The sequence below is a fragment of the Syzygium oleosum genome, unplaced genomic scaffold (genome assembly GCF_021117445.2).
Source record: "Syzygium oleosum isolate NSW1041296 unplaced genomic scaffold, Sole_v2.1 Sole_v2.06, whole genome shotgun sequence".
In the NCBI taxonomy this organism is placed as follows: Eukaryota; Viridiplantae; Streptophyta; class Magnoliopsida; order Myrtales; family Myrtaceae; genus Syzygium; species Syzygium oleosum.
The window spans coordinates 11,557,408-11,682,022 of NW_026607490.1; the positions used below are offsets into that span (position 1 = coordinate 11,557,408).

Consider the following 124,615-nt stretch of genomic DNA (forward strand, 5'->3'; position numbering starts at 1 on the left):
ATCACCGATCGTTTGAAGTATATTACATGAACGAACATACCTCTTTTGCCACAGATTAAATGCACCACTTGCAGGCTTCAGAGTTCTTGGCGGATTCCTCTGCGAAGCGGAACTTTGTTTGCACTTTGGGAGACTTTTTAGAACTACGTTCTACAGATAAGATTTTCAGATACTCAATCACTATCTTCTGAATATCTCCCAGTTTAATTTAAACTGCCCTTAGCAGTTACTACTTTATCCGTAACCGCCTTATCCGCAAGTAATCCCTCAATGGATGATGGGCCGGCATGATAGATCATGGACCGGTCTTTCCCAACATGGGCGGCCCACATAAGATCCATCATCTCCCACTCGCACATGGTGGGCTAGTCATAACTCTCTCTTCTCTGCAATATTCATACTAGCAAATAATCCGTGCGACCAGCATACTTCGAGAGCTCGTTGCGATGCATCTGTTAGGAATACATAGCAGCTCAAAATTGGGTACAACGTTTTCCGAGTAGATATAGTATGTAGTCCCCTAGATCAATCAGTCACATTTATATCCCCTTTGATCTCTTTTAGTATCTCGTATATTGTATTCACAACTATGATTTACTTAAAATCATAATTGGTCGACCTGTGAATACAAACATAGAATGTAACATCATAATAAATTGATCTTCCTCTTTCCTTCAATCTCTCTATTTCAGTCCAGCTCGCTTTGCTAGAAATGCCCCATTAGATCGAATCATTCTTGACCATTGGCAACATCCTAAGATAGCGAACACTGAATAGAAACTTTGAGAATAAGTTAGAGTCGTGAGGGCACTAAATGAGGAACTCATATTCTCAAGAGTCTCACACGGCATAAAGTTGAGATCAAAAACTTTTGCCACTCTTATCGGTCGTCTTATGCATACGTAGTATGAAATACGTATTACGGTATTAACTCCTTTCCCGTGGAGCGTATGTCTTTACATTCAATACCGTACAGATGATAGTTCAGACATACCTAATGTCTAAACTTGAGTTCACGTATCTACTCCTCTAAAGAATCCATTAGAACTCACATCTGGCATCAAAGACAGATAAAGTAAAATATGTGGGTTATTTTACTTTCGGACATAGTAAATGTTATGTCCTCATCTTGGCACTTAGCTAAGGCAACATTTTTATTTTAAGCTTGAGCTCTCGATTATCACCTAGATAATAAGCCTAAAAATTGTCTCATCTCTATTTATCGCACAGTAAATAGAGGCGATTACCCGTGTAAGTGGGCTAATCTCATCTGTCAGACATACTTTCTCGATATAATGCACTAAGCATTAAGATGCATAAATATTAAATAAATTCATAGGCATTAATAATGAGAGAGCAACTTCATTAAATGTGAACACTCAGGGAAAAATACAATATTCAGTACATCACTTTCTACGCAGTCCCAGAGATTTTACATGACCATAGAAAACATCTCTTGGAATTGGCTTCGTCATAGGATCTGCTATCATTCTATGCGTAGATATGTACTGCAAGTTCACATCTTTTCGTGCAACCATATCCTTGACAAAGTTATACTTGGTATCTATATGTTTGGTCTTGCCATGATATTTCGGATCCTTGGTGTATGCTATCATTTGCTTGACTATCACTATTGACTAACAATGAGTTTTCAGCATTCTTAGCAACACCTAAATGATCCAAAAATCTCTTAAGCCAAACACCTTCTTTATCTTGCTCTCGACAACGCCACGAACTCGGCTTCCATCGTGGACAATGCTATACATGTTTGTTTCTTCTTGCTCCAAGATATGGCGCCATTATTCGAGTAAGTAAACAAAACCAGAGGTAGATTTCCTTTCATCTAAATCTCCTCCCCAATCAGCATCTGAGTAGCCTTCAAGTCGCAGATCCTTGCCTTGATAACTCAGTGAATAATTAGCAGTACCCTTTAGATACCTCATGATTCTTTTTACGGCTTTCCAATGTGCTTGACCTGGATTGGATTGGTACCTACTTACCATCCCAACTGCAAAACATATGTCAGGTCTTGTACACATCATAGCGTACATTAAACTTCCAATAGCACTAGCATAAGGAACACGTTTCATTTGTTCCTTCTCTTGTGGAGTCTTAGGACACAACCTATGGCTCAATCCTTCACCTTTTGCAATAGGAGTATCCATGGGTTTACAGTCTTGCATACAAAATCGTTCAAGAATTTTATTTATATAAGTCTCTTGCGAAAGAGACAATAATATCTTGGAACGATCTCTTGAAATCTTAACTCCAAGAATATATGCAGCCTCACCCATATCTTTCATCTCAAAATTGGACGATAACCAACTCTTAATAGTATTAACCAACTCCATATTGCTTCCGGCAATCAGTATATCATCAACATATAATGATAAAATCACAAATTGATCTTTGGATCTTTTGATATACACGCAATGATCTTCATCAATCATTGTAAAATCAAACGCCACTATGGCATTATGAAAACGTATATACCATTGTCTCGAAGACTGCTTAAGGCCATATATCGATCTTAGAAGTCGACATACTTTTTGTTCTTGGCCTTTCACAACGAAGCCAACTGGTTGCTCCATGTAAATTTCTTTTTCTAATTCTCCATTTAGAAAAGCAGTCTTTACATCCATTTGATGTAATTCAAGATCCATGCTTGTCACTATTGCCAGAATAAGGCGAATTGAGGTAAATCTCACTATAGGAGAGAAAGTTTCTTCATAATCAATTCCTTCCTGTTGATTATACCCTTTCGCCACTAGGCGAGCCTTATATCTTTCTATTGAGCCATCGGATTTGCGTTTTATTTTGAGAATCCATATTTTCCCAATAGCTTTGCGTCCTTCTGGAAGATCAACCAGTTCCCAAACATGGTTTGACTTCATTGACTCCATTTCTTCTTTCATTGCAATCATTCATTTTTCTTTGTTAGGGCAATTTAGAGCCTCATTTACATTCCTTGGCTCGTCTTCATTTTGTGGAGCGATCATGAAAGTTTCCCCTTCAATGTCAAAACGTCGTCGGGAAATACTTTTGCGACTTGTTCGCCGTATGGGAGATTGTACACGTGGTATATCATTCTCCATTATGCTCGTGCAGTTACTTTCTTTCATGGGCTGGGTTAGCCCATCATGGGCGGCCCATCTTCACAAAGAAAATCCATCACATACTCAACATGATTTTGCGCGCCTTTTTTACGGGTTGAGGTTCAGACTCTTAGCACACGGGGATAGATTTGATTACAGACACCACATGTGGAAGGAACTATCCTTTATCAATCCAAACACCCAACTATCCTTATATCTTGTTGTGTGTATCTAGACATGGACAAAGATAGCTCTCAAGTGACTATGTCTTCGTTTTTGTGGTGTAAAGAGGACCGTGCAATTGACACAATCGCGAGATTACTCGAGAAATAAGAGGGAAATAATGTAAACAATGCTCGAGGATTTAAGTGATTTGGTCCAAGTGTCGATTTGTACCCACTCTACAGAAAGAGGCGGTGATGAATCAAATACGAACAATGAACATCATAAGCTTAAGTCAAAAGCCCTCTCACACCCAACCGCCGGATTACACAATTGATAGAAACTTGTTAGAGGTGCGGAATGAGTGGAAAATGGCTGTGCCGAGAGGAATTAGTCGATATAATGGAGTTGGTCGATAAGGAGACTCAATGTAGTCAACAAAGGTTTCAACAAGAAGTAATCAAGTATCAAAGCAAAAGTCTTAAATGAGGAAGACTAATTCAGCCAATGGGAAAGAGCGTGAAATAACCGTCAAGGTAGTGGAGTCGATATAATCGTTAAAGTAGTAGTTCGATATAGCCATCAAGATAGTCGATATAGCATGATTTCTTGTTATCGAATATAGCATTAATAAGTTATTCGTGGATTTAAATGCAATAACCATTTGTATAACAGATGATTTGTGGGTTATAAATTCCCCAAGTGTGCCCTTTGAAGGCCCCCTCGATCAATTATAGAACTCAATGTTCTTCTGTAAATTTGTCATTTATCTTAACCTTTTTGCAACTTACATAGCTGATAACAATTGTTCCTAATGTTGACACTTTCAAATTTTTTATCATTTACTTTTCTATCCAAAATCAACAAAGGATCCTTCACAACTTAGATTGATCCATCCATAATCAAAATAGTATTTCATCAATTCGGTGAAGCATCTTTTTGACATGCCTGGTGGGGCATTTTGTTAATTCGAGAACCTCTGACGGTAAGAAATAGAAATCAACAAGAGTCAGGCAATGCTTCTGGCAACAACAACCTATAACCACAAACTGGTAGTGAGGCTACCGTGCATTCTAAGACTTTGGCCAATGGGAGAACAGCAGAAGATAATTGACATGAGATATTCATCTTCCAAGGCATCTTACTAATGAGTAGATGGGAGGTTGCATCAAATTATAACATGATGTCAACCATGAGAAAAGCCAACTATATTGTGAGTCACATGTTAGATATGGTATGGCTAATCGTCATTAATGCTGTGAATGATGCCCTATCAAAGCCAAGATCGTTCAATCAACCACCATAAGCAAATCCAGTGATAAAATGGTATGTTCATAGTCCCTCCCAATCTATTAATACTGATAATCTATCTTTCATGCAATTTACATTGCCGGTAACGATTGTTCTCCATGTTCGTACTTCAAAATCAACCAAGGACAATTTACAACCTTCGTCGGTCATATCAATCCATCCATAATCTAAAAGCTAATTCATCAATTCGGCGAAACACCTTTATTCCTCTTAAAAATTTTCATAACCTCGCTAAGTTAAGCCGGGGCAGAAGCCTATTGCCTTAAAGCACAAACCTAAAGTCTTTTCGCATATTATTGAATAGATTCATTTTATGGGTGATATAAAACACATAATTAGTCAGCGTTGCAAGAACACGGAAGCATGCATGTCTTTTCTTGAGAATTAATGGATTGAACCAAAAATAATTTTTCAAATCGTTGATTCATTCTTGCTTATATTGGGAAATATTGGCAATCAATAGCAACGACATGTCCTCTCTTTACCACTATGCTGAATTTGTGTATGTAAGTGCGGTCCTTAATGATATGCCTAATGTAAGGGGCCTTGTACTATCTCCAAGCTAGAGTATCTTCCTCCAAGGGGAAGAGGAATCGGGAGAGTCTTGAGTAAAAACGCTAGATTCGTTCAATCATTCTATTATTCAATTAGGCTTGATTGATTTTTGATCATGATTATAAGTCAAAACAAGAACGCGTAAAAAGAGACAAATCGTGTAAATCGAAACAATGTGACGAGTACGTCTTTACAGAATTTGAAAAATGAAAAATAGAAAATTATCACTCTGAATCTTTCCAGTGGGGTAAATGAAATTGGAAAGTTCCCTACATAATTTCTAAAATGTTAAAACGTCGCAGTTTCAAGAGCCAAGGGTCGGCTCTCATCCGGCCGACCGACCCCAAACCGACTGTGGGCCTTTGGCCCAAATGGTTCAGCTCGAGACCCATGAAATCTGACGAAACGTGGGCCTCAGCACCTAATCCAAGGGGCCTTCTCTCCTTGGGCCCAGATTGTCATTTTCTGTAATTTTACTTTTGACTTGAATGTGCAGATATTTTTAATTTTTTTCCTTTTCTTTTAATTTTTTTTCCTTTTGCTTCTTCCTCAGTTGGTCACGGTGACCGGCTACAAGTCGCCAGATTCCAGCGAGGCCGAACCTCGCCTAATCAGGCAAGGTTGACCTCGCTTGAAGCCGGCGAGCTCGAGGCTCGGGTGACCTCAGGCGAGGGTCTCGACCTTGCCCAACTCACTAGTTCCGACAAGGCTTGAGCTCGCCTAAGGCCGGTCGCTAACCATCGCCGTGGCCAACGTCCGGCCGTGGAAGAAGCAAAAAGAAAAAGAAAGAAAAGGAAAAGAAAAAGAAAAATAATTTAAAAATTTTAAAAAATAGATTCTTTTTGGTAATTTTCCCTAAAAAATCAAATCATATACCAAACGGCGGAAACATATTTTTTTGTTCATTTTCACGATCCAACCGAACACCCAAAAATATTGTCATTTCCTGGAAAATGGCTTCCTGAAAAATATTTTCCAGAATCGTCACATTTTTCGTAAAACGAATAGAGCCTAAGTTTCATTTCCTTATTTTTCTATAATATAGGGTGTCCGAGATTTTATCCAACTAATTCTCACAAATGCATATATATTGCTCAGTCCACGTGTATCAAGTAAGGCTTAGGACAGTAGACCCGACCTCCAAAATTACCAATCTTCGTCGAGCTTAGCGATTGCTTTACCGTTGCTTTTGTATCTTCGGGGCATCGAAGGAGATGGAGGAGAGAGCGAGAAAGGAGCAACCTATGTGTAGAGCCCCTCACACTAGATTTAGGCAAGGATCATGACTCGTGCCGTCGCGAGTGGTGAAGGTTGGTAACCCTTGTCGGTTGTGGTGAGGTTTGTCACACTCGCCTAATTTTTCAGAAGGGTGGCGACCGTTAAGACCAGCGACGATTAACATATACCATCAATCACTTTACCTTCTTTTTTTTTAACTCTTTCTTCTAAATTAATTTTTTTTAATTCAATTCGACATCGCTCGAATACTTATGTTGCCTTTTCTTTTGTTTCAAATTTCTAAGTTTTCTCCATGCCACATGGAAAAATCAAACAAGAAATTAACAAACGGACTGAATTCTTGAGTCAACGTTGGGATTTCTGTCCATCTCTTAACCGGAGGACCAACATGTGGGAGAAAAAATCTACATTGTATAGGGATTTCAATCGAATAAAAAAATAAATAAATCCGGCATCGTCTTTTGGCCAAAAGTTTATAGAATACTGTCATTAATTTAAGGTATAATAAATGCTCGCCATCAAAGACGCCCGATCTATATTCAAACAAAAAGAAAAGACAAAAAAAAGGGAAGATAAATAGAAAAATAATTAAATAAGAGAAGCCAAAAATTGTCTGGCCTGAAATTGCAAAACGCGTTTTTGTTTTTGCTAAAGAAAGGGCAGATTCCTCCTTTGTCTTCGTATAAACCAGAAATGCCGAATTAGTGCTACCATTTCTTTTTTAGGTAAACTCAAAGAAAAGAGAAAAAAAAACTCAGGGTCCGTTTGTTTGGGAAAAATGAGCGATTTAAAAATGATCGTTTGTATCGATTACAAAAATAAATAAAAGAAAAATATTTTCATCGTCTACGAGGATATTTAGATTAATTATTGATTTTTCGCGAAACAGACGAAATCTTAAAATTAAAGTTCAAAATTTACTAATTTTAGGGATACAATTTCTTTTGGGTTAATACCATAAAAAATCCCAAACTGGTATAGCTGTGACAAATTTACCCCAAACTAATTTTTTGACCACCAAAAACTCCAAACTAATTCACCCGTGACAAATTTATCCTCTGTTAGTTTCCGTTATATTTTACCGTTAAATTACCGAGTTGGATAATACGTGACAGTTAACGAGTGTACCAATTTTAGATTTTACCCTTAGGTTGTCACAGATGTATTAATTTGTGATTTCTTGTGGTGTTAATTCAATTTAACGGAAACTAACGGATGGTAAATTTATCATAAATGTGCAAGTGTGTGGTTTTTAGTGGTCAAAAAATTAGTTTGGGATAAATTTGTCACATGGATATTAGTTTGGGATTTTTCTTGATAAAAAATTAATTTGGAATAAATTTGTCACATATATATTAATTTTGAGTTTTTCGTGGTATTAATTTTTTTTTTTTGGGTTGAAATTTTAAAAGCAAATATCACGCAACTGCAAAAACAATGCAAAAACGAAGGCGACGCGTATAAACGTAAGCTCCACCCCAAAAGCGACGCCACTCGACAGACACTATTTTCTCCCAAAACCGTCCCGCCTCTCTCTCTCTCTCTCTCTCTCTCTCTCTGCATAATTCGCGACACGCGAAGAAGAGGAGGGTTTCGGCTCGCAATCCGATCCCCGCGAAACCGACCTCGCCCTGCGCTCCTGCAAATCGGCGATCGCCGTCGCCGCCGCCGTCGCCGCCGCGTCGGTCCGCCCGATGGGCAGCGCGATCGGAGTGTAGTCTCTCGCCGGGGTTCCGTCACTTCGCGGTGGCGAGCTTTGATCTTTCGCCATGTTCGAAGCTCACGTAAGATTCTCCCGCTTCGTTCTGTACTTGCCAGTTCTCTGGCCCTCCCTCCTCCTCCTCCCTTGGGGTTTAGTGATGATTGACGAGTTCTCGATCGTGGCACTGTGCTCGATGGAGCGGATGGATGCGCCGGACGTCTTTGTTTACTTGATCATTTGAGTTTCGAAGCGGCTGCGAAGTGATCGCTGTTGAGCTCGTGTGTTCGGCTGGATTTTGAGCTGCTTTTGTACTGTTCATTAGTGGAAATGATTAACTTTGGCGAGATCGGAAGCATGATGTGGTTGCGGGAACTGATGAGCCTGTTTAAAAGCTAGCGACCGGGGAAATTTAGTGGCTTGTATGAGAAACCGCCAGTGGTGGATGTGAAATGTTGCATTGTTCTTGTCCACGACTGAGCTTGGAGTTTGTCTTTCTGTTATAACGCCTGTCTATTTCTCTTGATACCCATATTGGAGTACCTGTTCGGGTCAATTGCTTTAGCTGCAGTACAATTATAAGCAAAGATTTAGTACGGTTGCTGATACAGAGAGAGTATTAATCAAATTTTTGCAAAATTATAGCTGTTGTCTTGCCTCAGTTCTAAGAATGCACATACTTGTTCCCTACCAGCTAGATTGTATATCTTGTCTATTGCTAAATACTTTCTTTTCTCTCCATTTTAAGTCTCCCACTTTTTGCAGTGGAGGCTCCCGTGTTATTAAGTGGTAATGGAATCGTGGCACCGTCTTGTCATTACAGAGTGTTATCATTATGGATGTCATAATGGAAATATGTTGTTACAGGTTTTACATTTGCTTCGAAGATATCTGGGGGACTATGTTCATGGGCTCTCAGCTGAGGCTTTAAGAATTAGTGTCTGGAAAGGTTTGTACCTTGAAACTTTTATAAAGATTGGATATTTCAAACTTTTGGAAGCTTTCTCAAAAGCACTTAAAGATTTTTTTAATTTACAGGAGATGTTGTGCTCAAAGATTTGAAATTGAAGGCGGAAGCACTAAATTCACTCAAACTTCCTGTGACGGTGAAAGCTGGTTTTATCGGCACTATAACGCTTAAGGTAATTATTATTGTCAGCTTCTGTGCTCTCTTGGTTGCATTGTACTGTGACATGCCTGCGTTTTTTGAGTTATATCAAGAACTAAACGATATTGAGCTTTTGCACTTGCTTTTGAGGCCTTAGATGTTGTGTCTTTGCCATAATCGTCGACGTCGGTCAACCAGTTTCAGTGTTGTATCATGTCATCTTTTCTGAAACATGGTCAAGGCTGCTTGCTATGATTGAGGCTCGTTGTCTTCATCAACGAAGATAGCTGGTTCCTCATGGAGCTTTATCCCTAGTATCAGGAGACTGATGATGGGTTTGCTATGGATGCAAGTCACGAAATTAGCAGCCTGTATCATTCTTGATTATGTGGACTCTTGGAACTTGTGAGGTGTTCATTCTCTTCGTCGTATTTTAACTTGGAGGGAGGTGATGGCCAATAGTATGCTGAATGTCTAGTTATTCTTCTATCAGGCATTTTAGGAACTATGATGAATTATGCAGCGATTTCTTTTTATGGGATGAAGCTGAGCACTTGGGGAATAAGGGCCTACGGTGATTATTAACATTTTTTTTCTAGCCCATATGTTCCCACCTCGGGGCTTTGTTGTTATATTTGTGCGAGTTGAAATATTATCAAGATAATTTCTTCTTGCCTCTTCAGTTGAAAGGAGGGCAAAGTGGGGAACAAGTTTTTGTTCGTAACGGGACATATTCTGCAAAATTTAATGAAACTCAACATATGGAAGAATCTAAAGGGTATGCAAATGCCATTATCGTTCTTGGGAATAGTGACCAAGCCAGGATTTAAATGGGGGGAGGGGGAGTCATTGACAAATTATGGAGTCAAAAATTTCTTTTTACATGAGAACTTTGAATAAACTTAGACATGGTAGAATATATATTAGTTATTAATAAGTTTTAAAAAAAGAAGTTTAAGTATGAAAATTTGTAAATTCTGTACTTGAAGAAGAGAAATATAATTTTTTCTTGATGACTGTTTATTTTAATTATGTAAACTATTATAAGTTTTTTTTTTTAACAAGAGCTTTTCGACTAAAATAAACAATAGAGGTTGCTATACATATTGTAGCTTATCTATAATAATGTTAATAAAATATCAAATTTCTTACAAGAAGAATTATTAAAAGAAAAAGATAATAGATAGAATTGTCAATATATATATATATATATATATATATATATATATATATAGGGAGAGAGAGAGAGAGAGAGAGAGAGAGATAAGAGGATATAATGTCTATAAGGACATGACAAGTGCAATTTGTGCTCCTTAGATTTAATTTGCATCTTTCAAATAAAATATTTATATTTTGTCCTAACTTCTAAACCAATTCTATGCAGATTTGATGTAAAAGAATAGTTGTTCTAGCTATAACTATTTTATTCCCCTCAACACTAGAAAAAAGAGCACAGACACTTTGTCTATTCAATAAAATAAAGGGGAAATTTCAAATCAGTACCCAAAGTGGGGTAATTTTCTCAAAAAGGGGTCCAAAGTGGACATAGTGTCAAATAAGGGCCTGAAGTGCCCAATCAGTTTCAAATAGGGGCCCGAAGTGCCCAATTAGTCTCAAGTAAGGGCCTGAGTTCGCCGGCCGGTCAAATGCTCGCCGGCCTGCAAGCAGGTCACTGTTCCGGCGTTCGGCACAAGAGCAATTTCGTCTTTTACCTTTTTAAATTTTTTTATTTCTTTTTTCCTTTTTCTGTTTTTTTCTTTTCCTTTTCCTTTTATTCTTCCTTTTTTTTTCCTCTTTTCCCTCCGCCGGCCATAGCCGGGGCCGGCGGAGGTTGCCGGCCTAGGCGGAGGTCGCCCTCGCCCGCCCAGCCCAGGCGAGGGCAGCCTCCGCCCGAGGCCGGCAGCCTCCGCCGGCCCCGGCTATGGCCGGCGGAGGGAAAAGAGGAAAAAAAAAGGAAGAATAAAAGGAAAAGGAAAAGGAAAAGGAAAAGAAAAAAATAGGAAAAGGAAAAAAGAAACAAAAAAAAAATTTAAAACGTAAAAGACGAAATTGCTCTTGTGCCGATCGCCGGAACAGTGACGTGCTTGCCGACCGGCGAGCATTTGACCGGCCGGCGAACTCAGGCCCTTACTTGAGACTAATTGGGCACTTCGGGCCCCTATTTGAGACTGATTGGGCACTTCAGGCCCTTATTTGGCACTATGTCCACTTTGGACCCCTTTTTGAGAAAATGACCCCACTTTGGGTACTGATTTGAAATTTTCCCTCAAATAAATTATATACAAAACATTTAAGGACTTCTATTTTTTTATTTTTCAGATGAAAGAGCATCTTTTATTAGATTTGAGAGATTTTATTCTTATCTCACTAAATTACTTGTTTTCCTATTTAATACAACATATAATTGCAATTCATCTTGAGTTGATTGACATGAATTTTGATTGACGGAATTCTTTGAAAAACAATTCGAGTTTGAAACTAAGTATGAGATTATTTTTTCATATAGTAGAGATTACTAACTCTTTTTTTTTTATTTGGTGGGGGGGGGGGGGGGGCTGGGGATTCACTTATGATTATCTTTTTTCTGCAAATCTATGCAATTTATGTAAAAAAAATTTGAGGGTTTTTTTTGGGGGGGGGGGGGGGGTGGTTGGCCCCTGCTTGCCCCCTTCCATCCTTCACTGCTTATAAATGAAAAAAAAAAAAAATTGCTGGTAGGCCTTTTCTTGCCTTTGTTGTTATTATGACGGATTTTTCTCATGCTCACACTCTAGATTTGAGCTTGCCATAATTTGAGGCAGCTTTTGGAATTTTGGGAAGTAGGAGAAGCCTCTTTTCTCCTACATAGAGCTCCTTCATTGAGATATTGGTTAAACTCGCAGATTGGTTTGATGTCAAATACACTTACAAAAATTTATTACCTTATTCATCATACTGTACTGGAAAAAGTTTTGTCAAACAAAATATTTGAACTGTCGTGTGACGATAGTGTCGAACGAGCATTGGCTTATAAAAACGGTTAGGGGCTTTTTTGTTGATTGAGAACATAATAACTGGGAAAACTTGTGAACTACTGCAAGCTGAAAAACTTGTAGAAATTTTTTTAACTCTTGCACATCCTGAGACATGTTTCTGTGTGTCCCATATGTGGAGACGTGTTGCATGTTTTGAAATGCTAATATAAGGACTACTGGAAAAAGTACACTTCAGACTTGAGTTAGTTTGATTGTTGATCTGAAGCATGTCCTACAGATGGTTTTGATATTTTCTAGAGACTCTGGTCGGAATATGCAAGGCTATGTAAGGAGTGCTTCTCATGTAGGAAGAGTTGCATATACTAGAAATGCTTTTGATTGCTCTGGCTAGTCCATTGTTTCAGTTATCTGTGTTTGCACCAGGTATTTTATATTTTCTTTTTCTTGTATTGAGCATAGGTTCCCTGGAAGAGTCTTGGGAAAGAGCCAGTTATTGTTCTGATAGACCGTGTATTCATTCTTGCCCACCCTGCATCTGATCGGCATACTGTCAAGGTATGCTCTTATAATCCTTAAATGCAAAGGGACATATGGATGATTATTAATAATAGGGTTTTGTTGATGGTCCCTGGAGAACTTGTTAATCAACTAATTAAGAAAGCTCAACAATTTCCAATCTACCGATTGTCCTCGTGTCATGCACAATCAGTGTCTTGAAAATTATATTATTGCAGATAAAGTATACTGTTAACAATACCCTTAATAATAATCACAATGGTTTATGTTCCCCTCATATCCATTTTCCGGTGAACTTATAAAAGAATATTTATTGTCTGCTGTAGGAGGAAGACAAGGATAAACTTTTTGAGGCCAAACTTCAACAGATTGAGGTGTGTATGTTGAATGCATGCATAATCGCTGCTTCCACATCCATTTGGCATTATTTGCTTTTGACCATTATGACTTGGTTGCCTTTTACTTTTGAGTTTGTGATTTCCTTCTGCATTGGAGCATTCTGTGTTTGACGGTCAACTTTTTTTAGATGAATCAGTTCCTTTTGTCTGAACTTTTGGTATTTTCATCTCATTATAGATTCACCCATGATATTTATTTGTAACACCAGTAGAAAAAAAGTGGTTGATTGAGGTTGGAGCTTCTAGGATCGGGGGACGTGTTGGTATCCAATGGCTAATTAGTCGTACCAGATATTTGTTTTGTACAAGAGTTGTATTGTGATTTTTCAATATAGTTAGATAACTATGCACTGAAGTATTTGCTATCTCCTCTAGATTTATGAGTATTTGTTTACTTACTTTTTAACATGGTATTGGACTAAGTTAGGCCTTTGTATATTTGATTCATCCCTGTTGAAACTGTACAACCTTGCCCTCACAACATTAAGGCGGCTCCCAAATAATATCTACGTTTGCTCCATGATTAAAACAGCACACTCTTATTCTCTTTATGCATTGCCACATATCCCCTTATAAGCCAACTACTCCTTGACTCTTGACTTTTGTAACGTTCTCAATTTGATTGGCTTTGACGTCAACTAATCTTGACCAATCTGTGCTTAGACTGCAACAAAAGAGCTTGTTGGACTGGATACATTTTAGCTTGACCGATTATCTTGTTACTCGTGTGTAAGTTGACAGCAGCGTCAATAAATCTTCTCTTTGAAGAGTACATGGTACAAGTTGGTGCCAACATGTGATATGCTTGATTGTGCATAATTTTAGAGAGGTGTTATGGATTCGATGTTTCCATTGTCCCACTAACTTCATTTTGTGACTTAATGCAGGAATTAGAATCAGCAACCATTGAAGCAATATCAAAGTCGAAACTTGGAAATGTATGTTTGGAGAGTACCTCCAGTCTATTTGATAGCATCTTTGTTAATTTATTGCAGCTCCATGATCTATTGTCTCTTGTAATTAACCTCTCTGACAAGGTTAACATGCCTGTCATACTTCCATTTTGGCATGTATCAAGTACCATGATGTCTTGAGTTATCCTTAAATGAAGGAATTACTTTATGTACTCTGAGAATACTTATGACCATCAAATGGACATCTATCACTATCATCTCGTTTGAAATATGCTCATGTGCATTTTCTTTGGAGCTGACCATGATCTAATTTCTAGATATAGCCGTTGAGAAAGGTATCACCGAGTAGTTTGCTATTGTCTTTTCTTTCACTGAATGGCTATTTGTTAACTTGTGATTTCGTTATTCCAGCTATTCTTTTCTTATTTGTTGTACAATTCACATGTTTGTTTACTACAATACTTGGGAGTGATTGTTCCATTGCTGTTTAGGTATGTAAATGCACAGGATGCCTGCGTTTTTTACATTGGATATTCATAGGAGAACCTAGAGATGATTTTCATATCTATTTTGCTGAGTTTCTTTTGACATGTGCCTGTACACCCTGAATAGATAGTTGCTGTGCTTTTAGTCATTCTTAGAAAAGATTCAGGAAGCCTTGATGATTTGGAATTTGAATTATAAATCTTTCTCTAGCTCATTGACTGTTCTTGTGTGGCTTGGCTGCACTGATACGTCCATCCCAAAATCAGCTTAGCCGCACAAAAGAAAAGTCCACACAAAATTGTAGTCTCTTTGTGTGTGAGCCTATCTGGTTTCTCATCTGCTGACTTAGTATTCCTTTTACATCATCTAGCATTCTTTTTCTTTGTAAGTGGAGCCATGTTATCAACTGAATCTGCAATCTTTTCTATTTTCTGTCATTTTAACATGTTAAAGATGGGATGTGGACATTACCCCATCAAATAGGCCACTTCAGAGCAAGAGTGCGGTAACTAGAAAAACAAAACTGGAATCAGGAGTATGGTGGTTTAAACTAGTGGCTTGAGCTGTAATTCTGTAATTATTTACTTATTTTTCACACTTCCTTGCATGAGTGTGCTCATAGCCTAACAGAATCCTAACATATGTAAGACTAACTGGAAGTTGATGTATTATCTATCTCAAGTGTTTAAAGAAAGGTTTGTTGATGCTTTTTTTAGACTATTTACCGTCTTTTCCTTTACCATCACTTATTGTTTGATAATACAGTTTCTTCTAACTGCTGTATTTCTGTTTTATGTTTGGTGTGTATAATATGTTGGACAGAGATTAGCATAAAAATTAATTTTCACTTAGCAAAAAAGGCTCACGTGGAAGAGTGCACAAGAAAATAGAACGTAATGTTATAAAACGAGATAACTCAGTGTAAATCTAGAAATAAACTATTTGTAGACGGGACTGTGGGGAGTTTGTTGTTTGTTTGGAAGGTTGAGATGAGCTAAAAGTATTGGCACTAAGTTAATTAAATGAAAGGACCAGTCAATTTCTTTGTTTGGTTTAGTTATGTAACATGGAAGATGATGAAGATTCATGTCCTTTTTCTTAATTAGACAATTTAAACTATGGTATGAAAGTAATTAACAACGATATGTCAATTATGTTCTCCAGATAGATGATTATAGGTAAAATTGAACTGAAAAATTTTGTTTTTTAATGATAATATTCATTGTCGGAAGAGGGATGAATTGATCATTCAACAGTAGAGCCTTGAACAGGTCATGGATTGAATCTGTTTAGGCCTGATTCCTTTCAACCAAATGTTAATAAGCAGTTTGAATTGCAGGTAAAGAGACAGTAATGTTAAGACAGGGTTGCAACTTTATAGTACTTTTGTTGGTTAAAGCACTGGAATAATTTTTAACCATTCTTCCTGTTGTCATGGTGTTGGACACCAGAGTACTTAGTTATTGGAATCAGTAAATTTGGAAGTATGAAGATGCTTGCGAATTTTGCCTGCCCTTTGATGAGAGAGAAAAGGCTTCTCCTTATACAATCTTTTTCTCCTTTTGGACTTTTTCATGATTTGTTGGCTTTTTGGAGACAATGGGATCTAGAACTTTAGTTTGCCTGGTGTGAACATGTGCTTACCGATATGCTAATGCATTAGATTGATAAGGTATAGTTTCAGATTCAATGTAGCTGACTTTTCATAGCTTCGGCATGGTTAGGGAAATGGCCCATTTTTTTTTTCTGTGAAAGTAGGTTTGTCCTTTGTTTAGATCGTTTTTATTTGCTCTCGACTCGTGGAAGACACTGCAGCTAGCTCTCCTCCAGTCTTCTTAGCCTACTTTTTCCTTTACTCCTCTTTTTTCTATTTTGATGCTTGGGGGGATGGCGAATAGTGCTATCTGATATTCAAATTACCACATGATACTGAAGCAGAAGGGCAAATGTTTCTGTTGCTTAATTAGCTTGCTTATCTGTTTATATGCATGTTTGTTAAATTATCTATCACTAGTGTGAGATGCTCATAATTGGAGCTGCACTAACTCTTTAGTAATAGTATGAGGCTGATGGGATTTTTTCCTGTTGAATTGCTTATTTTCTTATGTCTCACTACCCTGTAATGATTGACGAGCTGACACTTTCTTCTTTTGGCAGACACCAGCTGGGAATTCGTGGTTGGGTTCTCTTATTGCTACAATTATCGGAAATCTTAGGATATCAATTAGCAATGTACATATTAGATATGAAGACTCTGTTAGGTTGGTAATTTGACCTTTAACTATTCTTAGAACTTTTCATTAAGCCTGTTGGGGAGGCCTTTTCCTCCTTTGCTTTTATGTTCCGCTTTTTATCACTTAAGAATATCTTCAGTCAGGGTTAAAAGCAGAGCTAATCAGTCGAAACCTAAGGCACCAACCATCTCAAAAAGGATTTTGATTGGATATTCATCAGTTAAACTTTTTGATGGCCAGACTAATAATAGCATTTGTCACTTCTTTTGTCCAATTTTAATTTCTGTGGCTTTACTTAAGAAGCTGGCGTTTTGCAGTAATCCTGGAAACCCATTTTCTATGGGTGTTACTTTGGCGAAGCTTGCTGCTGTTACAATGGATGAGCAGGGGAACGAAACTTTTGATACCAGTGGAGCTTTGGATAAACTACGGAAGGTCAACTCTTCCTACTTCTCTAACCAACGTGATATGTTGTGTTTCATCTATGTTTCCATGGTATCATTATTCAAGATTAATTGTATGACTCTCCAAAAGCAGCTGAATTGCCGTTATCTCACATGTAATCGCCGAACAAATAAGTGGGTTATTTTGGAGCCCGAATATATGAAGATAAGGCTTCCAATTTGTGATACTTGTTCGATCTTTCCTCTGAATGGTTAGGTTTTTAGGACCATTGTTCCTTTAGGAATACAATTGCTAATCTCATAAATAGTTTTTTCCAGTGCCAAATATTCTAGAAAAGTACACCATTAGAGTGAGAGATCAGGGACTTAAATCAAGAAATCGAGTGGACCTGTTCTTACAATGTAAAAGAGGATTCAGCACTCTGAAAAGCCATGACATACCATTGACAGAATCTTCTTGTCCATTGGCCAAGATGCCTCTACCCCTTCACCTGATGATATTGGAATTCTTTCCCATCCCAACCCCACAGATTGTCTGTGCCTATTTCCGCCTTTCTCCATTAGATAGGCATATTTAAGTAGGTGCTTTCAGTCATACTACGCAGCTTCCCATCCATTCTGTCACTAGCTTGTCTGTAATGGGCTCACTTATTGTACCTTTGGTGCCGCTGTCATTATTATTATTATTATTATTTGCTGTCATGTTGTCAACTAATGAGCTTCAAATATTTATCTATACTTCTAGCTTTGGGTCTGAGGTGTTCTTCAATATGTGGACACATGGGGCTATAGTGACCCTTTTTCACTGGTTGTAAATCTGTTACGAGCAGATAGTCCTGCTTCGCTGAGGAAGAGTTTTTGACTGCTTGATTATGGATAGTGTTTTACATTCACTGGTGGAGTAATTATAAAGGATTAACCACAAAAACGTGTACGCATTCAAAACGATCTACTTCAATAATGATGTGTTGGTGTTCTAAAGCATGTAGATTGGGGTGCTTTCATCACTTTTCGCTATGCCTTTGAGGATATTGACACCTCTTTATGGTACTCATGCAAGTACTTTGGTTATGTCTCATTCGTATTTGTCATCTTTCTGATGTAGAGTTCTGGCTTATGTGAAATTCACAAAGACTGATATTCATATGATGTTAGAGAATTTTTTGATTTGTTTCTACCATAAATCTTTCCTTCCTATCTTCAAGCTCTATCCCCTTGGAAGCGGCCTTAAGGTTATTTATTTATATGTTTATATATTTATTTGAATTATGTTTAATAATATGACCACCAAATAATTGAGGTTAACATATTGTGCCTTTTGTATAGTCGTTACAACTTGAGAGGCTTGCCATGTATCATGATTGCAATACTCTTCCGTGGAAGATTGATAAAAGATGGGAAGACCTAACTCCTAAAGAATGGATTGAGGTTTGTCCCAATTCTTTCGAAGATATTGGCTATCTCTTTGCAGTTGCAGATGCGGATAAAGAATGACATCCACTGACACACCTTTTAATTAGATATTCGAGGATGGTATTAATGAACCGGTTCCTGGCCATGATATGGTGTCTCAATGGGCTATGGGTCGAAGTTTTTTGGTCTCACCTATCAATGGAGTCCTTAAATATCATCGTCTTGGAAAGCAAGAGAGGAATGATCCTGAGGTCCCATTTGAGAAGGCTTCGCTTGCGTTGAATGATGTCACCTTGACAATTACAGAGGTATTTATCCTCCTTTTTGTTTCGCTTTGTGCTGCTTTTTAATTTACTGGATGAGAATTAACCAAGTATTTAAATCTGGTTTAAGTGCCTTCTAGCGAGCTTCTAAATAGTTTACTTGAGTAAATTACTAATCTCCCTTGCTTCTTTTACTCTGCCCAAGAAGCATAAATGGAGATGCTGATTGCAAGAGGAACTCCAGCCTTTTTTGGGCTTGCGACGACCCTTCGCAATCTAGGAAGATTTAGGACCTAGGTTGTGCTCATGTTGATATTGTCACTGAAGTTTTCCGACTTTGCTATAGTAATGAGAGCAGTTTCTCTTTCATATTCATTTACTTTTATCATCTTTTGTCATAGACAATCAGAATTTAAATAATCCTGTATTCCTTTGATAGGGACAATATCATGACTGGATCAAACTTATGGAGGTTGTTTCAAGGTACAAGATTCATGTGGAAGTTTCACATCTAAGGCCGATGGTAACAGTTTCAGAGGGTCCTAATTTCTGGTGGCGCTATGCTGCTCAGGCAAGCCTGCAGCAGAAGAAGATGTGGTAAAGATGCCTAGACTATGGTTTTACTACTCGCATACATTTCCTGGATTAGGCTTGTTTTTTTCAAAAGATAAAGTATCTCTACTTTGCATCGTGGATATCTTGCTGCTTATCTGAGGTGTTCTGATTTATTTCTATTAGTAGTGCTATGCTTAGTTTAAGGAACTGCAAGCTGACTTAGCATTCTGTTGCTATAGCTATCGATTCTCATGGGACCGCATTCGGCACCTTTGCCAGCTACGTAGGCGCTATGTTCAGTTGTATGCAGCTTTATTGCAACAGGCATCAGAAGTCAATCGTACAGAAATGAGAGAAATTGAGAAGGATCTCGATTCCAAAGTGATTCTTTTGTGGAGGTATGGAACTGTTGTCACTTTGTTTCTAGATATAATGAGTTTCACTAGCAACAGAAGCTGCTTTTTTGCCCTGAAAATTGTCAGTGTGATACTGGTTGGTAGAATATAGCTGTTTAGAGTGTCTTAATGTTTCTAATCGTCATGGTGATATAAATAACGTACAAGATTTTGGATTCTCCTCTTGTTGATAACACTTTGTATGGGGAGAACACTTCCTTGGAGCCTTTCTGAATGAAATTTTTCGTTTATACCAGTAAAAAAAAGACCAATATGCTTCATAACAGACATTAAGAAAAGAAGAAGAAGAAGTTAAGTTCTTATTAGGAAATGTGATGAGATCAAAATCACTCAAGTTTGAAGGACATTATGATGAAAGGAGATCCTCCATTTGTAAAAGCCTAAATTGTGGCCCATTTGATTGTTTATGGAAGCAAACACCATTTATCTTGCTCTTTAACTGGTTGACCCATGCCTTAGAGCTAGGGGTGTCAAATGGGTGGGTCAGGTCGTCCGACCCAAATTGACCCATTAAAATGCAATAGAAATCTAGTAACCCATACCTAATTGGACTCATATTACCAAAATACATCCATAACCTGTTCCCACCCATTTAACCCACTTTAAACTCTTCATGTGTATATGTACTTGGATAAAATTTCATAGCAAATTAAAAAATAAATTTAGCTCAATAAAAGAATTGTTAGTAAATAAAGTAAAAAACAAAAAAAATTGCAAAAATCAGGGAAAAAAGAAAAAGGAAAGAAAAGAAAAGGAAAAAGATTAGATAATTAAAATTGCAAAATCGTATGATTCAAAACTTGGATAAAAAATTGGTGGATCCAGAACATCAAACTTGGGTCGGGTCTCCATGATCTCTCTCATTGAGCTTTGTGAAAGTGCATAAATACGGCCAAATTAAAAAAAATTAAACTAAAAATGGTTCTTGGCTATATCAAAACTTGTTGATTCAACCATTAATAGTAAAGTAGATTTACCATATTGTCATCTCTTGTTATTTGCTGTACATTCCTTTGTTCATCTACATTTTCCAGACGAAAATGAAATAAGAAATCCGTTCTTAGTGCATTTTGACTCTTTTTTTTTTTTTCCTTGAACAAAAATATGAAAATGAGATAAGAAAAAATTGCCTATGTTAATGAGCAAGAGTGAGGGCGAGAGAGAGAGAGAGAGAGAGAGAGAGAGAGAGAGAGAGAGAGAGAGAGAGAGAGTCTGAGTTCATGTGGGTTGGGCCTGGGCAAACTATGAACCCATCAACACCCATATTTATTTTGGGCTTTGCCTACTAAACACATTTATTGTGACCCATATAACGACGCAGCCCATTATATATGGGTTACGAAGTGGGTCTATGACCAATTTTGACCGCTCTACTTAGAGTCTATGAAAAAGTGTTAATTTAGGGAAAATAATCCTAGTCCCTAACTAAACCAAGTCCTGATAATTTAATGTTTCTTCCAACAATAAGGCCTGACATTACTGTGTGAGTTTTGTTGGACTTGATTTGTGTTTTGATCACTATGGTCATATCTCTGGTATACATATCATTAGGTTGCTGGCACATGCGAAGGTTGAATCTGTCAGATCGAAGGAAGCAGCTGAACAACGAAGGCTCCAAAAAAAAAGTTGGTTTTCACTTAGATGGTATGATTACTCAGTACTTATTTTCCTTCTTGGGAGCAGTAGCGACTTACAACTTTTGCAATTTAAATGACACTGGTTTTAAGCTTTGACCCTTATTAAGTACTCTTTCCTTGTAGGTGCAAGTTTTCCAGGGCAATGCCCCATAAATCTTTGTATAGTTTTGTATGGTGACATGTGTGACTAAAGTTTCTATTAGAGCTTTCTGTTAATCACCATCTCATTTATGTGTAATGTAGCAGTGACACATTTGTGCTGATAATAATTGTAAATTGTAACGCGGTTGAAAATGGAGTAAATCTTCTACTAAAAGTTTGTCTGATATTGGATTATACGAATCAATATCTTTATTCGTGCCCTAGTGGAGAAAAAGCTAATGCCTTGAAGAGTATCTTGTCAATTTTTTTCTTCTTTTCTCTTCTCTTCTCTTCATTGTTCTAATTTAACCGTATGGGTATCTTTCTACTCTTGGTGAAGAATCTATGTAAGTGAAGGGCTCATATTCCACAATAAAAAATTCTTAACACGAATTTTATGCCATGCCACGGAGTAAAGTGGTTGCCCTACTTGTGGTTGCCTAATATGTTTGTGTTATCAATGCAACTACTTTGACTGTGCATCCCAGTTACTCATTGTTCTTTCTATGGTAGGCGTTCGAGCTCTGAAGACGACTTGGAGAAAGATGCTCCTGAGGGATTGCAGGTAGCTGAGGGAAGACTGACTAAGGAAGAATGGCAGACAATAAACAATTTACTTAGTTTCCAGCAAGAAGAGGAGTTGAATTTACACTCTACAAAGGACATGCAGAATATGATTCGGTTTCTAGCTTCTGTGTCTGTTCGCCAGGCTGCGGCAAAAGTCATCAACAGAAACGAGACTGAGATAATCTGTGGTAGATTTGAGCAACTTCATGTTTTGACTAAGTTAAGACATCGTAGCACGCACTGCGATGTGTCGTTGAAGTTCTATGGTCTCTCTGCGCCTGAGGGTTCGCTGGCACAGGTACATGTTTGTCTATCATTATATTTTGATGCCCTTTAGCCCTAAAATCCTCAATGTACCCTTAGAAAAGTGCTATTGATAGATGCTTTTTTTTTTACTATTAATGATGACTATGCAATATTTTTGCTTTTATTTTTGCTAAAATATGGAATCCCACTTTTGTGCTGTTGGCCACTTTCAAAAGGCAACATTAATTTTCGTTTAGGTCAAATTTTTGCGCCATATAGCTTTAACTGTACAATTTGTGCTGCTATCATTATGAACCTCACTGTGTTAGTTGGATCAAATTATTCTGACAGTCTTCAGGTTGATAGTTATGTGTGTAGACACCTAAATGAATTTATTGACAATTTGGTAACAGACTGCCTTGTGCAATCAACTGTCAAATCACTAGGTGCAATTTTAGAGTAGAGTGTACAAAGTATGATTGAAATAAAACTAGAAGGTGATTTTTCCATTACGCATTTGTCTTTTTATTTAACGACTTCTCTGTGAACCATGCTTGCAAATTCTATTCTTAATCATAAGCGGAACCTGTATTTGGTTTGATCTCTGTGCCAAACATTTTGAATTAATTTTATGCCATGAGCTCAATTTAGGGACATTATTATGCATAATTTGAAGTTATTTGCAGAGTGTTATTAGCGAGCAGAAAGTTAATGCATTGGCTGCGACCTTTGTGAGCTCACCAGTTGGGGAGGATGTAGACTGGCGACTCTCAGCTACAATTTCTCCATGCCATGTGACGGTAATTACTTGAAATGCAGCTTGATTATCAATTTTCGCTAGTTATAATAATTTATATGATCAAGAGGCTAGTAATTTTTGCGAATCTATATAGGCTAATTCTGCAAGTTTCTCATACAGGGTTGCCCACATCACTCAGAAATTACAACGGAGGGCTTTTTTTTTTTTTTACCAATATGAGTAGTGCAAGGACTCTAGTCGATACAAAGACTTTGTATGTAATTCAGGGGCTATTGCAAATAACCCATAGGGAGTATATAGACGGCTTAGTTGGGAGGGGGGCAGAGAAGGACAATGACAGAATGTTGATAGCCAGCAGCAATGTGGCGATGGCTGATGGTGGATGAGCGCAAAGAGGAAATATACTCCATGCAATTTAGGCTGTTTGGCCTCTTTGAGGGCTTAGATTATTCAGGCTCTACATGTGGATTGATCTGTATACGGCCTTGGAGAATGGACCAAATGCTGGAGTTGGATGGGATAGAATAACTCTATTGGACACTTTGTATGTGCAACCACATGGCCTTAATGTTAAGAGAAGGAAACAGAGACAATTTCAAAGTAGGATGACACTGATTGTGTTGGAGTTATGATGTAGACAGGCTTCATGGTTCTCATGCTTGTCCTCTGGATCAGTCGTGAATGAGTAGAGATTTTTTTTGAGAACTTTTATCTGATGAAACAAAAATTAGGATGACACTTTGTACGGGCTACCACATGGCCTTAATGTTAAGAGAAGGAAACAGAGACAATTTCAAAGTAGGATGACACTGGTTGGGTTGGAGTTATAATGTGGATGGGCTTCATGGTTCTCATGCTTGTCCTCTGGGTCATTCGTGAACGAGTAGAGATTTTTTTGAGAACTTTTACCTGATTAACCAGAAATTACTACAGTTTTTTCCATCATTTTTCTAGTGTTTAAAGGTTTCCAATTAGGTGCTGCTAAAGTTCCTCTTTCTGCATTTTTGTCTGATTTTCTCTCCTGCTCTTTGTTACCCTCTCACTAAGCTTCTGACATACTGATGTCTTGTCAGGTTTTGCTGGAAAGTTACAATCGATTTTTAGAGTTTGTGAAGAGAAGTAATGCAGTCAGTCCCACTGTTGCACTGGAAACAGCGGCTGCTTTGCAGGTAATCATGTTGAATATCTAAATTTTGGCTCTCTTGGTTTGGTAATACTAACATTAAACTCTTTCAACACCAGATGAAGATTGAGAAGGTGACTCGGAGAGCACAAGAACAATTTCAGATGGTCTTAGAAGAGCAAAGCAGGTCCCTTAATTTTTCCAATATCATTTCACAAGTCTTGGCTCTTGCCTTAGGAATTTTCATACTGTTGTTGCCCTACGACTTTAGTCTTAAAGCTTGGCACAAACTCAATTAGAATTAATGCAGAAACTTCAGATAAATACCAAAATGAATGCTTCTCTGGCCCTTTCTCTTCCTTTTAATAATGAAATTCCAGCCAATCTCCTGCAATTCTCATCATCATAGAAAGCTTAAAATATGCTAAAAGACGGCACCATATCATTGACAGAAACCTGAAGCTGTTTCTTGTTATGAATAATTAGAGACTACTTTATTTGACAAGCTGTTTCCAATTTAAAGCTAAATACTAAGAAATGATCGATAAATTTCGAGACTGAAGCTAGAAATGCTGCCGCAGTTAGGGATGAACTGTGCTTTTGGAAAGGAATTTTGTTTTTTAAGCAACAAAGAGAAGAGATCAATTCTTGCTGCTATCCCTCTGACAATATTTGATTACAGTTCGGGAGTTTTTGGGTTACAGAAAAACAATGTTTCAATATGGATAATTTGTCAGAATTTGTAGACTATCTCTGTATCTTTTGTACTGGTGGTACCACATGGTACCCACTAGGTACCTTTCTAATATAAAATCTTCTTTTGCCTTTATGATAAATTTCATGAGTAAAAATCCTCGTCCAGCCTACTAAAATTTTGAAGTAGATAACTAGACTTCAGAAGAGCAAGGATATAGTTCTGTATTGTCTATCTCAAAGGTCCCCTACTCCTCTCATGATGGAATCCAAGCTATCAAGAGAGGGATTACAAGTGAAAAGATGCTCTCCATGTAATACTACCTACACTTTTCAAAGCTCTTAATTATTCCACCTCAAGCTAGAAACTGCCTAACTTGGTCAAATAATCGACGAGAGGGAATTCTGAAGCCTTCTTGCATGGCAAGAGATAAGCACAGTTTGCTTGACCCGACACCGGAAGCATCTCACCAAGACCGCCTCTCTTCTTTTTGGAGGTGGTCAATAGTTCTATTATTCCCTGAGCAGCTTGCCAAGTAAACAATCCTACTCTAAGGGAGGCTGTGACCATCCAAATAAGTCTGCAAGGGTAACTTGATGTGTCGGTCTAAAGCCCTTGTCCAAGTGCTGCATGAGCTTAGTATTGATGTTTCTCTGAAGTTCATTCTTTCCCAAAATACTCTGCTCTGACAAGTCTGATTAGCAAGACAAAACAGATGTTGAAATATCAAGTCCTTAGCATGTAATTTAGCATGCACATATCTTTAAGACTCTGCTCCATGAAGATTATCATTGTGGGGATTCTTATTTCTTCTACTTTAAGGCTTCTGCCACTGCTTTGAATTTCTAATAGCTTATTCTAGCGATGGGGTTTATCAACGACAAAACTACTTACACATTCTCTGACAGAAAATATGGTATATTTTATCTGCTGGAAAGCATGCCATTAACAACCATGACCCTTTGTAGCAATTCTGCCATTATTATTGGAATTCCAGCCATTTCTTTCAATTTTATGCATCTTGCTAGTTTTTATGCAAAAGTTGTCTTGCCAGTGAGAAGACATGCTTTTATAATCATCAGCAGAAGGATTGCTGTGTAACTGATGTTGCATTTAAGCATGCTGTCAGTTGCATGGCTGTTAGTTATCTGATACTTGTTGCATTCTTGGAAGGATGGAGAATTTGATCCCAATGAACTATCAATGCTTGTGCATGATCTTTATCTCACTTTTACCCGATATATCCACGTGTACTGAGGATCTATCTTCTTTTTCCCTTCTTGTCTTGGAACAAGTGTCATAATAAGGTGGTAATAAGAAATGAGGGTTTTAGAATTAAAAAATTTGTCAACAGTGTTGAAGACTAGCTTCTTGATGATTTTTTCGCAAGTTATCGAATCCCTTCTGATTCTACTTTTCCCCCTTTACTACTATGAATGTCTGATAATTTAGGTGTTTCCTTGATATACCTTAGAGAATGGTGGTTTATGGAATCTTTCCTCTGTAGTGTCTAAAAAAATTTGGTTTTACTCTTAACCAGAGGAAAGCACTCAAAGAACTCTTTCTTCCTGATGAATTTCTTTGTGCAGGGTTCCTCTTTTGAAATAAGCTAGTCAGTGACCATTAATGGGCTTGCAGGTCTATTTTCTATGAGGGTTTGTGCCCTGCCCCTTGGTACCCCTTTAATGAAAGCTTCATCTTTTCACTGAGTAAAAATGTAAATACCGTGAATGGGTAATTGGACGGGCAACCTGTGTACAAGCTAGTTACAAGGAAAACAGATGCTAAAAAATTTGGATAAGAAGCTTTTATAAATGAACCAGCAACACAGAGCTAGAAAAGCATAAATAGGTTACAGTCTTAGTTATAGTACATTCCATACTGACTCTCTGAGTGATAATTAGGTAATCAGCAAAGATTCATGACTTTCCACTCAAAAAAATAAGCAAAGATTTGTAACTGAGACTTACTGCCACTTTGCTATTTAAAGCCTTACTTATGTATTGGAACAATTTTTATCAATACAACGTTTACTTTAAAGCTCATTCAATAGACCTCTCTAAGTCGACTCAAGAAGCATCTTGTTTAGCATTTTACATATTAATGCCACGGATAGTGCACATAAGAGGAAGTTCTCTTTCTATGAGATGTCTTGACGAATGTAAGCAGCCTTAAGAAGCGCTGCCGACCAGTGTTCTGGAAGGGACTGAATTACCATACTGTTTGATCCACTGCCTTGTGTGGCTCCCTGTTCGTCAATTCCATGTGCCGTTCTCAATCCGATTTATACCATGAAAAGCGTGTTAAAGTATTGTACATCGCTCGTCTATGGGGTTTGTCAATTTATGTTGAAGAATTATCCCACATCGATTGACAATGGGTCTTAAATGCTCTTTATATTCATGTGGTCTCCCTCCACCTAATAGCTTAAGCTTTCGGGTTGGACTTTCTCACATGGTATTAGAGCCAATGCTATCCCTTTCGCGAATGTGTGTGGTAAAAATTCCATGTGAATGTGCGATGTCAAAATTTCACGTGCTGCTCGTAATCCGGCTTGCACGTGAGTGGGGGTGTTGAAGAATTATCCTACATCGATTGACAACGGGTCCTAAATATTCTTTATATTCATGTGGTCTCCCTCCACCTAATAGCTTAAGCTTTTGGGTTGGACTTTCTAACAATTTATATACATTTGATTTTCTTCTACTTAATAGCTTAAGTTTTAAATTTTGACTTCTCAATTATATTCTTTTAGGTAATTGATCAGGTCATTAAGCTTCATGAAATTCCCTGGTCCATTGATGGAGTTCAGTCTTGCTTTAGTTAATTGGCACATTAGATTAACAGAGATAAAGAGTTCTCTCTTTAGTAAATAAAGTATGAATCCAATTTTTAGGAAGCAATTAAATCCTCTAAATGGTTGTTGTTATGTTTCATGAAGATTCTTTGAAATGGAACGATCAAATAACATTCAATGGTGGGACAAAATTTTTCTAATTTCTCCCTTGAAAAAATTGTTCTTTTTGGTTTTCAATGGAATACTTGTGGAAACGAAAAGAATATCTCGTTCTTCCTTTCGGGAAGGGAGGATTAGGGAAATCCTATTGATCGCAGCTTTTCCAGACCTCTGGGAAGCATGAAAAGAACAAGGCTCAGTGGTACGATCCCTCCGTCACCCTAGAAGGATAGGGACATTGATCCTCATGTTGTTAAGGGTATACTACTTTAGGATTTTCCTTAGAGGAAAGGAAAAAAATTAAAGAGATAATGACGTGAGAAAGGAGTTACTGGATGAAAGCAATAGTTAGGTGCTTTGATACATGTCAATGCATAGAGAGAGTTGTTGAGAAAAGAGAGAATTGAGAAGAGAATGATGTGACCATTATACCCTACATGAATAATACTGTTTTAATTATTTACAACAATATATATTCAATAGCTACCCCTTTAGCTTTTAACTGACTCCTGTGATCAATCAAATATCTTTTTAGCTTGAGCTTCTTTCCCACAAATGGCTCCCAAAAAAACCTCAAGGGAGAGGAACATCAATTCGGTTAGACAGGAACAAGATCTTGAATGTCTTGCATTAATGCCACTGCCTCAACTGTTCCTCCTTGTCTTGTTTATATTAGTCTAAAATAGTACTTATTCTAGAATCTGCTAGAAATGGAATGATCATCTTTTGCTTGAAGTAAATTGAGCCATAAATAAGTTGGGTACTCGTAGTCCTTACTTATCTTGGCTAAATGTCTATTTCACCAAATTAATGTGTTCCTTCATTGTGATAGGGAAAGCTAAAACACTTTTTTTTTTTTGCTAAAAGGGAAAGCTAAAACACTTTTTACATCTAATTAATGTACTTTTGACTGCAGATTCGCTCTTGACATTGATCTGGATGCTCCTAAAGTTAGAGTTCCTATAAGGAGATCTGAATCTTCCAAGTGTGATAGCCATTTGCTTTTGGATTTTGGTAATTTCACGCTGCGGACAACGGTATGCTCCCTTTAGCTTCTCTGTGCACTTTCAGTGACCGAGCATCTACTAGACATTCTACAGCTGCATACGTTGATGTGCTTTTAGATAAACGGACTCATTTTGTGGGAAACAAGCTTTTCCTTGATGTGACAGTTATCCTATATTTTCCATGTTCTCTTCAGTCATTAGAGTTATCTTGTTAATGTAGAGTTGATTAAATCATATTTCCTGGTTTATGCAGCATAACCAGCAGGAGGAACAGAGGAAGAATTTATATTCACGGTTTTATATCTCTGGAAGAGATATTGCAGCCTTTTTCACGGATTGTTATTTCGACAGCCAGAATTGCCCTCTGGTTGTACCAACTGCCAGCAATCAACCAGTTGCGTCCCCCATACAAGATGACCGTGATAATTTCTGTTCTCTCATTGATAGGTGTGGTATGGCAGTAATAGTTGATCAGGTAAATATATTCTCTTTTTCTTCGTTGGGTTTCTGACCTTACTGAACTTTTAGAAGTCACGCTTTGGTGTTTCTTTGACAACTAAAGTTGTGCTAAATTCATGTGCACCTGTCTATGAGCAGATTAAGGTGCCTCACCGAAGTTATCCATCAACACGTGTCTCCGTCCAAGTACCAAATCTTGGCATCCACTTTTCACCAGCACGCTATTGCAGACTCATGGAATTGTTAAATATTTTATATGGCCCTAAGGGAATCATGGGACAGCCAAGAATTGATAGTTTTGAAGCTGAACTTGCGCCCTGGACTCCTATAGATCTCGCAAGTGATGCTAGAATGTTAGTTTGGAGGGTATGTCTGGATATCTTCAAAGGAGCTGGTCATGTGTTTGAGTTATAGTTGTTACGTTCTTAATCTTAATTCCTATTGATTGTAGGGAATTGGCAACTCCATGGCCACATGGCAGCCCTGTTTTCTTGTACTCTCTGGATTCTACCTCTACCTTTTAGAGTCTGAAAAGTCTCAGAGCTATCAGCGATGCTTAAGGTCTGGTCTTCTTTTCTGATGTTGCATCATTTAATATTTGAATTGTGTTCTTTTGTCCTTTGACCCCTCTGCCATCCCAGTCTAGACCTTTTCTTCGTTTCTATCTAAAATGGGGCCTTCTTTGTCAAGAACTTGTCTGTAGCAGTTTTGTCAACTGAAACGTAACATTTATCGTGACCTCTAATCTTTTGATTGAACTGGTACTGTTGAGATGATGCAGTATGGCTGGTAGACAAATTCATGAAGTCCCCCCAACAAACATTGGTGGTGCTTCATTTTGTATTGCTGTGAGTTTTAGGGGTATGGACACTCAAAAGGTTAGTCCTGATGGTTCTTTAACGGTTTCAATTGTCCACCCTGAATCTAGCTCTTTATATCTTACTACTTTAGTGAAATCTGTATTGAAATACTTTGTTTTGTCAATTTGCCTTTAGATACAACGATGGTGTTACAGTTTGTTGTTCTCCTTTTAGCTAATCGATAACTTTTATATGTGTGTTATGCTTGTCGTTTGGTGAAACGTTCTCAATGTAATGGGTTATTCTTTTGCTTGTAGAGATAAAACTTGTGTATCGAGATATTGGTCTCTCTTTTTCATGGCAATGCTGGCAAACATGCTATTGGAAATTAGTAGTCAGCAAATGGGTCCTTGACTGAAGTTACTAGTAGGCCACATTGATATGATTACTACTGAAAATTATATCGGGAAACATTGATTGCAATGATGAAAGCCACATAAAAAAAATAATCACACAAAAGGTTTACGTCGTTTTGCTAATTTGGCCTATGTCCGTGGAGAAAGGAGCATAAAGATTTAGTTGTTAATGAACATTACATCAAAGATTACACAATCACGCAATTTATCTCAACTGTTGCCTACATGCAATTTACTCATCAACCTCGCATAGTTGTTAGTGCTCTGTCTGAAACTCACACAATTTATGGAGTATTTACAAAACCTAAACATCACATGGCACTTTGTCCAAAAGACAAATGACCACTTAAATATGTAGAAGAAACTTGTCGAAGCTATACATAGGCCTAGGGACCCCCAGTCCAAATAGACTGAATATGTGGTCGTAAGTGATCCAATTTGGCAATCGATCCAGGACTAGCTGTGGGACCACTTCAGTTTTCTCCAGAAAATGACACATCTCTGGTGTTTGGTTCAAGTTGACCTGATACCTGAGTTTACTGTCTTACCTCCTGTGGAGTTGCCAGACTTCTGCTTTTGCATTGACCAAAGTTTGCTCTTGATACAAAATGCTCATTAATTTTCCCAGCTGCCACACAATTATTCAAGTCAAGTCTTTATTAATTCGGGCTCAAACTGAAGGCAATATTTTGACAAATCTCCTCTTGGCTCAATGTTTGCATTGATGTCACAACCGCTCTGTAATAACCCTGCTAACTACCCTTCCGAGCCCCTTTGTGGGCTCAACCATCATAGGCGCTCTTCATGTCGAAGGCTTGACTAAACTTGGCCAATGAGATATACCTTGTCATTGCATTGACGTGTCCCACGGTCATAGCCGCTTTACAATGGCTCTCTGACTCAACCTCGTGTCTCATAGATATTGCAAAAGCAATATTAGTGCGCTCAAACGTGTCAGGCAATTGATTTTGTCTTTAGTGGCTAAAACATCATTTGGCTTCACTGGCTTCGTGGCTTGACCTTGCCAATAGCACTGTCTCTCGTTACCTCTCTGTAGTTCCATCCTCAGCTATTTATACAGTAACAAATTCCAAACCAGTTCTTGTTGGTGTTGTGTGAAGTGAAGATGGAGACTTGAATTACCATCTATCAGTTGATGAATCAATGGTGACTGACAACTTCCCAACATCACCAGAATCAGCATCTGCCACACCGTTTTCCTTTGTTCTTCTTAACCTCAATTTCATGCTGCATGAGCCAATGCCCACCTGCAGCCTCACTGACAATTTACTCTTTTCTGCCCTCAAAGTCGTAGCATCTAAGCCTTTTTATCCAGAGCAACTTACACAACTTGCGTCTAACAAAGTTTGCATATTTTGATGCACTTCACATTTAAACTGTTTCTTCTATTGAATCTCTCTTATTCTTATTTTTCTGTTGAAGCCATCATGAAACTGTGCTTTGACACCAATTTGTTTCAAGATACGTCTCATTATGCAGTAGATGTCATAAGAAACGAATAATCACACGACATTCTACGTGGTTTAGCCAATTCGACCTACTTTTCCAGGGAGACCAACAGAAAATATATTCGTAATTGATGTTTCGACCAATCACTCAGCATCTCTACAAGTGTTTCTCATTACAGTAGTTACTCTCATTCAATGATTAGCCCTTACAGTTTCTCTCGCAGAAACTGACTCAATTTACATTGCGAAGTTGCAAACCCTTGACTTCCTTTTGTATCTTAACATTGTGCCTAAAAGGAGAACTCAAATTTATAGAAAAGCTAATGGAAACCCTACTCATAGGCCTCTGGAAGACTCATCCAAACAGAATGGTTTTGTCTTGAGGCGGTTTGGTCCAGGCATCCAACCTAAGCCAGGTCCAATGCCTGGATCAGCTTTCTCCCTGACATGACACCTGGTGGGCATCCTTTTCAAGTTGACTTGATGCCCAACTTCGCTCTTCAGCATTTTGTGCAGTCTTCAGCCCTTTGTTCTTGATCAACCAGCTTATTATCAATTTTCTAGGTGTCCACACGTTAATTCGAGCCGTTAAAATAAGATAACTGTAACTCCAAATGAAAACCCAAGACCTTCAAGTTCCCAACCGTGTCAATGATTTTAAACTTTCAAAATCGTCAATCCAAGTGGATGTTTGGTCTGTCATTTGGCTTTTGACCTTTAGGTTTAAGTTTTTGCTTTTTCTGTACTAAAAACAAAAAATTGTTAAAACATTAAGCATTTAAGGTCGCCACAATTTCTTTCGTGACTTTTCTAAAAAAATTATAAAACTCAAATGTTGCTTATTAGATGGTCGAATGATCTCATCCAAACGCAATGTAGTGTTCTTCTAGTAGCTTCTAGCCAGCAGTTAAACGAAAAATGATTGTGCAGGCTTGGTGTTTGAAAGAAAAAAAAGACCATTGTGCTTTTACTCAATTACAATTCTAACTAGTCAAATTTTTTAGCACCAAGAAAATCCAGTTATAACCCAATCTCTTTGTAATTCTCGAGGTTTGTAGAATGATCTAATTGAATGTTAACAAAACTGCAAGGAGAGAATAATATGACTCCTAGCGCTACAGGTTTGCAAGGCCAATTCAGTTTACGCATTCTTGGTTTTAGTTTTTTTTTTCCATTACATAAAATATTGCAATTCATGAACTCCTAATGCATGTTACCATTGCGGTCTCTCTCTCTCTCGTGTCAAATGTCATGTGTTTTGTATAAACTGTGGCAATAAATCTTTCAGGCACTAGAATCGTCTAGCACTTGGATTTTGGAGCTTCAAGACGAGGAGCACAAAGCAGCTTGGTTGAAGGGACTTATACAAGCTACATACCAAGCTTCTGTATGATACAGAATATTTTGTACAGCGATTCACGTATATTTCATTTTGCTCGACTATTAGGTGCATTTTGCTGAATTTCTTCTCTTTTCTGGTAATGTGTGTATAGGCTCCTCCATTGGTTGATGTTCTTGGGGGAACAAGTGACAAGGGTGCTGAATCAGATATGGCCCGTTTGTCAAATTCCAAAACTGCTGACATAGTCATTAATGGCTCATTGTTGGAAACCAAGCTATTTATTTATGGCAAGGTAAGATCTGTATTATTTTGTTTTCTCATCATTGTTCCCCTTCTTTGATGCAAAACAGATTTGACTTGGGACTGACTTTTGTTCTCATCAGCTTAAGATAATGTAATGCTAAGATTTTCCTAATTTTTCAGACTGGAGGAGCAGGTGATATCATTCTTGAAGAGACATCTATTATTGAAGTTCTTGCTGGTGGTGGGAAGGTTTGTGTAGCTTTTCTTTATTTTGTTCTTTCAGTCACTATTGTCACTGAAATTATTCAACATCCTGCTTTGGATTGAACGTTAAAATATTTTATGCTTCATCAATGTCAAGAAAGCCTTTCTCCATCACCTGTTCCGAATCTGTCAAAACTTGAATTAAAAATAAACGATTTTTGGTGGTGTACCTGGTCGAAACTCAAAAGGGTAAAGAAGAAAAAAATTGTACTTGGTGTAATAAAGGTCTATTACCTTACGGATCTTATGAGGGAGCTGTGCTAACCTTGAGATCCACGCATAGAGTAGACATATAAAGGACCTTGATTTTTTATTTATAATTTTTTGCCAAAAGGAACATCATCGTGGATCTTATGACGGGAATGGGTGCATTTCATGTGGATCTTATGAAGGAAATGATGCCTATTAGAATGTCCAACCTAAAAGTTTAAGCTGATAGGTAGAGGAAGGTTATATGAATATAAGGTTTGTGTAAACTCCATAGACAAATGATGTGGGATATTTTAACACCTCCTGTTGTGTGCAAATCGGACTGAGAATTGCACGTGGAATTGGCAAATGGGGAGCCTCTCATGCAAAATACCTGGGGCTGAACTTAGTCCAAAAAAAGATTTAAGTTGAAAGTTGTAGGGAGACTACATGAACATAAGGCCTATTGAAACCCAAGAGACAAGTGATTTAGGATCCTTAACACAACTCATGTGCAAACCAGATTGAGAACGACATGTGGAATTGACAATGGGTGCCTTACAAGTGAAAAAATATTTGGGTGGAACCTAGCTCTGAACCCATGTTAGCATGTCCAAGACTCCAACCCCAAAGCTTAACTACGTGAATATGAGGCCCATTGAAACTCTGTAGACAAGCGATGTGAGATACTCTAACAGTACTCAAGAGGGAGTATCCCTATGAGTCTCATGTAGACACAAACAGTAGAGTTTTTAGTCAGTTTTTCGAAGTGATATTCTCATGAAGATTGTACAGCCTTGGTACCCTTGTAATGAATTCATTTTCACTGGTACAGTAGAAAAGACCGGGCTTCTAATTGTAGTGTTATGACATATGTGCCATTGTCTTTTAGGTACATGTGATTATTTGTGAAGGTGACCTGACAGTGAAATCTAAGCTTCACTCTCTTAAAATTAAAGACGAGCTTCAAAGTCGTACTTCAACTAGTCCACAATATTTGGCCTATTCTGTGGTGGAGAATGAGAATACATCTGTGTCAGCTGGTGTTAGTGATTACCATGGCCATAACATGTCGTCTGTGCAATCCGAGGAAGATGACATCTTCAAGGATGCTTTGCCAGATTTCATATCCTTGTCAGAGTCAAGTATCCATCCGCATAGTATGGCTATGAATCAGCCTGCAAGGACAGCGGACATCATAGACATTACAGGACTTGGTTCCGCTGATGCCTTGATGAATGAAAATGACTTGGGGAAAGGAATGGGATTTTCTGATGATATCTTTTATGAGGCACAGGGCATGGAAAGTTCAGATTTTGTCTCTGTAACCTTTTCAACTAGAAGTTCTGCTTCACCAGATTATGATGGCATAGATACTCAGGTATGTAACAAAAGGATGAGAGCTGGAGAGAGATGGACACAGAATGGAGAGGATTCTTCATTTTTTGTAAAAATCATTTTTCACAAGTGATGAGCTTTTTTCACCTCTAATGTCATTGAGCATTTTCAGATGGCTGTGAGCATGTCCAAATTGGAATTCTTTTGCAATCGACCCACCCTGGTTGCTTTGATTGGTTTTGGTTTGGATCTGAGCTCTGTAAGCACTGGACACAGTGACATGAACATGGTAGAGACTTCAAAGGATGAACCTTTATTTAACGAGGACAAGTTTGAAGACAACGGGCGTGTTAAAGGGCTATTGGGCTATGGTAAAGGTCGTGTTGTATTTAATCTTTACATGAAAGTCGACAGTGTCTGCTTGTTACTCAATAATGAGGATGGTACTCAGCTTGCAATGCTTGTACAAGAAAGCTTCCTATTAGATATCAAGGTAATGTAGTTCTTTTCAAGATCAATTTTGGCCTGTCTTTGTTTGAGCATATACTTATGCTTTGAGTTCTTTTCTTGTACTTGTAGACTTTTGACCTTCTTATAACTCTTTCCAGGTTTATCCAAGTTCTCTTTCCATTGAAGGCACTTTAGGAAATTTTAGACTATGTGATATGTCACTTGGAGCAGATCACATTTGGAAGTGGCTTTGTGATATACGTAACCCTGGCACCGAGTCCTTAATCAAGGTATGATGTTACCGGTGGTTTGCTGATGATGCTGTGTCTGGTTTCTGATTTATTCCTTCTTGCTTTTATTCGTTAGTTGTAATTGGAGTCTTATTTATCTTTTGCAGCTTAGATTTAATTCTTATAGTGCTGAAGATGATGACTTTGAAGGATATGATTATAGTCTGCGAGGCAGACTTTCTGCTGTTCGGATTGTTTTTCTGTACAGGTTTGTTCAAGAGGTATGTATGAAGATGGTGCTAATTATTTGATTTGATTGTTAATTAACTTGACTTATAGAGCTTGTAAGACGACTGAGCTATAGGTTTCAATTTTTTTTTTCTCGCCAGCATCCCTTAAGTTTCATTATTGCTTGCTTTTGGGGACTTCTTGTCCCCCTTGACTTTGTAATGCTCGTCATAAGCAGCAAGGAGTGCTTTTGCAGGTAACAGCATATTTTATGGAGCTTGCGAATCCACATACTGAAGAGGCCATCAAGCTTGTCGATAAAGTTGGAGGTTTTGAATGGTTGATTCAGAAATATGAGATTGATGGTTCATCTGCACTAAAGCTGGATCTCTCACTTGACACTCCTATAATAGTTGTGCCAAAAAATTCACTAAGCAAAGAGTAAGTAAATATATGTGTTTTCTTTTGTTGAGGAATTTCATTTGACCCGACAATTGGCAAGTGCTGGTTGAAACATTTTTGTATAATAATGAAAACTTGGACTGATACAAGCTATTAAGTTTAAGTGTTTAAAGTATGTTATAAGCAGATTTAAGTTGATTAAAGCATTAGAAAGGCTACTTGTTATTTCGTTGGATCTCTTCACCAACTCTTTTCTGTAGAGTCTTTTGTCTGCTTCCTTATACTTTTCAATTTTCACCTTGCTTAAAGATTTTATTTAAATTATGAAAGTCGACGGATCTTGAATCTTCCGTACATGCTAGAGCAATTCATGTTTGGAAGTATTATAGATTCAGAAGATTGACAACGTCCCAGTTCTTCCTATGTTTTCCTTCAATTTGGACATGAAGATAGTAAATAAAATGGAATTGAGGACGTTGCAATTTGTTCCCCAATTTATATAAGTTGTCATGCTATGACATTGTCGTATTTAGTTTTTAAAGGTTTATTGGGTTAAAAAGGCAAAAATAGTCTTTTGTGGGTAGGAGTTGCAATTCTGCATTGTTAAATCAAACAAATATGCCAAGAAAATGTTTTCGTATAATACATTGAAAAGTTTAGGGGTGGTAGGATGACACTTGTTGTAGTTTTTGTTGTTGAGGTTCTATAGGATGTAATTTTGACTAGAATTTCTAGCAGAAAACGATCTGAAAGCCAAGGGTCCTGAAGGTGATAGCCAAATGGGTCTTTTCAAAGAAGTTGTTTGGGCCGATGCAACTGTCTATTCAATTCCAATAATTGTTTCAAGAGATATGGCATGGTGTGCTGTTGTCTGATTGTTTTTTGTTTCATTGTATCCTATTTTTCTTTTCTTTTCCTCCTTAAACTACCAAGAATCCTCCTGACGTGCAAAATTGCCACTTTTTGTTTTCATCAGTTAATGTGTATATAATATGTTCCAATAGATAAGGCTTCATATTTCCAATTCTTTTGCAGCTTCATCCAACTTGACCTGGGCCAGCTGCAGGTGACAAATGATATTAGCTGGCATGGATGCCCTGAGAAGGATCCTTCAGCTGTCCATGTTGACCTTCTTCAGGCTAAGGTAGATCGTCTGCTCCCTTTCCTCTTCTAGTTATTTTGCTTACCATAAAACCTATTAATTCTAAAGCATTCCCAACTTGAATGCAAATTTCAGATTTTGGGAGTAAACATGACTGTTGGGATCAATGGTTCTGTTGGTAAGCCAATGATTAGGGAAGGTCATGGAATTGATGTTTACGTGCGTCGTAGCTTGAGGGATGTTTTCAGAAAAATTCCAACATTTTCTTTGGAAGTGAAGGTATTGTCACTATTACATAAAGTATGCCTATGACAGTTTTTCATAGTTTCCTGGTTGAAGTTTTTTGGAGTCCTAAAATAGAGGATTATAAGTAATTTAGGTTCAATGCAATGATGTCACAATTACCTAAGAGGATGTTAATTTTCTGCTCAAGAATTAAAAATATCATACCTTGGTTTTCCATATAACTCTTAAAGTTCTTTTATGGGCCTATCTGTCCCGCTTACATCGATATGGTCAGAAAGCAGAAGCTTCGATTATTGAATGTCGATCTTCTCTTTATATACAGTTTTAGGCCAGTACCTATATTGTTACTGATTCAATTTTGTAGAGCTATTATTGTACCTTTTCAGGTTTAGTCGACAAAAATATTTTGTAATGTGACGTGAACTTCATTTTCTGTTCATCTCGCTTCCTTTTCAATCCCAGTTAGCGTTTCATATTGAAATTCTTTTAGTGGATATTCCTTGGCAATTTCTTGAGCAGGTGGGCTTGTTGCATGCTGTGATGTCTGATAAGGAATATAATGTTATTGTGGATTCTGTCTTCATGAATTTATGTGAAGCACCAAGGATCCCTCCAAGTTTTCGTGTCGGTTCATCTGGTTCTAGAGATACAATGCGATTGCTGGCCGATAAAGTCAACACGAATAGTCAAATTCTGCTGTCACGTACAGTCACTGTAATTGCAGTTGAAGTGGACTGTGCATTGTTGGAGTTGTGCAATGGCATTGATGAAGGGTCGCCTTTAGCAAATATTTCTGTAAGTGCAGCTATTATGCGAGTGTTTTCATTTCAACAAGCTTCTTTCACTTAAACTGATATTTTACACAAGTCGTCATAATCAGTGTGATGTGGCCAGTCTCATTGACTTGCATTTTATACCAATTTTTTTCCCTGTTTCTGGTGTGCACTTTTCTATGCTGTTATTGTGATTCTTATATAGGAGATTGATGTTTTCCCTGTTTCCAGCTTGAAGGTCTATGGGTGTCATATCGGATGACTTCATTATCAGAAACAGACCTCTATGTTACCATTCCCAAATTCTCCATTCTTGACAGTCGCCCTGAAACAAAGTCTGAAATGCGGTTGATGCTCGGATCTTCAAGTGATTCTTCTAGACCAACTTCTGCTGGAGATATTTCCTATTCATTAAATAAGGTTATCGTTGGAAAGACAAGTGCTGAAGCTGGTTTGGAGTTTGCAATTCCAAGTCCTACGATGTTCTTGATGGACTATAGATCAAGGACATCTTCCCAATCTGTTGTTGTTCGGATTCAGCAACCCAGGGTCCTTGTTGTCCCAGATTTCCTTCTTACTTTGGGTGAGTTTTTCGTGCCAGCTTTAGGAGCTATAACTGGGAGGGAGGAAACCATGGATCCTAGGAATGATCCTATAAGTAAGAGCAATAATATTATACTCTCTGAACCTATATACAAACAGTATGAAGATGTAGTGCACCTGTCTCCTGATAGGCAACTAGTAGCAGATGCCTTAGAGGTTGATGAGTTTGTATACGATGGTTGTGGAAGGATCATTCATTTGAGTGAAAAAGCAGATTCAAGGAAACTTCACGTGGTGAGAACTGACCCGATTATAATCATTGGACGTGGTAAGAAGTTGCGGTTTGTCAATGTCAAAATTGAGGTATGAACTCGTTACCATACAGTTTTCTGGCTTTTAACTTGCACAATGTTTAGCCACATGTAAGCTGGCATGGATGAAAACAGAAGTTTCGGAGCCAACTTTTATTTTGTCCAGCATTACGTCCGAAAGGGCCTATAGCTCATGAAGGGATGGGTGGCTTTTAGTAGCTCGTGAACAGTTATAGCCGAACCAATAGAAATCACTGGTTTTTTCTTGCTGTGCTAATTTTTGCATGGATATATGTCAACATGGATGTGAAATACGGGATCCAACGTGCGCATAAGTTCACACTTTCATGGTCTTCGAACTGGAGGTTCTGAGTTCAAATCTTTCCAAGCCCTATTTACCTCCCTAATTAAATATGTCCACATTTAGTATTACACAAAAAGACCAGACTAAGCGTGGAGGGGGGTGTTAGAATAATTAAATATTAAATTACGCCTTCATCTAATAGCTTAAGCTTTTAGAACAGTTAGCGGTGGTCCCACTAAATCTCACACTCCAAAAGGACCAACTTTTGAAGGGATAGAAGCAGTTTAGTAGCTTTTATTCTTAGTCAAACCAGTGTGGGATTATCTACTCTTTCTTTGCTTAGCATGCACTATGGATGGTTTACTCAAGGTCCATAATGTATGTAAGAGCTCATAACAGTATCTTTTGTGCTTACACAAGTGCATGCAGACACGTTCTCCTTTCTTAAGCTTTCTTTCCCACCTCACATATTAGTTTGGTTTAATTTTATAATGGAGTTGTCTTCACCAGCATCTGGATAACTACTAGATATTTTTTCTTTGACGCGCAAAAAGGGGTGACTATCTTATGTATCTGACGAGTTATATTAGATTCTTCCAATTAGGATTTATTCACTCTTTTTGCCTACTTGACTTGGGTATTGATATGTTGCTACAAATTAGAAACTCCTGTTTTTTGTTAGATGCGATCCAATACCATTGGATTTTTTTATAATGTATTTGCTTCCAAAATTTATCTATGGAATTTTCGTGGAAATCACATATGAACATGACTCATTGTACTAGGACCACCCTAGAAGAGTTGCCTCTCTGTTGTTAGTCTAGGCATGGAAGTTAAAACCCATTATTTTAGAGGATGTAATCTCCTTCAAGGGCTGGTATGCCTTTGATTTTATCTCTATATTAAAGGTTGGTGTCCTGCTTTGATTGTTTGTATGGGACCGTGGCCTATATTGTTGGTTCATATCTCACTTACCAAAGGTCAGAATGGAAAACTCGAATATGTGTTGGCCGTGGAAAAACCCAATTCTATCACCATTCTTTGATTTTGTTTTTACTTTGCTTTTCGCTGTTTCACTTAATTTGAAGTGATAAAAAACTGGAAGTTATCTGTAACTACTCATCGCACTTTCTGTCTACTACGTCATGTGCTTTTTTGAATGAACTTTAGAATTGATAAGGACACGGTAAGTTCTTTAAAGCATTTAAGCTACATGTCATAGATATTTAGATATTCGTACTCTCAATGCTATCCTTCATTTGTCAAAGTGCCACTCTCATTGTGATATTTTCAATTTTATGAATTCATCCATCAGAATGGCTCTCTTTTGCGGAAGTATACATTCTTGGGTAATGATAGCAGTTATTCCGTGTCCTTCGAAGATGGTGTTGACATTTCATTGCTGGAAAAATCTGCTCTTAATTATGATACCAAGAGTTTGGACTACAAACTTGAGACCCTGGACATGTCAAATGCTCATTTGCTCTCTCAAAACGAATCAAGTTATACAGAGAGTCTCACTTTTGAAGGCCAGGTATAAATGCTTATTTTATATTCTTGGAAATGAAAGTTTGTTTTGGTTAGATTGGAAATGAAAGTTGACGTGTGTCATTTTGTATTTAATGGTCCGGTTATAGGTTCCCTTTCCTTTGTCCCGTTGCTTATTTATCATTAGTACAATTGATGTTGCTGTTATTATCGACAACAAATACCATTAATCTTTCTTTTTTCTTTGGATTTTTTTTCTTTCGTTGTGGAGGGGATCTTTCAACTTATCTATACGTTGTGGGTGTAAATCTTAAGAAGGGCAAATGATACAAATGGTTACTAAACTCTGGCCCAATATGCATTAACGTCCTTGGACTTTTAATTTGTTCAACGTGGTCCCTAAAATATCGGTAAATGTTCAATGTAGTACTTCCGTTTGCTCAAACAACAAATTAGACGTTATTTGATGACTTTAATGTTTTTCTGTTGAGTTGGATCTTTAAAAATGATGAGTATATTTTTATCCATCTACTTTAGATGAGGAAAAAAAATTAGAGCATTAACATGTCCATTATTATTTCCTAATTTGGGATGAGTATCTTACTTGGATAATCCATGTTTAACTTTTTTTTGGGGTTATACACCGTTCAAACTTAACGGATTGAGAGCCACATCAGCATATTTCATTTACTTGAATTAACCGAAGGATAACATTGAACAATTTCATATAGTCTAAGAACTAAACTAGGAACTAGATTAAACATTTACTAATAGTTCAGGGACCACATTGAACAAATTGGAAGTTTAGGGACCACATTGTACATTGAATAACCTCTTGTAGACCGCCAAGAAGCTTTAGTTTATCTCATAGAGGTGAGGTTTAGGGCAGACATTAGATTCAAAGAATCACCTCATTAGTGTTGCCCTACACTGTGAAAGAGAGCAAAGGAGAAGGTGAGAAGGAACTGCGGTGTGAGAGGGTGCAGGCAGGAAGAGATAGAGAGAAAAGAAGGGTTGTGCAGAGAAGAGATTGGGGTTGGGGTTGGGGTTTCAGTTTAGCCCTTGCTCTAAAACCATGTTGAGAGACAATAAACTGAACTGAATGCTTGGTTAGGTCAATGTGACCCCAAGTTATTTATTTATAATAAAGCCAAGATGCCAAAATTACAATTTCACCTTTATTGCCGCCATACATAACATAATAAAGGAAATGGACAAATATGCCCTCATCGGCCAATTACTCTGAACACTTTCACTTTGACAGCACTATTGATTGAAAAGAACAGGCTATCAAATCCGGTAAAAACTAGAAAGTTAATCAACTCCATATGTTTGTGCAAAATATGATATTTATGAAGTTTTAATTTAGGTTAGTCTTTCTGTTAGAACAGTCCAAGTTCTTTTCTCCTGATGGCAAGGATTATTTTCTGTTATAGGTCATCTCTCCCGAGTTTACTTTCTATGATAGTACAAAGTCCTTCCTAGACGATTCTTCTGGTGAAAAGTTGCTACGAGCGAAGTTGGATCTTAGCTTCATGTGAGTATTTCTTTCATTCTCCATTCAATGATTACTCTCTTTACATTTGCCATATGAGTCAGTTATCTCTTTGAACAAGTTCAGATCCCTGACTTTTCTCTCCTTATCACAACTATCTATACATGGATATTCCTATTTTTTCTTTGCTAATCCCTCGTATTACTCTCTCTCTCTCTCTCTCTCTCTCTGCAACATATTTACCTGTTTGTTTCCTGAGTTTACAAAATGAGGTTCTGTCAAGTGTTGACGGGAGAAAATTTAGAATTATAGGGGGAGCACTTGGGAGTTTAGTTGAGGATACACTTAGACTTCATGCTTTTTTAAGTGTTTAAATCGTTATGACTCCATGTGTTGCAATTATTTATTTTCTGAATCTCAATGGCTCTTAATATGTACCTTTTGAAGTACAGAACTTTCTAGCAAAGACAAAGGTACAGAATTCATCTGACAAAATTCTTGCACATGCCCCACAGGTATGCAGCAAAAGACAATGATACCTGGATTCGTGCATTGGTGAAGGATCTCATGGTTGAGGCCGGTTCTGGTCTTGTTATTCTTGATCCGACAGATATTTCAGGAGGATATACATCTGTTAAAGAGAAAACAAATATATCTCTGCTATCGACTGATATATGTCTCCATCTTTCACTGAGTGCAATTTCTCTAATTCTTAATCTTCAAAGTCAGGTAGCTGTGGCTCTGCAATTAGGAAACACAATCCCTCTTGCTCCTTGTACCAATTTTGATCGGCTATGGGTCTCCCCTAAAGGTATCTTTTAATAAGCCACTGTTTGTCATACAAATATATCCGCCACTACAAGCTTTAGATTTTTTAATGGGGACTTAGTTGTGTTTTATGTCGATAGGAAATATTTCTATCTTGCAGTCAATATCTTTTTTTTTTTTCCTAATCCTTGCCATGCTGTATATGTCTGCAGATAATGGACCATCTAATAACCTTGCTTTCTGGAGGCCTCAAGCTCCATCCAATTATGTTGTCTTAGGAGATTGTGTAACGTCAAGGTAAAAGTTATGGACATGGATGTTGGTGACCTTTCGACCATTACTTTTCGATCATGTTGGGTTACTTGTCTTCTTCTTCTGATGGAAAAGTTTCCTATGCCTAAGGAATCATGTGACCTTCTTTCTAATTCTAGTAATTGTTTGGTAACTGCACAATTGCCGCTTTGAAGAATGTTAGCTCAGTTACTCACAAAAATGTAAACTGCCACTTGAACATGTGTAAGTTTATTATCTCTATGATTCTATGTTTTGCATAAAAAGTAACCCCTTGATGGCCCATCTTATAACAATCTGAAACTCTTTCTAGCATCGCTGTTGTATATTCTAAGGTAGGTCTACTCTATGAGCAATGTGACTTTGGAAACGACAAACTGTTGCTTTATCTTTGACTATAATTGCCTTTTCATATTTGCAGATTCATCTGGCTTAATTATTCTGTCTATTTCTCTTTTCACTATAGTGATGCATTGAGTTACAACAGTCCTCGTGCCTTCATCGATATGTTTCTTTTTATGTTCTGCTTGTTAAGATCTTCCTTAAATCTTCTTTTCACCTTGAAAATAAGCGTCTTCCCTCGTGATGTGTTAATGCCATTGGCTGCTTTTCTTTGCCTAAACTTTTTCTTCGTTTAAGTTTAAGGAAATGGACTTGGTGGAACTGAATTTCTTGTTGTAGTATAATACTTGATCATAGTACCGTCTGTTATTATTTTCATCTTGTGTGAATACAATTGAAATTTCAGAACTTAACAGAAGGACAGATTTTGTGGGATACAGCCACTGATCTAGCTGTTACATTGATGTTGAAAAATCTGCATAATATAGGACCTATGATATGATCTAAAGTCTTGATTTGATAAGAATTATGAAACTTCTATCTAGACACTATGAATTTCATGCTGTCATTTTTGCTGTCACCTATTTTTGCTTTGGGAGCCTTCGCCCTCTATACAACATGGTAAATGGACGGGTCCATGGCTGATCTGGCATTGAGATAACATTTTATAGAGTCTGATGCTGAGGTTTAGTGGAGTCTCTATGTTCGCTTTTCTTTGTTTTGGTTCTTTTATAAAATATTTTTGGCTTTTTGCTTCTGTATCACAGCATTGGATATGCTTCCACTAGCTGTACTCATACATTTTTTTGAAAGTTTGTATTTAAGCAAAAGTATGTGTTAGCATGTGGTTCTTCAGCATGCAACTTGATACTAAAGCTATGTATCATAGGAACCCAAAAGGAAGGAAAAGGAAAATTGTTGTTTTGCTGGATTCAATTGGAGAGAGGGAGAGTACCCGGGTGGCTTTGGGTGTTGAAGGACATTGTGTTTACTGCAGAAACTTTGTAATTGACCACTCCGAAAAAGTTAGCTTTTGATATGAGGAGATAGGGATAATAGAAATGCATAGCACAGTAAAAAGCAATTCTTGAACTCATGTAGAGCAGTTGGCCAATCCTTCATCATTTAATTGTAGAACGGTTGGCCAATTCTTGAACAGTTACATGCTCGATATTCTTACATATGCTCGAAGCATATGGGATCCTGCCTGCAAGCTGAAATAGTATAGCTCAACTTATACGTCCTACTTATGCAATTCTGATGTCACTTCTCATTATTTACCCAGATAAAAGCTTATTCTGTCAATATATTGTTTAATTTTCACTCAACTAGAACTTGTGGTTATTCAGCCACTTAAGATCTGATTGAAGTGTCACATGCCACTCTTACTTAGATCTCTGCTTTAACATGTTTCAACTACCATTTCCTTTTCTTCTCCTGTTTTTGTTCACATTGCTGCTAATGGATGTCAACAAATTTGAATAATGATGCCTAATTTCATGTTTTATGCTGTTTATCATAATTACCGAATCATGTGTCTTCAGGCCAATTCCTCCGTCACAAGCAGTAATGGCTGTCAGCAATACTTATGGGCGCGTAAGAAAGCCTGTCAGCTTTAACCTTATTGGAATGTTCTCCCACATTCAAGGATTTGAAGTAAATGGAGAGCATGGACATGCTGATAATGACTGTTCTATATGGATGCCTGTTGCGCCACCGGGGTATACTGCCTTGGGTTGTGTGGTACATCCAGGAAACAAACCGCCCCCAAATCATATTGTTTACTGCCTGCGTTCAGACCTTGTGACTTCCACAATGTATTCAGAGTGCTTGTATACCACTGCATCAAATCCTTCATTTCTTTCTGGTTTTAGCCTGTGGCGTTTGGATAACATCATCGGATCATTTTATGCGCATGCATCAACTGAATCCCCTCCGAAATACTGTGGCCTTGACCTGAGTCATATTCTATGGAGCTCAATTCCGCATCATGTTTCGTCTACAGATTCTGCCTTAGATCCGGCGGTAGACTTTGATAATGAAAGTCAAGAAGTGAGTGGCCAGACTGCAAGCTCATCTGGATGGGATGTTCTTAGATCGATTTCAAAATCAACTAATTGCTATATGTCCACTCCTCATTTCGAGAGAATTTGGTGGGACAAGGGGAATGATGTCCGTCGACCAGTTTCAATATGGCGACCTACACCACGTCCAAGTTATGCTGCATTGGGTGACTGCATAACGGAAGGGTTAGGCTACTGTCATATGACATTTTCACATATATGATTTAATCAGTTGATGATTTGGTTCAGTGCTTTAGTAGTGGGATTTGTCAAGACCTCAAAAGTCACTCTCTGCTTTTTTTAAGATTGTTTGGGTCTATTTGTCCTGGTTTTTCTAAAGTACGTTTTGCTCTACTTCCAAGATTTTTGAAATGAAAAAGGAATAGTTTTAATTTTAAAGCATATTATGACGAAATAAATGACTCCATATACCAGTATTTATATGCATTGAAAGTATCCAGGTATTTGACATTAAATAAAGTCAAACTTGAAACAGTACAAGAAAAAGAAAAGGCAAAGAGTAGACAGTGAAAGTTATTCCAAACATAATTTGAAGGAACCCTGTTTTATCAACTTATTTAAATTTTATTAGTTTTGTTGTTTTCGTCTTTGTCTACTAAAATTTATTTCATTGCTGTTTGCTAAATATGCAAATAATGAAATGGTGCTGGCAAGATTTATCTTGCAAATTTCAGTTGATTTAAGAAATTGAGTTGATATTTTCATTTTTTATGATGCTTTACCATGCAAATTAATTCCGGAATCATCATAATAATCGTGTTGTTGCTTTAAATTGAAAGTCTTATTGATCAACATGGAATTCCTTCGTTTTTTGTTTTTCTTTTCCAGATTAGAACCACCAGCTTTAGGCATTATATTTAGGGCTGATAGTCCTGAAATTGCTGCAAAGCCTGTGCAGTTTACTAAGGTTGCCCAAATTACTGTAAAAGGCTTGGATGATATCTTCTTTTGGTACCCAATTGCACCTCCTGGTTATGTTTCTCTGGGATGTGTAGTCTCCCGAATAGATGAGCCACCAAGCCTGGAATCATTTTGCTGCCCTAGGATGGATCTTGTCAACCAAGCCAATATTCTTGAAGTGCCCATTTCAAGATCGGCAAGTTCCAAGGCATCTCAGTGCTGGAGTATCTGGAAAGTTGAAAATCAGGTTGAAGCAACAGGATACTTGATAAATCTAATTTTTGAGAATAGATTTTAGCTAGTTCAATCTTGTTGAAATTCTACCTTTACCTCATTGAATTTTAACTAAAAGTTTCTACTTGCTGTCTTTTCAGGCTTGCACCTTCCTTGCACGCTCTGATTTGAAGAAACCTTCAAGCAGATTGGCTTACACAATATGTGATTCTGTTAAGCCAAAGACACGTGAAAATATCACTGCAGATATGAGGCTGAGACGCTTCTCCCTGACGGTCTTGGACAGCTTGTGTGGAATGGTATGTACATCTAAAATGGATATGTCAATAATAGAACCATTAATGTTATCCTTTGCAGCGTGCTCTTCATGTCATGATAAAATTGGATATTTCCAGATGACTCCCTTGTTTGACATGTCAATCACCAATATCAAGCTTGCCACTCATGGACGACTAGAGGCAATGAATGCAGTACTTATTTCTTCTATTGCTGCTTCAACCTTCAATACCCAAGTTGAAGCATGGGAGCCACTTGTGGAGCCCTTCGATGGCATATTCAAGTAATGCTTTAGCAACTTGCCCTCTTCAGTCATTTTTTATAAGTCCATCATTTATTGTATTCTTGCATGTAATACTTTACCTTTGAAGGTTTGAAACGTACTCGACTAATGACCACAAGCCGTCAAGGATTGGCAAGAGAGTTCGTGTTGCTGCTACCAGTATGCTAAATATAAATGTCACTGCTGCTAATCTTGAGAGATTAGTGGAAACAATTGTTTCCTGGAGAAGAATGTTAGAAATGGAGCAGAAGTCAGCCAAGCTAAATGAGGTCATTGCATTTCAAATACCTCTGTTTATTAGGGACAGGTTGACAGGTGCCCCCGGGGCACTAGTTAAACATACTTAACGAAAAAAAGATCTATTTCCCACACATCACGAAAAAGTCAATGCGGTGGAAATTGTAAAATTTCTTATATAGTTGCTTAATTAGTGCCCTACGGGCACTTTTTGACAAAATCCTTTTCTTATTATATGAAGTTCTGTTGTCAATATAAATTAAGGCAAAAAATTCGTTAATTCTTTACTGCTTAATATCAACAGGAAGCTGGTAGACATCGTAAGAGTGGAGAAGAGTTGACTTTTTCTGCATTGGATGAAGATGATTCCCAGACTATTGTAGTGGAAAATAAGCTTGGGTGTGACATATTTTTGAAAAAAAAGGAAGAAAATATGAGAATGGTCGATCTGCTTCGCAATGAAGAATCTGCTTCTGTTTGGATTCCTCCTCCCAGATTTTCAGATAGGTTGATGGTTGCAGATGAATTCAGGGAAGCTCGCAACTATGTCGCCATACAGATTCTTGAAGCTAAGGTTCTACATATCACTTGTACTTTCATTTGGATATTAGGGAAATTTATCCCGTTTTGCTGTTTTGGACTTTGAAAGATCACACTGCATTTTTCCAGGGTCTTCCAATTCTTGACGATGGTAACAGCAACAATTTCTTTTGTGCGTTGCGTCTCGTCATCGATCACCAAGCAACGGATCAACAAAAGTTATTTCCTCAGAGTGCAAGGACAAGATGTGTAAAGCCTCTAATTTCCAGTGACAAAGGTGTTGCAAAGTGGAATGAAGTTTTTATATTTGAAGTGCCCAGGAAGGTGAACCTCCTGTGCTATATGTCCTACTATTGTTGCATAGTGTGTAATATGAACATGTCATTGGAAGATATCTTTCTGAAATTATTAGTAATGAAGCGTAACTGTATGATTTGGTAGTTGCCCAAGTGAAAGCTCGTTTTTGTTCAGAAAGCCATTGTGTTATGGAAGTAAATACAATCGTCTTAGTAAGGTGGAGCATGTAGTTATTTTTTCCCATTGATTTGAGGAAATGGATAGAATTACAGATGCTAAGATGCTTGCAACTGAGTAGCATGATAATGTTGTGGAAACAATATGATTTCTCAATCCAATCACCAAATTAAGTGTATGAAATAAGCTATCTTAATGGAAATCTAATATTATGACAAGTTAGCTGGACTAATTTAGCTCATCTTTAAAGCATTATTTGCATGGAATTTAGAGAACCATTGTGATGATCAGGTGCCAGAGAAATTTGTCTTTGCAATCTCTTTTATATCTTCTCTTTTTTTGGCTTTTATTGCCATTTTAAATTGAGCACCTTGAATACTAGAATTAGTCTTCTTGTGATTTTTTTTCCTGTTTTTGCAAGTATGGGTGGTGCAGCATGTGGATTTGACAATTAGTGTCTTACCATGCATCCATAGTTTAGTGAAGGGCATGTTTGTTTTTTGTTTTCTTTTTTACTTTATTTTTGTCATTTGTTAGTAGTGATAAGATTGCAGCAACGTCTGCAAAAAACAGAGTACATTTTCAAAAGTCCCTAGTGGTTTCTTAAATGCTAAGAAATCAGTTTGCTGTTGAATATATAGATAGAGTAATGCAGTTTTAAACCCTCTCTTATTTTTCATAGATGGTTTTAAATTCATCCGACTTATCGTCGTTCTGACTTCACTTACGAAGGATATTAGGACGAATAGGTAGGAGGTTGAATAGTTTATATTTGAGAAGTGATATGTCAATTTATTATTGCGTCAGTTAAAATGTTACATGGACTCCCCATTTGCTTTTGATATGATCAAATTTCTAGACTCAACTCAGCCTGCTTATTGATTGGTCTTCACCATTATGGAATATTTTATCCGAAAAGTATTGGGGATGTATGATGTCACTGGGCAGTTCTCAGTATCGACTCAGTCTCGATCCGTATATTGATATTTTTCAAATTGTGAAATAGATAGCTAGTTTCGAGTGGGTTTAACTACTGTAGAACTTTAGGCAGCATCCTGGAATGATATACCAATTAAGCCCAGCATGGTAAGTTCCTTGTGTATTTGAACACGAACACATGCTTAATTTTTTAAAAATAATTTTTAATTAACCCTGAACTATCAAGTCGAGGGTTCATCTTCTGAGGTGATCCAATTTCAAAAGACAATTCTGTTCAGCATATTATAGTAGATAGTCGAGATGAGAGCCAGCCACCATGCTGCAGAGCTCATACATTTGCTCTTTGTTTGTTTATGCGTGATTTTGATCTACATATGGAGTTGCCTAAATAGCAACTTTACATCGATGAATTTCAGGGTTTGGCTAAGCTTGAAGTGGAAGTGACCAATCTTGCTGCAAAAGCTGGAAAAGGTACTTTTTTCCTGTGTATTGGCTGGAAAAGGTGTAGAGTCATCTATAGGTTGTCTGTAATGAAACTAAGGCTCTTTTATTTTCTGTGATATTGCTTTTAATTTCTGCTTTTGCATAGCTTCTAAAATCCAAAGCAAAATTCGAATGCATAATTTATTTTTGAAAAATAGCTGCAATTTGGGTCCTATTCATCACTTTTTCTTCCTTAGCATTTTCCGGTCATTTTAGTTTCACTAAAGATGTCATCACTCAAAAGTCGGTCTTCTCTTTTTTTGCGTTTCTTGGAACTTTCTTGTATAACTTGTTAGAAAGTTCAACTCATGAGCTTAAGCTCTTAAGTGGAAAGAGATTACCATGTGTATGAAATCCATTGCAACTCCATATGTGCAATATGCAAGATGTACTTTGATACCTCCTTGTGCATGCAAACCAGATGAAGAATGGCATGTGGAATTGATAAATGGGAAATATGACAAACAAGAACTACACATGAAACGAAAGATCAAGGGGCATAGAAATAATTTTGACTTGCTACTGATAGCTAGAGACTAGTCACGACTTGATTATTTTTTTCATTCGAGAAACTTTCTATTAATTGTCGGGAGATTAGTCAAAGTATAGATCAACTACTTCTGGCAGCTAGAGGTACACCGTCGCCTAAGCGATAAAAAGTAGTGATGGCCATTCAATTTTGCAGTTGTAATCTGAATACCAGAGGATGATGCAATACGCTGAAATGATTGAACTAGCTTCTGCAATAGTAAAATCACCACAGCCATGATTATGGCACAACCTCATCAGTCAATCATGAAGATTATCTAAAGCATCATCATCACCAAGCACTCGACTTCATTCAGCCGTATATTATTAAAAAAAAACTACTTGCCCTTATTCTGAATTTATACAACCACTTTCCAACCAATGTAATTGTTAAAAAGACCCAAAAGAACACCACTTTGAACCATCAAACCATCTCAAATAGTAAAACAAACATTATCTGACAATGCAAAACCCAAAAAGAGTCAAACCGAGCATGGAGTTACTTGGAAGTCAATACGGTACAGATATCTGTATGGATGTCCGGAGAAGGTTCCTAGGATTTCCTTAGAGAAGGAGGGAAACTAAAGTAAATGGGAGGAGGGAGAAGTCAAGAGAAGCCAACAATACTTGAATGCCCCAATACCATGTTACAAAGTCCAATCTAAAGCTTAAGCTATTAGGTGGACAGGGACTATCATTTAAGCTTTTGGATGGGGACTATCGTGAATTTCGGACCCACTATAACCCTGTATTAACAAACTTTTCATTGTTTGTCCATATTCCAGAAACCATACTTCAATCTAATCATTGAATTTGAGACTTTTTTTTCTGTAGTCTTATAATTATTGTTAAGTCCACCGTTAATATAAAAAATAATCATATGTTCACAGTTCGATGGTCGACATGTGTGTTTTGAGTTAGTTTTGTTACCGAATTCTTTCATATGTCAACCATCTAATGGAGAGTGTGGAAATTATTTGTTATACCGGCAGTGGACCTTATAAAATTCCCTAGTCTAATACCTATGTTATGTATCTCACGTCACTTATTATGTGGTTTGTCCAGGCTATATATATACATGTAGTTTCCTTTAAGCTTTTGGATCGGACATTTTTACATGGTATCAAAGCTAAACATCATCCTTAAAGCCCCATTTAATTTCATTTGGACTGAGGTTATTGTTTGTTTTTATTCCTCATTCATCAGTTCCACATGCTGATCTTAGCCCACACATGAGAGAGGTTTAAATATCCCACATTGCTTATCAGTGTGGTTTATTTGTGCTGTATATACATGTAGTCTGCATCCCCTAAGAGCTTAAGCTTTTTGGTTGGGTCTTCTAAGAACCTGTGTTACAGTTGTTTCTTCTCAACATGCCTTCTAAAATAGCTGTTACAGAAATGTATTAAGACTAAGACTCTGCACCCGTTTTAGTTTGAGTAATATGTTCCTTTGTTTCACATTGGAACCGTTGATGTGCTAACAGGTGAAGTTGTTGGCGCATTCTCATTTTCTGTTGGACATGGTGTGAATGTCTTGAAGAAGATCGCTTCAGCAAGGTTGCTGCATCCACCATTTGACGTCAGCAATGTTGTGACCTATCCACTAAAAGGACGGGTTTGTTCTTTCAGCCCAGTTTCTATATGCTGGTTTTAGTGATTACCTATCTTTTTCAAATTTTGTAATGTGTTTATTTCAATAGGTTCAGGATGACATTGAAAACATCCAAGAGCGTGGAGTCCTATTAGTTTCCACTTCTTATTTTGAGGGAAAAACTGGGGGCAAAGCTACAGAGGATACAGAAAATGAGGGTCGATTTGATAACGATGTAGGCTTCTGGGTAGGCGCAAGCCCAGAAGGTGGATGGGAATGTATACGTTCATTACTTCCACTGTCAGTGGCCCCAAAATCACTTGAGGATGATTTTGTTGCCTTAGAAGTTGTCATGAAAAATGGGAAGAAGCATGCAGTTCTCAGGAGCCTTGTCACAGTCGTTAATGATTCTGATGTCAAACTGGAGATTGTTGCGTGCTCTTTGTCTTCAATTCAAGGTAGCAGTGTCTACTCCAGTACCAGCAACACTGTGGTTGAAGAGGTTTTTGAAAACCAACGATATCATCCAATATCTGGTTGGGGCAGCTCACAAAATACTGATCCAGGACGCTGGAGCACCAGAGACTTTTCATATACATCCAAGGTTAGCCAGAAATCAGTGTGATGAGCTCTTTCCTCATGTTAATTTATATTCCTGAATGATTAAGGAGCAGATCTTTAACATCCGATTATTTTGCATTGAAGGGTTTCTTTGAGCCACCCCTTCCACCAGGATGCAAGTGGATATCGACTTGGACAATTGATAAATCCCAGTTTGTTGACAGTGAAGGTTGGGCATATGGACCTGACTTTTCTTATTTAAAATGGCCTCCTACTTCAAAGATGAAAGCTCCTTCTGATATTGTGCGGCGGAGGCGTTGGACTCGTACCAGGCAGCAGTTTGTACCACAAGCCCTAGATCATCTGAATAGTGATGTCACTGCCGTAAAGCCAGGATCTTCTTCTGTCATACCTTGGAGAAGTACAGTGAAAGATTCCAACCAATGTTTACTAGTTCGCCCATGTTTTGACCAGCCTCAAAGCCCCTATTCTTGGGGCCATGCTGTTGCCATTGGTTCAGGCTACACTAATGGGAAGGAACAGCCAATCTATGATCAAGAAACTCTCTCTAAACAGAGTACAACCAAGCAGGGAGATAAATCTCAGAATTTCATCCTTAAGTTGGATCGACTGGAGAAGAAGGATATACTGTTTTGTTGTCCTAGCACTGGAAATAAACAATTTTGGCTTAGTGTTAGCACTGATGCCAATATTCTTCACACTGAGCTTAATGCACCTGTATATGATTGGAGAATCTGTGTCAACTCGCCTTTGAAGTTGGAAAACCGGCTTCCATGTTCAGCAGAATTCACTGTTTGGGAGAAAACAAAAGAAGGGAACCTTGTTGAGCGACATCGTGGTGTTGTCTCTTCGCGCAAAAATGCACACATATACTATGCAGATATCCAGAAACCGTTATATCTTTCTCTGTTTGCTCAAGGCGGTTGGGTTTCAGAGAAGGTGAAGTGCACTTTTGAACTTGTCTAATGTTTTCTCCTTCCTCATGATGATCTGAGAATTAAGAATTATTATCATGTTGCAGGATGCTGTCCCTATTTTGGATGTATCATCTAATAACCGCATTTCATCGTTCTGGATGGTCCACCAGCAGAATAAAAGGTTTTCCATTCTCATAAATGGGATCGCCTGATCTCGTTATGCGTGTTTAGTCACAATGACAGTCTCTTTTAAAGAAAGTTGTTAATTGTTGGCCAAGAAAAAAGAAAGTTGACAATTTGTTTATTTAGATTATTTGATGCTCATTATTTGGGTAAATCACCTGCACTTATAAAATTACAAGTACCCGATTGAATCTACCATGTAAATTCTTTCTGTCATTCTCTTCAAACCGACATTTTGCACTGCGTTATGGGATGATATCATTAAGCACTCAATAAGTATTGATACTGATATTTAAAGAAGGAGCTCCTTTGCACATCTTCATCCTTGAATGAACTTTGGCTGACAACTTCAAGCTAGCCACTGTGTGTGTGGGTGCTATTAGTCCTTTCTAGTCTACTAATGCAAGCAGTAACCTGTGGAGTGCCAAGCTGGACGTAACTTCTGTTCTTTAAGTTGATAAAGATTATTTTGATCTTTGAGTTTACTTTTCCTTTCACGTAGCAAGGACTCGCAGTTCATGTTTATATGCCATAATTGTGTTATTCTCAAAATAAGACAATTTCCCATATCTATTTGAGTAAGCAAGAAAAATATCAAACAGGCTGTATGACGTTAGATGTATAACACATTTAACGGTCGTTTTTTGCATATGATTATATAAAAATAATTAATATTATTTAAATGTCTAGACATCGTATGAACCCACAAAAAGACAAATTTACCTATTTAAGTTTTATTGTGTAAATGGGTTAAGAGGGTTGATACTTGGATGACAAGTCAATTTTGTCTATATCACAAGCATAATTAAGCTCAATCTGAACACATTTAGCTACATGTCATGCCTACATTTGCCCTATTTTTGCCTTGTTTTTCAGCCATGTCTCGTTCAAGTGTAATTGTACGTGGTAACTATCTTGTCTTATTTGCAGGAGGATACGTGTGAGCATTGAACACGACATGGGAGGAAATATTGCGGCCCAAAAGACTTTAAGATTTTTCGTTCCATATTGGATCACTAACGACACCTATCTTCCTTTGGCCTATCGGATTGTGGAAATGGAATTTATGGAGAATGCCGAGGCAGATTCCCTTTTGCTATCTAGAGCAGTTAAATCTGCAAGAACAGTCCTACGAAGTCCCTCACATTCATTTGAGGGGAGATATTCCAGCCTAAAGAAGAATGTTCGAGTGTTAGAAGTCATTGAGGATAGCAGTCCTATGCCTAGTATGCTTTCTCCACAAGATTGTGGGACTCGTGGTGGATTACCATTTCCATCTCAAAAAGATTCATATCTCCCATCCAGGCTTGGTATTGCCGTTGCTGTTCGTCCTTCTGAAACTTACTGTCCTGGAATTTCTCTTCTTGAGTTGGAAAACAAGGTTAAAATCTAGATGATCATCTTGTGCACATTGTATCTGTGATCCATGTTTTTCTATAAGTTCCCTTGGCTTCTCTGAAACCTGTCTGTGCAATAGCTTTATTCCTTCTCCCACCCGGAGTGTAGGGCAAAGGAATTTTTGGTTACCTCTAAGTTAATAAATATACTGTTGCAGGAAAGAGTTGAGGTGAAGGCATATTGCTCGGATGGTGCTTATTACAAGATTTCTGCTCAGCTGAATATGACCTCAGACAGAACTAAGGTTGAATTCTACTGATGTTTACTTAGTTTGAGCCTCGTCACAAACTTTATTGCCAATAAATCTTCCTCGTTGGATTTTCTGTTGGCTGGAAGCAATTTAGTTCGCCGAGCTTGTTTTTTAATGTTTCTCAATGTATTTTCTGAGGTTAAGTGTCTGGTTGGTAATGTATAGATTCAGCAAAACTATAGTCAAAAGAAGCCTTGTCTTCTAGCTATCTGCCCAGCTTATTGGAGAAAGGGACTTCAGCGTAGGAAACATAATATTCTTGCAGATGCATGAATTTCTTTTTTTTTTTTTTTTTTTTGCATCTAACCCTAAATGAATTTAGTTAGCTGTGGTGATAGATCATTTAAGATAGCTGGCTACCAGCAGATGATCCATCTTATGGAATCGAAGAAGGAAGTCTCACTAATAAACGTATTAAGAATTCTTAAAGTTGATAAAGGCTCTTAACACCTTCCAAGTTGTGCTTTCTAACAAACACTGAGGAAGTCTGTATCAACTTTTCTGCAGGTTGTTCAATTTCAGCCACACACTTTGTTCATCAACAGGGTTGGTTACAGTATCTGCATGCAGCAGTGTGATTCACAATCACAATCAGTGGAGTGGCTTCATGCGACTGATCCTCCAAAAACTTTTAAGTGGCAATCTTCTAAAAAAGTTGAATTAATCAAGGTCTATATCATATGATAGGGCATCTTCTCTTATATGGTCATTGTTCCATACTTTTCTCATTAGAGGATATTGATTTTGCTACAGTTGCGGGTGGACGGGTACAAATGGAGTTCACCATTCAGTGTTTCAAGTGAAGGTGTGATTCGTATTTTCTTGTTAAAAGAAAATGGAAATGATCTAATGCAACTAAGAGTTGAAGTAAGAAGTGGAACAAAGAACTCCCGATATGAAGTTCTGTTTCGTCCAAATTCATTGTCCAGTCCTTACAGGTCATCTTCTCTTCTTAATTTTCTTACCAGGATTAGCCCTCGTCCTCCTCATTGGTTTGCTTGTAAGGCATGGAACATCTGGGAAAGTAGACATGCATTTGCAATTTGTCTGTTGTGAGACTATTATTAATTTCTTCCTTTTTTTTTCCTGCTCTTTGAATTTCTTTGAAATATTCTTTGACAGTCTTTTTATGTATCATATCTAGAAACTTAAAGTAGAAATGTCAGGGTCTATTACGTTAATATGCAGCTTAGGAGGAAATGTTTTACCTGTTCTTGTTATTTTCCTTTTTCCTGCTTTTCTGGGCCATAAGCTTCCATTGTGCATTATCAGAGTACAAACCTCTACTTTCTCATCACCTCAGTAGAGCTATTTTGCTCTTTTCGTTATTGTTAACATGCTTTAATCTCTAATTCCAGGATTGAGAACCGCTCTATGTTTTTGCCTATTCGCTTCCACCAAGTTGACGGTGGCAGCAATTCTTGGCAGTTTCTTCTTCCAAACTCTTCTGCTTCTTTTCTATGGGAAGATCTTGGTAGAAGACGCTTGTTGGAAGTCTTGGTAGATGGGGCTAATGCAATGGCATCTGAGAAGTACAATATTGATGAGATTTGTGATTACCAGCCCATCCATGTGGTTGATGGGCCTGTCAGAGCTATAAGAGTTACTGTTTTAAAAGAGGAAAAAGTCAATATTGTGAGGATCACTGACTGGATGCCGGACAACGATTCTCCCACAATTTTGAGTATAGGCATTTCATCGCCAATGCCGCATGTTTCTAAAGATGAGAAAGGCCAACAAGCACTGTCAATTTCTGAGGATGAATTTCATGTTATAGTTGAGATTGCTGACTTTGGGCTATCCATTGTTGACCATACTCCTGAAGAGATATTATATCTGTCCATCCAGAATCTTTTGCTTGCCTATTCAACCGGCTTGGGCTCTGGAATCAGTAGGTAGGTTTTTCTGCTCTCGTTCATGTGGATGTCTACACTGCTGGTCTTCACTTTCCTTTTTGACCTTGGTACTCATTAAATATGTGCAATTTTTATGAGGGGAAAATTAAAAGATAGGGGTCAGTAACCGACTTGTTACCCATGACAGGACTGTAGAAGATATAGGGTTGAATATTCTTTTTGGGGGGAAAAAGAACCTTCATTGCAACTGTTAAGGGTCTGTTTGTTTGAATTTATAAAAAACAAAAGTTAGCTTTTATACTTCCTGCCAAAATTTTGAATATTATTCAAACTAAATATTCTGTGTAGGTCTATGCGTTTTAGATCATGATAGTTTTCAGGTGTTTATGTTAAAAAAAAAAAGTCAAAATGCCTGTGTCACACGATTTGTAAAAGCAAAAAGTATGAAGGAGTCACTCCTAACACGCCCTAAGTTAACTAGTTGCTGTTCCGGGTTGTGTTGGTAGCGCCTGAAGCTGGATTGGGTAGCTGACATATATAGCCCTCTCTTTGTTGAAGCAGGCAGTTATAACACTTCCATTGCCAAGTTGTATCTCTGTTGTTGAGAGAATTGCCATGTTTGCTGTTTCTTCTGTTGAGCAACTAATTTTTCTGTTGCAGGTGCAAACTACGAATGCATGGATTGCAAGTGGATAATCAACTTCCTCTAACTCCAATGCCAGTTCTCTTTAGACCACAGAGAGTCGTGGAGGAAACTGACTATGTCTTGAAACTGTCCATAACCATGCAATCTAATGGGTCTCTTGATTTTTTTACATATCCTTTCATTGGAGTCCAGGTGAGTGCAACTATTTCATGTTTGGTTGCTAGATGCTTGTGCGTTCCTTTGAGCTTTACTAGTGACACATCATTTGACTGCTTTCCCTTTTCTCATAATTAGGGGCCTGAAAATTCTGCTTTTCTTATAAACATTCACGAACCAATAATTTGGCGCCTTCATGAGATGATCCAGCAGGTCAACCTTAGTAGGCTATATGAGACTCAAACAACTGCTGTTTCAGTCGATCCTATCATTCAAATTGGGTATCCAACAAGCTTATATGATATTTTAATAATATCTTTCCTCTGTTAAAAGTTGCTTGAAATTTGCTGAGTGAGTTATCTGAAATGGCAGGGTTCTCAATTTGTCCGAGGTTCGATTCAAAGTATCAATGGCCATGTCACCGAGTCAACGGCCAAAGGGTGTACTTGGGTTTTGGTCATCCTTGATGACTGCACTAGGGAACACCGAGAATATGCCTGTCAGTTTTTTCATATTTGTGTTCTCTTTGTACTAATTTTCGTTAGTTATGTCCGAATCAATCAAAATATTAACTAATCCAAGTTTTATTAAATTAAATAATATTTTATAGCCCGATATTCTTACAAATCATAAATAACCATCTCACCTCTCTGAAAGGAAGGACCAATGGGAGGAAACTCGTCTCGCATTGAGACAGTGCATATTAGGGACAACTTATCATATTTGCTATTTTATTGTGCACCATTCTTCTTCATGTCGCTTTTATATTGTTTTCCATCTGATTGACTACTATGCTGGCTGCGTGAGATCTTGGATTTTCCAGCAGTGCACTTAAATTCTTTTTTTATGTCATCTGTTAGAGCCAACTCCTTGGCTGTCTCAGTATTTGGATATAATCTTGTTTGAGCGTCGAAGAGGATTACTTTGGGTGAGCTATTGGAGAAACAGTCGTGCTTAAGACTATTGAAGATAAATTTTGAGTCCCATAATTTTGCATGGTAAAAGTTTGATTTCCCACATCAATCCTTATGTTCAGGCTACTTACCCATGTAAAGTGTCGTGCTTGTCTAGTTCATGAGATTTGTGGTCACTCATGGTACTAGGGTTTATCCACCTAAGGAAAAGAATGTTAGTTTTTTTCCTTGCGCACTCTCTGCTGCATAATAGATGTGGAGTTACGTCCAATTCTAACAAACTGAATTATGTCTCAGGTGAAAATAAATCAAAGATTTCATGAAAATGTGTCCATGAGGCAGAGTTCTATGATTAGCAATGCTATCTTAAACATGAGGAAGGATCTTCTCAGTCAACCCCTGCAACTTCTCTCTGGTATGGATATATTGGGTAATGCAAGCAGCGCCCTTGGACATATGAGCAAAGGCGTAGCTGCCTTGTCAATGGACAAAAAGTTCATACAGAGTCGCCAAAGACAGGTATTTGCTATTCACTTACTCTGTACACTTTGGTATCATTTTCACTAGCCAAGAAGGTATGAATTCATAAGTGTAGTTAAAGTCTGTCAGGAAATATCGAAATATGTGAAACTCAAGTCTCAAATGGGTGGGAATGTGGCCTCGGTCTAGGATTGTGTGGCTTCAGGCCAATTTGTTGTACTGATATAGGAGACGAGCGTGGAGACCATTCGGTTTACGCATTGGTGCTCCACCTCTAAGTCTGGCGAGGTGGTGGTTCAGAGAAGTTTGCAGTCAGCATGGTCGGCCATGGCCTCTAAAACACCACATCACCCAAGTTATACATGTGACACACTGGCTACTACCGCTGTTCTGCCAGCATGTGGATAGAATGATGCAACGGAAAGTTGGATATTTGAGAACCTCTTCCAATATATGGAACAGTTTACTGTCATTTGTGTAAAAGATTCTTGCCCATTGTTGAACCTAAGTATTTCTTTCGGGGTGTTTTCTAGCTGGATCTGTTCTTTTTTTTTCTTTTTTTTTCATTTGAGGATGATGTAGACCTAAGGGTATTGTGGCAGTAGCTCATGAGAATTGTCAATGGGTAGGTTACTGGTAGTATGCATCTTTGTAGCATGCCACACGATAAAGTAGGGATGATCAAGTACTGGAAGTCCTGATTCAGAACTGGAAAACTGAACTGGCAGTTTAAGTACTGGTCAGTTGTAGGATGGTTCTACCGGGAACACCTCCTTTTCTTTTTCTAATTCCTGAATATAAATTTAAATTAATTAAAGTTGGCCTACAACGCTAAAACAAGAGGGAAGTAGACAATAAAAAGGGAACCAACAAAAAATGGGTTGGAGGAAAAAAATGAAAGAAAATTTGGAAAGGTGGCACAAGATATGTTGAAATAAGGGTTTTCAGGCCGACACGAGCTCAATTGCCTTTGCTTTTGGTACAATAGCATAGCGCTTTTGGTAGACCAAGACCACTATTGCAAACACAAATTTGACAACCATGTTTCAACTGATTAACGCCATCTACATCATCATTTGAGATAACATTGTCATTCAAATAGACCACCATGGAAATACACCTTCCAGATACATAAATACTATCATCGCCGCAGATTATCATCTTTGTGAAGATGACATTTAGTATTTACTTTGTCTAAGGAATATTCTCTTATGTTTTGAAGCGGTGTCCTGGCTTAAGATAACTTGAGTAGAATGAGCTTATCCTTCTGGGTGAAGGACTGAATGGTGCTTTGCTTTCTACTGTTTTGGGTTGTCAGTTAGGATCTATCCCAATCATCTACTTCTCTTTTTTGGTTTTTTTTATCAGTCGCAATCATCTACTTAGGCCTCCCTTGGGACGTTATTTTCAATGTTAAGCATATTTGGTAGCCTATTATTGAAAACTTTGAGAAGCGGTTACCAAGTTGGAAGATAGACTTTTTCTTTTGAAAGGTGGAAGACTGACCCTTATCAAAAGCACACTCTCCAACCTTCCTATCTATTACATCTCTGGTTGGAAGCCATTCCGAATATGGTCTTGCGGAGCTATTCGGGTTTTGTTATTTTCGTGTATCTCCATCATGTCACTATTTACTGGTTTAGCATTTCGACTTTTGTTGATACTTCTTAAGAGCTGTCTCCTCAATTCTCTCTTCAATATGATCTTTGCAGGAAAACAAGGGTGTAGATGACATAAGTGATGTTATCAGAGAGGGAGGTGGAGCACTGGCAAAAGGACTATTTAGAGGAGTCACTGGCATACTGACAAAGCCTCTCGAAGGAGCAAAAAGCTCTGGTGTTGAGGGGTTTGTTCAAGGAGTGGGGAAAGGACTAATCGGTGTAGCAGCCCAACCTGTGAGTGGGGTTCTGGATCTTTTGTCAAAAACAACTGAAGGTGCAAATGCCATGAGAATGAAGATAATTTCTGCTGTTACTTCTGAAGAGCAACTTCTTCGCCGGAGGTTACCTCGTGTGATCAGCGGCGATAATTTGCTTCGACCTTACGATGAGTATAAAGCTGAAGGACAGGTATTCCTTGTTTAAAAATTCTGGGTGTCCCAGCGTTGAAATTTAATCAGAGAACAAAAGTAGGGGAGTAAAACTTTGCTACATGCCCAAGTAGTCCCATGGCATCTATTTTACCATTCATCAAGATCCCAATTTTTTACGTTGAGCTCTATCTCTATCCAAAGAGAGTCTCCTGCTAACATCAAGACAATTAATAAGCCTTCCACTAATGGCCTTTCTAATTCTCAAAAAAATCAGTCTATGAAGCTTTGGAATCAGGTGTGTCAGTTTTGATTTTTTAGTGGGCTAGTGCAGAGTAGGTGGAAAAAGAGCTAAGAGCTTGATTGGGCTTCCATTAGGAGCATCTTTCATAATGTTGGTTCATTTTGTTAGAATTATGGGTTCTTGGCTTTTTACTTTGAAGTTCTGGATCACATGTAGTACGGTTTTTGATGTAAATGCTATCATTGACCTTCTAGGCTCCTACCATGGATAATTGTGTACATTGGTTGGCATCCCCTTGGTGCCTTTCAATGGTACATTTTACCTTTCAAAAAGAAAAAAGAAAAAAGAGATCGTTATTAACAGCAATAGAAGAGTTATGTAAAACAAGAATTTCTTGGAACCCAAATACTGTAAAATAATGCATTCCAAGAAAGCTTGAAGAATAGTTGAGGAAAAAGCATTGCCCTTGAAAGTACAAGTAGCCCAAGTAGCTTCACATTTCTACTCACCGGGGATAATGATATGGAGTTGTAGCACAGCTGTCCATACTTTGGAGAGATAGGACCGCCAAACAGAAAATAGTATCTATCTTCCGTGGTAGACTCGCACAAGCAGCAGGCGGAGAAGCTTGCAAGTTCCATTTCAGTTGTCTGCGCTTGGTAGCTAATCTATTATGCATGGCCAACCAGGAAATAAAACTATTCCAGGGTATACAAGGACTGAACCTTATCAGTTTACGTCACAGCACCTTCAAACCCTTCGGCCTTAGAGAGTTTCAACCACTCCCTACTGTAAATTCACCGGATATAAACAATGTCCAGGAGACTTTGGCACAACAGAACCGCATAGGAGAGCTTGAATTTGTACCAAAGCTTCAGACCTAGCAGGGGCCATCTTTAGACTGAAAATGTAGAGCAGAATCATACGCAATCCTGCTAGCAAAATGGTTTGGCAGAGGGCCTGGAGGATGCCTATCACTATGCCATAAAGCAAAATGATTCCCCATCTCCAGTGATGTACTTGATATAAGGTCGAGCAGCATCCCTAAGCTTCAGCAATCTCCTCCAAACAAGCAAAGTGTTGGCCGAGACAGTTGAAGTCCAAAAAGGCCTGTCCTTTAGCTTGTATATTCTCAACCAAGCAAACCACATGGAACCAGACTGAGTAAAGATTAGCTGAATACAACTCATAACACAAGCTTTATTCCCGCCGTTTTATCCTTTTAAGGCCAAAACCTCCTTCCTTCTTAGGCAAACGGATGTATATAAACTTACGTTAGCCCTTTTAGCATGAGAACTATCGCTTCTCCACAGGAATGCCAGAATTTCTGCTTCATACTCTTGGTGACCTTAAGAAAGATGAAAATATTTCCCCAATAATTGACAAAGTTTGAATAATAGAGCTAATAAGTTGCAGATTTGCGGCATAAGACATCTTTTTGGAGTCCAAGAATTGAACTTACTAGTAATTCCATTTTTCAAAGGCTTGCAAGCTTGCAATCATTTTCAGTAAGGGCGTACTTATCTGGTTAAATTGTACGCACTAGAGAAGAAAGAGCAATTATTAAACTATGGTTGTATAATCTATTCATCTTCGTGGTTAGTTCATTTTGAAGAGGGCCGTGTGCTTTTATACATTTTTTTATGGTCAGATCTCTAAATAATTTTCCCCCATTGTGAAGGTTATCTTGCAGCTGGCAGAATGTGGTTCGTTCTTTGGCCAGGTTGATCTTTTCAAAGTACGTGGGAAGTTTGCATTATCAGATGCATATGAAGATCACTTTATGCTTCCAAAGGGAAAAATTCTTATGGTCACTCATCGACGAGTAATATTGTTGCAAGTAAGTAGCTTATAAGATTCTTATTGTGATGGCAGATGGTGCTTTCCCGTGCCTATGTACAACCCTGAAAGGTCTATAGTGAAATGACATTGCCTTTGTTTCTATATCAGCAACCATCAAACATCATTGCTCAGAGAAAATACAACCCTGCTAGAGATCCATGTACTGTCTTGTGGGATGTTCTCTTGGATGACCTGGTGACAATGGAATTAATTCATGGAAAGAAAGACCAACCCAAAGCTCCATTTTCTCAGCTGGTTCTTTATCAGAAAACTAGACCACCAGAATTTAAAGAGCAAGTCCGTGTTATAAAATGCAATCGTGATACCCATCAAGCTTATGAAATATACTCTTCGGTTGAGAGAGCAATGAGTACTTATGGACCAAGTAAATCAAAGGTTTGCACTTGTTCATGTAATCGTATATGTTTGTCTAAAATTTATGATGCTTTACATGCATTTATGGCATTTGGAAATTCCTCGGTTATTTAACATTTGAAATTTCCTGTTGCCAATAATGCTGCAACACCCTTCTTGATTTTCAATATGTGAATAAAAAAATCATCTTGATGTGTTAGCCTGAATGGCCGACCCCATTTAATAAGATAAGGATTATGTATTTGTTATTTCTGTTGTTGTTGAAGATACTAAGGCTTGAATGAATTGGCGTTGTTTGCAACAATTTGCAGGAAATGCTGAAAAACAAAGTCAAAAAACCATATTCTCCCATCAGTGATGGCAATGACGGTGAGATCAATCCAAAGGAATCAAATAGCATGTGGTCTCCCCAACAGGTTCCCTTACCAGTACCTCTGAATTCTACTTTTGGCAGCAGTATTCTTTAAAAGTAGAACTCAGCGCCCAGAGGAGATGGCGATATAGCTTCTGCTAACATCAAGCCAGTAAATTGAAGATTATTCAATAAGATTTTGTTTCCACAGTGCACCAAATGGTATGCCTTCCTTTTTTTTTTTTTTCTTTTCTTGGCTCAAAACTTATCTCATTAAATATATGAAGTTTTAGAAGGGATCAGATCTACCTGTAGGCACTAAACTTTAGGGAGTTTTGCAGTGAGGTCGCTGAACTTTAATTTCATTCACCCAATATGCTGAACTTTTATATATTTTACAATTGATGCACTTATGATTGCAATTCGGCCATTTTTCTGCTGTATCATTGACGTGGTAGACTGGTGACCAATGTTTGGGATGCCACTTCATTGCAAAGCATCTGCCGCTACCGCAGCAGCATTTCTTAGAGAATTTGGCCAAATTCCAGTCAAAGTGCATCAATTGCAAGAAATGAAAGTATAGTAACTTGGGGTGGTTGAAATCAAAATGTGGTGACTTCATTGCAAATTACACTAAAGTTCAATGACCACCAGTGTATTTACCCATCTTAGTGGAGTCTTGTAGTAAAGTTTTGGAGGAGATTTTTTTTTTATTGACCTGAATTTTCGACCTGTGGAATGTTGATCCAGGTTCTCTGCGACAAAATCTTTTTGACAACAACCAAATGTGAACAAGTACTAGCATCAGAGAGAGAGAGAGAGAAGCTTATAAGTGATTTTCCTGCTTGCATAAACACTTTGCATGCTCTGTCAGCCTGAAGCTGATTCTTTGTTCTCACTGATCTCTTGGTCAAATGAGCTCCACTGGCTTCAGCTTGATTAGGCCCGGATAATCATGACTTCACATCTTGTAGTGCTTTTATTCATAGTCACTGCATTTTGTGGGAAGGATGCTAACAAATCAGTGGTAATAGTGTTTGCTCTTTGTGTGAATGATCTCTCTCCATTTTGGGGGCGAGGGGGTCTCTCCCCCCACCAGTAATCAACTTTCGTTTCACTATTTGGAAGCGGCAGGTGTCGTACGCCAAAATTTTAGAAGATAAAATTGTGTAAATGTTGGCTGACTCAATTGCATAATGTTCTTCAGATGCGGCAAGTGGCATAAGAATGCAGAAAGGTCATCTCCAACATGGAAACGAAGATAGACGTCTTCAATCTGTTCAAGATGAAAGGGTAATCCAACCGAGCAATGGCATGAGAACCTGTATAGCCCGTTTTCTAGTACATATATGTACAGTCTTACATGTAAATGCACAATTGCTTCAAGCCCTTTCGTCGGGCACGAAAATCACATGGCTAGTTTGTTTCGATAGAGGAGGAAGAGGAAGAAGAGTAAAAGATCAATTGCTGTACCCACCTATAAACATGTAGTGCTTCTCGTTATAGTGATGATTCTTTTTCAGGTAAATTAGCCTCACTATAAAGTTTTCTGCAAAACAAATCTCTCTAGATGAAACTTCGACATGCAAAAATAATGACTAATTACTTGTGATTATAACTAGTAAAACTAATCAGTTGCTAATCACATAATTGGTGGCTTTTCTATATTAATCTTATTAGTCATATTGAGAATTGCGTACTGTGGTCGATAACTTTTAAATGTAATGTATGAGTTAGTGAGCTTTTTCACATTTCTTATTAACTTTCTTCATTGTGAAATATGAGTTTTGTGCTGGCCAATATTAATTTAAGTAATTCTGCCAGGTGTCTAGTAATTTTTTAAGGTTCATCGTAATTTTAACCTTATCGGAAGTTATCTAGTAACTTTTATCGTGGTTGGTAAATTTTCCTATAAAAAATTAAGTGACGAGATATTGTGACATGGGTTAATTCCAAAAAAAAGCACAAACTTTATGTCCAGGGACAATTTTGGCCCGAACTTTTTTTTGTCCTGTAAAAAAGCATCAACTTTAGGTCGAGGGACAATTCTGGTCTGAGCTTTTTTTTGTCTAGTAAAAAAGCATCAATTTTCACTTAAATCCCAAATCTGGCTCTTAATGACTTAAAACAATTGATTTTCCAACTTGACTATTCCACCTTAGCAATAAATCAACGTGATTTGCTGACTAGATTTAAAGCATTATTCATTGTCTTATTCTCTGAATCATAGCTTGAAGAATAACGGTGAAACTGATCGTTTCCTTCACTTCACCGGCAAGTTAAAAATATCTCCAGATTGAATCTTTCTAGCCAAATTTCGTCGTTTTGTTGTAATCTAAAGCTGTAGACCACCGCCCGTCGACAGACGCCATGGAAGAGATTCGCTAGGCTCACCACCATAACTTTTTTTCTCAAACAAGGGTAACTTCAGACAGAAAGTCAATGGGGGGCCAAATTTGGGATTTAAATGAAAGTTTGTGCTTTTTTACGAGACAAAAAAAGTTCGGGCCAGAATTGTCCATCGACCTAAAGTTGATGCTTTTTATGGGACAAAAAAAAGATCGGGCCAGAATTGTCCCTCGACCTAAAATTGGTGCTTTTTTTTTTAATTAACCCATTGTGACATTGGATGGACGGAGATATGTTGACCTCACTTATTAGTAGAGTCAATGAGACTCTTAAAAAGTTTAATTACAAAAGTTCAAGGTCCCTTATTTTGTGACGACCCGTGTTCCTTGTCAATTATTATTTTCTTTTTTCCCGGCGTATTTTAATTTTTGAATTTTTCAATATACAGAAGCTAGTAACATTTTAAATTAGAAGGATTCTTCGATCGCTTATCATTTTTACTGGCATTGCACCACCTAGCCACCGTGGACGGTGGCCAAGCCCTAGTTGAGTTCATGTAACGGGGGCGCCTCCTCCAATTCGTCATAGACGCATACAAACAACGAGAGAGAGAGAGAGAGAGATAGTTCACAGGGCCTCGTTCATCACTCATAGGCAGCACCCGCCATCCTCTGCACTCATTGACGAGCTTCGCGGTCTTGGCGATCACTGGCAAGGGTGGGACGATCACGACTATTGGTTCACACCATGTCTGTATCTCTGTGTGGATTTGGTCTAAAGTGCAAGCATGGGTCCCTACCCTTAGGGTTGTATAGCCTCACTCGATGCATTGGAGCAAAATCTCTCTTTCTGCTGTTGCTGCTTCAATTAGTAGTGTTCGAAAGTGATCGCCAGCAACAGGCCCTGGGCCATGGCTTGTGTGACTAGGTAGCGCTGTCGCCACCTCCGCTATGCTCCTCCCCTCTCTCTCTGTGTGCTAGGGTTTATAGTTTTCTAATTATTTTTTCCACCTCAGTAAATTTGCTAGAGAAGCGCAATGACGTGGTGTTGACGTGGATGGCCATGTAAGCATTTCAATTTTAGTTGTTTGACGAGAGGGCTAATTTGAACAAATGCATATATAACCTAGGGAGGACATTGCACCAACAAAAAAGGTTTGGAATAACATTGTACAAATTGATATAGTTAAGGAGGGAAAATTGTCCAAAAAGTCCTAAACTTATTGCACTTTTGCCAATTCAGTCATAAACCTTTTTAAGTTTGCCAATTCAGTCCTAAACCTTTTCACTTCTTGCCAATTGAGTCCATCCAGCCAATTTTGGTCGGCCGGAGCTAATGTGGCAATTTTTTAATATTTTTTTTCAAATTTTTTAATCTTTTTTTCTTTTTTTTTGACTTCTTCCCTTTGGCCGGTTCGGCGATCGGCCAAAGGCAAGGGTCGGCGAGGTCAACCTCGTCGGCCTTTGGTAAAGCTCGACCCCGCTGGCCACCGACGAGGGCGAGCCTCGCCGGCCCTCGCCTTTGGCCGGTCGCCAAATCGGCTAGAGGGAAGAAGTCAGAAAAAAAGAAGAAGAAAAAACTTATTAAAAAATTCAAAAAATATATATATATATAAAAATTGTCACGTCAGCGTCGGCTGGCCTAAATTAGCTGGATGGACTCAATTGGTAATAAGTGAAAAGGTTTTGGACTGAATTGGCAAAAATGCAATAGGTTTAGGACTTTTTGGACAATTTTTCCTAGTTAAGGAACAGAGGTTTTACCGAAAAGATCCTTAATTTATTGTTCAAATACAAATTCAATTTTCAATCTTTCAACTTTGTCGATTTTGTCCTAAACTTTTTAACGATTTGCCAATATATTTCCCAAATTTTTTGGTAATTACCCTGTCAAGGAACATTCAATTATTCTATGCCAATTACTTTAGACATTGTAAAAACAATTAGTAATGAGTCAGTCCTCTTAGCTTTGTCGCTTGTGTAGTATCTTTTCAAGATTAAAAATAACTTTAAATTGCGATAAAATTCCACTGTGATCAGTAAATAAGTAATTTTTGATATTATTTTGGAGGATCGTACGATAAATTATTCAATTAGTTTAATAAATTTACGAAAACATATCATACGGTTCCGTGAGATCCACATGACTGATCTTTTCTAACAAATCTAAATTCTCAACTAAATACCTATAATTGCTTGTGAATGCCTCACTTCTCCATGGGAAAAAGACTAGAGGTAACATAATTTTCGCATAATACTCACTTTAGTACTAAATTCTTTTTAGGGATCACTTGAGTGTTACTTTTGCAGAAAAACGATCGCTTTAGTGCTAGCCAACAAATCTGACATGGCAATTTTTCAATATATACCATCCAACGTGGCTTGTCAACAAGATAAAGTCGGTCGGCATTATTAACCTAAACGATGCCATTTGGTCTTCTCTTCGGCCCAAATTAACGAGTTGGAGCAAAATCGGTTATGAACCTAACCTTAATTCCTCAAATTGGGGCAATTTACCATGTTAATTTTTTGAGCAATCAACATATGAAGAGTGAAAAACAAAGTTTTGTTCTTGATTTCTTCTTTTTCTCTTCGATTTTTCACCCGTTCTTTCTAGGAAAACGAATTTCAAGGTTGTTGTATCCGGGCTTCTTCGAAGCCAAATTTCGTTGTTGAAAGTCTCCAAACCTCGCGAAATGAGGACCACATGGCCACCACAGAGATAATTCGCCAGCCTTGCCAAAGCTCTCTTATTTTTTTATTACAGATTCACGAAGCATGCATCGCAGCTTCAAAGAGAGAGAGAATTATATAAAACCTTTTTTTCCTTTTTTAATTTTGTTTTGGTGTTTTGTTGGTCGCCTTAGACTAGACAGTGGTTAACAAAATGACTGGAGAAGAAAAAAGAAAAACAATGTAAAAAATTTGGTTGGGGATGAAGGTGACCAAAAAAGTTGAAAATGAACAGTTAAAGATGAAGACAAATAGCCAATAGGCATGCACCCTGCTCTACATAAGCAAAGCAAAAGTTGGAGAGCAAGAAAAATAAACAAAACAATACACGTAGACGAACGGACGGAATTTATTGCGGGAGCTGTTTTCAACGACGATTTGATCAAGGAATTTGTCCACGTTTGACTTCAAATTTTCTAAACATGCCACCTCAGATATAAAAATTTGGTTAGAAAAACGTTCGACGAATCGCCGGAATTTGTTGTCGGGGTCATGTTTTCCGAGGCACTCAAATGATGTCTGTTCGAACCTATTTGTACGTTGACCGGACTCTATGTTCCACCAAACTTACCGTAGAACTTGCCGCAGCTTATACTCACACCCTCACTGTAGTTACTAGTTCCTTCTACTTCATGCTCGCTCCGACAGAGATCTAACACTTACGCCATCTTCTTCGGCCGGGGACGCCGTCGTTTTTGCTCTTGTCCGCCGTCGGGACAGGCGTGAGGAAGGAGCAGGGACATTCGCCGCCGGCGAGGCTCGAACACTCTCTCTGCCTCAGAGCTCGATCTGCGGTAACGCTTTCGACGCGTCGTGACTTCGCTGGATTAGCTCAGTCTTGAATTGTGTCGTTGTTTTGAGCTGAGAGCTAGTGGGTGGTTCCGGGTTTGCGCTTAGCGAAGCTGACAATGTTAGTCAAAATGCTTTCTTTTTGTGGCAGGAGTTCGCTGCTTTCGAGGTGGCGATGGGCTTTCGAGCTCGATCATGGCTTCGTTCTTGGTCGATAGTCATGGCAGAGACCGATGATGGGTAGGTATTTTTTGGTTCAGCTAATTGTCTGGATTACTCTCTCTTCTGTTCTTGAGCGGGAATGGTTTGTGGGTTTCCCTTGGAGAGAGATTAGCTGATATCGTGTTAGTAATTGATGTGAAACCAGTGGGTTTGAAAGCCGATATGCGGAGATTTTCACACTGAAAGACCTCAGCATTTGAAGTGTGTCACTTCTGCTTGAGACGATCTTGTTCGATGTTAATGCGGGTGCGCGGCTGACCAGCCGCGAATGAACAATTAAGGGTCCTTAGGCTTTCTTGTCAGCTGCCAACTTAGTCTGTTTTTTCTATTCCCGCTTTGAATTTTTTTTATATGTTAACATTCTTGGCATCACCATACCATTTCTCTTGGACAGAACACTGTGAGAGGTGAGATGGAAGGAGTCAGCCCAACTTGTGCGTCGCAATGTTTCCTGCTGTTGATTTGCTTAACACGGATTAACAGAAGGGTTAAGTAGTAAAGTGTGCACCGAAATTCATTTTTGGCTTGTGCTTTGTTGAGAAATGAAGAAATGGTCGGGGGGCATGTTGATTGTAGCTCTTGCTACCATCTTGGTGATTCGTTACAGCCTGGTAGGGAACAAGGTGACCAAGCAGCAGAAGCAGTCTGCATATGATTTCTTTAATAAGCATCCTAGGGATAAATCTCAAATGAAAGACGATGGTTCTTCTCTGTCCGATCAGAAACCAACGGAGAAGCCCACTCTTGTCAATTATAAAGGACTAGATGACCTATATGGCTTGAGAAATATTTCAGTCGAAAAGCATAAGTATCTTCTTGTGTGGGCTCAGATGCGGAGGCTGCTTTCCAGGTCGGATGCACTACTAGAAACGGCTAAAGGAATACGTGAGGCCTCCGTCGCGTGGAAGAATTTCTCTGCTATTCTGTACAACAAGGAAGCCTCCCAGGCTAGTATTATCAACATCAGTGAAGATAGAAATTGCCCACCGTTTGTGAGTAGATTTAGGAAGACGAATTCAAGCAATGGAACTTTCCTTGAGTTGCCATGTGGGCTAATTGAGGATTCCTCAATTACACTGGTTGCCATTCCTCATGGTGGCCAGGGAAGCTTTCATATTGACCTAATACGATCGCAAATTTCTCAAGAGGCTGATGCGCCTATCGTTTTGCGTTATAATGTGAGTTTGCCTGGAGAGAATATGACAGAGGAACCATTTGTCGTGCAAAATACCTGGACTGATGAATTTGGATGGGGTAAAGAGGAGAGATGTCCTGCTCATGGATCTGTTAACAGCTTGAAAGGTTTTTTGTTGACCTTTAATTTCTTTCATTACTTTTCTTTTTAATTGTAAGTTGATTCATGTTCTATGTTAACACCTCTCTCTCTTGCCAGAAGGCTTCAGTTGTGATGCAACTTCTAGTAATTTGAGCTTGAATGGAGATGATGAAGAGAGATTACCTAGTCCTTGGTTTATGTACTCATGAGTGGGTGATGGAATTGTTGACTCCAAAGATAGCCCTTAGTAGTTATCAACTTAGCATCCACTGCCAATTGCTTCATGAAACTATCGTGCATTTAGTTGCATATCCTCAGTAATGACGCATCTCATTGAACTCATCCTATGGAATAATTAAAACATGGAGTAGGAATGGATGGGCTTTTGTAGAGATGGATTCTTTGTAAATTGCTAGCTGAACTTCTAAACCTGTCTCTAACGTGGCTCTGTCTTCTTCTTATCCCCATTAATATGCCTTGTCTTCTCTTAGATTTACTGCAGTTACCTTTATCTGACATGTCATTGCAGGTCTTATGCTGGATGGACTTGCTCTTTGCAATGAACAATTGATTAGGGGCACTGTAGCAGAAAATTTGAATGCAAGAGGCAATGAGAGTTTGACCAATGTATCTAGAAGTGTCCATGCTAGTGCCAATTTTCCATTTGCAGAAGGGAGTTTATTCACCGCCACGATATGGGTTGGTCTGGAGGGTTTCCATATGACAGTTAATGGAAGGCATGAAACATCATTTGCTTACAGGGAGGTAAAGTATGCCGTTAGTTACTTGTTATCTATTTACGGCCTAGTGCTGTTGTAGTCACTTCAATGCTATTTGAGAGTTCTCCTAATGCAGAAACTTGAACCATGGTCAGTTAATCGAGTCGAAGTGGTTGGTGATTTGGATGCGTTATCGACTATAGCTGAAGGTTTGCCTGTATCTGAGGATCATGATTTGTTTGTTGATGCCGAGCATCTCAAAGCTCCGTTAATTACCAGGAAAAGACTTGTGATGTTGATTGGAGTTTTCTCAACTGGAAATAATTTTGGGAGACGAATGGCTATAAGGAGGTCTTGGATGCAATATGAAGCCATACGGTCTGGGGATGTAGCTGTTCGATTTTTCATTGGTCTTGTAAGTGATTATAACTTACATCCTATGTTCCTCCTACTGAATCTTGGGATAACTCTCTGGAGTAATAGCTGTTTCTGTTGAATAGAACCCTTTATTGTGTCATGAATGTCTTGATGATATTTGCACATTATTGGTTATCTGTTCATTGATGAAAAGGTAAGCACAAAGCTAAGTAATAGTCAAATATCAAATCCATCCTGAAATTACCAAATGGTGTTTCTTTTATTTCTTCTGTTCCTTGATTTCAATGTGATTGTGGCCACTCTTGTCAAGTGGATATCAGGTATTTTGGCCAAAAAGTAAAGTGGATCTGGTTCAATAAGAGGTCTGCTCTTCAGAGTGCTTTCTTTAAGCCTGTTTACCTGCTTAGTCCCTAGAACAGATTTTCTAGCCCATACTTCACCACACACACACATTCTGGGCTACATATGTATGTGTCAAAGCTTATTTAAGCATCTCTGATGGCACTTGCGTTTCCCAAGTATCATGATCAGCATAACATCAGAGTAATATATTTAATTATAAATACTTTGTCAGCATCTTTATTTCTTTTTTGGCCGACTATCAGCATCTATATTCACAACCAGCATTGCTATCATTATTCTTACTGATCACCTGGTATGTACCATTAACTGCAGCACCAAAACATGCAAGTAAATGTTGAGCTGTGGAAAGAAGCTCAAGCATACGAGGACATCCAGTTCATGCCTTTTGTGGATTATTACAGCCTTATCAGTTACAAGACAGTTGCAATCTGCATTATGGGGGTATGTATAATGACGATATGTTTTCTCAAAAAGAACTCTGATTGCCCATTACATTTTCGCTTGGAGAATCATCTTCATGGTGCAGATACTTATCGAGTATGCTGGTAATGCCGAAAATCATCTCATCAGTATGTGGATTCACAGTTCTATCTTGATTTTCTTTATTGTTGATAGACAATCAGCCTACCTGACAAACTTTCAACAAACACCTCTGACTGTGCTAAAACCATTCTTAAGAGTTGGTACATGGTAGCCAGGGGATTCAGACAATAAATAAAATGAAATCTGTTATTAGGTGAAAGTGGGTATGCGTGGGGTATAGGGCTAATTCATGTCAAGGGGATGTGGGATTTTCTACATGCTCTTTTCTGTGCATAGACCTGATTGATGAAGGATGATTCCTAAAAAGTCTGACTACTGGAACAAAAGAAATTTTATGTAAAGCTACAAAATTTATTAATCGAAATTCCCCTATTAAAGGTTGGATAAAATACATGGAAAAGATTCTCCAGGAACCGGTGGGGCCTTGCTTTTATATTTCATGATTTGGAATCCTGGTGGCGCCCAGTTTTGTTGTTGAAAATATCTTATGAGTTATAATGTATGGAATATGCAGACGAAAATCGTTCCTGCCAAGTATATCATGAAAACAGATGATGACGCTTTCGTGAGGATCGATGAAGTACTGTCAAATCTCAAGGGAAAACCATCTAATGGTCTCTTGTACGGTCTCATATCTTCCGACTCATCTCCCCATAGAGAAAAGGACAGCAAATGGTATATCAGTGAGAAGGTATGGCCTTTATCCATATCCATTTTCCCTAGAAAACATGATAGTTGCTTTACTTGTTAATACATTCTCATGGTCCTTGATGTAGGAGTGGCCACATGATAAGTATCCTCCATGGGCTCATGGTCCAGGTTATATAATCTCTCGAGACATTGCAAAGTTTATTGTTCGGGGCCACCAAGAAGGAGATCTTAAGGTAAATTTAAGCTGTTCGATTCTGTCATGAAGAGAGATAAAAGACAGGAACCCTTAGGTTATTTGATTCTGTCATAATGCTCCTTGGACGGTTAAATGAGCCGAGAATATAGTCTATTCTTCATTTTGGCTGAGACTGTATCATTTATGTGTTTGTTTTTCCAATTTTCAGTGGTTTAAGCTAGAAGATGTTGCGATGGGCATATGGATAGAGCAGTTCAAGAACAGCGGCAAGGAAGTGCACTACATAAATGACGAAAGATTCTATAATGCTGGATGTGAATCGGATTACATTCTTGCACATTATCAAGGCCCAAGGAAGCTGCTGTGCCTCTGGGAGAAGCTGCAGAAAGAGCACCGGCCCGACTGCTGCGAATGAAGTTCATCTCTCATGTAAATAGTGGCTTCGATCTTGCATGAAAAAAACCCAGAAAGCCTCAACAGAATCGCTGTTTTTCTAGTGGCAAGGGATAATTTTCCACACGAGTCCCGATGCCACGGTTTTTACCTCAATTGCCAAAATGGAGTAATGACTTGCGAAATTTCATTAAGCTTTGTGGTTGGATGGTCTGAAATCCCATTAGTTGGTTCTTTCATTCATGTAGTGAATCATCCAGAGTTCTTCTTGTCATCTACCCAGCGCGAAGCATAGAAAAAGGTACTAACCCACGTCTGATTTATGTAAATGTATCATCAAGGTGTCCATTCTTCCATGTGTTTCCCACAGCTTGGCTAACGCTTCCTTTACCTTTAATTCAGCAGCTTCTTCATCTTCAATCTGTTGGCGAAATCTACCAAGTGGTCCTTCATGTATCTATCATATTCGTTCTTCTGTTTAATAGTACAGACCCATTTCCCACTCATACAAGTGCAAGTGTTGTTTAGTTCCATTTGGACTCGAGAAGATGTGGAATGGAATGTCACGGAAATCATCTTCAGCGACCATTTCATTGGCAAATGGCTCGATCGGAGATACATGCTCAGGTTAGGTCATTTTGCATCTCTTAAAAGAGTGTACATTAGACAATGTGAACTGGACGCGTATGTGGCCTAGAAATCTTTGAAACATGTGGAAACCAACAGGTCAACTTCAATGGGAATGGGACATGCAACCGGAGATGGGCAAAGTGCTCTTTTTTCAACATTATAAGTCGAAGAAACTGAAGGCAAGAGAGAAAATAGAGGAAAGAAAAAGTTGCAAGTTGAACATGCATTCGTCAACCATCCAAACTGATTCCCCTTCGTCCGATCTGCTTTTTGCATGCTGAATGTGGAACACGTCGGACAAGCACTGAACACACATGAGGCCACGCTTCCTCTCAGGAAGGAACAGAGTTTTAAGGAACTGTTTGATGTCCGAAGCAGCAGCATCATCATCATACTCCTCAAGCACCACCAAGAATTATTCATTTCTTCTAATTGCACGTCGTGATGCAGTCGCTATCATCACCCAACATGATAAACGCTTTTTTGAAACGTTTATATTCAATCGGGTCGCTCGAACGGAGAGTTTCGAGTGATGATTTTAGGTCCGATTCAGGATACGATTTGACGTGACGCTATTATGTCCATTCTGAAATATTCCATCTGTTCGGTGTTGAATAAAAGTAAGAGAGGTAAAAGACGAAAATAGGAACCGCACTAAACACCCATCGAAGTCGCTGACCATCCCACACCACAAGTCGTGAAAGGCAAACAACACCCAAAAACCTTTACCCTGAAAACCAAGTTCCTTTAGCTTCCTCATTGGTTCTGCTTTCTTGACCGGAGCTGCAAAAGCGTCTTCCTTCTTTGCTTCACAGGAGGTTTTCTTCAAGCAAAACTGGTGAACGCAAAAGGCCCTCCTCCGTCTCCCGTCACCACTCCTCTTTTAACACGTCCCTCTTTTCCTTTCCTTTATCCTCCGGTCGGAAGGAGCACAGGTCATTTCCCACTCACAAAAGATGAGGAGAGAGACTGCAATTTGTACTTTGTAGGATAGGGTTTGGCACTTGTTCCAGGTAAAACACGGTCAATCTTGTTTCCACTGTAATGGCCAGTTTTAGAGATGCAAACGTTAGGGAGATTTTGCATTTACCGACGAGGGGTTCTTTCGATGGCATTCATTGCTTAGACTTGTTATATGAATACCCGTCAGTCTAATCATAAGATGTGCACGAGATTTACGTCCTTTTTTATGGTGATTGGCATCAACCGTCGATGTCACTGTACAGTCCGATTCTTTTTTTGGGCTCTGTCCATTCAAAAAAAAATTTATATTTACTCTTTTTTCGGAGAAAATTACCAAAAGTCCTAAACCTCAATTCAGTTTTAAATCTTTTGTATTTGTGCCAAGTCAATTTATCAGGTCAATTTTGGTCGGCCGGCGCTGACATGGATAAATTTAATAATACTTTAATATTTTTTTCAAATTCTTTTACCTTTTTTTTTCTTTCCTTTCTCTTTCTTTTTATTTTCTTCCCTTCTTCTTCCTCTAGCCGGTTGCTAGACCTCGACGACCGGCCAAAACCTAGCTAGCCTCTAGCAAAGCTCACCCCCGTCAGCCACTGGCGAGGGCATGGCAAGGGTGAGGGCAAGGTAGACAGTTTGAAAGAATCAACAAATGAACTCCAAATACCCTAATCAAGACGAAGCAGTCACATCCGATAACCAATTCCTCGATCGATCGATTTGAACAATAGCAAATCAAAATGGAGAGAGAGGGAGAAGAAAAGGGCGACATACATTGCAGGCGATGACATGCCCTCGCCTTCACCAGTCTAACGTCACTGTCACTAGGCGAGGCTTGAACTCGCCCACACCAGTGGCCGGCCGAGTCGAGCTTCACCAGAGCCTCATCAGTCCTCGCCTCTGATCGTTACAATCAACTAGAGGAAGAAAAAAATCGAAAAAACAAAAAAATAAATAAATCGAAAAAATATTAAAATATTATTAAAAATTATCCATGTTAGTGCCGGCCGCGCCACGTAAGTGACCGATGTCGACCAGCCAAAACTACCCCTATGGACTGAATTTGCTTAAATACAAAAGGTTTAGAACTCAATTGACCTTAAAAAAAAAGTTCAGAACTGACTTGACATAATTACGACAAGTCCATAACTCTTTTGGTAATCTTCCCCTTTTTCGAGGTAATTCTGAACTTCGTAATTTTTTTCCCTTGTTACGTATTCTTATTCAACTCTGCAGTCTGCACGCGGTGTTTTACATTAGTCAACCATTGAATGCTAATGCACACAATAAAAGACAATAATAACCGCAACTAAAAGAAGAAACAGAAAAACCAAAATGTGATGTCGGTCGCCGTGGCCAAGTCAGGCGTTCGGTAATCTTGTCCCGTCCCCGAAAAGTGAAACGCGTCCGGGGTCAACTCGTGGACCACGTGGAAAACACAATTCGTAATTTTCTCAAATCTCTCATGTATTGCGAGAAGCCACTGTTAATCCATATCAGCAAATTAACCATCATCAAACCCTCGATTGATTACACAATCGGCGAACCGAACCCGGATTAAATCCGACGGCGGACGGAGCGATCGCCCTCCAACCAGCGGCTCCGGTCGACATCAATACTGCAGATGCGATCAGAAATCACGGGCTAATGACTCCTCGGGCGATTAAGATTATGTCACTTCCGTAAGATTCCCATATGTAATTTGCGTTACGGTGATCCCACACGCCTCGGACCCTACCTAAGTCAAATGCACCATTTTAATTCATGTAACCCGAGTCCCGCTAGTTTAATCAACTCGTGCCATAATCATCGCCTTCCTAAACTTTTCCTAATCCCACACTGCATAAAAAAAATTTGGAGAGAGGGAAGGAGACCTTTCTTCTTCTTCTTCTTTTTTTTGTGTGGTTGGCAACTCGGGTTGGTAATTGCATTGACCTAGAGGAGGATAAGGAGTGTTGGAGAAGCTCTATCCATATTCGAGGGTATCTACCGTCTACCAAATTCCTCGATCGCGTTTACACCTAGGATCTAAAACTATCGGTTTCGTAAGGTCCGTGCTAATACACAAAAAGTGTCTCTTCTTACGCGCCATTAAAAAAAAACACACAAAAGGCACAAGTTGTGGTATAATTATGTAGGGGCGAGCATGGCATACGATGGTCCGGTCCGAGCCGAACCCTTTTTTTTTGGCCGTTCGATTAGGTTTAAAAGTGATGATTCGGAGAAAATGGGAACTCTCGCCGTCTCCGCCTCGTTTCTTGTCCTGAAGCTCTCGGCCTCTTGGCGCGGGAGAGGTGATGGGCACCCGGTTTTACAACGAGAGAGCGAGCGAGCCGTCAGCGGGAGAAGTTACACAAACCGAGACTCACTTAGCGATATCCTTTGCTAATGATGTGAAAGATAACAATTCCGTTTCTCTGTTTTTTAATTTTTCTATTCCCGAAAACAGATTTAGAACGGAAATCCGTTTGGTAGCGCAATTTTACTTTTCAATTTCTGAGACAAATTTTTAGCATAGAAATAAGTTTAGAACATGAACGAGAAGTAGAAATTTTTTACTTTTCTATTTTTGGAATAAAAACAGAAATAAAAACTCTTTTTATCACTCGTCTTCGTTGCCTGCACCTGCTGATCGCCGCCCGCCCGCCGATGTGCGAATCCTGCATCAATACTATCAGACAAATTTCTATTTCGGAAATAGAAAACTTCTGCCATTATCAAATGCTACTTTTTTTCTCAGAAACTCGTATAGGGAACAGCAGAATGATTATGGTGCGCGCCTTAAATTGCTGATTTTATATGCTTCATTAGACTTTATTTGGATTGTAACTTCTATTGTTGTGAGCCGCTCATAATGCGCGCCTTTTCCTTTGCTTGGCAAATGCGTTTGGGCACTCTGACTAGGAGACCCGATATATCGTGGCGGGTTCTCCACGACCCGCCCGACGCCGGAACCCCGGGTCGACTCCGCGGGATATCCACGCGGGAGCGCGCGTGCCGTAAAACGGCGATTGAAAACCCGGGCGCCCGCCGTTCCCCCCCAAAAAAAACGACGCCGCCCGCGCGCGTTTTGGCGAGCCGCCAAAAAAAGCCGGTTTGATCCTCCACGCCCCGCGGGGGGCAAATCCGTAAATCCACGCCGCCGCGAACCGCCAAAAAGTCGCACTTTCCCTCCTCCCGAAAGGAAAAATAAAATAAAAAAGTTCGGCCACAAAAAAAAAAAGAAGGAAAAACAAAAGTATCTGGCCACAAAAAAAAAAAAAGGAAGGAGGGAAAACAAAATAAATGAAATTATATATACATTAAAAAAAAGAAAAAAAGAGTTTCGCTTCCATTAAACGTTCTCCAGCCAGTTCCGTGCCCGCCACAGCCTCCACCGCCACGTGTCCCGCGCCCGGGGACGCGCCTCCCGGGTCAAGCCGGTCACCCCCCGCCCCCTATAAAGCTCCGCCTCACCTCCCGCATCGAGCAGCCTTTCGCGAAACCCCAAAATTCAGCAAACCCTAAAGCGCGTCCCACCACCACCACCATCGCCGCGACGACAAGAAGAAGAAGAGGAAGAAGAAGAAGTTGTTTGAAGTCGAAGTCGAGGAGCGTTTCCGATTCGAAGCCCTAGCTTTCTCCGTTCCCCCCTCCCACCCGATCGAGCTTTCCGGTGACGAGAGTTGGCCTTTTTTTGGAAGGAGCGGATGATCGTGAGCCAGAAGATGGTCACGGTGGAGGCGGAGGTCGTTTGCCCGCCGAGCTTGCAGGCGTCTCCCGCCGCCTCGATTCATTGCCCGGCGATGTTCCGGGACGCCGCCGCCCCCGCCACCGCCCCACAACGCGTCGTCCCCGAGCCGCCGGCCGCTGCCGCGGGCGTCTCCCGCATCGATTCGGTACGCCGCTCGGCTCGACCGCGATTCTCATTAGCGTTTGGATTTCCGCCGGGGTTTTTGAATGGCGCGCGGCGGCGCGGTTTGTTTAGGTCGTTTTCCCGGCTTTTTGTGTGATGGGTGGTTTCGTTGGAGTCGAGCCCGATCCGGATCGGGTTGGTCGTTCGGGTTCGGGAGTTGCTTTGGGATTTTATGGAGCCTGATTTAATTGAATCTGCGCGCTTTGCGAGGGGGATGGGGTCGTTTTGTTTGCGATAAGATTAGTTGCTCTCGTCAGTTAACTGGACGTTTTCGATGATTTTGACGCGGGATTGTTGTTGCTGTTGTTTTCTGGATTTCTACTTTAGAGAATTTTGGGTCTGGGATCTGATTTTGTAGAAAGTTTGGCTCGAGTGGAATAGGCCAATATGTTTTAAATTCGGAATTATTCGGCCGTGAGGATTTGACATGATTCGGGAGGATGATTGGCGCTGTGATGCTTCATATGGGGTTTTGTTAGCTGCGCAACATCGAAGCTTATATCTTTTGAAATTTATGGTGTCGTACATGTAGGTTTGATGTTCCTGTTCTAGATAATCAGCTTCTCTTTGAATTTTGGGCGTCGAGTTATTAGTGAACTGGGGCCTTTTATGATGTTGCTGCGATGGGATTTGGCTCATGCTTTGGATGTGCTTTACTCGGAGGAGTTTTGGGTGCATTTTCTCTTCATGGGTTGCATCTAAACTTTTCGTAATTCTGATAGAACAAAACCATCTCATGTGTCCAAGCAGGACAAGTAAAGAAGTTTCGATGGCCAGTAACACTTGTGGATGGAATATGGAGATTCTGCTAATAGTTTTCTGTGTCTGCAAGCTTGAGTCAATTTAACTCTATCTGCAGGTCTCTTGTTTGATTATTGATGCTGTTCACGATGACCTTAAATATGTTGCTTATCTAATTCTTTGTTCTGCAGGTTGTCAACTGCCTCGAGACTGCAAATGCTGCTGCTGCTGTGTCTGATGCCATTAAATTTTTTCCAAGGATTCGTTCTGGTAGCTACGCTGACATGGGCTCTCGGATTTCCATGGAAGATGAACACATCAGGGTTGATGATCTGTCTGCCCATTTGGGTTCTGAATTATGCACACCAAGTGCCTTTTATGCAGTTTTCGATGGCCATGGAGGCCCTGAGGCAGCTGCATACATCAAGAGCAATGCAATGAAGTTATTCTTTGAAGATACTGTTTTACCAGAGACATCCGCAATTGATGATATCTTCTTGAAAGAGCTGGAGAGCTATCATCGTAAATCTTTTCTTCTAGCAGACCTGGCCTTGGCAGGTGATTGCAGTGTGAGCAACTCATGTGGAACAACGGCACTGACCGCTTTGATACTAGGGAGACATTTGCTGGTAGCCAATGTTGGCGATTGTCGAGCCGTTTTGTGTAGGAAAGGAGTTGCAGTTGAGATGTCCCAAGATCATAGGCCGTCCTTTTTACCTGAGCGAAGACGTGTGGAGAAACTGGGTGGTTATTTCAATGATGGATATCTAAACGGCTGCCTATCTGTTACCCGTGCTCTTGGGGATTGGGACTTGAAGCTTCCTCTGGGGTCTGCTTCGCCGCTAATCGCTGATCCTGATGTCCAACAAGTTATCTTGACAGAGGATGATGAGTTCTTGATAATCGGTTGCGACGGAATTTGGGACGTGATGACAAGTCAGTACGCGGTTAGTCTAGTCAGGCAAGGGCTTAGACGGCACAGTGACCCGCATCAATGTGCCAGAGAACTGGTCATGGAAGCATTGCGCCTTAATACTACTGACAACCTCACGGTGATAGTGATATGCCTCAGCTCCCCTGATCGGCCCGAGTCATGCCCATCCCAGAGGCGAAGACTGAGATGCTGCGGTCTCTCTGAGGAGGCAAGGAACAGGTTGAAGAGCTTGCTGGAAGGAAATTGAGTGCATTTTATTGTAAATACCATTATTTTTCACAGCACATCGTTATGGAGGATGATTTTATCTGTTTGTGGCTGTTTCAGATGATTTAGAAGAGAAAAAGAAAAAACAGCCAGCAGTTTTGTAGTTTGTTGGAGTGTATTGTTCGGAACTTTTACCGTTCGGAGATATTTGTCCCGTCATTTGTAAAGATTTGTGAGATGATATGTTAAATCGATCTAGAAACTCCATGGACGAGTGATGCTGTGCTCCATTTTATTATAGATTGCAGTTCTTAGTAAAACATTGACAGTCCGAATTGCTGAAAGCCTTCTCTGTTTTCCTTGCAAATTCATGTGCAAATGGGAATGTGCTCTTTGAGGGTTTGATTTGTTTCATTTCAAAAGTGCGCGAGAGCCATTCACAATTCGATCGACTGTTGTGGCTGTCTTCTGTTTGTTCTTTCTGCTGGTTCCAAAAGATTGGATGAAACGAGATTCCAACTCAAGGGGCTTGTGGCCAGAGTGTTGGAAGTTGTCCTTTTCCTGGGCTTGAGATAAAGAGTTTTCAAGCTTCATAGCCACATCCAAACCGAGCCCTTTGGAAGGCTATTTCTACATGATTATTCTCCTCCACCGAACTCTAGATCAAGTGGTAGGTCTTGTGAGGACACACCATTCCCGATCTCCTCTCCACAACCCAAATATCGTGCTTTTTCCCAGGGAAATACGAGAGAAAAACTCCCTTTTTTACTGTAAGAACACCCCTGAATGTAACACCTATTCGCGGATGAGAAGTTGACACACGACTTATCTATTGATTTACCAGAAGAAAAACCCATTGCTGCATCTAAAATTGGATGACACACCATGCATTCAAGGATTACAGTTCAAATCATTGGATGTTTAAGAACTCATCAACAATAAAATAAAAATAAAAATAAAGTGCGAGATCGATAGGGGAGAGGGAGAGGGAGAGGGGAGTGTTCTTCTGATTCTTTGAAATCTCTGCATCTTCCAAGTCTTTTTACCAAGTTAAGAAGACTTCTAGGATTAATGTACAAAAGCTTGAGCTCATATTACATCTCATTGCAATGAAAGGATGACAGTCTGCTGCGCTATGTTAGGAGGTCCTATCGGCTTCGAGAAGCTACAGTCTAAATAAACTCATTTTACAAGTCGAACCCAGTTTATATCTTGAGAAATGAATAGACCCAACATTGAACATCACAGGAGCATACAAAATTTCTGTGCAGCTTCTTAATATAATTAGCCTCGTTTATCATATCACCTATAAAAAAGACTCTACGCGGATATTATTTCCCTGTTGTTTTAATTTTAGGGCCGCACGGTGCAACGCCCTCGTCTTCGTTTCAAGAGTCGTTTCCTTACGTTTACTCATGCTGTTTTTTATGTTCTTAAAAGGAAAAAAAGAGTAATTTTTCACATGAAAACGTTGTTTTATTAGTTATGATTAAAAATCAATTATTTCGGAAACAAAACTCAACGTAATGTGTCCTTTTGAAAGCGGAAATTTCTCTAATTTTATGTAAATGGAAGGAAATACTAACGTCAAAACTGCAAACTTTTTTCTATTTGAGAACTTGTATTTACTTTTGTTTCGCAACGAAATTAATTATAATGCTTTTGTACTATCTTCGAGATCACTCAAAAGGATTCGGAAGGTACATTTTTATTCATTCAATGCTTGTATTGTTTCAAACAAAAAAAAATGTTCGGATTGTAAGTGATAGATTTACAGAATTGCGAAAGTATTCATCTAGATTCTAATATGCGCTGTGCTAAAATTCACGAATTTGTATATCACTTTTGTGGATTTTTCTCCTGTTTTCTAATAAATAATGTATTGTGTTGACATTTTATTCTTTTATGTTTAAACATTAACATTCTTGTTGGAATGGTTAATGATTTTTTTTTCCAAATTATAATCGATATTGATGGAATTAATCAATTTATTTGCATTAAATATGATTATGTTAATATTCTTATTTTTGTTAATCATGTGAAGATAGTGAAAGTATCATGGAGAAACAAATGAAAATAGTAAAACGAGTAGATAGACATGATAATTGTTCTTTGCTGAGCACGATGTTAAACAAAAATTGGTTCATAACGAAGCATTATTTTCAAATAAATAAGTTTTTTTTATAAAATAAGAGAATTGCTCATTAACGAAAATAAAATTTGACGTGATCAAACGTCCTCTAAACAAAATAAAAAAAAACATTTTAGTCAACAAATACGGCACGCGCGCACCACACAGACGCCACCCCAACCACTCCCACGACCTCATCGCCACCGTCCTCCCGATCCCCCAGCCCAGATCCAACGGCTCCGGACCGCTCGATCACGAGACCTTACCGTGCGCCGCCGCCGCACCCGACGACAACGGCTCCCCTCTTAATCTTTTTCCTCGCAAGCAAACGCTGGCGAAATCTCATTTCTCTGTGTCTCTCGCTCGTTCCTCTTCTTCCATCGGAGCTCCGACCGCGCGAGCTCGACCGTCCGATCGTCCAGGCAGCTTCGGTTCCGGCGCTCCGAGCGAATGGCGATGGCGAGCATCGCGAGGAGGAAGGCGTCGCGCCTCCTCGGCTGCACCTCCTCCGCCGGGGCGGCGCACCGGTACTCCTTCGCCCGGGGCTTCGCCTCGGGATCCGACGACAACGACGTGGTCGTCATCGGCGGGGGCCCCGGCGGCTACGTGGCGGCGATCAAGGCGGCGCAGCTGGGGCTCAAGACCACCTGCATCGAGAAGCGCGGCGCCCTCGGCGGGACGTGCCTCAACGTCGGCTGTATCCCTTCGAAGGTGATTGTCTCCTTTGGGGGGTTTAGGGATTCTTGTGGTGCTCGCGGTCGGTTTTTTTGTGGGGGGTGGTGGTGGTGTGCCTGCGTCCGATTTTTGGAGGTTGTGGTTGGATCTAGCGGTTTTGTCTCGGTGTTGATTCCCTGTTTGTTTGGATTAGAGGAGCGAATTCCGTAGGGGATGTGTGTTGGAATTCGCGATGATTTGAGATTGGGGGGGAGTTTTCGCTTTTCCCCTCCAAGAGCTGTTTATTTTGTTGTCAAATTTCGTAGAAGTGGAATATGTCTCTCCTTGTGTAGATTAGAGTGGGAAATGAATTGTGGTGGACCTAACAAAAGTCCACAAGTGTAGTGATTATTAACGCAAAAGGCTTTCAATTGTCAAGGAGAGTGTTATCCTCCGTACCTATGAAGAACTTAGGAGAGTAATCTCTGTAATCTTGATTCTTGAGTGACGTGAGGATTCAGTCTGTTACTTATTTGGGCTTGAGCGTCGAGGTGGGAGCGTGGCATCACAAGAAAACAGGTGGAGATACTTGTATAGGTGTTGAAGATGAGTCTTGTTTGCGGACGCCTACACTGCTTGGAGAATTTATAGCATTCTTATTTGATTTGCGAGCAAATCGAAGTTTTTTGCTGTGCTTCAGTTTGTATGCTTTAGAACACCTTTTCTCTTTATGGTTGACTAACAAGCTTCTTCATTTGAAAAGTTCCTTTTTTGGGTAATTTTTGTGATCCTTGAATTTATTTTATTACTATCAAGCTGTTTGTATGCTCATATAGTATTTGGTTCTTCCCGATCTTTATCTGCCATTGATTTTCTGCAATGCGGATGTTAGTGCATTTTCGCTCACATCTTCAAGACATGTTTTCAGTCATCTTTTGTTGGTTAGATTTTACGTTAATATATTTTCAGTGGAAATGAATTAAACCTTCATTTATGGGCCCTTGAAGTCTTGTCTCGGTGGTTAGTTTTACACTTCTCTTTACTTTGCATGTGGACAATGCTTTAGTAATGACAGAATATTTTTCCAACTCCATTTTCCCTTTGTTGTTTCCCTTCCTATTACCAGGCACTGCTTCATTCCTCGCACATGTATCATGAAGCAAAGCATTCTTTCGCCAGCCATGGTGTGAAATTCCCATCTGTCGAGGTTGATTTACCTGCCATGATGGCCCAAAAGGACAAAGCTGTGTCCGGTTTGACCAAAGGTATTGAAGGTCTGTTCAAGAAAAATAAGGTGACCTATGTCAAAGGGTATGGAAAGTTCATCTCCCCCTCAGAGGTCTCAGTAGACACCATTGATGGTGGCAATGCCGTCGTAAAGGGCAAGAACATAATAGTTGCCACTGGCTCTGACGTGAAATCTTTACCGGGGATTACCATTGATGAAAAGAGAATAGTCTCTTCAACTGGGGCCTTAGCTTTGTCAGAAATTCCAAAAAAGCTGGTGGTGATTGGAGCAGGTTACATAGGCCTAGAGATGGGTTCAGTGTGGGGCCGACTAGGATCAGAGGTGACGGTAGTTGAGTTTGCACCAGATATAGTGCCTTCTATGGATGGGGAAATCCGCAAGCAATTTCAACGTGCCCTCGAGAAACAGAAGATGAAGTTCATGCTCAAGACCAAAGTTGTTGGAGTTGACACATCTGGAGACAGTGTAAAGTTGACCCTCGAGCCTGCAGCCGGTGGTGCACAGACAACCCTTGAAGCTGATGTTGTCCTCGTTTCTGCTGGTAGAACTCCATTTACAGCAGGTCTTGGGCTAGAAACGATAGGAGTGGAGACCGACAGGGCTGGAAGGATACCAGTCAATGACCAATTCGCTACAAATGTGCCCGGTGTATATGCAATTGGAGATGTAATTCCAGGCCCAATGCTGGCTCACAAAGCCGAAGAGGATGGGGTTGCTTGTGTAGAGTTCATAGCCGGTAAAGTTGGCCATGTGGACTATGACAAGGTCCCTGGTGTTGTATACACACATCCTGAGGTTGCATCTGTTGGAAAGACTGAGGAGCAGGTGAAGGCACTTGGTGTTAATTACCGTGTGGGGAAATTCCCTTTCTTGGCTAATAGCAGGGCCAAGGCGATTGATGATGCAGAAGGGATTGTCAAGATTGTGGCTGACAAGGAGACAGACAAGATATTGGGAGTTCATATCATGGCACCAAATGCTGGAGAACTCATTCATGAGGCAGTGTTAGCCTTGGCATATGATGCTTCCAGTGAGGACATTGCACGCGTGTGCCATGCACACCCGACGATGAGCGAGGCATTGAAGGAAGCTGCTATGGCAACTTATGACAAGCCCATTCACATCTAGATTTCTTGATTTACATTCACTGCATTTTCGATTTTGAAATCTCTGGCTGAAAACTTCCTTTTTCTTCTTGTCTATGTTATTTGGAAGAGTCCGAGTGTCCAAAGAGAAGTTTGCTGTCATCTTCTGTCTGCAATAACAGAATGACCTTGTAGCGTTTTTGCTATCAATGTTCATAAACACATTAGCAGGATCTATGCAGGGATTGGGCGATCCCCAGAATTGAAGTTTTCTTTTGTTTGTAAGTTAGGAAGCAGTTTTGTCCATACAAATGTGATTGGTTTTCTGTTTGAAAGATTGAAATCACGTGGAAGCTTCCAGTTACGGACGATATAAAAACTTGGGTCTTAACGTTGCCCGGTATTGCATGCGAACTGTAGGTGATGCATCCCAACATCCAGCATTAATATGTTCCACTTCGATTTCCTGGTTTGGACTGAAGTCTGGCCATTGTTCGCCGGTCGGTTTCCGTCCCTGCTGGGGTAGCTCCCGTCTGATTCTGCCATCCCATCTACCTTCGATTTTGTCGTTTTTTATTTTTGGCTGGCGGAGCATATGTCAGGAAAACTCCTCTTAAAACCCATCTCAATGAGGCCTAAATTCCACTTCGCATATTCATTTGAAGGAAGCTTTAGCCTTCTCAGTTGCTCTTTTTCACTTCATCGTAGTGATCCGATCGCCCTTCATGCGATCAAGCTTTTAGAAATTTTATTAAGAGGGAAAGATGATTCGACTATATCAGGTGCAATTTTAAACCCATCACTGAGGCTATCTTTCTCGTGCAAAAGCTAATACAGAGATCTTTGGAATTGGAAACAACAATCCATGACCATTAGCATTGGTTATGTGTCCTACTCTACTAACATCATGAACAATACACATCAAACAATGCGACATTGGAGATTCATCCGTTAAATTCATCACCGCGAAGCAGAATTCCCCCATTAACCAGAAAACGGGCTCTTGAGGATTGGTGAAACCGAGAATTGGCTTAAAAAACTCTCCCACAATAAACTAGTTTGTTTAGGAGAAGAGAGACTGCTCTTCAAAACCTCTCCCGGGAAAAGCATCACTTACGACTGGTCTTCATGTCCCCTTTTAGGGAATTTCACTCTTTTTAGTGAATAGGGTGGCCACTGCTCCAGAAGTTGCGCCAGCATGTATGTTCAACAATGTTCCATGTTCAGGGCTCATCCCGCATGTCTGGCTTCCTCCTGGCTTGCATGGCGAGGCGCGCATCTCTTTCCCTCTCGAACTCACGGTAGTCTGCTCGTTGCAAGAAGGAAACTCTGTCCAGATACTGATTCGAGCTTTTCTTGTAGGCGTCAAGCTCGTCTTCCATCCCCTGGTTCTCTTCTTTAAACTCTCCCCAGTCCTTCTTTGTTTTATCAAGCACGCTCAGCTTCGGTTTCTTCTTTATTTGTTCAAGAACAGCATCAACAGCAGAAGGTGCAGCAGCCTTGGCCTTGTCAGATGCCTCTTTCGAATCAGAATCCACAAGCTTCTTTACTTCTATATCTTGACCAGCAAAGTCCCGAATTTCAGTGATCTAGATAAGAATCAGACACAAGCCATTCACATAAGAACTAGACTATTCTGAGGGGGGAAAATTCTCACATGATAAAAATGTTTCATATTTCACTTTTCCACCACATCCAATTCTAACATAGGGAGCAAATAATGACCGTTCGACTACTTCACAAACCGACGTGACAGAATACTAGGCTGAAAAGCAGGTACAACAGATTGAAAAGGTAAATGCAGGTTCTTCCCCCTTGCTATGAAATGTACTTACCTCAACTTTACCCCTCACTGAAGCAGCAGCAGCTGCTGCCTCCTTCACTGCTGAGAGAGCAGCAGCGGCAAGTCTCTTAGCCTCATCACTACTTCCATTCGGGACTGGATTAGACCTTTCCTGGGGTTGCTCTTGTGACAACGATTCTGCCTTCTTAGGAGCCAAGCCTAGATAATTCATCCAACTCTACAAAGTAAAGCCAAAGGTTATACGGTAGCTATTAGATTCACTCAAACCATAACAGAGCAAGCAGCATTCTCACGGTGGACGTCTTGCGCTTAGCATTATTCACGGTTGAACTGGGCTTTCTGCAAACGGATTGGAGTATCTGCTTAGAGGTCCCTTTGTTCATTTGCTCCCACATAGCATCAACCCGAGCTTTCGGATCTAGCAGATTCATAAGAAAATCTTAGCTCCGCTGCTTTAAGCTCACGCTTCACAGAGCTTAACAAATAGATACACACAACGAAACCAAAGAAATAGCACATGGGCTCACCAGTTTCCGAGGGCTCAGGTCCTGAGCTTGCAAGAAAACCTCCTTCCTTGACTGCCTCCATCCCTGTCCCCTCCTTATCTCTCACTTTATCTGAAAGTTGGAGCACATCCAATCATCAAAACATAGACAAAAGAGACTTCTCTATCCTTAATAACAAACCACGCACAGATTTCGTAATTTCGCAACATCAAGCTCTTCAAAAACACATCAGATAATGAGAGCAATGCACGTCAAGATAGCTCCTCCTCTTTCCTGCTAATCCAGCAGACGATACGAAGGAAAAAAACGAAAGAAGCCACCTAACGACACAGAAAGCCTTTTAAGCTGCCGCAAATTCCGAAGCAAAAACCTGCCCTTTTGTCCCCGCCCCAAGGAAAGCTCGAATTTTGAAAGCGAATCGAGAGAGGAAAGAAGAAAAAAGATCAAACCCACGAAGCTCTAAGCCGCAGCGTGCCCCCTTCATCAATCTCAAACTCGAAGCGCCCATCGACCCTCCTCCAAATTTCACCAATCTCAGCGCGAAAAAGAAAGCAGATAGCGCAGACACATGGTGGTGATTGAGGATGAAGACGAACCCATTTGAGCTCTCGTCAAGGAGAGGTTACCTGAGCCTGAGGCGTCGGGGCTGACGGTCGCAGACGACATTGGAGACGATGAGCACCGATCGAGCTCCGGACATAACATCGCGCGAGCAGCGAGAAGAAGCTTCCTTCGCCGTGAAATAGACTTGATTGTGTCAACAGAGAGAAAATAATCCATGGTTTTTAATTGGTCTAGAATATAAATTCAAATAAAACTAGGAGAATTAAATTCATTATTTGGGATATGTGGTAATCTGTGAAATTAATTCATATAATAATTTTGATTGATTAAGTTACGTTTTTTCGTTATTTTTGCCTCGGTAAAATGCATGGGTTATATCAAGTATAATTTTCTATATTCAATTTATATCGTACTGTCACTGTAAATTACGTTTTTTTGTTATTTTTGCAAATGCAGGTATTCAGTCCCTTCGCGACGCCTCTCTTAGGCCTTACCAAGGTGAGTGGAAAGCATACTACCAGGATAAGGTGTTATCTTACCATTCTAAAATCTTGACTCCGCTTGTTTCGAAAAAAATGAATGATTTAATTTTTTTTTATTATAAAAATGATTATTTATATCACTTAAAAATAATTAATCAATATAAAATGTTTTCATCATTGACAATAATTTATGCCTATTTTTCATTCATTCATTTTCGTAAGAGATTTAAGTAATTATTTTAAAAAATATATTTTTCAAATCATTCATTTTCCGTAAAATAAACAAAGCTTAAAATGTAGGGTAATTTCTGCCACCATCACAAATTCGTAATGTCTTTTTCCGGTCACTTCTACAAAATTCTCCCTCTCTCTCGCCTAGTAGGGGTGTTCATGTTGATTTGACTCAATTTAAGGACATTTTCAATCCGAACCAAACTTATCGGTAAAAAAAAACCCGAATTAACAACTCTGGATCTATTCAGTTCAAAACCAGTAATATCAAATCGATGCGCGCTTGAAATCATTAAGAATTAAATCTGACACACCAATGAAAGTATGAAACCTACTCAACAACTCACTTCAATAACCAATGACTTCAGACACACATTCAAGCACAACCACTAAAAAAAAAAGCAAAAAAAACTAAACAAGAGTACTTGGCTAGTTGGCCATCGCCATTTGCCACTGTGTCTGTCACCTTGGCCTCCTTACCTTATCTAACCCGACAAGGTCCTCTCTCTTCTTAACCCAATCCTGGCAAAACGAAACCAAAGGAGGCACACGAGACAACGCCCAGTTGCTGCAGCGAGCCGGGAAGCCGGAAAAGATGGCGTCTTTGGCGCAGCAGTTCACCGGCCTGAGATGCCCGCCGCTCCGTCGCTCCCGCCTCTCCTACAAGCACTTCGCTGCTCGCCGGCGAACCCACGCCGCCGGCGGTTCTCCCAAGAAGCCTTCCTCGCTGACCGTCGTCTCCGCGGTGGCCATCTCCAATGCCCAGACCCGGGAGCGGACCGACCTGAAGCAGGTCTTCGAGGACGCCTACGACCGGTGCCGCACTGCCCCCATGGAGGGCGTCGCCTTCACTCTCGAGGATTTCCACACCGCCCTCGATAAGTACGACTTCAATTCCGAGCTCGGAACCAAGGTCAGTGGCTCTACTTTCTTGTGAATTAATGCGTGTGTGGAGAGATGGGTCTTTGTTGGGTGTGATGCGAAGTTGAATTTGATGTGGCAAATGTGTGACTTTATGGGAAAAAAGTGAAGGGTGGAAGGGAGTTGATTGGTGAGAGTTTGCAATATGAACGAGGGGCCGAGAGAAAGGCATGAATTTGTTGTCGATGGCCATGGTGATGGGATTGTTATGTGATTGATTTTATGAAGTCCTGTATTGGGTTTTGCCAGCTCGATGCATAATGGTCTTCGCTGGTGGAATTGTGAAACTGGACACTGTAAATGTTGGTGGTGGGAGATAGCGGTATCACGGAGAATGATAAGGTTAATCCAATTGTGTCTGCTCTTTCTACCTCTTGCTTGTCTAGTGGAGAGCATTTCCTGGAAAATTACCTTAAGTGAGAACAACTTCTGCTACTAGACAGAGACAGTTTCCTCATCGAAATAGCCGTCTAAGAGTGAATAAAATGTTTGACCACCGTTTCCTGGCAGAGACTGACAAACGCTGTAACTTCCTCAAAGCGTCGAATATTGGAATGGTGTTACCATCCTTACTTATTTACCGCATTATTTGTCCAAGATTTACCCTTCTCACTTGGCAATTATTTTTTTTCTATGTATATGAGTGTGCTTGAGCATGCTAGGTTCATACTATGCTCATTTTTTTCTCAGGTGAAGGGAACCGTTTTCTGTACAGATGCCAACGGGGCCCTTGTTGATATAACTGCAAAATCTTCAGCCTTCTTGCCTGTCCAAGAGGCATGTATTCACAAGATAAAGCATGTTGGAGAAGCTGGTATAGTTCCTGGCTTGAAAGAGGAGTTCGTAATTATCGGAGAAAATGAAGCTGATGATAGTTTGATCTTGAGCTTAAGAGCAATACAGTATGATCTTGCTTGGGAAAGATGTAGGCAGCTTCAAGCTGAAGATGTCGTGGTTAAGGGCAAGGTTTGCATTGTTGCTTTTAGCATTACCATCCTGTTGGTATTCCCAGCTCTCAAATGCACTATCTGCTTTGTTCATTGAGTTCTCTTGGCGTCTCACTAAATGCGAGGGTGCAAAATTGCACCTCCTACTCACTCCTTTGTCTTGCTGATATCCAAATTCCTTCTGTAATTGTTCTGACCCCTAAACTATTTCCTGTCCTTGCTATGACCCAGGAGATCTTGTGATAGTCTTCTCTTCCTCTTTCGTGTGTTCAGCGATTTCCTTTTACTTTTTTCCAATTAAACAATTGGTTAATTTAAGGGTCTTTTTGTATATCAGGTTGTTAGTGCAAACAAAGGTGGAGTGGTTGCCGTGGTGGAGGGCTTGCGAGGATTTGTTCCTTTCTCTCAAATATCAACCGTAAGTTCTCTCATCTTTTGACACGGCTTCCCCATTTTTTATGTTGAATTGTTTGCTTGTGTGTCATACTGTTATCGGGCCTTAAAGTTACTGTCTGATGTCTATTTTATCAATTCATGATGCTATCTATTTCTTCGTTCTGAACCATTGGTTGAATTTTGTCTATGGATTTTTTCTGCTCTGAACTGGTATTGTAATTAACTTCAACAATTTTTTGGATATGCATCAGAAAACAGCTGCAGAAGAGCTTCTTGAGACGGAACTCCCGCTGAAGTTTGTGGAAGTTGATGAGGAGCAGTCTAGGCTTGTCCTCAGTAACCGCAAGGCGATGGCAGATAGCCAGGCCCAGTTAGGCATTGGATCAGTGGTTATCGGAACAGTTCAGAGTCTGAAGCCTTATGGTGCCTTCATTGATATTGGCGGAATTAACGGACTCCTCCATGTCAGTCAGATCAGCCATGACCGTGTCTCCGACATAGCAACCGTTCTTCAACCTGGAGATACTCTCAAGGTTATATGCCTAATTAGTTTGTATAGTTAGTTTGCTGGAAATTTCACTTTTGACGAGTAGATAAACCTCTAACTAGCTCGCCTGGTGTAGGTTATGATTTTGAGCCACGACCGCGAGAGAGGCAGAGTGAGTCTTTCAACCAAGAAGTTGGAACCTACTCCTGGTGACATGATTCGCAACCCAAAGCTTGTTTTTGAGAAGGTAGTGGTCTCAAATGCACGATTTCTCGTTGCTTTAATGACATTACAACTTAGTTCTTTCTGGTAAGGTTTCAGTTCTTGATGGTGGAATGTGGATCTTACTTGATTAGTGAAAGAACATTAATAGCGCTTGGGAATGATTAAGCCTTTGGTGAGGAATGTTGAGAAATAAAAGACATGAAACCTATTGCTTAAGACTGCCAAGATCTCTGACTAGTCTTATTAGTGATTTTGGATCACATTCTTTTGCTTTTGCTTTTTTTTTTTTGTTACAATCGTGAATCTTATATTGCTGCCTTATGACATACTGATTTTGTAATGGGCCTCAATGTAATAGGCGGAGGAGATGGCACAGACATTCAGGCAGAGGATTGCTCAAGCAGAAGCGATGGCTCGTGCGGATATGCTTAGGTTCCAGCCTGAGGTAATTACCTGTGCTTAATCGGGCTGTTCCCTGATTTATTTCTCTTCCAGCCATTTCCGGGCTTTATATAAAGATTGATAACTGGCTATTGCAACAAAGTGGAAGTGCTACATAAGATGCTTTGAACTTGAGGGTTTGCCCTCGATACCAATAAGGATGTATTTGGTAACTTGCCAAATAGTGACTGATTCTATTTTTTGTTCCGTGGAACAAAAAAAGGACAGAAATCCGTTTGGTAAATCTTTTGTTCCTGGGCACAAATTTACACAAATTTGTTCTTAGAATCAGTTTTGGAGCGGAATCAAGAATAAAAAAAAGTTGCTTCTTGATTCTAGGAACAAGAATAAAAAATAGAGGAGAAATTTTTTTTTTTTCTTTTCTGTTCTTTCCTGGCCTGCGACTGGCCGCAGGCTAGGGCCGCCCTCGCCGCTGGTGGCCTCCGGTGAGGGCGACCCTCGCCTAGGCCGAGACACCCTCGCCGGCCTTGGCCTGTGGCCGGTCGCCGGCCATGGCCAACAAGGAGAAGAAGAAAAAAAGAAAAGAAAAAAAAAAAGAAATATTAAAATATTTAAAAATATTATTAATAAAAAGAAATTTTGTGCCGTTATCAAATGCATTTCTGTTCTTTTTCTATTCTAGAAATGGAAATTTTGGGCTGTTACCAAACGCCGTCAAATGCTTATATATTGTTCCCGGGAACAGAATAAAAAAAAGCCATTTCCAGGCAAAAATTGTTTCGGGGAACAGAATGGTTACCAAACGCACCCTAAGGAACTGGAAAATGATTTATATTGTAATTGCATAACTTAATGAAGCTTAAACTAGTGAGGAAATTTTTCATGTTGCTCCCGTGAGTTACTTTTCTCCTGTTTGCGTCTTTGGTTGTCGTAAAGGCATGACCAATTTTAGGTGTTCCCATCGCCAGGATCCACTCGGAGCTCCATAGCATGGACTATTCTACTTTTGACGCACATTTGAATTTAACATTTTCATACTTCTGATTGCCTACTTTGTCCTGGACATTGAGAATGATGTATACCATGCTTTGTCATTCTTTTGCTATGTCGGGTCTGCAACTGTGAGCAGTGCACATTTAGTCATAGCTTTTACAGATTCAGGTGATGAAATAACCGTTCTTTTCTTGATACTGCAGAGCGGATTGACTCTGAGTTCTGATGGGATCTTGGGTCCGCTTTCTTCCGATTTGCCAGCAGAAGGCCTAGACTTGAGCGATGTTCCCGCAGCCGCCAATGAACTGTGATTGAGATTGCCATGGTGTAATGTTTCCAATTAAATCATTTCTTGTAGAGAAACTGTTGCAGGTTGCAACTATATCGGCACATGTGCCGTAAGCTAGGAAAAGAAATTATTGATTCGACCATCCTCTACGTTGCCAGAATCGAGCTCTTCCATGTTTCCTTAATCGAGAGAAGAAAAACGCTATAATCTAAGCAAAATGTATGTTCGGCAAATGCACAACGCATCACATATATTTTGTTAGAGACGGTTATGCAATATAATATCGAGAAAAGGTAGCAATTATCAGCTGTAGATGGTTGTGTCCAGACAGGACTTATCTGTCCTATACACCGCAGCATTGTAGGAAAGCAGCATCCTTTTTCTTCAAGTGGCCTTCCTAAGTGCCAGCAGAAAATCATTCCGACCAACCAAACGCTGGAGCGCATGTCATGACATGCCTTACATTTAAGTCCGCATCCGTTTACGTTATTCTCTCTGTGAAAATTGCCAACATTTCATGTTTTCACTAGTCCAATATATTTGCGCAGCATGGACCTGTAGCTTCTGTACAAAGTACTCCTTTACACCTCTCTAAATTCCAGAATTGTAAAAGTTTTAAAAAACAAGAAAAATTAACTTTCTATCAAAAGAAAAACGGTATCTCCATCTTCAAACCTTATAGAGCAACTATTGTTAGATCACAGACTACTGTTTTCTCGCTACCTCTCTTGTTTTCCACTCTTCTTGGCCTTTTTTTGCTTCTGCTTTAGCTGATTAAGACCCGCGGCAGTGATCTTCACATTGCCGACGATCGCGGCGACCAGCTCAGGGTCTGTACAAGCCTTCATCAACTCCTTCTCCCTAGTTGTCGCCTCAGGCATATGGCTAAACAAGTTCATTGCCGTTTTTGCAGCTGCAATAGCCAAAATTCTTGATGAACTAGCCGTGTTCAAAAAGCATAAAAGCAGGCATGGAGAGGAGAGAGGGAGACAGTAATTCCTTCCAATAATAAGATACTCAAGCATAAGTACCTTTTCCCTTCTTTGCAGTTCCAGGGACAATCTTCACACGGTATTTGTACGATTGTACTGCATTGTATGGCCCACAGACGGGGACTGCATACAAGAGAATATCGCTAGGTAGTGGATTCCCGGTCAAGTAGTCCACATCGTTTAATTTTTCTTTCTCTTCGTCACCAATTTCGTGAATATCCTCCTCCTCCATGGTTACTCTGTCCATATCAGAGACAGTATCTCCTGAAGGCAAGTGACCCGGAACCTCAACTTCACCATTCGCATGACTTCGTGAAGCATCGTCTGGATGCTCTGGACAGTCACGGGAAAGGTGACCTACCTTTTTGCATTTGTAACATATTTTTTGCACATCTTCTGGACCTGCATATCGTGGCCAAATATAAACAAGATTTTATTTGAACTTGGGCTCTCCTAAGAGTGAAAAAAAAAAATGACAAATTTGAAAGAGGATAAGGGCATAAAAAAGGGGATTAAAAGTCCAAAAATAGAAGTTTAGGAAGGAGAGATTGCTGTCTCCTCAATGATAAATGAACCGAGGACAGACATGGTACAGTCCCCTATTTTCATCATTTTAATTTCTAGCTAATCAAGCTCTTCTCAAGATGTTTAACATCCGGGTAGCCTACATGCTACAACCTTCTCTGATGATGATATCTATCCAATTACTACTTACCTCCCTGGCAATTTGAAACAGCCGACAAAGCAAAGATTCGTTTTAGTAAGAACGATGTTCATTAAGATTTCAATTAAAACCTGTACACATACCACTAACAGGTTGTTTCTCCTTGTGTGGAGCTGCATTTCCCTTCAGTGACTCAACATCATTCTTTTGCGCCTTTCCAGCAGACTATAAAATTTTAAAAGAAACATCATTAAAAACTATAGAGAAGATGACGTGGTCCACATTCATCTAATAAACAATTAGAGCACAACTAAGCCCATATGCAAAAAATGAAATGCATTCAAGTCGAATGCAATTTTGACACAAATAATCAATGAAAATGTTCATATTTATCATGATATCACAGGGCCCTTCAAAATGAAACTACGTGTGACAATTTCCATACCATACTGTCAAATGCATTTCACATGGTGTATCTTCCACCAATCAGTGTCTCAGTTGGAGATGTATATCAAAGCCTCTCCAAGTTTGCCTATTTTGTCAGAGTGTGTGCATGTGAGTACAGGTGAAAGGGTGCCGCCTTTGGGTTTGGTTTTACTAGGTCAGTCGGTCTTTGCCACGAGTTCTGATAATGAGGGTGTTTTAGTACGACACTATAGATTGACAGTGCTATCGATTCAACTTTCTTTTCTGGAAAATATTTATGTACTTTACTTCTTATTTTCACAAAGGTTATTAAATGCTTCCCATCAATTCATTAAATTTGTAAATTACATGAAGAATAATAAGAAAAAATTATACATCCATTAGCTTGGTGAAGAAGCTACTTCAGCAAAGAGATGTCGAAAGACCAAATCAATGAAGGGAAAAATGAATGGGAGATATTGATGAGGAAATATTTTGCAACTTGGCCAGTGAAAATCGTGTCGCAGAATATTTAACTTACAGCCAATAATGCCATGCGAATACTTCTTTCTTCCTCATCCTGATCAGCATACTTCTCTTTCATCTTTTTGAGTTTACTCCTCTGCCCACGGCTGATTTTCCCCCCGCCAGGTTTCACACTTTGAACTTGTTTTTCAGAATGATCAGCAGAAACTCCACTTTCCTTTGATTTATTGACTCCCTCGTCCACGAGTGTTTCCGCAGAAACATTACTCTGCATACCTTTCTTGAGTTTTCTTCTTTCAGCTTTTGAAGTATGAGGTTTATTATTAGTTGGAACTTTTTTCTCTTCCTGATTGCGTTCTCCCAACGAATCTGATTGAGAAGCTTGAAGCCTATAATTCATACTAGGCTGGGAAGCAGATCCAAGTCCAAGTGCTTTATCAATGAGATCATCCAGTTGTGGGTTCATTGAAGCAGCACCATTTACTAAACCATCAGCTATATTGTTTCCATCGCCACCATTCAGGGTACCATTCTGCGCAATACGGAAGTTATCGTGGTCACTACCTCTAGAAGAGGAGATTGCAGAGGCATTGTGTGTGAAATTATCTTTAGCTGTGGATTCTGATGCATGTTCAAAATTTTCTGTTGTGGAATCAGGAACTCTTTCCAACTTGGCAGAGATTTTCTCCTCTGTCACTTCCTTCTCAGAGTCAGTATCAGGTTCTTCTCGGAGAGACGCATTTTCTTCTGTATCATCAATGCCCTCCTCCTCACCTCTCACTCTCCTTTCATTCAAATGTGAACCCAAAGAGCTCTCATCCAACCGAAACAACAACCCAAAACCCATCACAAGAGGGTGAGGGGGTAGAAAGTTTTTCTTTCCACGGATCATGAAACTTCCCACAGTAAGATATTCACCAGTGGGAGCAGTTTTACTAACTTGGTGGGGATAGACCCACCAAGCACTGGTGATGATCTTTGAATCCCATGCCTGGCTGTGACAAACCTAAAACGAGCACCAAAATACCAATTGATCATCCCCAGTGAAACCATTTACCTTTTCACAGCTTCACATTAATAAAAAGCATATACATAATTGGACCGTGAGGAAGACGATTACTAAACAATAATAAAGAGCATAAATATAATCTGACTGTGAGGAAGAAGATAACCGTAAAACATCCAGCTTGATTTAAAGTAAGAGGAGGTATAGATTGCTCTGGCCTGTGGTTCTTTATCACTGTGCTAGATGCTCCATGAAGATCAGCATGTACATACCTGTTCAACAGTTGAATTGACATGATAAGCAGCAACTGACAAGCTTCAATAAGAATTCGATTCTTTAAAAGTTGGACAAGAACAAAAATCTCGTTAGATGATCCAGGATAAGATCGCATAAACTCACTCAAATTGCACCTAATCAGTGCAAGGAAGGTAGCCAGATGAAGACAGAAATTAGGACTTCCATTATTTGAAATTCCATCGATGGCAATTAAAATGAGAAACGGACAGTACTGAGTATCAGAAATGATAGACTTTTGAGAATTCTTCTTACATCTCTGTATGTTTACAAAAGTTCACCCCATTCTGCATTATAATGTCACCATGCAAATGACAAGATTCTATTCCTCTTGCATGCCCTCCTTACCCCCACTCCACCCCCACCCCGAAACACCAAAAGAATAGAGGAAAAAGAAGTAATATCCTTCAAAAATTAATTTCCCGCAATAATAACTTACAGATCTCCTTTTGACATATAACGCTTGACTATCATCTCGTTCTGTTGAGCATCACGGCCGCTGATAATCAAATAATTCTCACTGCTGATGAACCAATTAAATTTCTCAAACCAATGGACTTTGCGCATATGAGTAATTGTTGCAACTGTCTTTTCCTGGATTAATCAGGGAAAGGCATCAGAAACTGAAGTCCATAAGGACAATTTTTTATGTTAAAGTATATGACGCTGGAAGATTAATATCCACAGTTGTTCCATTATCCTTCATTTCAAGAACAACATGAAAATACACTGGTAAATATCAAAGCTTGATGAAGTTTACTCATGCAAAATCATAGTGGCCAGACAGGTCTCTCATACTCTTAACTGCGAATTAGGAACAAGCGAATCTGACCTCAGTGCCTGTGTCATTTAAAATAGTTTTTTTATCCCTTTCCACTTGGAAAAAGTAAGTTGATCAAGGGGTACCAACTGCTAATTCAGCATATATTGTCCAACTTTCCGGTTTTTCTCAATGATTTGGTCCAGGGGTATACCTTCATAGGCATCATGTTGATCCATAAAATCAAATCTATATCTAGTACAAACAGCACCAATAAGTTGGTTTGTACCACCTCAAGTAACTGAAAAGGTTATGCGTATTTTGGCATAATGTTCTCTTTTCAAAAAGTTCATTGATGACAGTTATGAACTTAGATCACCTGATTGTTAACACCCCACCAAACCTGTCATATTTGGTAGCTGTTGCCCCAAATCAAGTGAAGCATTGATAAAACAAGGAAGTGTGTACCTGAGAAAGCTGGAGACGCGTCTTTCTCTCAGCTGCTTTGAAAGCTTTTTCATGAGCCGTAATGGTCTTTTCTTGCTTGGTTTCCTGCTTTTTCTTTTGTTCATACCACCGACGGGCATTGGCATGCGCAGATAATGCTAAATCAACTTCAACCTATAAAAAGCAGAAGGTAATTAAACCAAAAATTGTGCCAAACAGCTGTACATGATGTTCTTTCCGAAACATAACATATGTAAGACAGAAGGAAAATTCAAAGAAAAAAACTTTAACCTGTCACAGAAAAGGAAAGAAGGAAGAAAGACCGTCTTCAGCAAGTACGAGATACAGTAAATTGAACTTTCAAAACTTTCAACAAGTCGAATAAATTGTGGAAGCACTTCGAATGAGGTGGCTCAGTCAACCATCCATTAAAAGCAACAGGAATATTAATGTGGCATGCCACATGACACGTACACAGAGCCATGTCACCTTTCTGTTACATTATCAACAGAAAGTTGACAAGCTATCTGAGTACTTCAAAAGTGCAGTGACCTAACTGAAAGTTCTAAAAATCCAATGACTTGATTGAAAATATAAAATTTAAAGGACCTGAATGGAAGTAACCTCAAAGTTGAATGACTAAAACTTTCACCAGGAAATCACCCATTGTATCAAGTATAACAAGACTCACAAGCAAGAGATATTTCTGCCAAACATCATCATATAATTTAATATCTCTTTATCTCTATCCAAAGATTATCATCAAGAGAATGAATAACCTAAGCTAGATCAAGTGATGGATGCCTGTGCTAATGGTCCAAACAAAGATAATATATTTCCCTTCGATGCAATTAAAGCCCAATTTCAACAGATACCTTATCCGCAGGGTCTGTCTTTTCGTCATCATCCATCTCATCAAGGTTGTTGCTTAACAGCAATGTCATGCAGTTTCTTTCCAGATGGAGTTTGTCAATAAGACCAGCCACAGGGTTACCCGACTTCTTCTCTTCTTTCACCATGCGAGCAAGATCCTCCCAACTCATACCCTTTGCAAGAGCCACTCGAACAGCTAATATGGCTGCATCGACGTCTTCTAAGTTGTACTCTATCAATTCAGCCATTTTAACAGAGCGGTCAACTTCTCTTCTTAGTGTGTGCGCACGATTTTCCTAAGTCAAAAAGAAAAGGAAAAAACAAAAAGTTACCACATAAAGCATAAAGGTAAACCTGTATGCTAAGCAAGTTTCAAGTCGATATTAGAAACTACTCCTGCAACTGACCCATCCTCTTCACATAGTGAACATGAGAAATCAACTCCGGCATGGATGCGCAACAGGAAGAGGTTTAAAAATGTAAACAACAGCAAAAGAAAAAAATTTCTGAGTAGCAAGAACTAGCAATCATTAATAATCAACATGGCGCAGAATAAGGGAGGACAACACATGTCTGTATGATACATCAGCTCAAATACATATGCAAGTAAGACACATTTAGGAAGCAGCTATACCACCATAATCAAAACCTCCACTTCCACAAAGAAAATTACAAAGAAATATATGAATTAGAAGGGACTCAGCTATTAGAACGCTCAGAGAACCTAGAAGTTAACTAGATTAAAAAAGGGGATCAATACCTGATCCAAGCGTATTTTATTAAGTTTTTGAACCGCAGAGTCCTCTTTTGCCTTTTGGTGTTGTTCTGCCCGTTGACTCTCAATTTTACTATAGAACTCATCCAAAGCTGCGTCAAAAGTCTGAAATTTGATATTCTCCCTAGATTTGAATTGGTTCAACAAAATGGGACAGAACTCATCGTAGATCTGTAGAAATATCGATCAGTAATAACATTGCGCAGTTGAAAATTTGAAAGAATATATGGTGATTTTGAAGCAAGAGGGACTGACACTGCAATTTTAAGAAACAAAAACAGCACCTGGCTTCCAGTTTCAGAAGGAGCATGAAGCTCCTTCTTCTGATTCTTATTCTGCAACAAAATGTATCCTTCAGGAATTGTATCTCCAGAGATCACATCCTGCAGCCAATCCTCAAATTTCCCAACAGCTTTGATCAATCTTTGAACAGTCTCATCATCTAACTTGTCTTCTTTAGGAAACTTCATATTGGGAGCCAGATCAGAGTCTAATATGATATGCTCAGAAAGTGCAGGTCCATACCCTAGGGCCTCCCCAAGAACTACTTTCATAGTGGCTTGTCTGCCACGAGTACCATCATTGGTATTTTTGCCTGACTCAGATGACTTCACTCCCTTTCGACCTCCTTTCTTTTCAGTCGATGTTTCAGATGCATCTTTTCGGCCTCCATTAATCAGAGACTTATCATCATTCTGTTCTTCGGACAGTTTAAGGGCAGCCTGGAACTTTTGAGGGGTAGTTCTCTCAAATACCCGACAAATTTCTGTAGGATATCGATGGCGTGACATTATTGCAACCCCTTTATCATCATCTCTGTTTTATTAGAAAGCTTGTTATTTCTCAAGCAGTCCAAGTACTAAATCACGAAAAAAATTCATTGGTAAATTCAACTAGATTTGCTAGCATGGAAGTGGCCAGTGCACTGCCCTCAGTTTGGGGAACATGGAATGCTTATAACTGTCAAGATCAAGACCATGCAGAACCTAAAAGAATATAGTCAACGACACATTTAGGTGGCTCATTAGCCATAATATGATACATCTTACCAAGAAGCTCCCATGTATTTTTCTTTAACAAAGGGTCTAAGGTATTGATAGAATTCAGACAACATGTCAACAGCTGTGGACACGATTTTTCCAAGAAAAATATAGAAAACAAGACAGCTAAATTGTCTGTATTCATTAGGTTTGTCTGTAGCTGCCAAATTATCCAAAATGGAGACAAGAGGAAGATGCATCAGAATCAATTGTTAGATAATGCGCTTTGATGAAATGAAAAAGAAAGGAAAACACTTCAGGTACAGGATTTCCTCCCTTCATCAACAGGTTTTGCCATTCACGTGAAGCCAACACATATCCCCTGATTGAGCAAGCTGCCCACACCAACAGGGGAGGGTGATTGGTAATACAGTGCCCTTTCTTCACAATTAGTTAAAGAAAGCAATATGAGACTATGCCGAACCCATTAGTCAGCTCAGTAATTAGCCTCAGATTATCAAAAACCTCCTTCTCACAAAGACAGAAGATGCACATCTACTCTTTAGGAAAAACACAAACAAGTGCGAGAAGTGAGAACATTAAGTTTGTTTCGTCCTAAAGGTACGGACTTAGCATTCAATAGCAAAACATATACCTGTGCGATCGGAGAAGTGTCATAACCGTGAACTCTGAATCTGCCAGGATAATATTTCCTTGGGCATAAAGCTCCAGTATAACATAGTATGCATTCAAACCCAGGCCAAATTGAAAGAGGACTATCTGATACAAGGTATGAACGATTAAAATAAGCAACTAACCAATATAATTCCACCTGAAAGTCAGCGATGAAAATCATACGATTGACATAGAAGACTGAAAGTTCAGTTAACAAGAGTATACCCGGTCATAACCAAGCTGCCTCACATCCTCTAGCCTTCTTGTACGTACGTGTTTCCTCAACTTGAGGGTAAACCCAGAAGGAGTGTTACTCTTATCCCTAAAGCAAATTCATAACATTCTCAGTGCAATAATTCAACATCAATTAGTTGCAGTTACTATCAATACCATGATTAGTTTTTCTTTAGCTGATTAACTGACAAGGTTTTCGTGTTTATTTTTCTTAGCTCACTACATGGAGGTAGTCCCGGACGCCCATATCCTCTGACGAGCTATAAAGTGAAACGTGCATCAATCTCTATCAGAGCAAACTTTTAAAAGTAAAGTTAAGGGCTCAACCTCAATTTTGTATTGGAGCTAGAGGTACTGAGTTCAGTTCCTTACACTACCTTTCACCAATTAATGGGTTTCCCTTCTTTGTATGCCTTTGGGTTTTAACAATCCTCAAACTTGCAAGCCACCCATTGGATTTGCATGCTTCATGCTTTCCTCATCATATCAGTTTTCTTCGAAGGGGAGTATAAAGGCATAAGCTGAAATGCACACCATACTCCATACAACGGTTGTGCACTAGCTCTAACTTCCTCTAAGAAAACTCCCACTCATAAGTCATTAGTTAAACTGTCGTGTTGACATGGAAACCTAGTAAAACTGAACTAAAATAAGGGAAAACAACAAAAACATACTTCACTTTTGACCCAATGCCCACTAAATGCCTTAATTTTTACCAATTACCTTTCACGTATCTGAAAGCAAAATCCAACATTGATAATACCAAATTGCCCCTCTTCACAAACTCATTTTAGCATATTGCTCAAGGTTCGGGTGGTTTAATTTTTAGTTGATTTTGAGTGTGTTGGGTGGGAGTGAATATTTAGTAGAGGTGAGCAAAACGGACCGATCGAACCGGGAACTGCCTAAGACAGGACCAAACTGGTCGGTTTGGTCTGGTTCTCGGGGGTGCTGGTACGGTTCCCAGTTCCTAAAAGTAGAACTGGTGTCCGAGCGGTCCGGTTATTAGTTCCAAGGGGGGAACCGGACCGAACCAGACCACCCGGATTGATCATCATCATCATCATCATCATCATCATCATCATTATTATTATTATTATTATTATTATTATTATTATTATTATTATTATGTAAACCTAATAATCTAAAATCCCTCATGCACGCCTCCTCTTGCTCTCCTCTTTCGGTCTTTCCGAATTCACCCATGACACTCCCGCCTCCTCTTTAGCTGAACTCACATTGAGGCACATTTGACCAAATTATGCATTCAATTAGAGAAAGTTTATTGATTAGAATGTAGTTCAAATACAGGTGATGCAAAGTGTTCACAGTGAGATGAGAATATGGTGGTTATGTTCTGGACAGGCTTGCTTACTTCAGGCGTGAAATTTCACTGCAAAATGAAGTGCTTAAAATGACTAGTTCCATCGGACCGCCCAACCGGTCCGGTCCAGTCCCCGGCTCCCGGTTCCTGGGTGGTGTCGGACCGGACCGGAGCAGACCGAGAACCGATCACCCATAGTATTTAAGATATGGGAATTGGCACTTTTAGAAAGAAAATGGCATTTTTGTAAATAAAAACACAAGAATAATTGATTCTTAGGTGCAAAGTAGTCTCCAAAGGTAAATATGTATGTAAGTGGCCATTGGGTGAAATGCGAGGCATGTTTTTGGTATTTTCCCCTAAAGTAATATATACTCAATGTATCATTGTTGTAATTCAAAGATAAGATCAACTTCCACAGTATAATCATATATTGCGAGAGTCTCATGCAATCATGTTTCAAAAAGATGACCCATAATGTGCAAGATTACCTTACATAATCGGTGGTGTGCAAACGGACGCCACTCTCCATCAACAACAGAACCTTTTCACTTTCTCCCGATTCCGTCACTCCACTGCTATTCATAAGCTTGAACACATACGTCTGCCAACCAATTCCCACAAACCACACCAAAGAAGAAAATTCATTCAACCTTTTGCATTTCATCAAACCAAAAACACAACATCAAGGAAAGTAGAAACTATATCACTCGAAAGCAAAAATCTTCCTGAAATTCTCCATCCGTAGCCACGACACTAAGCAGGATACGCGAGAGAGGTCCACTCCACAGCTATTTATAAGCTCGAGTAAGTGTACACAAGAGAGATTCACACACACGCACACAAGAAAACTTATCATATTCAGTAGACCAATGTCCATCCAGCAATCGAATTCCTCCTAACAAAACACACAATACCGACGACAACCAGAGCCTAGAGCAGCCAGGCTCTACGTAAAATCAAACGACTTCAGCCCAAACCCAACCTCAATTGCATTCTCCCCAGCGCGGCAATATGAATTTTTTTTTCCCCCTTAGAACTGACAATCAGCAAAGCGGAAACGAAACGAAACGAATCAAAAACAGAGCGAGCGAAGGCAAATGCGCAAACGGAGCCGGGAAGAACCTTGGGAGAGAGATCGTAGACGTTGGAGCAGCGCATGCCGATCAGGCGGCGCAAGCACTTCACCTCCGCGGCCACATCGGCCGTGTTCATCCGCACCTTCACCATCTCTCCCTCTCCCTCTCTCTACCTCCTACCCGTCCTTCAAATCGCGCACTTCACCAGGTAGCTCCGAACGGCGGCGAGGATCGAGCTCCGGTCCCAACGAGAGAGAGTGAACGCACCGAGAGAGCCTCCGCGCTCGCCGTCGCCGCAGCTCTCCAGTCGATCTCGAGACGACGACCGAACGGCGATGAAGAAGTTGCGGACCAGTCGAAGAGACGCTCCTACGCTTTCGTTCTTTCTTTCCGGGCCTCAGGCCCACTCAGAAAGCAGAACGGGCCGAATAGCCCAACTGCGGCGCAGGCGAGAGGCCCAACAATTGGGGCCCAATGAGAATCGGCTCTTCTCGAGCCCATATTAACAAAAAGTTCTTAATAGTGAGTTCCTGCAAATTCTTTTTTTTTTCTTCCTTTTATTCGACTTCTGAGTGTTGCGATCTGTCGAGTAGAGTTGATCATTGGCCACAGGGCAAGCCTAATGACGTATGAATGTTTGGGTTGTGCCCAATCGAGCCAAAGTTGGGTTGGCTAGACTTTCTCGTGTGAGGGTATTGCCCAAGCCAACTGATTTGCCTTTTGGACTTGGGGAGGACTAGGCGAGTCACCTATCCGTCGATCACCTACAATGAAGGCGTCCCTTAGTTTACTCGCCTCCCTTTAGCCCATATTGCCTAAGTGCTACTATCTAGTGCTAGATGCTAACCGCCATAAACTCAACCTCCAATTGTACTACCCGTGGAGCTCCCTTTGCCTCGACTTTAGTCTTAAGTATCGTACTTGAGTAGCCAAGTTTCGAAAGGTCAACAGCCCCTCTCCACACCGTCAATACCTCATTTCTCCTTGTATCTTATTTCTATGTTTGACATTTGCAATTATTCTACTTTTGTCCAACATTTCGTTGACCTCGCAAAAATTGTCTAATAGTATTGTAGTTCTCCCGTGCGAAGGACTCGCGGAAACCATTACAATTGGACTTAATAATTTCATTTTGCCAATGTGTCAAGTTTTCAAAAAGTTCAAACTAAAGACGATGATTTTTCTCCTACATAGCTTCATAGAAGCCTCATATAATCAATAGATAAATGATAAGTTTCTTGCATCCCACGCTACGAAAGGACAAGTTAACGTATTTGTACGTACTCGCAACTCCAAATGTCAACAACAATTAGGTCTTACGGCAAAAGCAACCAATTTTTTCTATTGTCCAATTTCCAATCCGGTTAGCTACACCGAGTTCTATAAAATTCCAATTCGATTCAACCCCCAATTGGCAATATGCTTCTCGACCCGATTCCCGAACAGTCTTCAAATTTCACGAAGATTTCGCAACTTGCTCTTGGACTTTGACTTCGACTTTCGAATCATCAGAAGGGTCAAAGGGATAAGGCTTAATTTTTCTCTCTTCCCTTCTTATTTTCTTCTCTTGCAGTAGAGGGATTGTAAGATTTTGCGTCGGTTGTCGTTGATTTGGCCACTTTGGTCGGTCAACGACACTAACTTAGCTCATATAGACCGACCGACCGACATGTATCCGTGCGATTAAACGAAACCTAATGACTCTCCTTTTGCTTAAACAATCTAATTTTATTGGTTAATTAATATAATGGGTAACTTCTTTGGGCATTGTGCTTGTTCACATCATTACTAAGTTGACCTTTCTCGACCTCGTCCTTCGAAACTAGCTTTTGGATATGCTTTGAGTTATAGGAAATGGCTAATGACCAACAACAATCCCATGGTTTCTCACCTAGGGTTTGGATCTTCTTTGACCATAGAGGTAACGGTTTGGAAAGATGTTGCTTTTGCCCCGCCACTCATAGTCAAAATTTTCTGCATTGGACGCACAGAAGAAGAAGGAAGTGATGAACCAAATTGAAAACGTTTTCTTGATTAATATGGTTAGTCGTTTGAGATTTACATGTGCATTGACTTATATTGTTTCTTTGGAAGGTGAAATCGGTTTTGTACACTACGCCGAAGCCATGCCCGTGGCGAGTACGTTCTAAGGGCTGCAAATTTCATTAATACTAGTGAATTAACCACCACCCGTTGTTGCCCCCGGCTAATTGAGCATCGTCGCCGTCAATGTTGCCATAAAGTGCGAGTGACTTCTTGTTGTCAATCTCCTTGGTTGTTCCTCCCCGGTGCGTGTTAGTTTACATTTTGACTTCCGAGGGCATCGTGCCCTTACAATATAAAGGCGCTGTTGAATCGCCAATATTGAATCTCAACCCTCGATCATCAATGGCTATCTTTTCTAACAACAGTCTCTCGACCATGCATCGAAAAGTTGCCCCATCACACAAAACGGTCGAGTCACTTAATTACCCAACACATTATTTTGGATTTTCATTCCCCAGGAACTCTTGTTCTCGATATCGAGACACTTAAGGTGCGTTTGTTTCGTTGAAATTTCATGATAAAGGAAAATACTTTCTAAGGAAATTATTTTCAAGGAATATGGTTAGTTTTCGGTCAAGGAAAGTGATTTCCTTCTTGCCAAAAGGGAAAGTTTTTTCCTCGAATCTAAGTTTGATGTTTTTAGTCCATGGATAATGTTTTCCGTAAATCGATTAGTTTTCCATCATACAAACACCGGAAAGTCGGGAAACAATTTCCCGCAAACCGCTTTCCTTCAAACAAACGGATCCTTAAGTCATATAATAACCTAACGCGGTTGGAAAAGGTTTCGACGGAGTAAGAAAAACATGGTCGCAACAAGAACATAGAAATCATTAGAGAGCTTCCTTTGTTGACAACCGAAAACCGAGCGCACGAAGGGTCATCTTCACTTTATAGACATGCCATAGGTTTTGAAACTTTTTTCGATCACTACTTAGAAAAAAGAGAGTGGCAAGATCGCTTTAGTTGCTCGAGCGACATCCCATCTCTTCACTACTCCGCGTTGTGCATGCCCACATTAAAATCGGTCCATCATGACGCAAAAGAACCATTTGTTTAAACCCTCCATCCGCTTCTCTTTTCAAGGTTCGTGATGGCTTGCAGCATTCACATTTAGATTGTCCCTATGGATTAGTTTGTTCGCTTAACCCTCCCTTTTTCACATAATATTAAGTCCTAATCCAAGCACGGGTCGCATATAATAGTGTCGAAAAGGAGGGTCCACGTTCGAACTTGTCTCCACTTTACGCGCAATAGTGTTGGGCTTTAGCCAAACCATGTGTCTTTGAAAGCAAAGAGGAATGAGAGAACAAGAACGACAAAAGGGTATCACTTCTAAAGTGCTTTTTTGCTAATGGGTTTCTTGAGGCTTGCTGAGTTCAGACACGAACTCATGATCAATTGAACTTAAAGCATCTCCTTCTCGCACCGTTAATTAGACGACATGCGGTGCTTAAAAAACTAATAGAATGTTCCCAAGCATGGTCGAGGTTGTCGCCTGGATGTCTCGCGAACAGAAGAGGAGGCTGTCGCGTCCTTGTCTTTATGTTGAGAGTAAAGGGTCGCTCTCTCTTCCCTCGCTAAGTTCAATTAATCATGTGTTTAGACATATCAAGACTTGATTAATTGAATTTTAGCATCTTTCCATCATGCCATCATTAAACAATGCTTAGATTATAGAATGTTTCCGAAGCATGGTCGAGGTTGTCGTCCTGATTTTGCACACGAGAAAGAGGGTGCTGCGCCTTTTGTCTCCATGTGGTTTATTGAGTGTAACTAAATTCTGATTAAATTGGATTATTGTTTCTATGGATGTTGTCCGATTAAAAAACGAAAAAGAAAACTCGAGAAGCAGCCTTGATCGCCATGCATCTATGTGTTCACATTCAATTTTTTTTATTATAAAAAAGCTAATTATTTTTCTATTAATTCGACATATACGTAAAATTTATTCAAATCGCTTCTTATCAACGATGATGAATAATTTGTAGCTTTTGCATGTCAACGTGCATGTGTGTGCACGTGTTTTTTCTTTCTCGTTTCTTTTGGCATTTTGATAATTACAAAGACTGAATAATGAATCGTGTTATTGAATATGGGGGTAAGATGTCGTCGGACGGTCCGCATAAGAATGATTAAAAACATTGAATTGTTCTTTTCGCCATTGTACTGTATGAATCCACCATATCTAGAAACTTGGCTTTGTGCTTGTGCTTTGAATTGTTTACCTAAGGCTGACATAATAAGTGCGCAGCGATTAGCGGAAGTAGCAAAGTAATTGGATTACTTGTGTGATATTTTTTTTGGTAAAATAGTCCAAACATTGGAAAATCTATTGTATGACAGTCAATTTCAGTTCTAAACCTTTTAATTGTGTCTATTTAGTCATCCTAAACCTTTTGAAGATTTGTCAATCCTAAACATTTTAATGAATTGTTAATGTAGTTCTTCTGGATAATTTTGACTGAAAATCGCTAACATGGCGGTCCAGTCAGCGCCAGCCGTCTTACATGTTGCAGCCGGCGCTGACGTGAACTATTTTTTAATTGATTTTTTATTCTTTTCTTTTCTTTTTCTTTTTATATTTTTTTCTTCACAGGATTGGTGGGGCTACCGCCCCTAGGTGAGGGCCGCGGCACCCTCGCCTCGCTGGATCTAGCAAGGGCCAGCGAGCCTTGGCTTTGGCCGATGAGGGCGTTAGGAGCTCTCACCCAGGCCCTCGTCGATCCTTGAGCACCTTTTAATGAAAGATACAATTGAATCATCGAAATAATAAGAAATCAAAATGAGCCCGAGGGCTAGCGGCGGCGGCCACCCCCACTAATCGATAGGTGCTCGGTGTAATTTTCATTAATATTCTCTTTGTTCTTTACCCTTTTTCCATGTGAAGATACGCAATCGCTTCTTATAACTACTAATTCTCCTGTAATATGCTGGCTTTCAGAGCTTTCTAACCCTTGATAATGAGCTTCCTGAGTCCCTGGTTCACAAAGTAGGTACACCACATGCTATGATGAACCATTATCTTCGACATCGAACATGACCCTCTTATTTCAATCCTAAGTATTAACAAAGTCGAAATTCCCCGAGTATCACCATTCTCGCGCACACATGTCCCGATTAGCAAACAAACTGCGGACTAACACGACAATTAACCATACGCGTTGCTGGCGTTCTTAATCGATCTCTTTGTTGAATTTTCGGTAGTTTAGACTAATTGACGACCCATGTTTTCCATCCGTCCTTGATTAAAATTCTTAAACAATCCGAGACAGGACCACGAAGTCCACAATCGTGAATGGCACCACAGGTTTTGTCTAGACGAATCGGATTCAACGAGAATATAATTAAGCTCGAGGACTTAGTGGTGGGGTTTTAGCAAGAATAATATGCTTTAAAAAATATCGCTATAAAATTATGTCGTTGCGTCACATAATGTGACAAAAATAGCATGCATGACAAGCACTACATGTCTACTTAAGTTGGATCGCGAAAGCAGACGACCAAGCCAAGATTGGAAGAGATGGTAATCACGGCATAATGGAAGGGCAAGACCACTGCTCATGAGTAACAAGCCACAAGCAATCGAATAAATCCAAAAGAATAAATTTCAAGATTATGAATTTAAAATTTGAGAGAAAGGTGTTCAAAAGATGTGTCAATTGACAAACATGGTGGCACCATTGAATCTGGACTATGGTGTCTTTTGAAAATTAGAATTTTTTCAATTCTTGGTCATTTTCTAACAAGTGTAATTCGAGCTCCCTATGCACATCGACGTCGCCAAGTCGCTTTCCTCGAAACTATGCTCGCACGAGTCCATCATTATCGCGTCACCGCTGATGTCATCTGGTCAATGTCACCCACAAAACGATCACCAACTTCAATTTTAACACCGTGCCTATGTTTCTATCTTTGACCGAGAATTTAGTCCGAATTAGAAGCATTATTCAAATGGGTCGAATGGAAAATTGATGTGTATACCATTTGAATGTCTTTCGGTGCCTGCTTTATTTGAGATAACATATAATATTGGTGCTTTTGGACTCCTAATAACACTTTTCAAATGTTCGATTCATTTAACTAAAATGCAAACTTAGGGGAGATATCTAGTAAAATCCGAGACCCGGACTGCATTAAGGTTCGACGGAAAGTAGGGTTTTCTTTAGGTATCGCAAGGATAGTACAACGAACCGAGAAACAATGATTCCATATGGTTAAGGTTGTAACACTAGATGTCTCAACCAGCAATATGTTGTAACAGTGACGCTAGATATGTTTAAGTAGATATAGAAAGTTGTTATGTTAAGGGTGCACATGGCAACAATTCTGTGTCCGGGAACTGATTCTGCTCAGAAATGATTTTTTTTTATTCTGTAACCGGAAACAATTTCTAAGCATTTGAAGGCGTTTGATAACTGCCCAAAATTTCTATTATTAAAATAGAAAAAGAACAGAAATATGTTTGGTAACTACACATAATTTTTTTTATTAATAATATTTTAAAATTTTTAATATTTCTTTCTTTTTTCCTTTTTTTTCTTTTTTTTGTTCTTTTTTTTCCTTGGCCATGGCCGGTCGCCGGCGCTGGCGATTGGCCACAGGCCAGGGCCGACGGGGGTGTCGCGGCCCTCGCCGCCGCCCTCACCACCGGCCTCGCAGGTCGCGACGGCGAGGTCGGCTTTACCTTGGCCGAGCGAGGCTCGACCTTGCCCAGATATGGGGAGGCCGACCTCGCCGTCGCCACCCCCGGCAATGACGAGGTTGGCCTCGCCAGATGACGGCAAGGTCGAGCCTCGCCAGGCCAAGGCGAGGTCGACCTCGCTGTCTCCAGGGGTTGGCGAGGCCGACCTCGCCGTCGTTGGGCGGCGAGGGCCGACCTCGCCAACCCTGGCCGGTCGCCGGGGGTCGGTTGTTGGCGGCGGGCCGGTGGCAGACCGGAAAGAAGATGAAGAACAAATAAAATAGGAAGAACAAAACCAAGAAGAATCAGAAATAGAAAAATTGTTCCAGAATCAAGAAGTTACTTTTTTTTGCTTTTGATTCTGTTCCGAAACTGATTCTTGGAACAATTTTTTGCAAATTTGTGTCCGGGCACAAAAATTTTAACAAACAGATTTCTGTTCCCAAACTGATTCTGGGAACAAAAGAACAGAAATTATCATTATTTGGCAAGTTGCCAAACACCACCTAAGTGATTATCACATATTATGAGGGCACATTTACATATTGCTTCCTATGAATGACAAGAATGCCGCGTTCTACTCGAATCTTTAGTGAGTTTTCAAAAGTTGTTGGAAGAAAGCGAAAGCTAAACTAGTAAAGAAAGAAAGTAGGTCGTATGGATCGTCTTTATATGATTTTTTTTATTGTTTTGTATTTGCATAATATTATGGCAGTCGGAATCCATTGACTACAGGTAAATATAAGATCCACAAAATTTCAAAATCTAAATAAAGTAACTTTGTCGGGTATAAATGAAATATCTCTCCGAAATAAGATCATCATATGCTGTGACAGTCGTCGAAAAAAGAACTCATCTTCTATAGTGCTTTGGATATTTTTTGCATTTTGCCCGATTGAGTCCATGTTCTCATTTTGATCAAAGGCAAGCTATCCACACGGCAATCCACGTAATTGGAAAATTTTTACTCTTAATAATGCATCCAACGTTAAGCGATTGTGCCGAATCGAAATCTAATTTGAGACCTCGTGATTTTAGGGTTTTGATAGGCAAGATTCGATATAGTTTTGACCAAGATAAGTTTTTTCTCAAGTTAGTTGAGAAAAACTCTCCCAAAACGACAATAGAATGAACCGAGCCGTACCAATCAAGAATTGCAAAAGGCAAAAAGACTCCCATCTTCACTTCCCTTAAGGAAGTCACCAACCCCGGAGGTGGGGCTTTCTACCATGTCGAATAATTTGATTTGGGTGACTGTTGGATTGGACACGTGCCGGAGCAGCCGAATGGGCCATCTACCGCCGCCTGCCTGCGCAGCACGCCGCCGTGTCCGATCTCCCGTCTCACCTGAACAAACGTGCGGTGTGCGTTGGGTGTGAAATCTGGTGCAGAAAAGATACTTAAAAAGAACAGGGGACCACAGAAAAACACAGCAATCCCACCCCACACGAACCATCAAATCAAATCATTAAACTACCGAAAGACTTATCATGATGGTTCATGAATGGTTGCCCCGGCGGTCCAAGAATCAAGAACACACGCTTCTCCCCAAAAAAAGCTAAAAAAGAAGCAACGAGAAAGAAAGTTTTATGCTTTTGGCCCAATCTTTTAGCTGAAACATCCATTTGGAACCATGTACTACTGTACTCGGTCTTTGAAGGTTGAGGCACCGTTGTGGACCTCGTGTTTCATCACTTTATTTTGTGAACACTTCTTGAGAATTTGAAGATGTTTTGTTCTTTCTTTCTTAATAATCTAGGGATACGAGTGCAAGACCAGATAAGAGCAAACCGCTAACCTAGAGTAGTTTGCACCAAATTTATAGGGTTTAAACATGTGACCTTTAGTTTCTGAGCTGAAAATCACCTGACACATAATCAATTATGCCAATCCTAAGGTTTATATTTTAAGTTTTGAAAATAATGGAAAAGTTTGCGTAAGCCAATACATGTCAATTTTTGTGTAGTTTGTGATATTTCACGCTGAATAAAAGTCATATTATCTGAGAAAGTAAATAAAATGTTAAAAGTTGAATCGATTCCAAATTCCCAAAAAAACCCATTTCTTTGAGCTTTGTATAGGAGTTACCGGTAGTTCTACGATTCAACTATCGAGTTTATTGTATCGAGAGTAAATGAGTGATTCTCGCATCTCAGAGCGTGTACACGGGCTAAAGATGATATCTGATGAAAAGTACAGAAACCAAAGTGCATGCATTAAAAATATACCGGACACCTACCGGGAGGGGTCCGACCAGTGCGAAAACCACACTCGGGGGACTAAAATGAAAACAAGAACCACAGTTTCAAGGACCCAAAAGACAAACTCTATCTTGATATGCAAATGCTTCCAATGTGGAGTTAGAAACCAACATAGTCACGCACATTAAATTATAATATTGGCGAAGACTATGGGGAACATAAAGACCCAATTGAACTTAAATTAAAATTTTCATTTCAATCTTTTTAGCTTTCTTTCGAGGCGTGCGTCTAATGGATGAGACAATGGGTGGTCGTCCCTTTCCTTTTGATCGCTTTTGGCCCTTCTCGAAGAAAATGCTTCTTGGCTTCTTCCTCCTCCTCCTCCTTCCTACTCTTTAGCTGCGATTAGCATAGACCGTATCGTTCGCCTATATTTTAATACTGCCCTCTATATAATTATAGTCCTAATAACGTCTCAATTTCCCCACGAGAGAAATGGAAGCAAAGACTGATTAAAATATAATCACATCTTGATTAGAACATCGCGCAAATCCATCGACTCTGGCGAAGCACTGTTGCTCTCTCGTCTGTACCATTTTGCATTCTTTATTTCACTAAAAAAAGTTTAAAGAACCGGTGTCACGTGACTGAATATAAAAATTTAGATAGAAAGAAGCAATATAGATTAAAGAAGTGTAATTTTTTTTTTTTGGGTAAGGGATTCAAGAAGTGTAATTATTGTTTGATTAATCCAAAGTTTTATTGAACTGAATTCCCTGGTTTTGGCTTCCGATCTTGATCTGATCACAATGGAATGTGAATAAAACAGCTTGAGCGGGGGGCTGATATTATAGTTTTGCTCAGCCTTTTTTTGACTCGAAGTTGGCTACGGCGACCTAGGTTAGATAGATTATGCGAGTGCCTGTATATATTATATGGTCAAGAAGCTGACCTAGCGATGGTTGAAACTTGAATCTGCTAGAAGAAGAAACAACGAAAATGGTGGGAGCTACTTATGGAAATCAAACGATAAGTGCGTCAGTTATATTTCAGTGGGGAGACATGCTAGATGTGATTACTAAGAAAATTTGCATGAATTTGACATGTTTACATTGAATGAACCACAATCCTTAGGATACGTCGACCCAACTCTGATAGAGTAATCAATTTCTATAAGTTGTCTAAGGTGATATTTACCCACTAAACTGGCCTACAGTAGCTGTCATTGGAATTCCTATAGATAACCAAAAAAAAAAAAAGCACAAAAGAAGAGTCTTACACAGAGGATTGACACAAAGGATTTACGTGGCCCGGGGGTATGCCTGAGTAGTTCATAATCATCTGGTTCGGATCGATCTGAATTATGCTTGAGTGGTTTATAATCATCCAGTTAGGATCAATCCAAACCAGCCCATTTTTTTAGTACGGTTTAATGTGTCAACTATTAAATAACTTATGAGAAACACAAGACATCCGATAAAGAATGTCACGAAATGCCCCCGCTCTTCGAGGATGTCCTTAGTGTTGAGGAATATGTACTGGGTTGTATGCACGACTCATTCAGATCCCCATTGGTAGAAAAAAAGGGAAAGAAATTTTCCAGTATTAAGATCAATACTACTGAATAGTATAAAATTGAAGGAAGACGTCCGTTCACATTCTAAAACTGAAAAAAGATCTAACGAAATACTCTTCTATTGTATATGAAATTATGGTTTCCATTAGTGCAAATCCAATCACCTCAATTTGAAATTCAAGATGAGAAAAAAACTTCATTGGTGCAAAGGATTATCCATTGAGCGAAGAAGTCCTATTTTCAAAACCGAAATCTTGTGCCTATACTCTTGCAAAAACAAACTAAGAGGGCTAGCTACCTAGTTAATCTTTATACTTCGATTATGTTTCTGTATAGGTAGATCTCGTTGTGTATGATCTATCACTAGATAATTCATGGGTAGAGCAAGAAAATGTGAAATAAGATAGTTCCACTATAATCAAGATGTAGAGATTACAAATACCTATAATAAGTGTTTCTCAGACTCAAATTATGTTCAAATACCTACAATAATTAACCGAAGAGAAAATAGTATTCTCCTTACAAACTCACTTTTTTATGGCTCCCATAACTCCCTCTCAAGTTGTGCTTGATCTCATGAGCAAATTAGGTTGAAAACACGAACTTAATTATGATCCCATGTGCGTCCACATGTCTCATGAAGTGGGTTGGATGTGCAAATTATCTTGTCTGAAAACTAGAGCCGAGTCGGACATCCCAAGTGCTTTAACTTGTGCCGATGGTGTCTAAGTTGGACTTCAAGCCCTAACCAGAGCCTCCTTCGGATGTCGTGCACTCCAAATTTTTTCAATCTCTTCATATGCCCTCAAACTCAAAAGTCAAGTTGGTTCCTAAATGAATGAGGTCCCGTCAATATATCTAGTTAGACCTGCATTCACTCAAAAGTTTAAATTAATAAGTTATGAACCAACTATGATATATTAACTTATCCACACCACACTAATTTTTTCGATATAGGATTTTTTAACATAAATCACATGTGCATCTTAACACAAACTTCAAGCCACATTCAACAAAAAGGAGAAAAGCCAAATCCATCCAAGAAAGAGGTTTATCTTTTGTGATATTTATCTTTCATCTCATTTAAAAAAGTAAATCCTACTATAAAGGATAAATAGAATCGGCTTTACGATGACTTGTGCTCAAACTTTCGCCTTCTCTTTTTCATCCACTTTGATCTCCATTTCTTTTTTTTTTTATATACATCTTAGATTCTAATCGAATTTTCATCCACAAACATGGACTCCATTATCATGTAGTCTTCGGATTGAGAAAAAGCATGCAAGTATCAAACCTTAAACCTCCCTCCTTGTTAATCAAACCCAATTTGCAAGAGAGAGACAGAGAGAAAGAGAGTGGAATGTCCTTACGGGAGACCAAATTAGGGTTCATGCAAAGCTTCATCTGTGTGCTGTCTCAGTTTAGACTTTCTTGTTCATTCTAGCTTCAACCTGATATACTTCCCATTATATTATACTCTATCACCACTCAAAAGAATCATTCCACGTCCCGTCTTTCGCTACATTTATTCTACTACAGCAACGAAGCACATCCTCGTCAAACGGTCATCCATCGCCGATACCTAACACATGCTTTGTTAGAGGAAAACATATAATCACGCCCGCATTCCTGAACTGTTTAGGAGTCAAAGAAATGGTGAATTCCCCAAAAAATAATATATTGCTTTTGGGTCTAACCCATATAAGTTTCGGTCAAAGACGCTTCAGCTATGGAATTTCCAAGAGAATAATCCTACCCTCTATTTATAAATTCCTCCCTCTCTCTCTCTCTCTCTCTCTCTCTAGAGACTTCACCGTCCAAGTGGAAATGTCAACTCAAAACTCCATTTTTACCCTGAAAAAACGGCTTTGCAGTTTGACAAGAGTACCCAAGAAGCGAAGCGATGGATGGGGGTGTGTCAGCGTCGTTCCATTCTCATCATTAACGCACTAAGTTAATCCTCGAAACCCTTTGGTTAACACTTTCTAACCCTTTAGGGGGGACCAGATTCCGCTCATAATGCACCGCGATTCTGCAACATTCGACGCAGAGGTTTCAAGATTTCAGGACACGACGGGGGGAGGGGAGAGATAGATAGATCTTTGCCTTTCTCTATCATCCTGTGGTTGTTGAATTTGGACTTTGATTCAAATGGAGTGTTTCGTAAGTCACTAAAAGAAAAACCCTACTTCATTTCCAGTGTAACACAAGATCTATCTAGGGAAATATAAAAAGAATGCGATAATAGCATTCTTAAATTAGTAGATGATGGAAAGAGCCCGACCAAAATGAAATTTAGACATTAGGTAATCATCTTGGTATTTAAGGTTGTCTTTCTTCTTGTTTTTTGTTTTTATTTTTTTGTGTCTTTTCAAAGGGTTATGTCAAAAAAATCGCCGGATCCAACAACCAAGATTCCTACAAATTCTATTTTAATGCCTATGGAAAATATTCTCTAGGAAGCTATGGCTAACAAGAAAATGAAACTTAAGCCTAGGAGGCACGCATCAGATACGTAGACAGAAGAAATAATGATTTTCTCTTTTTTTCTTTTTCCTTACTTATGTGTTTATTTATTTATTGTTTTGTTTTGTTCTTAGCAGTTTGCTTCTGGGGAGTATGCAGGTGAACCATCAGAATCTTTCTGGAAGTCCACTTTAATCATACTAACTTTTGGTTTTTTGCCATAATCATTATGATTAACCCTTCTCACACGTTACATATGAATTACATTCTACAACCCTTTCTTTTGGTAGGCTCAATACTTCTCTGATTCCATTGAATATCTTACAATTGAGAATGAGCACTAACGAAAAATATGGTAGTACAAAGAAAAATTGGAGTCGATCAGGCAAACACAACTAGCATTGATTTTGTTAGTTTTGTTAAAGTATTTCATATGGTTTGTCTATGTGTTTTACATGCTCTTTGTATACACATGATTTCCATTCACTTATAAATTTAAGTTTTCGGATTGGACACTCGACATGGTATTGGAATCTCCGTTCCAGTTTATTTCGCATGTGCAACCCACTATTCGTCAAATTTCATGTGTCATTCCTAATCCGGCTGACATGGCTTGTATGTGAAATGAGGGGTTAAAACATCTCATTAACATGTGGTCATTCTCCATCTATAAATTTAAGCTTTTAAGTGAACGTTCCAACACATTTCATTTTCCCTATTTTCTTACTAGTTTTTTCCCGCTCATTTCTTTTTTTTTTTTGTAAATCCGAAATTACGTGGTTTAATTACATTTCAAAATGAGCATAATAAGACAATAAAAAAATGGGGGTTAGGTTGCAAACACAGCCAAATTTTCTAGTTGATGATTGTGATGGGCAAAGGAAATATCATGTGCTAGGGGAAAGCAAAGTACACATCTACAGTGATTTAGAATGTTGATTAATTTCCCCCATTGGGATGGCGACATTGCTACGACTTGCGTGAACTGAGATTATATCTATTATTTTAATTTTTTTTAACTTAGTACATGTCAGCTTTTGCTTATTTTATTCGCTCCTTCACTCTATAATTGACTTATTTTACCTGCTTGTGGACAAAAATTTAGTTAGTGGAATGACTATTTCGTCATAGAAACGTACACCCATTGATAATTTGACCACCACCTTGCTAAACATTAATATTTTCCTACTTATTTTTAACCAATTAATATATTGTGTCCATATATAATTTATGGAATAAAACAGCTCATTTGCGAGACAAATCCATCATGATTTGTGTAATTTGTAATATTAGCTGGCCATCAAGAGAACCAATTCAATAAGGGCGGCATGTTAATTAAAGTCTCCTTCTTCAACCTAGATATACTAAAACTTGGTGATTAATCATTGAGACCACAGTATTATTTTACATTTAGGATTAGGAAATTCAACCCGAATAATATAAAGTAATGGAGTTGGGCCTACTGGGAGACATTATCCTAAAAACAAGAGTAATGAAAACCAATAATCAATCGAGTAAGTCTTGCACCTTGACAAGTGTGAGGCCCTTTTGACTTCGACATAATTACTCGGGTCAGCCTATAACTGTAAGTAAATAACCCCTTCGGGTTTCCATGATCCTAATGTGGATGGTCTGCCTTTAACTGGATGACCCGAAAGGTGTGGTCAGTTTTTTTTTTGAAACAATGGTGTGGCCAGTTTGATGTATAAAAATTAGCTGAAAATATCACTTGCCACATGGGAAATATAAACCAATATGGGCAAGATGAGGGGTCGATAACAGTCACGGGACTACGTAAACTCGTTATAATGAGAAGAGAGAGGGTCGGAGTTTGAACATAAGTTTGGTCATGCTCTAATTATATGTTAAGAATTAATATATGTGCTCTCAATTTTCTCCATAAAAGTAGGAACTATAATGCATATGATCAATACACAACAGCTAATACGCAAAAAAAATTCCACAAACAGGATACAAATGGAAAAAAAATTGCGAATATATGTCAGTTTAGATAACTATTTCATGGTCACTTACCAAATAATAGTTCACCTTTTAGCTCATAGCTATTAGAGAGAGTGCTAGAAGGGGCTATTAGATTTTAAAAATATAGGTTAAATTAATTGATTCCCACAGAAAAAAAAAATAATTCCTTCGTTGAAATTGTTGAAAAAGCTGCTCCATTTTCATATAGAAAGTGCTTCGATTGGGTCTTATATGCGACAAATGTGTGATTGTCGCTGGCACATGTTCTCCAATGCGAGAAATTCCTTGCAATACGACCCTTCATTGGTCCACGTAAGAAAAGTGAATTCTCTATGATACAATGTTGACATTGTATGATATCATCATTCTTCATCGTGATTATAAGGGGTGAGCATGGTATGGATGGACGTTTTCCACCCTAGAAACCGGGAACCGCCTACTAATGACCAGTTCCAAAAAATTAAAACTGGGAACCGCCCATTGGGTCCATGAAACCGGTCCCACTAGCAAAGGATGGAGACGGAAAGACGAAGACGGAGATGGAGATGGAGAGTCGGAGACGGTAAGGTGAAAATTGACCAAGAAGAGTAAGAGAGTGAGAGTGAGCGTAAGGCGAAAGTGAAAGAAAGTGTTTCTCGGCTCAATGTGAGATTGTGAACGTCAAGCGAGTTAGGTTTAGTTTAGGGATTTATGATTTTTCTTTTTTTAAAAAAACAAATATTATATAAAATATATTATATTATATATTATATTTATTATTATATTACCGGTCCGGTCCAGGTGGGCGAGCAGGCGGTTCCACTCCTAGAACCGGGAACCGGACCGATACCCACCTGTTCCCAAAAATTGGAACTGGGAACTGGATCGATTCCCTTAGGAACCACCAGTTATGGGCGGTCCCGGACGGTCTGGGCAGTTCCCGATTTTTTTGCACACCCCTAGTGATTATGTACGAGAGACGCCGTAAAATGTGATCTTTCTATTGAATTTTGTCATGACTTAAGTACAAATTATCCACATGGTGTAATATTATAGAAAATATAGTAAGCGCAATTTACTTTTTATGACTGTGATGATTTTAGTGTAACGTTGATCCTTAATAATTTGCAATCAAAAGCAATTTAAAGTTTGTTTTTATGACTTTTAAATATTGAGTAATTTTTCTGCCACCCAGTTATTATTATTTTTTAACGTTCGGGGCCAAAAATCATCGCGAGCACGCCTCAAATCATTAGCGAGATCATCATATACATGCATAGCATAAATTCAAGATTTTATGATAAATTTTTGGAACTGGTTTGAAGATTTTTGGGCAAATATAATGTTTTTTTGAACCATTCTCTAACAGCTCTCACTGTCTTTAATTTAGGGTGTGTTTGTCTCGCGAAAAATGAATGGCTTGAAAAACATTTTCCTAAAAACGATCCTTATATTACTTACAAAGTAGGTCAAGCAATCTTCTAAGGAGCTTGACTTATCAAGCAATCTTCCAAGCACAATGCTAGAAATGAATTTCACCTAGATTCAAGTTGAGTTTGAGTTTTGTATCCAAGTACTCAACAAAATTTTGATTAATTATTACAACCCCCTCACAAACTTGATGGAATCCTTTAGAAAGCTGCGGATAAGATTGTAACGTTGCCTTGTTGTATATGCGTGTGGAGGTACTATTCTCACCCCCTTTATGCCTATCACTTGTTACATCTTATTATTGACTGTTGGATTTGCGTCCCGTGTCCATTAAACACCTCCCCTGGAAAACCCTTTCTCTCCTTAGGTGAGCCTTTGCGCCGGACAAGGCCACATCCACACCCCCATTGCACACGGCCTTAACTCGAGGAAAGCTCAAGCCAAGCCTAAATCTGAGATCTGGGTCTCAACTCGCCTTAATCAAGGTTGATCTAAGGTAAATGGCTCAAATGGGCCTCGATCCGAGATCAATCGGGGTCGGAAGCGGCCGTAACTAGGCTTTGCGATGTCGAAAAACTGTCATCTACTCCTAAGCCGAAGAGTTCGGCAATTGGGGGGAGGTGACACATGCGTGCGCACATGTGCACACACAAAGAAGCTAGGGTTCTTCCTTCAGGGGGCGTTGGATCCCCACGTGGCGTAGATCCAACAATGAATCGGGCGGTAACAGGAGATGGGCACGACGC

General features: G+C 39.3%; 7 protein-coding genes across 10 annotated transcripts; 5 read left to right on the top strand and 2 right to left on the bottom strand.

Moving 5' to 3' along the window:
• Positions 1-7,865: 7,865 nt before the first annotated feature.
• LOC115690595 (uncharacterized) lies at positions 7,866-66,690 on the top strand. Of its 3 annotated transcripts, none has more exons than XM_056312541.1 (64): positions 7,866-8,146; positions 8,929-9,010; positions 9,100-9,203; positions 12,604-12,699; positions 12,987-13,034; positions 13,946-13,996; positions 16,616-16,719; positions 17,010-17,127; positions 18,423-18,524; positions 18,617-18,817; positions 19,212-19,369; positions 19,567-19,725; positions 21,295-21,387; positions 22,035-22,386; positions 23,021-23,134; positions 24,168-24,263; positions 24,337-24,404; positions 28,784-28,904; positions 29,128-29,349; positions 29,472-29,699; positions 29,785-29,894; positions 30,115-30,211; positions 33,307-33,405; positions 33,512-33,652; positions 33,784-33,852; positions 34,949-35,437; positions 35,567-35,887; positions 36,003-36,134; positions 36,242-36,355; positions 36,559-36,743; positions 37,740-37,848; positions 37,942-38,085; positions 38,572-38,847; positions 39,057-39,731; positions 41,299-41,517; positions 42,908-43,008; positions 43,482-43,777; positions 43,947-44,031; positions 45,912-46,616; positions 47,280-47,598; positions 47,726-47,884; positions 47,981-48,144; positions 48,233-48,413; positions 48,686-48,955; positions 49,051-49,245; positions 50,751-50,805; positions 52,832-52,962; positions 53,054-53,542; positions 53,644-54,459; positions 54,542-54,618; positions 55,551-56,001; positions 56,176-56,262; positions 56,776-56,937; positions 57,022-57,206; positions 57,627-58,163; positions 58,785-58,962; positions 59,065-59,207; positions 59,299-59,425; positions 60,138-60,359; positions 62,033-62,389; positions 64,275-64,433; positions 64,544-64,831; positions 65,122-65,384; positions 66,370-66,690. In XM_056312541.1, exons 1-63 carry the CDS (start codon positions 8,132-8,134, stop codon positions 65,275-65,277), a joined length of 12,807 nt encoding a protein of 4,268 aa, XP_056168516.1. In that variant the 5' UTR covers positions 7,866-8,131; the 3' UTR covers positions 65,278-65,384; positions 66,370-66,690. The 3 variants fall into 3 exon arrangements, with proteins under 3 accessions (XP_056168516.1, XP_030472864.1, XP_056168517.1); XM_030617004.2 differs by having other exon boundaries at positions 7,867-8,146; positions 53,048-53,542; XM_056312542.1 differs by lacking the exons at positions 7,866-8,146; positions 8,929-9,010; positions 9,100-9,203; ... (14 more) ...; positions 28,784-28,904; positions 29,128-29,349 and having other exon boundaries at positions 29,548-29,686; positions 53,048-53,542.
• A 4,145-nt stretch (positions 66,691-70,835) lies between these two features.
• On the top strand, positions 70,836-75,991 carry LOC115690604 (hydroxyproline O-galactosyltransferase GALT3). Its single transcript, XM_056312789.1, has 9 exons — positions 70,836-71,037; positions 71,184-71,272; positions 71,649-72,556; positions 73,060-73,295; positions 73,386-73,664; positions 74,303-74,431; positions 75,048-75,224; positions 75,310-75,417; positions 75,589-75,991. The coding sequence occupies exons 3-9, from the start codon at positions 71,797-71,799 to the stop codon at positions 75,793-75,795; spliced, it is 1,896 nt and encodes a 631-aa protein (XP_056168764.1). The 5' UTR covers positions 70,836-71,037; positions 71,184-71,272; positions 71,649-71,796; the 3' UTR covers positions 75,796-75,991.
• A 4,970-nt stretch (positions 75,992-80,961) lies between these two features.
• Positions 80,962-83,557, top strand: LOC115690605 (probable protein phosphatase 2C 13). Its single transcript, XM_030617012.2, has 2 exons — positions 80,962-81,244; positions 82,194-83,557. The coding sequence occupies exons 1-2, from the start codon at positions 81,056-81,058 to the stop codon at positions 83,181-83,183; spliced, it is 1,179 nt and encodes a 392-aa protein (XP_030472872.1). The 5' UTR covers positions 80,962-81,055; the 3' UTR covers positions 83,184-83,557.
• Positions 83,558-85,603: 2,046 nt separating this feature from the next.
• Positions 85,604-88,547, top strand: LOC115690606 (dihydrolipoyl dehydrogenase 1, mitochondrial). Its single transcript, XM_030617015.2, has 2 exons — positions 85,604-85,985; positions 87,055-88,547. The coding sequence occupies exons 1-2, from the start codon at positions 85,725-85,727 to the stop codon at positions 88,303-88,305; spliced, it is 1,512 nt and encodes a 503-aa protein (XP_030472875.1). The 5' UTR covers positions 85,604-85,724; the 3' UTR covers positions 88,306-88,547.
• Positions 88,548-89,047: 500 nt separating this feature from the next.
• Positions 89,048-91,348, bottom strand: LOC115690607 (uncharacterized). 2 transcript variants are annotated; one of them, XM_030617016.2, is made up of 5 exons: positions 91,199-91,348; positions 90,594-90,683; positions 90,360-90,484; positions 90,098-90,283; positions 89,048-89,851 (listed from the first exon to the last, which is right to left on the bottom strand). In XM_030617016.2, exons 1-5 carry the CDS (start codon positions 91,275-91,277, stop codon positions 89,486-89,488), a joined length of 846 nt encoding a protein of 281 aa, XP_030472876.1. In that variant the 5' UTR covers positions 91,278-91,348; the 3' UTR covers positions 89,048-89,485. The 2 variants fall into 2 exon arrangements, with proteins under 2 accessions (XP_030472876.1, XP_056168177.1); XM_056312202.1 differs by having other exon boundaries at positions 91,169-91,253.
• Positions 91,349-92,346: 998 nt separating this feature from the next.
• Positions 92,347-96,651, top strand: LOC115690590 (30S ribosomal protein S1, chloroplastic). The gene is made up of 7 exons (XM_030616995.2): positions 92,347-92,762; positions 93,461-93,736; positions 94,055-94,135; positions 94,365-94,646; positions 94,737-94,847; positions 95,184-95,270; positions 96,424-96,651. The coding sequence occupies exons 1-7, from the start codon at positions 92,445-92,447 to the stop codon at positions 96,529-96,531; spliced, it is 1,263 nt and encodes a 420-aa protein (XP_030472855.1). The 5' UTR covers positions 92,347-92,444; the 3' UTR covers positions 96,532-96,651.
• Positions 96,652-97,071: 420 nt separating this feature from the next.
• On the bottom strand, positions 97,072-107,846 carry LOC115690589 (uncharacterized). Its single transcript, XM_030616994.2, has 14 exons — positions 107,550-107,846; positions 106,916-107,028; positions 105,092-105,188; positions 104,847-104,971; positions 103,496-104,027; positions 103,197-103,382; positions 102,439-102,732; positions 101,585-101,737; positions 100,796-100,950; positions 100,229-100,334; positions 99,112-100,062; positions 98,309-98,390; positions 97,541-97,903; positions 97,072-97,422 (listed from the first exon to the last, which is right to left on the bottom strand). The coding sequence occupies exons 1-14, from the start codon at positions 107,652-107,654 to the stop codon at positions 97,229-97,231; spliced, it is 3,456 nt and encodes a 1,151-aa protein (XP_030472854.1). The 5' UTR covers positions 107,655-107,846; the 3' UTR covers positions 97,072-97,228.
• Positions 107,847-124,615: the final 16,769 nt, after the last annotated feature.

Coding starts and splice junctions, on each gene's coding strand:
- LOC115690589 (XM_030616994.2), bottom strand. CDS start 107,654: ATGGTGAAGGTGCGGATGAACACGGCCGATGTGGCCGCGGAGGTGAAG. Junction 103,383..103,495: donor CTTCTGAAACTGGAAGCCAG/GTGCTGTTTTTG, acceptor ATATTTCTACAG/ATCTACGATGAGTTCTGTCC. Junction 97,423..97,540: donor AACTGCAAAGAAGGGAAAAG/GTACTTATGCTT, acceptor TGGCTATTGCAG/CTGCAAAAACGGCAATGAAC.
- LOC115690590 (XM_030616995.2), top strand. CDS start 92,445: ATGGCGTCTTTGGCGCAGCAGTTCACCGGCCTGAGATGCCCGCCGCTC. Junction 93,737..94,054: donor ATGTCGTGGTTAAGGGCAAG/GTTTGCATTGTT, acceptor TTTGTATATCAG/GTTGTTAGTGCAAACAAAGG. Junction 95,271..96,423: donor TGCTTAGGTTCCAGCCTGAG/GTAATTACCTGT, acceptor TTGATACTGCAG/AGCGGATTGACTCTGAGTTC.
- LOC115690604 (XM_056312789.1), top strand. CDS start 71,797: ATGAAGAAATGGTCGGGGGGCATGTTGATTGTAGCTCTTGCTACCATC. Junction 72,557..73,059: donor ATCTGTTAACAGCTTGAAAG/GTTTTTTGTTGA, acceptor ATGTCATTGCAG/GTCTTATGCTGGATGGACTT. Junction 73,665..74,302: donor TTCGATTTTTCATTGGTCTT/GTAAGTGATTAT, acceptor CATTAACTGCAG/CACCAAAACATGCAAGTAAA.
- LOC115690607 (XM_030617016.2), bottom strand. CDS start 91,277: ATGTTATGTCCGGAGCTCGATCGGTGCTCATCGTCTCCAATGTCGTCT. Junction 90,485..90,593: donor ACCTGAGCCCTCGGAAACTG/GTGAGCCCATGT, acceptor TGAATCTGCTAG/ATCCGAAAGCTCGGGTTGAT. Junction 90,284..90,359: donor CTAAGCGCAAGACGTCCACC/GTGAGAATGCTG, acceptor TTTACTTTGTAG/AGTTGGATGAATTATCTAGG.
- LOC115690605 (XM_030617012.2), top strand. CDS start 81,056: ATGATCGTGAGCCAGAAGATGGTCACGGTGGAGGCGGAGGTCGTTTGC. Junction 81,245..82,193: donor GCGTCTCCCGCATCGATTCG/GTACGCCGCTCG, acceptor TTTGTTCTGCAG/GTTGTCAACTGCCTCGAGAC.
- LOC115690595 (XM_030617004.2), top strand. Junction 24,264..24,336: donor AAACAGCGGCTGCTTTGCAG/GTAATCATGTTG, acceptor TTTCAACACCAG/ATGAAGATTGAGAAGGTGAC. Junction 59,426..60,137: donor GGAACACCGAGAATATGCCT/GTCAGTTTTTTC, acceptor ATTATGTCTCAG/GTGAAAATAAATCAAAGATT.
- LOC115690606 (XM_030617015.2), top strand. CDS start 85,725: ATGGCGATGGCGAGCATCGCGAGGAGGAAGGCGTCGCGCCTCCTCGGC. Junction 85,986..87,054: donor TCGGCTGTATCCCTTCGAAG/GTGATTGTCTCC, acceptor TCCTATTACCAG/GCACTGCTTCATTCCTCGCA.